The 144,179-nt window shown below is 47.4% G+C and overlaps 2 protein-coding genes across 4 annotated transcripts; one reads left to right on the top strand and one right to left on the bottom strand.

Annotated features, from left to right (window-relative positions):
- Positions 1-38,906: 38,906 nt before the first annotated feature.
- On the top strand, positions 38,907-93,615 carry PSTPIP1 (proline-serine-threonine phosphatase interacting protein 1). Of its 3 annotated transcripts, none has more exons than XM_033108492.1 (15): positions 38,907-39,140; positions 65,563-65,663; positions 66,027-66,101; positions 79,758-79,792; positions 80,018-80,124; positions 82,273-82,335; positions 82,962-83,060; positions 84,004-84,049; positions 85,127-85,206; positions 85,784-85,882; positions 86,964-87,060; positions 87,574-87,664; positions 91,932-91,987; positions 92,167-92,300; positions 93,319-93,615. In XM_033108492.1, exons 2-15 carry the CDS (start codon positions 65,629-65,631, stop codon positions 93,448-93,450), a joined length of 1,149 nt encoding a protein of 382 aa, XP_032964383.1. In that variant the 5' UTR covers positions 38,907-39,140; positions 65,563-65,628; the 3' UTR covers positions 93,451-93,615. The 3 variants fall into 3 exon arrangements, with proteins under 3 accessions (XP_032964383.1, XP_032964382.1, XP_032964384.1); XM_033108491.1 differs by lacking the exon at positions 38,907-39,140 and adding an exon at positions 44,341-44,805; XM_033108493.1 differs by lacking the exons at positions 38,907-39,140; positions 84,004-84,049; positions 85,127-85,206; positions 85,784-85,882 and adding an exon at positions 44,341-44,805.
- An 8,432-nt stretch (positions 93,616-102,047) lies between these two features.
- Positions 102,048-127,082, bottom strand: TSPAN3 (tetraspanin 3). Its single transcript, XM_033108494.1, has 7 exons — positions 126,802-127,082; positions 113,589-113,780; positions 113,260-113,334; positions 111,652-111,753; positions 110,517-110,669; positions 109,432-109,515; positions 102,048-102,140 (listed from the first exon to the last, which is right to left on the bottom strand). Exons 1-7 carry the CDS (start codon positions 126,862-126,864, stop codon positions 102,048-102,050), a joined length of 762 nt encoding a protein of 253 aa, XP_032964385.1. The 5' UTR covers positions 126,865-127,082.
- Between the last annotated feature and the right edge of the window lie 17,097 nt (positions 127,083-144,179).

The raw sequence follows: 144,179 nt of genomic DNA, 5'->3' as shown, positions 1-144,179 counted from the left end.
TACTGAAGGAGGAATATTTCTCTGAGAGTCCCCAAATGATGTAGGGGACTTTTGAGTGAGTGAGTGAGTGCCAGGATCCTGTCTTGTGAGACCGAAGAATGGAAACACGGACCCAGGAGAGGTAAAGAGTTTTAAAAAGAGGATAGTTTATTGAAAGCCGAGTGGGAGGGGGTTCCCGAATGGAGGTTCCCAGTGACTGAGGCAAAAGCTCTTACTTTTATCTTTTTTTTTTAATTTATTGGGGTGACAATTGTTAGTAAAGTTACATAGATTTCAGGTGTACAATTCTGTATTACATCATCTATGAATCCCATTGTGTGTTCACCACCCAGAGTCAGTTCTCCTTCCATCACCATATATTTCATCCCCTTTATCCTTTCTACCACCCTTCTACCCCCTTACTCTCTGGTAACCACTAAACTACTGTCTGTGTCTATGAGTTTTTGTTTCTCATTTGTTTGTCTTGTTCTTTTGTTGTTTTTGGTTTATATACCACATATCAGTGAAATCATATGGTTCTCTGAATTTTCTGTCTGACTTATTTCTCAAGATCCATCCATGTTGTCACAAATGTTCCTATATCATCTTTTCTTAACGCTGAATAGCATTCCATTGTGTATATATACCACAACTTCTTTATCCATTCATCTGTCGAATTACATTTTGGTTGTTTCCATGTCTTGGGCACCGTAAACAAAGCTGCAATGAACATTGGAGCACACGTGCCTTTATGTATAAATGTTTTCAGATTTTTTGGGTAGATACCCCGGAGAGGGATTGCTGGGTCATATGGTAATTCTATTCGTAATTCTTTGAGGAACCTCCACACTGCCTTCCATAGCGGGTGCACCAGTCTGCATTCCCACCAACAGTGTATGAGGGTTCCTTTTTCTCCACAGCCTCTCCAACACTTATTACTATTTGTCTTGTTGATGATAGCCATTCTGACTGGGGTGAGGTGATATCTCATTGTGGTTTTTATTTGCATTTCTCTGATGATTAGGGATATTGAGCATTTTTTCATATGTCTATTTGCCATTTGTATGTCCTCTTTGGAGAAATGTCTCTTCAGGTCCTCTGCCCATTTTTCAATTGGGTTGTTTGTGTTTTTGTTGTTGAGTTGTATGAGTTCCTTGTATATTTTGGATATTAGCCCCTTATCGGAGGCACTGTTTCCAAAAATCTTCTCCCATTCGATTGGTTGCCTCTTTATTTTGTCGATGGTTTCTTTTGCTGTGCAGAAGCTTTTAAGTTTCATATAGTCCCATTCGTTTATTTTAGCTTTTACTTCCATTGCCTTTGGAGTCAAATTCATAAAATGCTCTTTGAAACCAAGGTTCATAAGTTTAGTACTTAAGTTTTCTTCTATGCAGTTTATTGTGTCAAGTCTTCTGCTTAAGTCTTTGATCCATTTTGAATTAATTTGAGTACGTGGTGACAGATAGCAGTCCAGTTTCATTCTTTTGCACGTGGCTTTCCAATTCTCCCAGCACCATTTATTGAAGAGGCTTTCTTTCCTCCACTGTATGGTTTTTGCTTCTTTGTCAAAAATTATCTGTCCATATTTATGTGATTTTATTTCTGGGTTCTCAATTCGATTCCATTGGTCCATGTGTCTGTTTTTCTGCCAATACCATGCTGTTTTCATTATTGTAGCCTTGTAGTAAAAGCTAAAGTCAGGGAGTGTGATACCTCCAGTATTGTTCTTTTTTCTTAAGATTGCTTTGGCTATTCGGGGTCTTTTGTGGTTCCAAACAAATCTGATGATTTTTTGTTCTATTTCTTTAAAAAATGCCATTGGGATTTCGATGGGGATTGCATTAAATCTGTATATTGCTTTGTGTAATATAGCCATTTTAACTATGTTGATTCTTCCAATCCATGAGCACGGAATGTCTTTCCATTTCTTTGTGTCTTCTTCAATTTCTTTTAAAAACATCTTCTAGTTTTCAGCATATAGGTCCTTCACATCCTTGGTTAAGTTTATTCCTAGGTATTTTATTCTTTTTGCTGTAATTGCAAAAGGAATTGTTTTTTGTATTTCTTTTTCTGAGATTCCATTGTTAGTATATAGGAATGCAATGGACTTTTGTACATTGATTTCGTAGCCAGCAACTTTACTGTATTCGTTGATTGTTTCTAATAGCTTTTTGGTGGAGTCTTTAGGGTTTTCTATATATAGCATCATGTCATCTGCAAAGAGTGAATTTAACTTCTTCATTCCCAATTTGGATGCCTTTTATTTTTTTCTCTTGCCTGATTGCTCTGGCAAGGACTTCCAACACTATGTTGAAAAGCAGAGGTGATAGGGGACAGACCTGTCGTGTTCCTGAACATAGAGCAAAAAGGGCTTCAGTTTTTCACCATTAATTAAGGGATTTGCTGAGGGTTTGTCATATATGGCCTTTATTATGTTATGGTATTTTCCTTCTATAACTATTTTATTAAGTGTTTTAATCATAAATGGATGTTGTATCTTGTCAAATCTTTTTCTGCTTCAATTGATATAATCATATGATTTTTGTCCTTTATTTTGTTTATATGATGTATCACATTGATGGATTTGTGTATGTGGAACCATCCTTGCACCCTGGGGATGAACCCCACTTGGTCGTGATGAATAATCTTTTTAATGCATTGTTGTATTCGATTTGCTAGAATTTTGTTTAGGATTTTTGCATCTGTATTCTTCAGAGATATTGGTCTGTACTTTTCTTTTTTTGCGTTGTCCTGACCAGGTTTTGGTATCAGGGTAATGTTGGCCTCATAAAATGAGTTAGGGAGTACTGTCTCTTCTTCAATTTTTTGGAAGAGTTCGAGCAGGATTGGTATTAGATCCTCTTTGAAGATTTGGTAGAATTCACTAGTGAAGCCATCTGGTCCTGGACTTTTGCTTTTGGGAAGGTTTTGGATGACTGATTCAATTTCGTTAATGGTAATCGGCCTGTTTAGATTTTCCAGTTCTTCATGGTTCAGCCTTGGAAGGCTATATGTTTCTAAGAACTAGTCCATTTCTTCTAGGTTATTGAATTTGGTGGCATATAGTCCTTCATAGTGTTCTTGGATGATCCTTTGTATTTCTGTGGTGTCCGTGATAACTTCCCCTTTTTCATTTCTGATTTTGTTTATTAGTGTCTTCCCTCTTTTTTATCTCAGTGAGTCTAGCCAAGGGTTTGTCAATTTTGTTAATCTTTTCAAAGAACCAGCTCTTTGTCCCATTAATTTTTTCTATTGTCTTTTTGTTCTCTATTTCATTTAGTTCTGTTCTGATTTTTGTTATTTCCTTTCTTCTGCTGACCTTGGGTTTCACTTGTTCTTCTTTTTCTAGTTCTTTGAGGTGTAACATGAGGTTATTTATTTGGTATTTTTCTTGTTTCTTGAGATAGGCCTGTAATGACATAAATTTCCCTCTTAAAACTGCTTTCGTTGCATCCCCAATATTTTGGTAGGATATTTTTTCATTGTCATTTGTTTCTAAGTATCTTTTGATCTCTACTCTAATTTCTTCTTTGACCCAGTCGTTCTTTAAAAATATCTTGTTTAATCTCCATGTATTTGTGTTTTTTCCTGCTTTCCTTTTCCAGTTGATATCCAATTTCAAAGCCTTGTAATCAGAGAATATGCTTGGTATGATTTCAATCTTCTTAAATTTACTGAGGCTGATTTTATGTCCCAATATACGGTCTATCCTTGAGAATGTTCCATGTACACTAGAAAAGAATGTATAGTCTGATGTTTTAGGATGAAGTGCTCTATATATGTCAATTATGTCCATTTCATCTAATGTGTCATTTAGGGCTGCTATTTCGTTATTTATTTTCTGTTCGGATGATCTATCCATAGCTGTCAATGATGTATTTAAGTCCCCTAGTATAATTGTTTTGGTCAATTTTTCCCTTTAGTTCTGTTAGTAGTTGCTTGGTATATTTCGGTGCTCCCTGATTGGGGGCATAAATATTGATGACTGTTATGTCTTCTTGTTGTATAGTCCTCTTTACCATTATGAAATGTCCATCTTTGTCTCTTGTTACCTTTTTCACCCTGAAGTCTGTTTCATCTGATACCATTATGGCTACACCTGATTTTCTCTGGGTACCATTTGCTTGGAGTATCAATTTCCACCCTTTCACTTTGAGTCTATGCTTGTCCTTGTAGCTGAGATGTGTCTCTTGGAGACAGTATATGGTTAGGTTAGGTTTTTGATCCAATCTGCTACTCTGTGCCTTTTTATTGGTGAGTTCAGTCCATTTACGTTTAGGGTGATTATTGATATGTGAGGATCTTCTGTCATTCTATCTTTAGTTTTCTGGTAAGGCTGTGTCTCCATTGTTTGTTTGCCTTTTTGTTGTCTATTATTTCTGTGTTGTGGTATTCTATGATGTTTCCCTCTGTTTCTTCTTTTATTACAGTATATATTTCAGTTCTGGATTTTTTTTGAGTGGTTACCCTTAAGTTTATGTAAAAGAAAGTTTGATATTTAGAGTATTCCATTTTCTTCAGCATGCCTATTTTCTCCATTCCCATATTCCGGTTCAGGCCTTACTCTCCCCCTTTTTATGTTTTGGTTGCCACAGATTGTCCCTGTTGATGGTGGTTGAATAGCCTCCTTTAGTATTTCTTGTAGTGCAGGTAGTGTATTAGAAAATTCCCTCAACTTCTGTATGTCTGGAAAGGTCTTTATTCCTCCTTCATATCTAAAGGATATCTTTGCTGGATATATTATTCTTGGCTCATAATTTCTCTCTTTCAATAGTTTGAATATTTGGTTCCACTCCCTTCTGGCTTTTGTAGAGTTTCTGCTGAAAAATCTGATGATAATCTAATGGGCTTTCCTTTGTAGGTTACCGTCTTCTTTCCCTGGCTGCCTTGAGGATTTCTTCTTTGTCATTGATTTTAGACAGCTTCAATACAATGTGCCTTGGAGAAGGCCTGTTGGGATTGAGGTAATTAGGTGTTCTATTTGCTTCTTGGATTCGAGGATCCAGTTCTGTCCACAAGTTTGGGAAGTTCTCATCGAGAATTTGTTTGAATACATTCTCTGTTCCCTTCTCTCTTTCTTCTCCTTCTGGTATGCCCGTTATTCTTTTATTGGTCTTTCTGATGGAGTCAGAAAGTTCTTGTCGAGTTCTTTCATTTCTTTTAAGTCTCAAGTCTCTTTCTTCTTCCCTCCTTGTCATTTCCAGGTTTCTATCTTCGATGTCACTGATTCTTTCCTCCATCTGGTGAACTCTACTACCTAAACTGGTTATTTCATTCTTAATTTCTTCTACTGAATTCTTAATCTCCAGACATTCTATTTGGTTCTTTTTTAAAATTTCAATCTCTTTCGTAAAATGCTCATGTTGTTCTTTGATTGTGTTTCTGAGTTCATTAAACTGCTTTTCTGTGTTTTCTTGCATCTCATTGACTTTTTTCAGAACTGCAATCTTGAATTTTCTGTCATTTAAGTCACATATTTCCATATCTTTAAGTTCCTTTTCTGGAGACTTTTCACCTTCTTTCTGAGCTGTCTTATTGCCTTGGTTATTCATGGCAATTACTGATTTATTATTTCTCTTCCTAGACATCTACAGGGGTGGCTTCTTCAACAGGTTGATAGGAAGAGGTCTTTCTTTTGTTTTCCAGTACTTGTTGGTAGAATGTTTTATTTTCTCTCAGACTGCAGCCTTTTTTTTCTCTCTCTCACATGGTAGTGCTATGTTTCCTCTGCACTATTCCAGCTTCTCACACAATGGGGAGATTCCCTGGAAGATGGGCTTCTCCTCTGTTAATAGTTCACCTGGGTCACAGGGCGCTGTGTCCGTGTGGGTATGTAGAGAGCTTTTGAAGTTCCAAAGCTCTTCCTGCACCAGATTCAGAGCCCATTTGTTTCAGCAGCTCTGTTTACTCCTGCAGGGATCCGCCCAGATAGGTGGGGCCGGGGGCGGGGTGAGTTGTGAGAGGTGGCCCAGAGCAATGGCGGTGACCACCACCACAGCCGGTCCTGCTTCCACAGCTCCCTCCCCTTTCCCAGAACTAGTTCTGCTGCGAATCTGTGTCTGCGGTCCACAGTTTTCAGAATTGCAAATATTCTGTTCTTTTGATCTGACACTGCTACTGTTCTGCTTCTAGCCCCAGGCAGGTGGGGGCGGGGCGAGCTCTGGGAGGGTAGGGAAGGGGCGGCTAGTCTCAGTGCCTAAGGCTTCCGTTCTCTGCTCGGCAGTGAGGGCTTAAACCACCGTTTTCTCTGAGATCTCTGCTGTGAGCATTGGGTTCAGCCATATTATATGCTGCCCCTTCAGCCCTGTGGGCCATAAACGGAGCCCTAGCAGTCCGAGTTCTTCCCTCTCCTGCAGCTGCAGTAGTTCCAGGAAGCACCAAGCTTGGAGCACTGAGCTAGGTCTGAGTCCTGCACCTGAGCGCCTCTGTCTTAGCACTTCTCCCCTCCCTCCTTCCCCGCTCGAGCGATTCACCCACCTTTAGGTTAATTCAGTAGTGTGCCTCTTCGTCTTGCCTGTCTGCTGTGCAGGGAGTCCTTTGTGGAGTTATTGTTGTTTGATTAGTTGTAAATTCCGGGGGAGATTTACAGAGGCTCACCTCATGCCGCCATTTTGATGATGTCCACAAAAGCTCTTACTTTTTTACCTTCCCTTGCCTGTTTGGGGAAGGGGACCTGGCACCTTTTAATGAAATTTGTCTACCAGGTTTGTTCTGCTTGCCCATCCTGAAGGAATTAGCAAAACAATCCACTCTTATCTATCAGATCTGTTCCATTTTCAGGCCAAAGGAATTTTACGATTAACATCAAAGCCCTTGTTACATTTTGTCCTGGAGTGAAGGAGTGATTTCAAAGCCTGGAGTTTAAGATATGACTGTCTTTGTTTCTTCCACCAGGGACCTCCCTGTCTACCTAGGGACATGCTAGCTAACCTAGGATCTAAGTCTCACTAGGCTCTAAGGTCTCTGAAGCAAAGTTCCAGCTAGTCAGTCAACAGGTCCAATACCTAGGACTAATCCTTACCCCGGGAAAACCAAAGTTATCCCCTGACAGGGCCAGGGCAATTACTCAGCTCTCCTACGATGAAAAGGCAGCCCAGAACATTCCTCGCACTCGTAGATTACTGTAGACTCTGGCTAATTGGCTGTGGGCTCGGGGTGCAGCCTCTATATAAAGCCCTCAAAGAGAGTGAGGAGGTACACCTTTTACGTCATAGGAATGGCGGCAGCAGGGCGCACTTTCTGAGTTCTCCTCCGGATCTTGTTGCAAACGGGAACTATAACCCATCGAGGAAATTTTCGCTCACCACACAATATAGTGGAGAGATTCGTGGATTGCTTGAAGCTAAGAAATTCTTGGGGGTAAGCTAACTGGACGGAGCAAGGAGAGGAGGAGGAGAAGCGGCGTGGGAGCGCCCGGCCGGCAGCGGCGGGAGAGCCCAGCCCCCAGCGGAGCCTCAGCTGGCGGGGGCGAAAACCGAAAACCACGGAGCCGGGCAAGCACGGGATCCCAGGCGGAGCGGAGAGCGCAGAGACCGGGGGTAGGCCCTTTCCCTGCTCCCACGGCTGATTTCTCCCGCCGGGAAGGCGGCGCGCCCTGCGGCGGTCGGGGGCGCAGTCTCCATACCTGGGCCCCTCCCCCCCCCCCCCCCCGCCCTGCTCTCCCAATCCTACCCCGCCCTTCCAGAGACCGGGACTGGAAACCGCGGTGCAGCCCTGCTGTGCCGGGCGCGCACAGGAGCCCAGGCGGAGCGGAGAGCACAGAGACCGGGAGGCGGGCTCTTTCCCTGCGTCCCGCGGCTGATTTCTCCAGCCGGGAAGGCGGCGCGCCCTGCGGCGGACGGGGGGCGCAGTCTCCATACCTAGGCCCCTCCCCCCCGCCCTGCTCTCCCAATCCTACCCCGCCCTTCCAGAGACTTAAACCGGCCCCTGAACCGAGAAGTGGTATCTAAGGCTCACGCTTTGGGAAGCCTGACGGGCAGCCCTGACCCAGGCAGACTGGGCAGTGTGCGTGATTTTGGCTGCGCTAGGAGAGAAGAGACGCCTCCACCCCCAGCCACCACCTTTTCTGGCCTGCGGGAAGAGGGCGACGCACGGCTGGGCTGGGAGAGTGAAGACCCCTCCATCTCCAGCCCCCACCCTTCCTGGCTTGCCTAGGGTGGGGTGGGTGCAGCGGCCGAGACACACCCGGAGATCAGCAGTGAGGCAGACGCAGCTCTGGGCTTTCAGCAGATCAGAAATCTCCTGCCCGCACTCACACACACACACTGAAGAGGTGCCTTAAGACTCAAGAGTTTTGGTCACATATCTGGTGGTGCCACTCTCAGTGTGCATTTGTGCAGGCAAGGGCAGAAACTGCACTGATATTGTAAAAACTATCATCCAGACCCCTCAGGCCCACGCTTTTAAGTCTGCAGTCCCAAAGTCTCTCTGGGCACCAGGTGACCGGCTCTGCCTGCGCAATAAGCAGGGAGCTCCTTGGTACAGCAGAGAACAACCTGGACATTGCTTGGTGGGCTTAGGCCGAGACTGTCGCTGCTTTTTGTATTGCTTTGTTTTGTCTTGTTTTGCTTTGTCTTTATATCTTTGATATCTTTGCCTCTGTCGAGTGGGGTTATCAGGTGGTTTTGCATGTGAACGTATTTGATATTTTTCTTTGTTGTTGTTGTTGTTGTTGTGCTTGGTGATTTGCTTTGTTCTGAAACTGCCCTGCCGGGGCCCAGCTTGTGAGGCACGGTCAGCAGATCAGAAATCTCCCGCCCGCACCCATACACACACACTGAAGGAGTGCCCTAGGACTCTGGAGCTCTGGACAAAGGGCTGGTGGTGCTACTCTTGGTGTGCATACATGCGGACAAGGGCAGAAGCTGCACTGACTTTGTGGAGACTATCATCCAGACCCCTCAGGCCCACGCTTTTAAGTCTGCAGTCCCAAAGTCTCTCTGAGCACCAGGTGACCGGCTCTGCCTGCGCAATAAGCAGGGGGCTCTTTGGTACAGCAGAGGACAACCTGGTCATTGCTTGGTGGGCTCAGGCCGAGACGGTCGCTGCTTTTTGTTTTGCTTTGTTTTGCTTTGCTTGGTTTTGTTTTGCTTTGTCTTGTATCTTTGATATCTTTGCCTGTGTCGAGCGGGGGTTATCGGCTGTTTGTTTGTTTTTTTTCTTTGTTTTTTTTTTCCTTTGCTGTTGTCATTGCTGCTGTGCTTGGTGATTTGCCTTGTTCTGGGACTTCCCTGCCAAGGCCCAGCTTGGGTGGCACGGGACTCGGCATATCCGGGGGCCAACTCCAGACCAAATCGGAGTGCAGCCGGGTTTGACCTGCAGGTCACACACCTAGAGGGGGTTCTCGGCAGGCTCTGAAGCCCATAAAGGCCAAATCACATTGGGGTGGTCAACCCTCATGCAGCAGAGTGCCCTGCGGGGGGCAGAGCCAAGTCTCACGGCAGGTCAGCCCAGGAGTTGACCCCACCTGCTCATTAGCGGGAAGCAATTAAAGATCTTCTTGAACAGGACAGTGTACACAACACAAGACTCACCTTTGGAGCACACGCAGAGGAGGACGACGTGGTGCGAGTCAAATATAAAGGACACATACTACACAAGATAACCTAGCAAGAACTAAGAACTCTAGGGGATCTACCTAATATATCAAAATAAACACAGTCAGCCAGAATGGGGAAACAAAGATACACGTCCCAAATAAAAGAACAGAAGAAGCTTCCACAACTGGAACCAAATGAAGCAGACGTAACCAACCTCTCAGAGACAGAGTTCAGAACACTAGTGATAAGAATGTTTAAGGAGCTTAGAGAAGACATAAAGAAGGATGTAGAAATCATAACAAACGAGCTTAGAGAAAACATAAAGAAGGATGTAGAAATCATAACGAAAAACCAGTTGGAACTAAAGAACACAATTACCGAAATTAAGAACTCACTTGAAGGAATTACCAGCAGGCTAGATGAAGCAGAGGATCGAATCAGCGACTTAGAAGACAAGGTAGCAGAGATCACCCAAACGGAACAACAAAAAGAAAAAAGAATAAAAAACAATGAAGATGGCCTAAGAGACCTCTGGGATAACATCAAGCGCAACAACATGCGCATCATAGGAATACCAGAAGGTGAAGAGAGCAAGCAAGGGATTGAGAACATATTTGAAGTAACAATGTCTGAAAACTTCCCCAACCTGATGAAGGAAACCAACATACAAGTCCAGGAAGTGCAGAGAGTTCCAACCAGGATTAACCCAAACAGGTCCACACCAAGACACATTATAGTTAAAATGGCAAAGCTTAAAGACAAAGAGAGAATCCTAAAAGCAGCAAGAGAAAGACGGAGGGTTACATACAAGGGAACTCCCATAAGACTATCAAATGATTTTTCTACAGAAACATTGAAGGCCAGGAGGGAGTGGCAGGAGATACTTAAAGTGATGGAAAACAAAGGCCTACAACCTAGATTGCTTTATCCAGCAAGGCTATCATTTAAAGTTGATGGAGAGATAAAGAGCTTTCCAGAAAAAAATAAGCTAAAGGAATTTATTACCACCAAGCCAGCATTGCAAGAAATACTAAAAGGTCTTCTGTAAATAGAAGAAAGATCAAAACAACCTAACTACAAATTTAAAAATGGCAATATCTATGTACCTATCAATAATCACTTTAAATGTAAATGGATTAAATGCTCCAATCAAAAGACATAGGGTGGCTGACTGGATAAGACAGCAAGACCCTTGTATATGCTGTATACAAGAGACTCACCTCAGAACAAAAGACACACACAGGCTGAAAGTGAAGGGTTGGAGTAAGATATTTCATGCAAATGGAAACGAGAAAAAAGCTGGAGTTGCAATACTTATTTCTGACAAAATAGACTTTAAAATGAAGAACATACTAAAAGATAAAGATGGGCACTATATAATAATAAAGGGATCGATCCGACAAGAGGACATAACCCTAGTAAACATCTATGCACCCAACATAGGAGCACCTAAATATATAAAACAGGTACTGACTGACATAAAGGCAGAGATCAACAGTAACACTATTATAGTCGGGGACTTCAACACACCTCTGACCACAAGGGACAGGTCTTCCAGACAGAAAATCAATATGGAACCAACAGCCTTAAATGATACATTGGACCACTTGGATTTAATCGATATTTTCAGAACATTTCACCCCAATGCTGCAAAATACACCTTCTTCTCAAGCGCACATGGAACATTTTCCAAGATAGATCATATGTTAGGCCACAAAACAAGTCTTGATAAATTTAAGAAAATTGAAATCATACCAATTGTCTTCTCTGATCACAATGCTATGAAATTAGAAATGAACTACAGGAAAAAAACGGGAAGACACACCAATTCATGGAGGCTGAATAACTTATTACTAAATAATGAATGGGTCAAGCAGGAGATCAAGGAAGAAATCAAAAGATATTTCGAGATAAATGAAAATGAAAACACGACGACCCAAAATCTATGGGATGCCGCGAAAGCAGTCCTAAGAGGGAAATTCATAGCTTTGCAGGCCTACCTAAAGAAACAAGAAACATCACTAATCAACAGTTTATCTTCACATTTAAGGGATCTGGAAAAAGAACAGCAAAATAAGCCCAAAGGGAACACAAGGAAGGAGATAATAAAGATCAGAGCAGAAATAAATGAAATAGAAACCAGAAAAACAATACAAAAGATCAATGAATCCAAGAGTTGGTTCTTAGAGAAGATAAACAAAATCGACAAACCATTAGCCAGACTCATTAAAAAAAAGAGAGAGAGGACCCAAATTAATAAAATCAGAAACGAAAGAGGAGAAGTGACAACGGACACTGCAGAAATACAAAGAGTTTTAAGAAGTTACTATGAGCAACTATATGCCAACAAATTTGACAATTTGGAAGAAATGGACAATTTTCTAGAGGCATACAACCTTCCAAGGCTAACTCAAGAAGAAACAGAAAACCTGAATAGACTGATTACCACCACGGAAATTGAATCAGTAATCAACAGTCTCCCAACAAACAAAAGCCCTGGACCAGATGGCTTTACAGGTGAATTTTACAAAGCGTTCAAAAAAGAATTATCACCAATTCTCCTCAAGCTCTTCCAAAAAATCCAGAAGGAGGGAAGACTCCCAAACACTTTTTACGAAGCCACTATCACCCTGATCCCAAAATTAGACAAAGACACCACAAAAAAAGAAAACTACAGGCCGATATCTTTAATGAACATAGATGCAAAAATCCTCAACAAAATATTAGCAAACAGAATTCAGCAATACATTAAAAAGATCATTCACCACGATCAAGTGGGATTCATCCCTGGTATGCAGGGGTGGTTCAACATCCGCAAATCTATTAATGTGATACACCACATTAACAAAATGAAAAATAAAAATCACATGATCATATCAATAGATGCAGAAAAAGCATTTGATAAAATCCAACAGCCATTTATGATAAAAACCCTTAAGAAAGTGGGAATAGAGGGATCTTATCTCAACATAATAAAGGCCATATATGATAAACCCACAGCTAACATCATACTCAATGGGGAAAAGCTAAAACCATTCCCCCTAAGATCAGGAACAAGGCAAGGATGCCCATTATCTCCGCTTCTATTCAACATAGTTCTGGAAGTTCTTGCCACAGCAATCAGACAAGAAAAAGAAATAAAAGGCATCCAGATTGGTAAGGAGGAAGTAAAGTTATCATTGTATGCAGATGATATGATACTATATATAGAGAACCCTAAAGACTCCACCAAGAAGCTATTAGAGCTGATAGATGAATTTAGTAAAGTGGCAGGATACAAAATTAATATTCAGAAATCAGTTGCATTTGTATATACCAATAATAAAACATCAGAAGGAGAAATTAAAAAAACAATCCCATTTACAATCGCTCCAAAGACTATAAAATACCTGGGAATAAATTTAACCAAATAAGTAAAAGATCTATACTCAGAAAATTATAAGACACTGAAGAAAGGAATGAAGGAAGATATAAATAGATGGAAACACATATCATGTTCATGGATAGGAAGAATTAATATAGTTAAAATGTCCATACTGCCTAAGGCAATATACATATTCAATGCAATTCCTATCAAACTGCCAACGTCGTTTTTCACAGAAATAGAACATATAATCCTAAAATTTATATGGGACCATAAAAGACCCCGAATAGCAAAGGCAATCTTGAGAAATAAGAACAAAGTGGGAGGTATAACAATACCTGACTTCAAATTATACTACAAGGCTACAGTAATCAAAACAGCATGGTACTGGCATAAAAACAGACACATAGATCAATGGAACAGAATAGAGAGTCCAGAAATAAATCCACGCCTATATGGCCATTTAATCTACGACAATGGAAGCAAGAATGTACGATGGAGTAATGACAGTCTATTCAATAAATGGTGCTGGGAAACCTGGACAGACACATGCAAAAAAATGAAGTTGGACCACCTCCTTACACCATATACAAAAATAAATTCAAAATGGCTTAAAGACTTAAATGTAAGGTCTGAAACCATAAAATACCTAGAAGAAAATATAGGAAGAAACTTCTCAGACATTACCCGGAGTAAGATTTTTACTGATATACACCCTCGCGCGAGGGAACTAAGAGAAAGAATAAACATGTGGGATTATATCAAACTAAAAAGTTTTTTCACAGCAAAGGAAACCATCAATAAAACAAGAAGGGATCCTACTGAATGGGAAAAGATATTTGCCAGTGATATATCTGATAAGGGATTAATATCACAAATCTATGGAAAACTTACTCAACCCAACTCCAAAAAAACAAACGATCCAATTAAAAAATGGGCAGAGGACTTGAAGAGACATTTTTCTGAAAAGGACATACAGATGGCAAACAGACATATGAAGAAATGCTCAACCTCACTAACCATCAGAGAAATGCAAATAAAAACCACAATGAGATACCACCTCACCCCAGTCAGAATGGCTATCATCAATAAATCAACAAACAACAAGTGCTGGCGCGGATGTGGAGAAAAAGGAATGCTTGTGCACTGTTGGTGGGATTGCAGATTGGTGCAGCCGCTATGGAAAACAGTATGGAGGTATCTCAAAATTCTGAAAATGGAACTACCTTATGATCCAGTAATTCCACTCCTAGGTATCTATCCGGAGAAATCCAGAACTTCAATTCAAAAATCTCTATGCACTCCTATGTTTATTGCAGCACTATACACAATAGCTAAGACATGGAAACAACCAAAATGCCCATCGGTAGATGACTGGATTAAGAAACTGTGGTACATTTATACAATGGAGTATTACGCAGCCATAAGGAAGAAAGAAATCTTACCATTTGCAACAACATGGATGGATCTAGAGAACATTATGTTAAGTGAAATAAGTCAGACAGAGAAAGATAAGTTCCATATGATCTCACTTATTTGCGGATTCTAAAGAAAAGAATAAGTGAATGAACTAATCAGAAACTGTTTGGGAGACAATGAGGAAAAACTGAGGGTTGCTAGATGGGCGGGGGGAGTGGGGGGTGGAGGGGAGGGTGAGGGGATTGGAGGGCAGTCGGTGACCACAGGATGGCCACGGGGTTTGAAAATTAATCTGGGGAACGTAATTTGGTGGTTACCAGAGCGTAAGGGGGTTGGGGGGTGGGGGATGAGGGTAAGGGGGATCAAATGTACGGTGATGGAAGGGGAGCTGACTCTGGGTGGTGAACACACAGTGTGATTTATGGATGATGTGATACAGAATTGCACACCTGAAATCTATGTAATTCTACTAACAATTGTCACCCCAATAAATTAAAAAATAAAAAAATAAAAAAAAAATAAAAAAAAAAAAGAGAGAGTGAGGAACATGCCCCCCACTCACCCACCTTGTTTGGGAGACAGGTTCACTGTTACATCAAGAAAAACAACCTTGGGAACAAAAAGGGAGAATACCACATGTCAGCAGAGAGAAGAGGGGGAGACAGTCCTACCCAGAGTGATAAAATATTCACACGATGTAAGGAGAGCCTGCTTCCCTCTGTTGGGTCAGCCCACTGCATGTCTGGGAGTGTACTCACTTTTACTAATGAACTACTTGCTGTCCTATGCTACACAAATTCTGTCTCTTGGCTGAATTCTTTACTTCAAGAAGACAAGCAACTAGGAAAATATCAGTAATGTACATGATTCTTCATAATGAAATGTGTCAACATTTGGAAGATTGGCATAAGTCAGTGAACCCATAATTTACAAATAAGTAATGCATGATGTTACAAAATTATGCACTATGTATTATGATAAAATGATTGACAGTGCAAAATAGACCAATAGATCTTAATGTAATACAGTAAAAAAGTATGTCTCTGGGGCCGGCCCGGTGGCTCAGGCGGTTAGAGCTCGATTCTCCTAACTCCGAATGCTGCCAGTTCGATTCCCACATGGGCCAGTGGGCTCTCAGCCACAAGGTTGCCGGTTCAACTCCTCAAGTCCCACAAGGGATGGTGGGCAGCGCCCCCTGCAACTAAGATTGAACACCGCACCTTGAGTTGAGCTGCTGCTGAGCTCCCAGATTGCTCAGTTGGTTGGAGTGCATCCTCTCAACCACAAGGTTGCTGGTTCAACTCCCGCAAGGGATGGTGGGCTGTGCCCCCTGCAATTAGAAACGGCAACTGGACCTGGAGCTGAGCTGCGCCCTCCACAATTAAGACTGAAAGGACAACTTGAAGCTGAACGGCACCCTCCACAACTAAGATTGAAAGGACAACAACTTGACTTGGAAAAAAGGCCCGGAAGTACACACTGTTCCCCCAATAAAGTCCTGTTCCCCTTCCCCAGTAAAATCTTTAAAAACAAACAAAAAAAAAGCATGTCTCTGTAAAAATAAGTAAATAAATAAATAAGCCAATAAATAATTAATTAAATAACAACCTCAAGCAAGATTGTAATGGGGAGGGCCTGTAGAGGGAGCTTTCACTGCTACGTTGCTAGTAAAGCACTACAAAAAGAACTCCTTGGTTATCATAGCCCTCCAAATTTATTTTATAAAAGAAGTTCCTCTCTTTTCTGCTGGTGAGACAGGTTAGTTAGCATGGTTGCTGGGGGGAGGGGGGGCGTCCCTGGTGAAATAAACAAAAAAGCAGCCATATCCTGAAACTCCAGGTCCTGGAATGTGTCATTCACTCCAGGACAGAGACATGAGAATCCTCCTTGAGGTTTAATCTCAAATCCCTTCTGGCCGACAGAGGAGCAGATCTGATAGATAGGAGTGGGTTGGTTCATTAATCCCTTCAGGACGGGCAAACAGGACAAAACCTAACAGGTGTATTCTATTAGAAGGCTCCAGCCCCTTCCACCAGGAAGGCAAGGGAAGGTATAAAAATAAGAGCCTTTTGCCTTAACCAGTGGGCACCTCCCATTTGGGATCCCCTCCAACTCGAGAGCTGCAACCTCTTCTCCTGCCTCTAATAACTATCCTCTTTTTAAAATTCTTTGCCTCTCCTGGTATGTGTGTCCATTCTTAGGCTTCACAAGACACGATCCCGGCCCACACCCAGAAACTGCCGGCAGATCCAACATCACCTACATCACAGGGGACTTGTAGCATGGCTCCCCTGTGCATGCATGCAGGTTCTGCATTACAAAATCTCTCTTGTCCCCAAAACCACTATTTGTTGGACGAATATTTAGTGAACGTCTTTTAAGGTCAGTACCAGTAAGATTTTAGATTGCACACTGAAACTCAGTTATCCCTTATTCAGCTTGTTCTCTTTGAGAGGAAAATCCATGATTATCTGATAAGTGTGTTAAAAATACCCTGCCCTGTTCCAACTACCTTTGTGTGGCCTGATTTCTTTTATAAACTTCCACAAAGACTACACCTGCAGATTGAATGCAGAGGCAAATATAAGAATCCAGCTATTTCCTATTAACTCAGACATTATATTTATCCCATTATACACAAAATAGTATGAAAATGTTACTCCTCGCTATTTTTTCTGGGAAAACTAATTTTTATAAAACTGTCATTTATGTTAATATGTTATTATAAATTTTTGAATCATTAAAGTGTGTATTAAGGCTTTAACCATTTCTGAGAAGCAGGGAGCTTAGTACCTCTTTGGACTTTGTGCTATCACTGACAATTATTTTAATTCCCTATATTATTGAAAGCCTACAGTGCTGGTCCAGCAGGACTGGACCAGGAGAGGCTGAGTGTCCTGGTTTCAGCACGTCCCTCGTACTGCCTGCAGCCCTCTGCTCCAAACCCACTTCATGAGGCAGGAATTCCCACAAAGGATTCTGGGAGTTGTGCTTCTTTCTGCTTTCTAGTGGCAATGACAAAAGTCCTGTTTATCCCCATCTGTCACCGTTAGCTCAGCTGAACCCCAGAGTGCCAGCCTGGTTCCACAGTCATCATCCCTTATTAGTCGTGGTGACCTTATTTTGGAGTGGTCTGTCCTCGTCTTACCCAAGGGCTATTGTCCAAGTTCCAGAGATGGGAACCTCCAAATCAAGAACAAGAACAAAGCCAATCTGGCTGCCAAATGAGGAGACGAAATGCAAGCTGCCAATCTCCCCCAACCCCCGCTGCCCATTCAGGGATTGAAGGAGCCGGAGGAGCTGAATCCTTCCATTTTCAAGGTGGCAGGACAGAACAAAATATTCTGGCCTCACTTCCTCCCAGTAAGGCTGTGTGTTGGTGAGGGGTGGATGTTAAAAAAAAAACCACACAAAATAAACCCAGTGGCCTCCTGAGGGAAGAAGTCTCAGAGGGCGGAAAGGAAAATGTCGAGGTTCTCAGCATGACCACTAGTGTTTTGGGGTTTAGACCATTTCAATACTAAGAGAGCTTGATTCTGGCAGCAGCCACTACTACCACACTTGTCTTCTAGGGGCCTGAGGTGGCTTTTCTTCCTACTAATTTGCTTCAAAGAGATGGCGCACTCAGCCACCATGGTGGGGATATGGCTGGAGTCAGGACTATTGCAATTGAACTTGCTCTAAAGCAGCTCAGCGGGATCAGCTACCTCCAGCTGCGGCCAGTTAGGGTAGTGTGGCAGACTCATCTCTGGGCACATACCTGCTTTGCCTCTGGGTCGCGAGCACCACACTGTGGTCCCTTTTGGGCCTGAGTCTGGATCTGTTCTGTGAAAATGGGCTGTATAAATTATCACCACCCTCCGCCACTTTGACCTACAGAAATGTAAGATAAAAACATTTGTGTTATTTAATGTGTGGTAATTTATTGCAGCAGCGTAGTGAATGAATACTGTATGAAAATTTAAAATGTAACAGATTCTTTAACAGATTGGTGGATAAAATATACTAACTACATTTCAGTATGAAGCTTTTAGAGATTTCCTTTACACATTTAACATTTCAACTATCTAGAATTCATTTTATATATTTTGTGAGATAGCAATCTTTTCCTCAAAAATCAACCAAGTGAGACTGTCAATTCCAGAAAAACAAATGACAGTTGTTTTTTGTTTGTTTGTTTGTTTTTGCCATATAAGAGTGAACATTCAAACAAGAAAAATAGAATTTTGGAAAATATGTATCAGTGGCTGTGAACCTCACAGCTTCCCAATACTTAAGAGTAATGGTAATATGAATGAACATTACTCTACATTATGAAATGTATCAATATTCGTAAGGTGTGCATTAAGTCAGTGAACCTGTTACTTTCCAATAACCAATGAATGATGTTACAAAATCACGCATTATAACAGAATTTAACATGGAAGATAGACCAATGTATTTTAATGTAATAGTCTAAAAAAATTTAGCTGTGTAAAAATAAATAAATTAACAAATTAATAAATTAAAGACCTCAACCAAGATTGGAATGGAAAGGGATGATAAGTGGAGCTCTCATTGCTACATAATGACAAAGCCTTACAGGATGAAGTCCTTGGTGATAAAAGCACTTCAAACTCATATCTATTAAAGAACCTCCTCTGCTTTCTGCTAGGGACTTTCAGCATGGCTGTCCCTTTCTGTGACTTGAGGTTCTGCATTGCAAATTAGTTTTTCCAAAATTTTTTTCTTGGAGGAATATCTAGCAAACTTCTTGTTTGAGGTAAACACCTGTATTATTTCAGATTGTACACGGCAACTTGAGACAGGTTAGTTAGCATGTTGTTAGGCAGACAGGAAGGTTCCTGGTAAAAATAACAAAGACAGCCATATCCTAAAACTCCAGGTTCTGAAGTCACTCATTCACTCCAGGACAAAATGTAACAGCGCCTTGAGGTTAATAAATTATCTTGTAAAATTCCTTTTGCCAGACAAATGGAGCAGACTGATAGATAGGAATGGGTTATTTTGCTAATACCTTCAGGATGGGCAAACAAAACAAACCTGATAGACGAATTCCATTAGAAGGCAGCAGCTGCCCTTCCGCAAACAGGCAGGGGAAGGTATAAAAGTAGGAGCTTTTGCCTCAGTCAGGAAGCACCCCCATTCGGGACCCCCTCCGGGAGCTGCATCCCTTTGCTTTTAGAACTCTTTGCCTCTCCTTGGTCCGCGCTTCCATTCTTCGGTGTCACAAGACACGACGATCCCCACACTCACTCACACGGGAGAAAAAAATCTTCTACATCAGTCAGTTGTTTCTTGTTCCGCTTGTACACAATAAGAAAAATACCCACCATTATCTGATCAGTATATAAAAATACCGTCACAAATACATACCTTTGTGTAGCTATTTCTTTTATATACTTCCACAAAAATAACACCTGCAGATTGAATGCAGAGGAAAATAAGAGAATCCACCTATTTTCTAAAGCCATGTATTTAAAAGTTTCCCCTGAAACCAACAAATACTGTAAAATGCTACTCCTCACTAATTTTCTGGGGAAACCAATTTTTATAAAACTATCATTTATGCTTTAAGCTACAAAAATGTAAGGTAAAATATTTGTGTTGCCTTAAGCCATTAAGTGTGTAATTTGTTACAGCAGCATACAAAACAAACACTGCATTGGATATTTAGGATGTAATAGATTCTTTAACAGATGGATGGACAAGGGATATTAACTCTACATGTCAGTCTGAAACTTTTAGAGCTTCTGCCCACCCACATTTAGCATTTCATCTATCTAGGATTCATATTAAATATACTTTCCCCTCTGTAAAAAATAAATAAATTGAGAGAGAGCAATCTTTTCATCAAAAATCAACCAAGTGACACTGTCATTTCTAGAAAAACAAGTGACAGGTTTACTCCCAGGTTGACCGTGAGGATTGGCTATGTCCACAGTGTATGAGCTGCTTTGTGGGGGCTGACCCCTTACAAGGGGTTTCATCCTTGTGGGCTCTTGTGCCTGTTGAGACCACCCTTTGGGTTTGCCTCTTGTGGGGCTAACCAAGTAGTGCTCTGGTGTGGTCTGAAGCCGGCCTCTGGGTGTGTTGTTCCTGGTGTTTCTTGGGAAGGGCTCCTGTGCAGGCCAATTTCAATCTTGCCTGTGACCGGCCCAGGGCTACCTGGAAGGAGCTACAAAGCTATATGTACGTGCTGGACCTGGAGGCATGTGGAAGTGGCCTCACTGTGAATTGAGGCTGTCTGCTACCAGTATTGGGAGAGCTTAGCAATAGGCCTAAGGCCCCTTAGGCCTGTTGCCACCTTCCAGCTGCCCGTAAGGTTCAGCAATTGAAAAGCCTCCTTAGGTGCATGAGCCAGGCTTGTTGACCGTGGCTCCGGCAGTGTAGCACTAGCTGGGAGAGGCAGAGTCCCAGGGAGTCACAAGGCATGGCCAGTGGTTTTTACAAGGTTAATGCAGGTTCAGTTCTAGTGCCAGTGACTGGCCTGTGACAGCTTCACAAAAGGCCCTGAGAACACTGCAGCCAGCCATTTCTCACCTCAGGCTCACAGATGCCTTAGAGCTGCCCAAGAGAGGCTGCAGTGAAAGTTGTGGTTCACTTTCCACCACCAAAATGTCCTTGGGCAGCCATGGGCCATCTGCTGCTGCAAAAGTCTTCCACAGCTTGTGGGCTACTGCTCAGTAGCCGAGAGTGCCCCAGGCGATGCAGCACTAGCTGTGTGGCGCAGGGACCCGGGCCATCACCAAGGTGGTGCTCATGCATGGATTTCACCACACCAATGTGATCTCAGGTTTGGCCTTTTGGGGGAGGGTTCAACATAGAAAAGATGGCACCCTCCTATAGGCCATACGTTAGCCAGGCTCCACACAAAGATAATGGCTGTTGTCCCTCCGGCCCTTGCCTTGAAGCCACACAACTCAGTCTTTCCCATATGTCCCATATGTCTCTGGTGTCTCTTGAGTTGCCACCCCTCTACCAGAGACCGGGTGAGTGTTTACAAGTGAGTCTGTGTGCGGGCCCTTTAAGAGGGTGTCTGGGTTTCCTGCCACCTCTGTGTCACCAGGAGGAGCAGACAGAGACCTTGCTGATTTTCACTGCCAGATGTTGTGGAGACTCCTCTTCCCGGCACAGGACTCAGGGGCTGGGGACTTCGGCACAGGGTTGGGACGTTTCACTCTCCAGGGGGACTGCTGCCACTGAGCTTTCCCTCCTGGTGTTCAACCACTATCTGTGGGTTTGGGATCAGCCCGTTTCGTATCTCCACCCTTCCTATAGTCTCGATGTGGCCTCTTATTTATATTCTTACTTATAAGGGTTCTGTTCAGCTAGTCTTCAGATGATTCTTGAGGTTGATTGTTCTATGACTTATTTGTAATTTTGGTGTGACCCTGGGATGCAGTAGGCATAGCGTTTACCAACGTAATCTGCAATCTTGGACCTCCTCCTAGATTACCAATTCTTAACACTCTGCATAATCTCCATCATAATTGGAGTCCTAACGCTTCTTAAAAATTGTGAGGTGTCAGCTTTAAAGCAGTGTCAGTCAGTTTTCATTTGAACTTGCTGCCCACCCTGTTTCCCCCAAATATAAGATCTAGCCTGACAATCAGCCCTAATGCGTGTTTTGGAGCAAAAATTAATATAAGAGCCAGTATTATATTATATCATTATATCATATCATATCATATCATATCATATCATATCATATCATATCATATCATATCATATTATAGACCTGGTCTTATATCATAGTAAAATAAGACCAGGTCTTATATTAAGTTTTGCCCCAAAAGACACATTAGACCTGATGATCCGGCTGGGTCTTGTTTTCGGGAAAACATGGTATAAAAGCCCTGAGCTTCTTCAGTCATCGAGACTGTCCAGGTGTCTCTCAGTTGGAAACAAAACAAAACAAAACAAAAACGTGGCTTGCCCACCCAATCTAGCCCTGGGAAGAAAATCCAGATTTCCCAAGCTCACCCCTTAATGGGGAAATAAGGATATGTGTAGGTGAGGGATTTTAATTAGGTATATACCTTATACATCCAAGAGCTAGAGCTAGTGCCTGGGGCTGGCCTTTCCATATACCTGTCTTTTTCTCCCTAGTCCTCAGGCGCACGATCTGCTGCTGCCGGCCCCACGGGCTTCCTGCAGGCAGGTCCTGAGCAGCCAGAAGGCTCAGAGAAGCAGTTCCCAACACTCGGCATAAACTCCATCATGCAAGGAGTCCCAGGCCTCCAAAAATCACTGGGAGGCAGCTTCAAAGCAGCAACACAGTCAGTTCCCATTTGGACTTGTGGCCAATTGGAGTCCTGGACTTCTCTAGCCATCAAGACCTTCCAGGTGTCTCTCACTGGAAGAAACCATGACCTACCCACACAACCTAACACTGACAAGAAAGTCCAGACTTTCCCAGCTCAGGCCTCAGCGGGGAAATGAGCATCAATGTGAGTGAGGGCTTTTATGTAGTCACATGCCTTGTACACCCAACAACTATTGCCAGCACCTGGGGCTGACCTTTCCTGATGCTTGCTTTTTTTCCTAGTCCCAGGTTACAGTGACCTGGCCCAATCCAAGCATGCCCAGTAAGTGCGCTGTCATCCAGCCTTTGGCAGTCAGGGCCCTTTATGCATGGGGGGCTCAGAAGGGCAATTCCAAATCTCCTTCCTAGCCCCCAGGACAGGGGGAGCCCCTTCGTCTCTCAAAAATCTTTGTGAGGCAAAAGCTTTAAAGTGGTGACAGTCAGTTTTTATTTTGTCTTCCTGCCTGATTGGGTCCGGAAATCTCCAGCCATCCAGTCTGGAAACCTGCTAGCACAGCAGATGCCAAAACCCCAGGGTCAAGTTGAGAGGCCCAACATCTTCAAACAATTTGCCTGCAAGTGGTTTGTAAATTCTGAACACTGAGCTTGCCACTCCCACACAGCTCAGAGTAGGGGGAAGTGACTCATCCCAAGACGAGGAAATGACGGAGGGCAAGGAGAGGCAGGCAGAGGACTTGCTCAGGGACAGCTGTGTAGCTGCCCCCACATCCCGCCTTGCCTGTGGAGAGCATTTGCACTTACTACTGAACTGAAGCGACAGTCCAAGAACCTCAGGCTTCTTGCACTAAATAAAATTCAGAAATACCCGGGCAGACTCTGGCATGAAGCTCTTTAAACACTGGGACGAGACCTAGGGAGCTCTTGCTGATTTCTGCTGTCCTACCCTGCTGGCCTTCAGGGAACACTGTTCCTCCAACATCTGAGGGCCTGAGCCAGAACCAAGGGCAGCCTCAGATGAGAGTGCAGTGGGGCCTCACAGGGGTGGTAAAGACCACTGAGATAGAGGCTTGGGGGATTGAGCCAGGCAGAATCCAAACCCGACAGCTCCTTGGGGGTATAGCTTGGCTCTCTACTGTCTTGTGCCAATAGCATTTTCTCCCTTTGCTCCAGAAGCTCTTCCTATTGGTCCAGATACTTCACATACAGGCCAAGAGAGGCTGAACCCTCCTGCCCCATCCCTGCCTAGTCCTACAGTTCCATTTCCTGCCTTCCCAGCAGGAGAGCAGGGAACTTCCCTGGTCAGCCCCCAAGATGGCCTTATCTCAGAAACACACAACCAAAACTTCTGTGTGTAACAGATACCACTAAATAGTAAACAGTGGAACGGTGGCACAGGGGAGGACTTTTCTTTGCCCTTTGGCCCCTTGTCCCAAGGTCATGACTTTGTCAGTTAAGGACAGCTTAAGGCAAGGCCAGTGAGATTGAGGGGCTGGGAGAGTGGGAAATAAGCAGGAGACCTGGGATGGGAGTGCTTGTGGGGCAGCCTTGGGCAGTGGCAGGTAGAAGACCCTTAGGAAATAAGCATGGTCCCTGCCTGAAGCAAGCACTCCGCTATGAGGGTGACGTTCACTCACTCATTCCACAGCTACTCTTTAATCATCTCTCATGTGTCAGGCACTCTGCTTAGTTACAGGATACAACTGAACAAGAGATGTGTGGCTCTGGCTGTCATGGAGCTGACATCGGAAAGCAGAAGACACAAACAAACAGTAAGTAAAATGCATGATTATAAATTGCAATAAGGAAATGGAAATTGGGAGGGTGCTGAGACAGTGAATATTGGGGAGGAAGAAGCTAGTTTAGATATGATGGGTCAGGAAAGGAGGCACTGAGAAGGTATTTTTCGTGAGTCTGAAGCAGTGAATTACAAGAGGTTTCCCCTGGCCAGAATCCCTTTCCCTTTTTTTCGTACAGCATTCTCGGTTCCCTTCTCTGCTCTTGATCCACAGGGGCTCCTGGAGTCAACATGTGATCCAGATCTGGCCAATTAGGACACCTTTTCCTACTCTAGTCATGGTTCAGAGATGGGCACAAATCAGGGCAAAGAGGCAGGTTGAAAACGCTGGCTGGGCCATTGGACAAGAAGCATATCCCTTTTTGTCTGAGGGGGGTTAAACGAGGATGTAAACCTTGAACAGCCAGGGGCGGTCACATAGAAAGAGACTGCTGAGAATAGAGCCAACCCCAAGGAAAGCAGAGCTGACAAGTGGAGAAGGAGAGAAAGAAAATGAGAGAGAGAAATCTGTTGATCAAGCCCTAATGCCATTTTTGATTCTCTGACTCTGCACCAGGGGAGAGGAAGAGAAACATCAGCATTCCCCAAAGCTCTCTTCAAAATCATCCTCCTTCATAGTGTCCTTTCTGCTATCCACACTGTATAAAGCTGGAGGTGGGTGTGGGACCAGAGTGCAGGGCCTATTTGAAGCCTCATCTTGGCAGGTCCTGCAAGCACAGGGAGTCTCCTAATGTGTTTTTGCATCTTCACCTTTGGGCGTGAGCCCAAACTCTGAGATAACAGAAAAGTCCCATTTAACATCCTGTTATGTGAATTTTGTACTTTTCTACAAACGAGGAAAATGATGCTTAGAGAGAGGTTAACTTGGCAAGAACACACAGCTGGTCAAGGACAGAGCAGAATTCACAACCAGGTTTATCCGGTTTCAAATCTCTTTTCCCCCCTTTCTGCTATGTCAGCCTGGGGGGGAGGTACTGTGGTCCAAAAGGCAGGGCCAACAAGGGGGGGCCAGACACAGGCCTATAGGGAGCCAGGCAGCTCCTAGCATTGAAGGCACAAGCAGCTTGGAATTCAGGGTCTTAACCAGCTGCAGCAGGCTGGGGACAGGGCAGTCCCATATCCAAAGGAAGTGACATTTATGGGTGCAGGGACCTGGCTCACAGGCAGATGAGCTGGCCAGCCGTCAAGGTTTCCCGCTTCTTGAGACGCTGTGTGCATGAGAACAGGCCTGCAGGACCTGCCAGGTGAGCTCTCCGACAGGATGCTCTTTGCTTTGCTGGACCCATATAACCTTGCTTCTTCTCCGCCTGAGTGTGGAGCACTACCCCACTGGCCGGCCGCCACCAGAGACTCTCCCCAGTCAGTTAGTCTCAGTAAACCCATGTCCTAACTCAGCCACCTAGTGTGTTTCTTGGGCTTGCGGCTTCTCAGGCACAAATCTTAGAACAACTCAGACTGAGCCCAAAAAATGGAGTCTGGAAGGTGTAGCTCAGGGTCTCGGGTTGCCATCACGAAATGTGTGTCCACTGTGTATCAAGCCAGGCACTTCAATATGTCACTTTTTGTCATCCATTTAGGAAAATGACCACCAGCCAGAGCTGATGAGACCCTCTGCTCAATGCCTTCTTATCCTGCTATTTTGGGTCAGGACTGCCAGCCACTGGGGTGTGAGGCTGAGGCTGGCCAGCAGGGAGCCCCAGCTGTTAGGGCAGAGGAAGGCATTGTCAGGAGCCAGGCCCAGGAATGCTCTCCCACATTCACCCCAGCCTGGCCCTGGCCCAGCCGCTCATGCCTCTCCAGAATCCTCACCGGCTTCTCGGCCTCCACCTTACACCTCACCCTTATCCACCACAGCTGCCATTGTTTTCTTGATTATTTACTGTTTTGCTGCCAAATTAATGTTCCGAAAACATGTTTTATAATGGCAGCTTTTATCTACAGAGGATCTTTGAAACTTCTTGACCTGGCATTTATAGTGGTTCAAAAGTCGCCCTAGTAAACATTTTCAGCTTTATTTCTTCTTTCTTTCAGACGTGTATCCCACATGTGTGTCAGATTTCTCCTTCCTGATGCCACACCTTGGCTCAGGCTGTGTCTCTGCCAGACCTGCCCTCCCCTCTCCATCTGGTTAATAAGATAAGTCGCTCACTCAGTCAGTCACCCTTTCACTCGTCAGGTGTCTCAGGCCCTTGGCCTGTGCTGGCCGTTCCTGGGCAGCTTCGACGACCTCACCCCTTACGCTGTGACTGTAACCCTCACTTACTAACCTTCTGCATGAGACCTTATCCTTTTCCCCTGCTCCACTTAACTATAAACCCTTCAAGGGCAGAGGCTGTATCTTGCCCATTGCATAGCTCTATGGTGCCTGCTTGTGGCAGGAGTTAATAGATGTGTGTCAATAAATGGGATAAACACAGACTCTGGTAGGGTAGCACTATACACTGGCTTGAGAGGCTAGAGCTTAGACCCAGCTCTGCCCCTTACCAGCTGTGTGGCCCGTGTAGAGCCACTGCTTGTCTCTGGGCCTCAGGACCCCCGCCTGTATCATGGGACTGCCGTCTTTGTCCTGGCTGCCTTACTGGGCTAAGGTGGGTGGGAGACTCTGTGTAGGTGTGGACTGCTATTAACATAATTTCTTGTTCAGGCAAGATGTGTGCTGGGGGGCAGGGATGTGTGTTGAAGGGCAGGGGGAGATGACTGGGTTTTTTGAAGCCCCTTGGCCACGAGAGCTGAGTTAAGCAAAGGCGGTACGAGCCCCCTCCCCCGACCCTCCCTGCCAGCCCAGGGTGGTAAGGTGGGGGCGGTAACCAGCGATGCGCTGTGCACACGTCTGTCTGGGGTGTGGGTGAGATGCTCATATGTTCCTGGCTTTCTGCCATGTCCAAGGACGAATGGGGGCTCTTTAGCCTGAGGCTGCCTGTAGGGGCTCCGTGGCCATGGGCTCACTGGGCTGATTTGCCGTCCAACAGTGTCCAGGCTGCCTCCAGGGACAGGGAGGGAAAGGCGAGAGAAGGGGTTGCAGTCCGGGCATTTTATCATCAAGGGCTGCCTGTGATGGTGGGAAGGAGCTGAGCCCTCTGAGTCAGCAGCCTCACTGTCCAGACAGGAAGCCAGCGCTCACACAGGAGGAGGGACTTGCCCAAGGTCACTTTTAGTCCTGTGGGTTTGGGAGACAGAGAAGGTGGAATTTCAGCTCTGCCACTTACTAGCTATGAGAACTGGAGCAAATCACAACCCAAGTCTTATTTTCTATAAATGCTAATGAGGGGTTACAATTCTAACACTTTAGAGGTGTAAGGTTAGAGAGGATGGTGTGCGAAAGGTGCCGAATCCTGAGGGGCAGCTCAGGCATCTGGTTCTGTGCCCCGGCCCCGAGTAATGCACATGCCCTCAACTGTTCAGGGGAAATACAGTCCTGTTTCTCAGGTGACAAAGCTGCCAAAGGCTTTGGGAGAGAATCGGGTCAGACTTGGGCCTGGAGCAGGACGTGACAAATCGAAGATCCTGCCGGTCAGGGTACTGATTCCATGCAGGTGAGTGGCTTGGGGCCAGGGCCAACCTTCCCAGCCCTTCCTTTCCTTCATTTGCTCATTCATTCCACAGGTCTGGATAGAGCGTCCACTCAGGAACAGTCAGACAGGACTAAGACCAGCTGCTCCCCCCTGACATGCTCATAGTTTAGTGGAGGGACAGCAAGGAGACACCATCAGAGTGGGACTGCTGTTGGAGTCAAGGTGGGAAGCAGGGGACGCTGGCGGCGTGGAGCTGCTGACGGCTCCAACTTCCTCTCTTTCTTGTTTTAATTGCAAAGTGTGTTTTCATGGCTGCAATCAAGTTGTATGTGTAGTAATTTTATAATCTGCTGTTTTGTTTAGCATAAAGTCATAAACATTTTCCCCATATCATTATTAAACTCATTGTAAATATTTTCTGTGGCTGCAGCCATTTTCAGTAGATCAATGCCATAATTTAATTGTGCTTGGATATTTAAGTTGTTTTGGGGTTTCTTTCTATGATAAATGATACTGTTACAAACATCTTTGTACATAGACTGTTTCTCATGTTTCTTGTTATTTTCTTGGGGTAGATTTCTACTGATGGAATGAATTACTGGACACAGACTATCAACATTTAAAAATTCCTCAATAATCCTTGATACCTACCGCCAAGTGAGTTTCTGAAATGATTTTCTTGGTGTACCCTATATTAGTTGTGGCATTGTCAGTCCCTGAGTCTGTATGGGTATACAGGGTCATGAGAAAGATGGGGTGGGGTGAAGGATTTGAATCACACAGACCTGAGGTTCCAGTCCCAGCTCCTTCACTTACTAATCATGACACTCTGGCCACGTCGGTTCTCCCACCTCGGGGTGGTATGACAGGGGTGGCAGTGCTGTCCTTGAGCAGTTCTGTGAGGACTGGAGACAGTGACTGTAAAGCTCAGCTCAATGCAGGGCGCATAGTAAGAGCACAGTAAGTGGTAACTGCTACCATACGGTCACTTCCCAGTCAGGACTGGTGTGAATTCATATCTTCTGGAAGCTGCAGCTGCACGGTGAGGCCTCAGCTCCAGCCTCCACCAACCCAGGCACATGTGCCCCTACATTGGCCAAGTTGGGAGCCTCAGGAGCCTTACAGAGAGTATAGCAGAAGGCAGAGGCTAAGGCCAGGGGCCAGAGACAGTGAACAAAGGACTCTGGGGGCAGAACAGAGGAAGTGAGCTGTCTGAGAAGGGGAGCAGGGAAGGAGAGGGAAGGGGAGATATAGCCCACCGGAAAAGTCAAGACAAAGGGGATGAGATCCAAAGGGAAGGATGGTTCAATATCAGGATGTATGGTAAATGCAGATACCAGGTTACCAGAGTTTGGCCAAGGGCAGCAGTGGGCAGCAGGGGCTCTGACAGGCTGCCTGGCAGCTGGTTCTACAGGTAATTCACTGTGTGATGCTGGACAAGATCCTCACCCTCGCTGGGCACCATCTCACCCATCTGCAGAAGTCGCTGGGTGTCCTTCCACCTTCGACTCTACTAACACTCTGAAGAGGTAAATTGCTCCCCATCTAGCCCTCTAAGTAATTTTAAACACCTACCAAACAGTTTCTCTGCTGCAGACAGGAGGCAAGAACTGCCATGGGTCTCTTGGAACAGTGGGAAGACCTTTCTGGAGGATTATTAGAAAGGGGAAGGGCAGAAGTCAGAGGGAAGAGGCTGCGAGAAAGAGAGAGAACAGCCAGAGCAGAGTGCACCAGGTAGATCCTAGGCAGATGGGAAGAGGACTGGAAAATGGTGCCTGCTTTGGCTGATCAAATCCCACGTTCGTGCTGCATGTCTGGAGGAACACGGCCTGATTTTCAGCCTTCACCCGTAGCTTTGACTGGGTACCCTTGTGTTTCAGGTTGGGTTTTGCAAGAACAGACAGAATTTGCAGTGCATGATGTTTATTAGTATCAACGAGAAAACATCCCGCCTAACAGAAAGTTTGTAAGAGTTTATTTGAGCCAAACTAACAACAATTGCCTTGAAGCAAAGTCTCAACAGATTGAGAAAATGCTCCGGAAAATGGCCGTTTTGCAACTTATTTTATACATTAGAATCAAAGGAGGAGGGTCATGAAATCCATTGGTTGTAGGTTAAGGGGACAGGAGAAAGCAAAGTGGGGAACTCTCTGGGATTGGATAAAAAGCAAAATGGAGAGACACACACTTCTTTTACATTGGTGGGTACAGGATAGTTAATAGCATTTTACAGCACATAGAGATGGTATTCGGGGAACAAGATAACAATGAGGGATTTTGTAGTTTCCTGTTCTGGTGTGGTGGGTTGTACCCCCAGGGGGGAGAGGGTCCAGAAAAAGGTATTACTCTGACATTCCAAGGGTATGTTACCTTAGGTGCAAAAAGACAACAGACAGGTTCACTTAAGGTAAAGACTGACCTTTGTCAAGGAAGCTACAGGCCAAGGATGTGACTTCGCGCCATGGCCCACCTTAGTTGTGAATTTTTATGTTCACACCATTCTACGTGGTTATTTTTAGTCTCCCAAGCTTGTCACGTTTAACATGTGATCCCACCTGTGAAAGGAAAAGAAAGGAAGCAGCACTGGGCGGGGGATGTCAACCTGTGTTTCAGGCTTGAACAAGTCTCAGCTAACCCAGCACCAGAGCAAGTAGTGCTCATCAGAGTTGTCCAGCCTCAGATCCAAATGAACGGGTCTTTATACTCCTGCTTCATCAGTCACCAGATTTGGGCTGCCCCAGGAAGGGTGTGACCTCAGGTAAAGCCGCCCCCTGCAGCAGAGGCAGGCTCTGGAGGAGCTGACAGCTGGAGACTGACTGCTGACCACTCTCCCTGCAGCTGGACAGCTGGGCCTTCCTTGAAGAGGGATCTGGGCAACACATTTTCACATTTCTCACACCATGTGCAGTGAACCACCTGCTCAACTGTACATGACAGCCCTGTGGGAGAGAAATTTTAAAGGATACAAATCTGTTCCTCATCCAGGTGCTTTGAAAAAATGTGGGTAGGGAAAAGAAAATCAAATAACAGATAGTTGTATTTGTACCAAGGATAGTCAGGAGAGTCAGATTCTGTGAGCATGCTGGTTCCTGACTATCTGATCTGGCAGTTTTGAAAGGTCTGCTCTGTCCTGTCTTACCGCTCGCTTGTCTCCCCACCCCTGTGCTAACTCCTGAGGCTGGTAATGAAGCAGGGCACAGCTGGACCCCCTGTGCTCAGAATGCCTCCGGATGCCCTGCCCCCACCCAGATGGCTCCTCCCGGCCTCACACTGGCCAAATCTGGGACATTTGAGTATCAAATGATATAATAATAGTAACAGATTATAACCCATTGAGTGAAGTAGAAATTCCTGAGTCCTCCTTAATAATATATGGGGAGCAGGGAACATTTTTTTCTTCAGTAGGATAACTACTAATAAATGTAGATGGAATGGTGGAGATAGAAAACCTTCAATGGATGCCAAAAGTAGTGGGTGGAGTTGGGATGAGGAACAGGATACACATATTTACAAAGTCTCAAAGAATTTTCCCATGAGATATTTATCAATAACAAAGGGGAAAACAGTAATTTTATGGTGAAGAAAACTGGTGGACGCTACCTCAACCCAGTGATCAATCTTAGCGTCACCAATAATGGGACGAGTCGACATCACATGCCTCCTGGTGTGACGCACTGGGAAGGACACAAAATTACTTACATGATATTCCTGCCAAAAATGTATGATCTAAATCTAATCACGAGGAAAGGACTAGACAACAAACCCAAAGAGAGAATCATTCTACAAATGATGGGCCTGCAGTTTTCCAATGTGTCAAGGTCATAAAAGTCAAGGAAAGACAGAGGAACTGTCACAGATTAAAGGATACCAGAAGAAAAATAACAGACTTAAAGGACATTACAATTGACGGAGTTTCATTTAAATGTGGAGTGCCAACTAGACAATAGCACTATATCAATTAAATTTCTTAGTTTTGAAGATTCTGCTGTGGTTATGTAAGAGAATGTCCTTGTTGTTAGGAAAATACAATGATGAATTTTGCGGTGAAGAGGTACCATATCTCCAACTTAGTCAAATAATATAAGAAATTAATATGCAAATATAAAAATAGAGAGAAAACAACAGTAAAGCAATTGGGATAAAATTTAAACAATCTAATAATCTGGGTAAAGGGGACAAAAAGGATTTTGTACTCTTTTTAAAAAAATTATTATTTAAAATCATAAAAAAAAAGAACCATGAGAAAATATGCCTCTTACAGATAAGTCCAAGAGGATACAGCTAAGGACTTGGCTTGGGAGGAAACCAAGGAAGTGGGCACCTGTACCCCGAGGATGTGTCCTTTCATGGTCTGAGGAGAGTCTGCTGTCAGGCTCCTGGGTTCTGCCGAGAAGTCCTGAGAGTGAGGCTTTTCCAGCTGATCCTGAGAAAGCACAGGCCAAGTGTGCATCACCACCGTGGGCCGAGAGCCTGCTGTGTTCAGGGTCTGCACTACGTGTCTTTTCCTGTTCTCAAACACTGGGCTAGGCACGTTGCAAAAATCTTCGTTATGCTTTATTTAGAGCAACACTGTTCAATACATAGGCACTTCACCCCCATTTTCTGGGTGAGGAAGCTGAGTCCCACACAGGTAAGGCTGTGGCCAGGATTCTAACCCTGTTCTTCAGGCTCTAAGTCTAGTGCTCGCGGACCCCACCCTCGCCCCTCCTGCTTCCACGCTTTGACAGACGTCACTCCCTTTGCCTCATCCATGGTCCTCTCCTCGTATCTTAACCTAGAGATATTCTGGCCCAGCAAAGACTGAAGTTAAGGCCTCCCGCTGATGGGGAAACTGACCTTAAAATGGTTCCCTGCCACGTGGAACTGAGCTAAAATGGTGGCCCGAGCAAAGAGAGAAGTCTCCAGCATAAGCCCCAGCCCACTTCCACATAACCCCCTCCAAGCCACACCTTGAGCCAATCACCAGATGACACCTACCCCTTCCCCAACTCAAGGAAGTCCCCAACCCATAAAAACCTGCTGAAAACTTTGCTAGGGGCTCAGTCTTTCGGGAAGGATCCTGCTGAACCCGCCGGCATAATAAAGCTGTGTTCTCCCTGATCTCTGCGTGCCGCTTGAGTTTCTCGGTCCTTGCTGTTTTTCTGCAACATTTGGTTCCCTGACCGGGAAACCCAACCGCGCTGGCCCCTTGCGCAACTGGTGTGGGGCGAGAGGCAGGCCGCGGAGCAACAGGGAACCCGAGAAGAGTATAGATGCGCCCTGCCCTGTCGATTTTGGCAGACCCCGAACCAGACCTTCCCCAGGTGACCGCGGCCTGCGCCTCCCCAGCTGGACCCGCTGAGAGGGACCAGGGACAACCAGCTGGAACCTCCCGTCGGACCAGGTAAGCCTGGGGGCCACTGTCCAAGTCAGTCCTGTCCCACATGACAAAAGGGGAGCCTGATCACCTCCTGCTGAGTCCCACTTCGGACTCCAGTTAGGGCCATTCTGGGGGAAGGCGTCTTTCCTCCCTGAATGAGTATGTGTGTGCTTGGTCCCGAACGGGATTCTGTGTGGATCTACAGCCTGTCAGCTACGGAACCTGAGTGAGCCCCAACCTGTGTTTCCGTGGTAACATCGTAAGGCATAATGGTGATTCACACTCTCGGGGTGTGACCTGACCCGGGGTTTATACAGAAACACTTAGCCAACACGCACCCTAAGTTCCCGCGAAGGAAACAGCCAGGCGGGCGCCTGATTGAAACCCTTCCCTTGTCCACGTGACACCGAACATCATGGGAGGGAAACACGGGAAGCCCACGGTTCTAGATTGCATGTTAAAGAATTTCAGGAAAGGTTTCAGAGGTGACTACGGGGTCAAAATGACCCCCGGACGTCTCCACAATTTATGTGAGCTGGAGTGGCCAGGTTTTGATGTGGGATGGCCCCCAGAAGGTACTCTTGACCTCCCCACGATTCGCCAAGTCTACGTAGTTGTCACCGGGACCCCAGGACTTCCAGACAAGTTCCTTAAGTTGACTCATGGTTGGAAATAGCCTGAACCTTTCCTCCTTGGGTACGGTTCTGCTCTAATAGTATGGGACAGTCCAGGATCTACGTTGCACGGAACCCACGCGGCTGTGCCCAGAAAGACATGGCTAAGGCCATTTACCAGGGGGACCCTGATGAAGAGCCGCCACCACCTCCCTACGCACCACGGCTGGCATGGCCCCACCGCTTCCAAACACTCCACTTCCAGCCTCGGCCTCCCCGTGGTCCCAACCCCAACAGCCCAGAGCCCGACTTCATAGGATTAGCGGGAATCGAGTCGGACTAAAGAGGACCGGGCTCGTTCGAACTCAGCCCCCACGAGCCCACGGTTGACTTAGATGTAGGGGGCCAAACAGTGACTTTTATGGTAGATACTGGAGCAGAACAGTCGGTAGTCACCACGCCGGTGGCACCACTCGGGGACCGCAGAGTCACCATAATGGGAGCCAGCAGGGATCAAGCTAAGAGCCGACCATTCTGCCAGGCTTGGACTTGTAAATTAGGAGGACACACAGTGTCACGTGAGTTCCTCTACTTACCAGACTGCCCAATCCCGCTCCTGGGATGCGACCTCCTTACCAAATTAGGGGCCCAAATCTCCTTCAAGCCATCAGGCCAAGCCACCATGTCTCTGCAGCCTCCGGCGGAAGGATTTATTCTGTCTATCATCACCCCGAGGGAAAAAGAATGCAGGCTTTACAGGACCCACAGTGTAGAACAGAACCTGGAAGTATACAGAGCCAATTTCCTGGAGGTTTAGGCTGAAGATAACCCGCCTGGGCTAGCAAAACATAAGGCCCCAGTTTTAGTGGAACTGAGATCCGGAGCTCAACCCCAACGGCTACACCAATACCCCATCTCCAGGGAAGCTCGGGCAGAGATTCAAAAACACCTCGTCCATCTCAGAGCAGCAGGGATACTCATAGAGTGCCAGTCGCCATGGAATATGCCCCTCCTGCCGGTAAGGAAACCTAATGGAGAATACCAGCCAGTACAAGATTTAAGAGCGGTAAACCAAGCCACAGTCTCCCTACACCCCGTAGTCCCAAATCCGTATACTCCTCAGTTAGCTGCCCCCGGAGTCTGGATGGTTCACCTGCCTGGACCTGAAAGATGCATTTTTCTGCATTTGGTTGGCACCCTAGAGCCAACCACTGCTCACCTTTGAATGGACTGAACCTGATACTGGCCAGCAGCTCCAGCTGACATTTATTCAGCTCCCACAGGGCTTCAAAAACTCCCCAACCCTCTTTGGGAAGTGCTAGACTCAGATTTAGCCACCTTCGCTCGAGAAGAATACCGCTGCACTCTATTGCAATATGTGGATGATCTGCGCCTAGCCCGTGCCACTGAAACCGAGTGCCAAACCGCGACACGGGCACTCCTGTCCCACTTAGTCAAGATGGGGTATAGAGTCTCCTGGAAGAAAGCCCAGCTCTGCAGAGACACCTTAGGCCAAAGACTCATAGTTAAAGTACCCCACTCGGTCACCACCTTAATGAACAGTCAAGGACCCCGATGGCTGTCAAATGCACAGCTGACTCAGTATCAGGGGCTACTCCTGGAAAACCCTCGGATCTCATTAGAAACTGCGTGCACCCTGAACCCAGCCACTTTCTTGCCAACCGAGGAAGGGGATCCAGAACATGACTGTATAGAAGTTATCAACGAGGTCTATGCCGCCAGACCTGACCTCTGGGACAGCCCACACCCTAACCCGGACCTTACTCTGTATACTGACGGCAGCAACTTCCTGAGGGACGGAAAACCTAACACGGGGCATGCAATAACCACCACAGATGAGGTACTCGAGGCAGGGGCACTTCCATCGGGATGGTCAGCCCAATGGGTAGAACTATGGGCACTAATAAGAGCCCTTACTCTGTCCGAGGGCCGAAAAGTCAACATCTACACTGAGTCTCGGTATGCCTTTGCTACTGTCCATATCCATGGGGCTATATACAAAGAAAGAGGCCCTCTGAGCGCGGAGGGAGAAACTATTAAAAATAAACAAGAAATCCTTAAGCTCCTACAAGCCATTTGGCTTCCCCAGCAGGTTTTGGTTATCCATTGTCAGGGCCACCAGAGGGGCAATGAGCCCTTAGCAGTCGGGAACAGGCTTGCCAACACCACAGCCAAATCAGTGGCGATGGGAAGCCTTAGTGAGCTACTCTTGGTCACTGACACTACCACCACATCCCTCCCGTGGTACACAAAAGAAAAACTCAGATAGGCAAAGTCAGAAGGGGCCACCAGATTGCCACAAGTGTGGTGGCAACTGCCCGATGGAAGACTCTTCATCCCAGCCCTACTAGGTCCTCAAGTAACCACCTCACTTGTGCAAAGTCCAGCCCTAACCCCATCCCCAGGATTCAGAGAAGCGGTGCTGCACCTTTTAAGGACCTTGAAGTCGACTTCACCGACATGAGAAAATGCCGCGGCATTAAGTATTTACTGGTCTTGGTCTGTATCTATTCCGGGTGGGTCGAAGCTTTCCCCACTCAGACTGAAAAAGCCGCGAAGTAGCTAAGGTCCTCCTCAGGGAAATTATCCCCCGTTACAGGATTCCACTTTCCATACACAGTGACAATGGGCCAGCCTTCACAGCAGAGCTTCTCCAGACGGTAGCCAGAGCTATAGGCATCAACTGGAGGCTCCATACAGCTTACAGACCACAAAGCTCAGGGAAAGCTGAACGCATGAACCATACCCTCAAGGAGACATTGGCTAAACTCCACCAGGAGACCTCCCTAGGGTGGTTGGACCTCCTACCGCTAGCTGTCCTTTGGGCATGCTGCACCCCTGGCAAATCTGTATTCTCTCCTTTCAAAATTATGTTTGGGAGGCCCCCTCCCCTGCTAACCAGTCTCCCTGGCGACATTCGCCAGCTGGGATTTTCCAGCCTCCAAAACCAGATGGCCGCGCTGGACAAGGTTCCCTCAGATGTATGTGCTTACATTCTGGAAAGGGCCCCCATTTCTCTCGGGGTCCCGGTACACCCCTTTACCCCGGGAGACCAAGTCTGGGTCAAAGATTGGAAGCGCGAGCCCCTCCGACCCCGGTGGACAGACCCTTACACTGTCGTACTTGTTACTCCCACTGCTCTTAAGGTTTCAGGCATTGACCCGTGGATCCATCACGCCCAGGTTAAAGGAGCCCAGCCAGAGACCAATGCCTGGGCCGCCCGGCCTGCCCACTCCGTCTGACCCTCAAGAAACAGCCCGGATGAGCCTCGCCGTCGTCTGCCCGGCCTCCGTCTTCGCTGTTATTGGACTCCTATTGTTTCTAGCCTTTGCTGGTCTCATTGCATCCTCCCCTCTGAGCTGGTCACCACTGGAAAAGGGACTGTTAGGTTCTACTTCCTGTTCTGGGCTACTTGCCTCCTCTCCCTAACCTGTCTTAGGCAGCAACCAGGATTTGGCTTTTTCTCATACTATCTCTTCCCCGGGAAGGAGTCACGACCTCCCTTCCTGACCCTCTGGCTGCCGGGAAAAATTCTCTGGCCACCCAACCTTCTCGTACTTATGTTTCATAGAGACCGCCATAACCTGTCGGGCTACAGCCTGGATCCTTGCTCTATAGGGTTATCGTCCTCTTAGCCAATATGATGATCTCTAAGTTGTTACCACTTACGATCATCAACAGGGGGGAGATGATGGAGAAACTGACCTTAAAATGGTTCCCTGCCACGTGGAACTGAGCTAAAATGGTGGCCCCAGCGGAGAGAGAAGTCCCCAGCCTAAGCCCCAGCCCACGTCCGCATAACCCCCTCCAAGCCACACCTTGAGCCAATCACCAGATGACACCTACCCCTTCCCCAACTCAAGGAAGTCCCCAACCCATAAAAACCTGCTCAAAACCTTGCTAGGGGCTCAGTCTTTTGGGCAGGATCCCGCTGAGCCCGCCGGCATAATAAAGCTGTGTTCTCCCTGATCTCTGCGTGCCGCTTGAGTTTCTCGGTCCTTGCCGTTTTCCTGCAACACCGCCTCTGAATCCCAGGTTCGCTGTGATAATTAAACACCAACTGGGCCAAAATCAAGCTTTGCCTAATTCTGAACAAGTCATTTTTTGACTAAATTAAAATCAATTCCACTGGAGATAGTATGCTAAAAAACTGTTTTGAAGCTCTTCTGAGATACAGCTGCCAAAATTGACAACCAAAACAAGCTAGAAAGGATGGGGACAGGGGAGGTCAGCTGTTGTGGAATGCAGGTGGGTACACTTGCCTTCCCTGTTAGTCAGGTCAGTTGCTCTGTCCCCACTTGGCCTCAGTTTCCCCATCTGTAGAATGAAGCAGTAAGGCAACAGCAGGAGTTCTGATCCAAGAGTGTATGTCTGACTCACTTATGAAACCTAAAACTTAGGCAGATTGCCTGGCCCCAAGTCAGGGCCTGGCCTTGTTTTACTACAAAGTCCCACACAGCTCTGATAGGCTCCCTTTCTGCTGTTTGGTATGTGCACGTCCTTCCATCACTACCAGTCTCCTCCCTGTGACCAGTGAACAGTGGTAGGGTGATTCTTGGCCCTCGCAGAAGGAACCCTTTCCCCACACCCACTGGGCCCCTGTGCCGGTTACTCTGCTGGCTGCCCACTGACCACATTGCACCTCCTAGACGTCTTGCAAAGATCCTAACTCGTACCCAAGCTTCCGAAGACTGACAGGGGCTTGGAAACTCAGAGTCACACTCTTGTGGCTGCAGATTAGTAAATCTGAAAGCTCCTTGTCTACTCAGAAGAGCTGTGTGAGTGCGAAAGAGTCTTATTTTTTGCAACTTCTTTTCTGGGGCAAACTGAAAAACAGAATCTATATCATATCCTGAGGGCTGAGAGCCACACCCTAGGCCCCCACTAAGGAACTTGGGCTGGGATGTCTCCGGGTGTCGGACGTACCATATGGCAGCCCCTCCCCCACCCTGCATAGCCCTTGGTCTCCACACTTCCTCTTAGCCGGGGACTTCCCTTCTTTCCCCTCCTTACTCACCATGCTCCTGCCCCAGAGCCTGGCCTGGCCCCTCACCTCCAGCCCCACACTCTAGGAAGGAAAGACCCCACTTAGGATGGGATTCTGACAATTAACTGACCTCTCTGAGCCTCCGTTTCCCTATCTGCTGGATTAGGTGAGACCTAAGACACATGAAGTGTTTAGCACATGGCCTGATGCAGTGAGACCCGACAGGCGACTATTACAGTTATTCTGGAACTCCTTTCCTGCCTGGTCTCACTTTCCTGCCTGGTAAGTTCCTTCTCGTCAGTCAGGCCCCGCTCCCCTTCTGTGGGAGGCCTTCCCGGACCTGGCTCCTCAGCGATGCTCCTCTCTCCTTGCACACACTGCTGTCCTGCCACGCGGCCCATCGCCTCTTCTGGGTGGCCCCCCCCCGCAGATTGGCAGGAGCTGTGCCTTTTTCATTTCCATGTCCCCAGAGAGGAAAGCTCAGGAAATGCTGGTGAATACACGACAGGGGCCTTGTTCCATTCTGGGGCAGGGTCGGTGGGGTTGAGAGTGGGACATGAGCCTCTGGCCACCTGGTGGGACCCCACACGCATTTCCCCCAGGAACAGTGTACCACAGGGGTCGAGTAGAGGAGCTTTCCTGGCAGCCATGGCCAGCGTCACGGCAGTGCACTGAGCTCCTTCAGGAAGGAGGTACATGTGTCCTGTGGCCTGCACAGAGAGGGCAGACATTATTAAGACAGCATGCTAGCAATGAAAGGGACAAAACAAATGCCCCTTGGACCAGTGGAATGCTTTTTCCAAATTGAATTCATGATAAGGGACTCTGGCTTCCCAGTGTCACTAAGGAGCTTTGAGACACTCCTTCTCTGTAGCCTCTTCCCGTATCTAGAACGCCCCAAGCTACTGCTGCAGAGTCTTGCTGTGTGAGATGGGGTTAAGGTGTGCGTAAGGGGGGGAGGGACAGATTGTGTAGGGTCTATATAGGCTATGTAAGGACAAGGATCATTGTCCTGAGAACAGTGGGAACTCATAACAAGGTGACAATGGGAAGGTACATGATCAAATCTGGGTCTGAAGGTGCCACTCCACTGTGTGGAGAACAGACAGTAGTGAGCAGAGTCGATTTCAGGATGTGCAACTACAAGACCTGCTGCTCAGGAGGGCCCTGCATTTGGGGCTTAAGGGTCTGCAGTCGTCATCTTGAAATTCTTCACAATATTAGCTTCAAATTTGTGTTTTGTAAGTGAAGATCAATGGGAGACCAATGCAGCATCAAGGACTTAGAGCCTTGGCTCAGCTGCCTCCTGCCACCTCCCCTGGATGGGTTCTCAGCTTTCCCCTCCCAGCTCCCGTGCAACGACCCTGCCACCCTCTGCCCCCATCAGGGACATGGGTGCATGTGTGGGGAGGCTCAGGGCTGCCTGGTGGCATCTCAGAATGGGGCACAGCAGTGGCTGATGGCACTATACCACATTTGGCAGGTGACTTCCACTCCTGACCAAGTACCTAGTGCACCCTTGCATGAGTTTGCAAATACCCTTGGGGATTGCAGTCCACCTTGGGAAAGGGAGATGACTGGCTTGACTTCCCGGACCCCAGCTGGGGAATGGAGTCCGGTGGCTGATAAGGAAACCCAGCAGCTGGTGGGTTTTGCATAAAAGTGAGTAAACGAGAGGAGGGCCCTTGTCCTACAAGTATGTCCAGGCCCAACGGAGTGTAACATTAAACAGCAAATAAAGTACTAGGCCAGGCTAAGATAACATGGGAAAGGAAAACATTTATGTTTTAGTACATTTAATAGTAATTTCCCCCTGCTTTTTTAGTAAGAGGCCCACATTCTTATTTTGCATTGACCCTGGAAATTACATAGCTGATGGTGGTAGAGAACAATCAGTAAGATGAAGTGTATAAAATCCGTGCAGGTCCCGCAGCTATTAATACTACTTTAATGGTAGCCAGGATTATTTGTGTTGTTTATTTGGCTCAAAAGGATGGATGACGTGGCTTCAGGAGCTGAGCCCTGCTATGTGGCTGGCTATGACAACTGATATTGTGACAACTGATTTGGCATTTTATACTCAGTCCTTCAACCTACTACTTCTTGAATTCTTCAGGCAGATGTGTTCAAATACCGTGCAAAACAGGATGGGGCTCTGCCTGCACAGGGGGACTCCCCTTTAAAAAGGAGCAACAGCCTGGCTTGAGGCACAGCTGCCCAGTCCTCAAGGCAAACTGTTTTGCAGCAGCTAGAACAGTCATTAAAAAGCTGTGATTTTCAGGACTGGAGTCTCCTCCCCAGGGGGCTGGTGACAGAGGGACGCCCAAGAACAGTTCCCTTTTCTGAGGGGCATTTGTATGTCTCTGTTCTGATGTCTCACCTCCCTGATGTCCCATCAGCCCACCCCCTACCCCGGCTGCGCCATCCAGGGTCCATCTGTCTCTCAGGGATATTACAACAACCTCTGCTGGTCTCATCCTCTCTGAGCCATTTCCCATCTGGAGGGATCTTTCTCGAACCTGCCTGTAGGCTCCCCAAGGCAGAGACCAGGTGTGCCTTGTCTCTGGGCCCCTGTTCCGACAGGGTCTGGGAGCAGTCGGTGCCCACAGCGCTTGCGGAGCGGCTGGGGGGGGGGGGGGCGGCGCTGGTTGCGGTGATTGACGCCCAACACGCAGAGCATCTCCGTCAGGGAGTCCTGAGGCCAGTGGTGGTGACCTGTGAGCACGGGACTCATTTCTGGCCAATGAGACACCAGGGGAGTTCTCCTGGGAGGTTGGGAAGGAGGCGGAGGAGAAGAGAGGCTCGGGAAAGAGGGGACACAGAAGCGTCCTTTCTCCTCCTGGAGGTGTGTCGGTGTCAGGAGCATTGGAGGAGAGCTCTGCCGCCCCAGAAGGAGATAGTGAAGTAGGAGAATCACAGAGAAACGGAATTGGGGCCCGAATGGACCCCACGGAGCTTGCCTTCCCTCCAGACCCCTCGTTGGGACATGACACCCTTGCTCTGTGTCAGACCCTCTGGTTTTGTGTTCCTGCAGTCAAGGCACCCTCAGAGGGTGCACGTCACACAACGAGCCAGAAGACCCTGTGCCAGGCTTGGACTCTTGCCAAGTAGCACCGCAGGCCCCACGACGCTCCCTTGGCTTAGTTTTAACAGCTATCGAAAAGGGGAGAGGTTCTGGAGGCGTCACTTGAGGAAGGAAGGAAGACACCTGCTGTGCAGAGTGGAGGTCAGGAGCATGAGCTTTCACGTCACACAGACCTGGCCTAAAGGCCAGCGCTCCACTTACTGGCCACGAGGTGTCGGGTGAGTCACATAAACTCTTTTTTTGTTGTTTTTAGTACTGAATTACACTTTATTTTTTGAACTTTAAACGAAAAACAACCACACTGACGTGTAGTGATGTGAGAGCAACAGTGCTTGGTGTACTTTTTTTTTTTTTAATAATTGTTGTTTTTTTCAGTTACAGTTGACATACAATATTATATTAGTTTCAGATGTACAACACATACATTCCTTAGTCACCTGTTTGCTCATCTGTGAAGCAGGGATGGTGACAGTGTGCACCCCGCAGGGTGGGGGGAGGACTGTGTGAAGGGCCTGTAGAGCCTTCCTGTGCCACTGGCACTCAGCAAGTGCTGCAAAGCCGCATGGGCTGTTCCGGCCCAGCCCTGGAAGGTGCAAACGGTGGGGCGCTGAGGAGAGAAGGAAGAAGCCCTCTCCGTAGCAGAGAACTTTATGGTTTCTTTAGATGCCTGCCATTACTTCCTTCCTCAATTATTTTAGCCCACAACCCGCACGGCCATCCATCCGGGGCTGCCCCAGCTGAAACAGAGCAGTTAGGAAAGGAGGGCCTCCTGTGTGAGAGCCTTGAGATGAGCCTTAAGGGCTGGGAGGGCCTGCCCAGGTCAGGAACAACAAGGAAGGCATGCCAGCAGGGAGGCTGGGGGACAAAAGGGTGAGGTGTGGACAAGGAGTGTGAAGAGTACCTTTGGGGAGAGGGGAAAAGGCCTGTTGGGAGCAGAAATTTGTGGGGGGCTGATGGGAGGAACTTCTGGAGAGGCAGGGGAGAGAGACTGGCTACGAGGTGTTCTGCCGATAAGAAGGTCTGAGCCTTCTATTAACAGAGGATTTCTAGTCTGCCTGTAGAACTAGGGCATTATCCGGTTTGACAGGTGGAAAAACGAAGGCCAGGGAGGCTGAGTCAGAGCTTTCGGAGACGGGACGCCACTGGGATGAGGTGCAGTCTCTCAGCATTTGGCCGTTGGGGTTCAAGGTGATATTCATACCATTAGATGTCTTCCGCGGCAAGCAACAGAAAACCTAACTAGGGTGCCTTCAATACTTATTAGAAGATGTTTATTAGCTCAAACCCAGAGGTCTGGGAGACAGGGGGTTACCGGGGGCAACCACACCCCTCTGCGGTTCTCCCTGACGTGTTCTCTCTTGGGGCTATGTCAGAAGTATGCGTGTGCCCCATCTCCAATCCTGGGCACACATCTCTGGCACTTGGGAGCTTAGCTCTTGTACAGCAGTTTTCACTTGTCTCGTCAGTGGGGGTGCTCGCGGGGGTGCTGATTTGTGGACAAGCTGATTCATCCTTTCTTGTCAACTGGCTTTGGGCTCAGGAGCCCCTGCTGGCATCTTCTGTTGCGTGGGCAGGCCCTGGCCCCTCAGAGCTGTGTCTGGGGCTCCAGCCCAGGGCTCCTCTCGCGGTGGTACCTGACAATGCCCCCAGCACCTGCCCAGCCAAACCAGAAATTCTGGTAACGGTCTCAAGACTTTTTCCTTTCCAAAGACTGAGGGTGGCAGATGGGGAAACTGAGGCTCAAAGAGTTGGAGAGTCAATTAATATCCCTCAGCCAGTGAAGGGTGGGGCCCAAACAAAACAAAAACTGGGCCTCAACCTGGATTTTCAAACTCCTCCATCTGTATCTTTATACTACTCTCTCTCTTGGTCCAACCACATTCTTCCAGTCTGAAGACTCCACCTTCAGAGGGGGCATCCTGCCCCAAAGTGTCTCATCTGGAGACTTGGGGCTGGGGTGGGGAGAGTGCCCGTGAAGCCTCAGACGGTTCTCTCTTGGCCAGTTATCTACTCACCACACCTCGGTGCTCCCACAGTCCCCAGAGCCCAGCTGTGTCTGCCCCTAGATCGTGAGCTCCTTGAGGGCAGATGTGGATTGGGGCACCGAGAAATCAGGGTTTGATGAATGATGAAGTCCTAGGGCTGGGGAAGCCTCTCCCGAACAGTTTGCTGGTGAGGGCTGTAGAGTCTAGCATCTCTGCGCCTGATCGGGAGTGGGGCTCGGGCCCTGTCCTTGCCCACACCTTCAGTGGGCTTCAGGCTCCCTAAATGTACAGCCGTTGAGAATGGCCCAGTAGAGGGCAAGTGGAGGCAAGCAGCAGGGTGACAGTGGCAGGCGGAGCTGCACAGGGGAGCACACTGGCTCTACTTCCTGTGGGCGAGCGCCCTGGTACCCGCCCCCGGGGAGAGGTTGCACAGACCTTCCTGTGCAGCCTTGGGCTGCCTGCCTGCCTTGTCCGTGTACAAAACTATCTCTCCCTCTGGCCACTGCCTCCTACCTGGGGCTGGCATCCCTACTTAGTCCTGCAGCCTGGGAGGCTCTCCGCCACCATCACTGTGCAGCGGGTAAGGGGCCAGGCAGGACACCAGGACCCGCCGTCCCATCACCGGGCTCTGCTCCTTCCTCATTCTGCTGTGCGCTTTTCCTCCTTCTGGCAGCTCAGCTCTGGCTTGTGTGCCTCTTGAGGTGCTGCAAACAGCACCGGCTGAGTTGGGGGAGCCTGGGCCAGCCTACCAGGCAGGTCTGAGACAGTGCTCCTGGCTCCTGGCCTCATTCAGCCCTGTCTGTGGCAGGAAAACAAGTTTTGCCGCAGCATTTTCCTGAAGATGATGCCCCAGCTTCAGTTCAGAGATTCCTTTTGGGTGAGTGAAGACGGTCTGGGAATTTAACAGCCGAGTGCAGCTTGGCTGAAGTTTCCCCAGGGCAGATGATGGGGGTGTGGTTCCCAGAGAAGATGGGGGTGTTCTCATAAAAATACTGGTTGGTTTTTGGCCTTAATTGTGGGAGTGACCTGGGCCACTCTTCCTTCTAAGTTGGAAGATGAAGCGAGTCCTCGGCCTGGGGTATTGATTTCTCTGCAAACTCCAACACAGTGAGCAAAGGGGTATCCCCTATGCCCCCCCGGGGCTCTTTCTCCTCCAGGCGACCCTCTCCCCATGGCAGGATCTTCTTAGGAGAGTCTAATATGTGGGTGGGAGTTTGAGGAGGCCAGGCAAGGCAAAGGAAGGAATGGGGCACAGGTTTGGGGACAAAACAAACTCGAATTTGAATCTTGGCTCTGCTATTTAAAGGCTGGACAAGTCATTTTATTTCTCTGACCTCATTTTCCCCATCTGTATAGTGGAGATTAATATTAATATACATACCAGCTGAATGGGAGGGTTAAACAAGGTGATCAAATGTAATCAGGTCCCCTGCTCCTTGCTGGCACCCAAATGGTAACTCTCTTCCCTCACCCAGCCCCTCTTCGTGCAGCCCTTAGGGGCCCTTTGAGGAGGCAGCAGGGCTGAGCAATTCCTTGCTCGCTTTCTTAAATTCAATGCAGCTGTAAATAAAATCCTTTCCATGAAATAATGGCAGCCACCCGATTCATTGAGGTGAAATGGATTGGCTCAGGCCACACGGCCTGCAAGCCCAGTTTGGACCCCAGATCCCCTCAGCTTTTTTCTAGCTGTCCCTCAACCTTCCCATCTGCTCTTCAAGCTCTGGCTGCCCCCAGTGGCTCATGGAGAAAAGCTCAGACCTCTCTGGTTAGAGTTAATGAATGAGGCTGTTCCGAGGGCCCCCCTTTCCGTCCCAAGGAAGACGCCCTGGCCCTTTGGGTTAGCCAACAGCCTCCCTTCCCTGGACCCTTTTCTGAGTGACCTGCTTCACGCCTACATTGACCACACAGGGGGCAGAGGGCCATCTAGGGAGAGCACCCTGTGCCTCTCTGGATCTTCGTTTCCCCATCTCTACAAAGAACCAGGAATCAGCCCAGAGAAGCCGGGGAAGGCAGAGGTGGCCCAACCCATCCCAAGCACCAGGAGGGCAGCTACAGCTCACTTGGGGTGCGGTGGCTGCAGTGGGGGAGGCAGAGAGTGGTGAGTCACGTCCCCGCTCTGACTCGGAGTACAAGGCTGGGGAAAGGGGCAGGGCCTGGAAGGGCAGGTTGCTGTGTAGCCCGGGGCAGGCCAGGAGACCCTGACTGTTTTACCTCCAGGACATCCCAGGCCTGGGTGCCTGGGTGCACCTTCTCTAGGGCAGAGCTGAGGCAAGGAACAGCCCCATGGCAGAACCTCAGCAGTGGGGGATGGTGTATGAGGGCACAGGTTATGACAGCAGCAAGAAAGCAGCTCACCTGTGTCAGCGTCCTGAGCTGGCCTCCAATCACACTCTGCATGTGCCCCACCTCTGAGCTGCTCAGGGCTCCATGGCCTCCGGGTGCCCCCTCTCCTGCACTGCTGGCTCCCTGGGCCTGGGGCGAGGGTATAGCTTCCCTGGGGAAGGCCAGAGCTGGGAGAGAAAGAAGTGGACAGTGGGAGCCTCTCACACTGATCCTCAGGTGACCCCAAATGTCACTGTCAGCACTGAGGAACCCCTGATCCCCAGCCCAGCACAGCCCATGAAGACAACTAATACTCACGGAGCACTAAAGATGTGCCAGGACCAGGTGTCCACTTACTCATTTAAACCAATGAAGTAGATGCTATTGTTATCCATATTATTCAGAGGAAAAAAATGAAGGCACAGAGAGTTTAAGTTACTTGCCCAAGCTCACACAGCTGGGATTAAACCCTGGCTCCAGTGCCTGGGTTCTCATGTAGGGTGCTTCATTCCCCTCTATCAACATGGCAAGTCACTAAATCTTTGGGCCACGTTGGCAAAACGGATGGAAAAATTCTGTCCGTCCTACATCCCAGAGAAGTAAGAAGATCAAACAAGGTTGATAGAACTACCTTGAAGCTCAATTTACAGACAAATCTGTCAGACACAAAAGACATACTGATCTGTTGCTGAGGGAGTGTTAGGGACAGAGCCCAGCCTGCCCCTTCCCTGACTGTCACCCCCGACCCCAGGCCAAGGCAATGCCATTAAACCCTGCGGCTTGGCAGCACACAATATAAAAATGACTAGTCTTTAATAGTGGAAGGAAACCACTGAACTAGAAGAATCCTGTCTAATTCCACCGCACTTCAGTTATCTCGCAGCCTCAACTATCCAGAACACGAGTTGCCAGCTCTGTTTCCTGCAGTAGCTCACAGTAAGGAGAGAAATAGAAGTGGTTTCTGAGGAGCTAAGAGCTTGTATTAAAGCTCATATAGTTTACCCATAGGACATGGCTCATAGCTTTTAGTTAGGGCCTATGAACTCTGATTATACCCATTATTATTATTATTATTATTATTATTATTATTATTGAGATTCCAAGAGTTTTAGGAGCTGTGCGCCATGAAACAGGAGCAGAGACCAAATACATATTTCTCCACATGTCACAGGCAGATACTATCTGTATTAGTTATCTCTTGTTGTATAACAATATCACCACAAGCCTAGCAGCCTAAAATGACACACATGTATTTTCTCCCAGTTTTGTGAGTCAGGAGCCTGGGTGTGGCTTAGCTAGGTCCTCTGCAGTCAAGGTGTGGACCAGGACTGGGTTCTCATCTGAGGCTAACGGGGAGGGATCAGCTTCTGAGGTCACGTGGTTGCTGGCAACAACAGTCCTTTGCAGGACGCTGGACTGAGGGCCTCAATTTCTTGTTGGCTGCCAGCTACTTTTGAGTTCTTTGCCACAGGGCCCTCTCCATATGGCAACTCACAACATGGCAGATTGTTTCTTCAAAGCCAGCAATGAAGAGAGTTTCCCTGGGCTCCAGCAAAGGGCCAGTGACTCGGAAGGTGTCAGAGACACATGGGGACAGACTGAGTTGTGTGGCTTCAGGGTGAGGGCTGAAGGGATAGTCACCCTTTTCCCTGGGTGGAGCCCTTCTCCTGTGCAGCCAGCAGGCAGGCACTGTCTTTCCTGTGTAGTTAACCACAATCTTAACGAGATTGATCATGTGATCTTTTAACCTGTACATAGAACAATTAGTAGGGGTCTCTATGGAACCTGATATACAGTTGGTGATTGATAAATATTGGTGGACCTGGACTGTTAGAGACAGTTTCAGAGATAGCTCGTGGCCTGATAACAAGGAAGGAAACAGGAAAATTATAAGAAGCAAACATAATGGCTCAGAAATGGTAGAAACATTCTGCATGGGAGCAGACCAGTCCTATCCATCAGTAGGCCTGCATTTGCAATGCTGTCAGTGTGGGCAAACAGTATTTGTTTCTCTGTGGCAGAGCATTCAGAGGCAGACTGCTGTGCGGATGAGTCAGGGGTGGGCTAGCCACAGAGGGAAGGAAAGGAGAATTTGATTTCTGTTTCACACACACAGTGATAAAGAGCACCATGGCTTCTCAGGAAGTTTGTAGTTGAGCCTCAAAGCAGGGCCTGTCAGTGAGACAAGCTTGAGGTTGAGAACACAGATGCCCAAGCTGAGAGGGCCTCAGACCTCCTATTACCTGCCTCAGCACCAAGTCAGGGGGCAAGAAGCCCAAGAAGGCAGGGTCCTGCATCCCACTCCTCGCATACACACTGCTCTCCTCACCAGTGGCTCTGCTCCCAGCAGACAACCAAACTGTATGGCAAGAAACAGCTGTCTGCACACTCAGCACAGGGTGGGCAGGTGGGGTGTGTACTCAGTCAATGCTCGTAACACAAATGAGTGAACAGTGGCTGTCTCCATCATCCCACCTGCCTTTCTAAACCCATTTTCTCCTTCATTTCACTTTAGTGTTAGTCTACCAGTATTTGTTAAGCAGGGTTCTCACCTAGGTGGTTTAAGCTGGGCCCCCGAGCCTCACGCCTACATCCAATCAGATGAATAAGACCATCTTGTCCTCAAGGAAATCACTGTCCAGTGCTGGGAACAGAGGCTCCCTGACAACTGGGCCAGGCAGTGTGTCTCAAGAGGAGCAGGGCTCTGAGATTCACCTTCCCCTCCTACTGTCTCCCTCCCTCCCAGACCTACATACCCAACGGCCTTTGCAAAGAAGTCACTGGATGTTGTTTGAAGAGGGAAAATCTAGCCCTGGACCAGGTTTTATTGAGATCCACATCCTATCCCTTTTGGGGTCATTAAAAGAAAAAGTAAGGGCCTGTGGAGGCTGGACCACATAAACTACAGTGACCTCTCACCCCACTCCCCACCTTAGGGCAGGAACCAAGAGAAACAGACAACCAGCCAGAAGTTTTCCGTCTGACTTATGGTCACATCTCTCTCCTTTGAAGATGGGCTCCAGCTTTATCTGGAAAGCTCTGTGCCAAGCTGGGAGGAGCTGAGGTCTGCAACAGACAGAGGGCAGAGGAAGGTCCTGTTCCCCGGGTTGGGGGATGAATCACAGGGAGGCACAGGGGCTGAGGCTGGGCCTCCCCTCCCCCATGTGTCCACTCAGCTGCTGTCGCCTCTTCCACTTCCCGGTTCTAGATTCTGAGGTCCCCATTGAGGAGGCTGCAAAGAGGGGTTCCACTTTCAGCCTGTGCTAAAGCTTCCTGTCCCCCACCTCAGGACCTGTCGACAGTGGTCCCAGGGCCTCACAGAAAATCAGGAGAGACTGGTGTTCACTGGGCACCTGTTCTCTTCTGGGCACTTACGGCTGTGTATACACCTTGTGAAGAAACAAAAGTAATGCATATTATGTCCTAAGAGGAAAGTGAGAAAATAGAGAAAAGTAAGAATAGAACACTCTCAGTTGACTCGTCACACAGAGACAACTGGTAATATTTTGCTGTGTTTTTCTAAGATTATTTTGCATAGGTACAAGCAGGTTGTTGGCACAATTTTGTATTCTTCCCCACATTTTATTTCTTGCATTTTAAAATTTATTTTCAATCGTGGTAAAATATGCCTAACAAAATTTCCCATCTTAACCATTTTAAGTATACAGTCCAGATGTGTTAAATATATTCACATTGTTGTGTGACACCACCCCCCTTTTCAATGTAATTCCATTATGAACATGTATGGGTGGGGGTGTGATTTCCTCATCTTCAAAATACCACTGTTAATAAGTCCTCCAGCTTGTGGATTTGAGAGACATGCTATCATTTATTTATCCAATCCCCTGTTGTTGCACATTTAGGATATTGCCAATTATTTACTATTCTGAACAGTAATGCAATGGGTAGATCTTTGTGTATCAAGATTTTTCAGTTGAGAGTTATTTCTTTGGGTAGATTTTCAGAAGAGGAGACATTCCTGGGTGAGAAAGTGGGGGATTTAGCACTAGCAGATACTTTGGGACCCCTCATAGTCCCCTGGCTAAATAGGGACCTTTTCATGTAGGGAGGAGGGACAAGAATAGTGGGAGGACGCGTCCAGAGGGGCTTTGCTGGGGACCAGTCTGCTCAGACCCCGTGGGAGGACTTACAGCAGGGCAGGCCTTGTGGCCTTGAAGGCCAGTGAGGAGAGGCAGGTCCCCCTGAGCAGCAGGGACTATGGGAGGAGCAGGTAGCCAGAGAGGAAGGGCCTGGCTGTGTCGCCTTTGCCTCCACCAGCTGCCTTCCCAGTGCCTCCCTGGCCATGGCTGTCAGAGGAATGGGGAAGGCCGCACTCTCCGTACTGGTTGGGAAAGCTCTGCAAGGCATGGCGTTATGTGTAAAAAGCACAGAGCCAAATTGTGTGTGTCTGGTATTCGACCTGTTGTAAAAAGTGGGGGAAATAAGCATTTATATTGGCATAGGCTTCTTTTGGCAACGAGAATCTTTGGAATGACACACTGAGCACTAATTAAAGTGATGACCTTTTGGAGGAGTGAGACTAGAGATTAATGGGTGACAGGGCTGGGTGGGAGTGAGTTCTTTCACTACACACTTTTTATACTGTTTGATTTTTGGATCATGTAAATGTATTACTTACTTTAAAAATTCAATTAAATTAAAAATATAAAAGGGAGCATTTATTTCAAGTTCCATGAAGACTTTTTTTCTCTGAGTCCCAGCTCCTTAAATCCCCCCAAAGGAGTGCGAACGATGCCTGGTTGCTGAATGACTAATATGTGCCAGGCCCTTTGGCAGTCACTCAGCATGATCCCCTAGCCCACCCTGCGTGGAGGGCTGTCAGTGTCCTCCCATCTCTGGCACAGAGGCATGGGCAGGCTTAGTCCATGGTCACACGTGCAGGGCAGAGCAGCGACTGCCCCTCAGGTATGTCATGCTCTGCCCCTGAATTCAAGGCAATTGGCTAATTTGTTCTTAGTTCAATTATAACTCCTGTAGGATAAAAAGATGGCATTGATTTCTATGGTCTTGGAAGTAGGGTGATTTTTCTCTCCATTCCCCTTGTAATTTTCTGCAAGCGATCATAAATTACATACGTCATTAAAAGGAAAATATTTAAAAACAAAACTAAGCAATTCCTGTTTTCCAGGCTGACCGATCATTTTAGGCAAAATCTGTGGTTCAATAGCACTCCTCTTGCACATACTCTGCGCACACTCTGTGCTACGTGGGCCCCCGGGACCCGAAAACCTGGTTCATCTCTGCTCATCCCACAGGACGTGGCCAGCTGTCTGATGGTCACACAGATTGCAGAGGTTTGTCGTCATGCTTGCTCTGCATTTGCAATGCCTGCCGATGGTCACCCAAAGGATTTACTGGCTGCAGTGTCCTGGGTCAAAAATGTAACCCAGACCTTTGATTTTACCCTTGGTGGAAAACAAGATCTACCTCTCAGTGGCCCTCATTGCACTCCAATTCCCAGGGACTCGCAGACTTTTCCTGGCTGCTCCTGACACCTACACACAGCTGGGGTAGCCCCTGAAATGGAGACAGGTTCTAGCTTGGGCTTTGAAAGGGTGGATGAAGATTTGGGAGGTGGCAGGAGGACAAGTGGCATTCCAGGTAGAAGAAAGGTCTGCCATTGGCAAAGGTGTGGAGGAATAGTGGGCTCAGTGGGTTTGGAAGACCATTTTCTGGCCCAGAGGATTGTTCAGGGTGACTGGTAGGAAGGAAAGATGCCAGTTGAGTTGTGAAAGGTCTTGACCAGCCATAGGTAATGGCAGAGATATGTCTCTGCCTCTTCGCTCGTTTCCAGGGTGGGTGTTTCATCTCCTGTAGAGGGGCCGGGAGGCTGCAGGCTGTGGGCGGGAGGCCCTTCCTTCCACCCAGAGCCTGGCTAACACTGCAAATCACATGATGAAAGGAACTTGGTGTGAAAACTGACACTGCCTTGGCTTCCAGCAAGAGAGGTGGTGCCCTATGCCCTGTGGACCACTCTCTGGGTCAGCTCCAGAAGGTCCTTCCCTCACAGGCTCAGTCATTCCCCATCCTCCAGGCTCAGAAGGGACCAGGTGTTTTTGAAGCCTCCCCGGACCCCACCCTCACTTGCTGGAGGGCCTTGGAGAATCAATTCCCTTCTCTGAACCTCAGTGTCCTATCTGTAGGATGTCAGAGTGATGCTCACCTAAGATAAAGGCTTTGAAGATGGGGAGGCTCAGGGCAGAGCTAAAGGGACCACCATCCCCTGCTTACCATAGGATAGGTCCCGAGGGACCCAGGCGTATAATTAAACGTGCACCTACAGGGTGAGCCTCGTATATGGATCCTCCTATCCCCAGAATGCCTCCCAGACTCTATCCACCATTGCATACTAAATTCCACCATTAGAGAGTGTTCCGTGGCTTCAAGGGACAAGATGCATTTAATTGCAACAATAGCCCTGTGAAGCTAACATTCTTAAAACCAAGGCTCATAAAGGCGATGTGTGCCTGGGGATGCCACCCAGATGGACTTTGGGGCCACTGGGGCAGGCCTGGGTCAGAGAACCCTCTGGGATTAGGTGGGAGGGTGTGGTGGTTTGCTAAGACCAGGAACCCTGAGCAATGGATGACTGCACAGGCATCCGGGTGACTGCCCCTTCCGCTGGTGTTGACAGGCCACCCAGTATTGGGTAACAGGAAGTGCTCGCTAGGGCTCCAGGAGCAGTCAGGGTGGGGATGGGATGGCCAGATGGGACTCAGGGCCTCTCAGCTGTGGAAATGGGAAAAGAGAAGCTAAGCCATACTGGGGGGGAGGTGGGGGAGAGAGGAGGTGGTAGGCGGTGCAGAGAACGCTTGACATGTTCAAGAGACGACAGGGAGGCTTGTGTGACTGGGGCAGTGGGACGAGGTGGAAAGCAGTTGGAGATAAAATCAGAAATGTAACAGGGAGCCAGATCTTGTAGGACAGTAGTTCTTTAAAAATCCCAATGCCCAGACCACACCCTGGGCCATTTACTTTTGAATTTGGGGTTAGTGTTTGGGCATCAGTATTTTTCAAAGCCCTCCAGTGTTTCCCAAGTGCAGCCAGAGTTGAGAACCATTGGTTTAGATACCAGAGGTGATTATGGATGCATCGCCATTGCTGGTCGTGAGCATGCACCTGGCTTTCACCAGTCACGTGACCTCATTTGACTCAGTTGTGAGTAAATAGAGGGTAGAGGTTTGTTTTGCTTTTTTTTAACCTTATATGATTCCTTTTTTTATTACAGTTATTTTCATTATTTTTATTTTTATTATAGTTATATGTTATACATAACATAAAGTTTACGATTTTAACCATTTTTAAGTGTGCAATTTAGTGGCATGAAGTACTTCAACGATATTGTGCAAGAATCACCACTGTCTATTTCCAGAACTTTTCATCTTCCCACACGGAAGCTCTGCACCCATTAAATAATAATTCCCCGGATCTCCCGTTCCTCATCTTCTACTTCTACTTTCTGAGTCTATAAATTTGCCTAAGTAGGAACCTCATTTAAATAGAATCATACAATACTTGTTCTTTTGTGTCTGGTTTATTTCACTTAGCATAATGTCTTTAAGGTTCATCCACGTTTTGGCGTGTATCAGAATTTCATTCCTTTTCGTGGCTGAACAATATTCCACTCTACATATATACCTCATTTTGTTTATCCACTCATCTGTTGGTGGGCACTTGGGTTGTTTCCTCCTTTTAAATATTGTGAATAATGCTGCTGTGAACCTGTGTGTACAAATATCTGTTTGAGTCCCTGCTTTCAGTTCTTTTGGGTAAAGACCCAGGAATGGAATTGCTGGATCATATGCAATCCTACGTTCAATGGATGGAGTAACTGCTGGACTGTTCTCCCAGCAGCTGCTCCATTTTATGTTCCCATCAACAGTGCACAAGGGACCCATTTTCTGCACATCTCCACCAACATTTGCTATTTTCTGTGTTGTTGTTGCTTTAATCATAGCTACCCTCGTAGGTGTGAAGTAGTGTTTTACTGTGGTTTTGACTTGCGTTTCCCTAATAACTAATGATGTTGAACCCCTTTTCATGTGCTCTTTGGCTGTTTGATAGCTTCTTTAGAGAAATGTCTGTTCAAGTCCTTGGCCTACTTTTGAATTGGGATGTTTGTCATTTTGTTGTTCAGTTGTAAGTGTTCTTTATATATTCTGGATATTAATCCTCATCATATGTGTGATTTGAAAATATTTTTTCCCAGTCTGTGGATTCTTTTCACTCTCTTAATATTGTCATTTGATGCACAAAAGATTTTCATTTTGTCCAATGTATTTATGTTTTCTCTTGTTGACTGTGCTTTTGGTGTTATATTCAAGAAATCATCACCATACTCAATGTCTTGAAGATTTTCCCCTGTTTTCTTTTCAGAGTTTTGCAGTCTTAGTGCTTACATTTAGGTCATTGATTCATTTTGAGTTAATTTTTGTACATGGCGTCAGATAAGTGTCCAGCTTCATTCTTTGGCATGTGGATACCCCGTTTCCCAGCACCATTTGTTGAAGACTGTCTTTTTCCCATTGAATGGCCATGACAATCCTTGCTGAAAATCATTGATTGTGTATGTGAGTGTTTATTTCTGGGCTCTCTATTTTATTCCAAGGTCTATATGTCTGTCTTTATGACAGTACAACACTATTTTACTGTGGCTTTGTAGTAAGTTTTGAAATCAGAAAGTGTGACTCTTCCAACTTTGTTCTTCCTCTTTAAGATTTGTTGGCTAGTTGGGGTCCTAAGTGGAGGTGTTTTTGTTGTTCCTGTTTCATAGGTGAGGAAATTAAGGTTTGAGCCTTCCTAATTCATCCTGGATGGGCTACCAGTCGATGGCAAATCTCCCATTGCTCTCCCAGTCTGGGCATACTTGGAGAGACACCCTCCTTAGAGAGGTCCCCTTGGGGATGCGAGCCCTTCCCTGTGGTTGCCCTATGTTCTGCCATCTGGGAAGGCCCGTGAATTCTGAACTGCCCTGAGGCCCCACCAGCTCTCATTCTTCAAGGCGGTTTGCCCCACAGGCCGGGGTCACGGACTTCTTCCTCAGTGGATCATGGGAAGGCCATCAATTTCCTAATTGATGTCTGCCCTGGCCTTGGCCTGCCTAAACCTGAGGGGCCTTTGAAAAGTCAGGTCTTCTAGCTCCCAATTTATCACCTGGCGGCCACTGAAGTAGCAGTGCCCTTCTTAGTTGCCTCCTGAATGTTTTCACTTCCTCCTAGACCAGCTCTAAGTCCATTCTCCCAGGCAGAGGGACTCTAGATTGCAAGTGGTAAGGTCTAGGAGGTTAGCTGGGGACAGGCTGTGCAAGCAGGGCTGGGGCAGTGGGGAGGGGGATCAGCACAGATATATGGATCAGAGTCCCTGGAGCTGTCATGAATATTAAACAAAGCAGGGGGCATGGGGGTCTACACAGCAGAGGGCAGCAGAGTAGTAGGTGCCATGTTGGTGGTGTCTGCCGTGAGCCTAATGCCAGGGCCCGGCGAAGACCAGCAGCTGAGACTAGGCTTCAGGTCAGGGCAGGGGCTGCCATGAGACTACTGGCTGTCATCCCAATCCTTGGATCATCCCCAACCTTAGAGGGACTGCAGATTCAATGAGGGAAGGAATTTGTACTTCAGGGTCCAACAGTCTTGGTTTGAGTCCTAGCAATGTGTGGGTGCAAGTGACAGGCTGAGAGGGAAAGTTTAACACTGAATGGTCCCAGAGAGCACAACGTTCCCTCAGGCAGCCCCAGCACCCACGACCCCGGGGGCAGCACCTTGCTCTGGTTAGAGATGCATTTTCCTACTGCATGGCTCTACGACAGATGCTCACTGGCTGTGTTAGGTAAGATGAAATAAGTTCCCGTCTCCAACACATAAGCTTTACCTGGAGGGTGCCATCTTTGTTTCTCACACCACCTTTAGAATCCAGCGCCCCATTTCCATTCCACTGCATTCACCATTTGGCCCTGCTGAGTCCCTCCACTCACTGAGCCTCTGGTCCCCCATCCGTATTAAATCAATTTCTGTGGTCAGAAGATGGTTAAGTGGCAATGTGCATATTAATTACCTAGTAAGAGCAAGGAGCCCCACAGGTATGGGAGCCCAGCTAGCCCCTGGGCTTGGAGGGCATTGCAGCCAGAGCTCAGGGTCAGCTTGAGCTCCCTAATCAGCCAAGACCAGCAGAGGAGGCCAAAGGGCCTTCTCCAGAGGCTACAAGTGTCTGTCCTTGACTTCAGGGAAAGGTGTGGGGAGTGAGGCTCCCCTGCAGCTCCACGGGCCCAGCTCTGTCTGTTGAGCAAGTCTCAAGCCCACAGGAACACCTGAAGCAGTTCACAGCCACAAAGCAAGACATCCCACATTGGCCCCTGTGAGGGCACAGGGTCCAAGTGTTCATGCCACTTTACAGATGAAAAAACTGAGGCTGAGAGATTGGGAACAACAAGGCCCGCTAAGTGTCACAGCTAGGATCCAAACCCAACTTTCCTTTTTTATTTCCTTTCTTGGTTTACTTTTCCCTACTAAGTACTAATCACCGTGGCCACCATTTCCCACTCAGTAAGCGTCAGGATGCCCTTTGTGGACTCCTACGCATATTATTTCATTTAGTCTTCAGAGTCCCTGGCAGGTGGGCACTATGTTCACACTCATTTTCCAGAGAGGAGAGGAAGGAGTCCGTGCTCAGGAAGTTAAGGTCAAATTGTGCATGGACCAGCCGGGACCAGAAACCAGTGCTGAGCTCTTCCCACACCCTGGTGTCTGGACCCTTTCCGTGGGCAGTGTTCCCCCGGGGGAGTCCCCTGGCAGGTGCAGGCAGTGTGGGGGGCTGGGGAGCGAGCTGTGCAGGAACAGCGCCTGCTCCATTGGGGCTGGCCCCCCATCCCTGGCTGGCCCCCCACAAACTGGAGCCTATGCAGCAAGCAGCCCGGCGTGGCCAGCCATGGGCAGGGGATGGACAGGGCCTGGTCTCACTGAAGGGGTCAGAATCTCTTCCAGGCTCAGGGTCTGGGGAAGCTCAGTTCCTTCCTTCCCTCCACCAATGAACCCCTGGGTCCCACTGCCTCCCTTCCCCACCTGCCCTCACTCTTGGCCACTGGCATCTGCCTCCTGCCCTGCCTACTGCTAAATCATAGTCAGCCCCCACTGCTGAATCAGCTTGGCAGCGGCAGCACAGAGGAGCTGTGAGACCTGCGCAAGCCACTCACCTTGCTGAGCCTCAGTTGCTCATCTGTAAAATGGGGCGATGACAGCACAGTACTGACATTACTGGGCTCTCTTAGGCTTAGAGGTGATAAGGCATCAAGAGCACTGGCCTGTATTTGTGCACAGCCCACCCAGTTCCCTTCTTTGGAACCTGGCTCTGGCTCCTGTCAGCTCCTGCTCTGCTGGACCCAGGGCTCTCCTCCAGCTAGCTTCAGGCTGTCTCTGCAGACACCTGCCCCAGCTCCCTCAGATCTCTCACTGCTGCCTTTCAGCTGGGCTTACAGCTCTGCTATCAGACGTCCAGGTTCCTAAACCCGAGGGGCTCATTCCCACCTCCAGGACTCTCCCCGGACTTGTGTTAACGCCCAACATCCACCCGCCTGCCTCTTGTTCTGACTTTTCTACACACTTTGATTTCATAAAGCAGGAGGAGAAGTGGGGGATTGAGCTGGGCCTTTAAGACTTGAGAGAGCAGAGGGGAAGTAGGCGGTACTTCACAGACTCAGGGAGGGGAGTGGTAGTGCAGACCTTTCCTTTCTGATCATGGAAGAGGCCCGTTTACAAGAACAAAGCGTGTATGCCAGACAGACCTGGGTTGAAAGCCAGGCACACCCACACCGTTGCTGTTTGAGCCTGCACAAATTATATAACTTCTCTCATCCTTACTGTCCTCAAACAATAGCCCCCTGCAGAGATAAGAGGCTCCACACACACAGTGGGTCCTCTTTTGGAGCTTGTGTTGCCCACCCACCGAACCTCACCCAGGCATGTGCGATTTCTGGGAGCCCCTGACAGTTCACAGAGGGCTTCCGGAGGACTGCAGGGTGACTGTCAGGTACAGGCCTGCAGGCTCCCCAGTCGTCAGGCTGCTCTGCTGCCCTGGTGAGGAGCCCTGGGAGGCCCTGCGGCCGACTGTCCCTCAGCGGGTCAATGGAAACACATTTCTAATCTCACGCTCCTGTCAGCCCGGCTGAACCGAGAGTAGTTCATCTAACCACATTTTATGTGCTTTTGTTCTTTAAACGTAAACATCTCTCTTTAGCTTCTGGGCTCTCTCCCTGTGACGCCTATCCTGGGCCACCTCAGAAAAGCTGCAAATCACCTCACATTTATCTGCTTATGCATAGAATCCCTCCAATCCTTGGATCAGGGGACACATAGACTCAAAATACCCAGTGCAAGGACACAGCCTCTCTGTGGAACCCCAAACCTGCTTGCAGACCGCTAGTGATGGGGTGCTCTCCACCTATGCAAGCAGCTCCCCTGCCTTCCATATCCGGGGCCACTTGGGCTCCTGGAAAGCCCATCCTTGTATTGACCTGGAGTTGGCCTCCCTGTCTTTACCCCTGTGAGTCCTGACTAGGGTCCTGACCAACCAGAGACATTTTATGTGTTTCTGGTGGCCCCACAAAAGACTGCAGGTGATAGACTTTTCCTCAAGGGCCTGAGCTTGGGACCCTCTCTTTCCCCATCCCTCCTCCTGCGATGCTCTGGGTTAGCAATCGGTGTGCCTACTAAAGTCTCTGGTCATCCCTCCTTCCAAGCCATACCTGGCTGCTTGGTCCTTTGCCTTCCTCAGTCGGCTGAGCAATGATAGTGGAGACAAGCCCCACCTTGGAGTGATAGCTGACGGGCAGCAGAAGGAGACTGGCTGCTGTTCACCGACTTGTCCCCTCTGAGCCTCTGTTTCCATGTCTGTACAACAGGGATAATAATACTATTGTAAGAAGTAGAGGGGATGGGTCTGTCTGGTTGTTTATTTAAAGGGGCTGGGTAACGAGTCATTGAATCTGCAAGCAAGTGGTCTGGTCCCCTGCATGGGCACCTCAGGAGCCAGCAGTCATAAAGCCATGTCCTGTCCAGGGTCTCTCTGAGGCACTTTATTCAGCCCTCTGCCCGGTGTGTTTGCTGTGCAGACGCCAGGCACTGGGACCCAGCAGAGATCCAGATAGGCCCATCTGCCTTCTCGAGAGCTCAGTGCTCACTGCTTCAGGTTTCCTAACGATCCTGATGGTTTGTTCGCTCAGTCCCTAGAAGACAAGCAGCAGTAAGCTAGTTGCTGGCTGCCAAAGTCCCTACTGTTAAAGTGGTGTGAGAGGCGAGAGGGCAGAGACACCCAGCTCCGCGCTGCCCCTCACACTTGTCCAAAATTGTTCTCGTCTTCCGGGGCTTCTGAGATCAGAGGCAGAGAGCGTAGTCTCCCTGTTCTGTCTGCACTCCTACCAAGAAAAGATGATTTAAAAAAGAAAGATTTTAAAAAATGAAGAGTCTATCAAATGAAGAGCACGTCAGACACAAGGAAAGTTTTTGAGAAGAATGGTTAGCATTTTACAAACTGGTTTTTGAACTTGGTAGCATGCAAGTAGGAAACAATTTTCCCTTCTTCTACCTTCCAAAGCTGCTATTGTTGGATCTCTCTTCCCCACCTCCGGGCATATGTCAGAGCTTTTCCAGTCTTGTTCAGGTAAAACTCACTCCAGTTCAACAAACTAAAAGCAAAATTTCACTCTCATTCCGTGTAAGGCTTCTCAGTTCCCTAGCTGTGCGTTGGAATCCTATGATGGGGACAGAGAACAGCATCTGTTTCTTCACTTGCCATGTTCTGTCCACACTCACTGCCAGCTGCGTCCAGCATCTCCATGGACAGGGTGGGCCTGGGTCAGGACTCTAAAGGGGGAAAAGGTCTTATTTCCCTGTAGCTCGTGACAGTGCAGCAGATGGCAGATGCGCCCATGTGTGGACAGAGCCCCAGAGAGCAGTTTCCAGGCTCTCGGACTCATGTGGAAAGGTGCTGACTCGGATAGTAAATGGCCATTAGCTGTGGCTAGTCGGTCATCAGCTGTTACCGGTTAGCCATTGGCCACTGATATAACTGCCGTGGCTAAGCTAGCTGGGGGCGGAGTGTGGATTGCGGATTGCAGAGAGGCGGATTGCAGCTAGCAAGTGAGGTGGGTTGGCAGAGACAAGTGGATGGCGGGTTGCGGATCGTGTGGCTCCTGCCTCCTGTGTCTCCAGCCCAGCCGCCAGTGAGAATATAGTGGTGTGACTCCCCTATCTATGTCTCCGTGGGTGTTCCTTTCTGGCCTCACCATATCCTGTGTTCTTATGCGGGAAGTAGGACTAGACCCCATATGACACCCTGCATGACACCCCAGGTCAGCTTTTCCTCTCCTGGCCACCTCGGCCGGTTCTTAGCTGACCCTCCCCACCCCCACTCCCACCCCCAGAATCCCTCCTTTCCTGCTGCTGTCTGCCTCTGAGCCCTCCCAGTTGCAGCCAGCAGTCCACCCCACACAGCTTCTTCTGGTGCCTCCTCGCTCCCTGTCAGTTCTCTAGGGTGGAGAGTTCCCCTTCTGCAGCTCCCACTTCGTCCCCAGGTAAAATATCAGTGCCAGTTCCTGGACAGGCTGAGCACCCCCGCCCAGCCTCATTCTTCACTCAGCCCCCTCAGCGCTAGCCCATCTCCCAACTTCAGACTTCTCTAGGTAAGACATGCCATTAGTTGCCATGGCTTCCAGAAGCCAGCAGACACATGTCGACTTCCCTGCTGGAAGGCCAACGGAAGGTCACTTCCCCCCCTTACACCTACTGTGCAGCCAGGAAGGCCCAGAGAGGGCAAGGCTTTACCAAGTTTATCCAGCTTATTCCTAGCAGATGGAAACTGGGACCAAGACCCAGGTATCTCTCTGCAAGGTTAAAGATTTAGCTGTCCTGTGATGTACTTTGTATTCTGGAATTCCATGTAATGGAGCATTTGAAAAAGGTTCTACAGCCTTTTAAATGTCCCCTCTGGTGGGGGAGGTTGTGTGAGGGCTGTGGTGGGGAGATAACGCCCTTTTTCCAGCCTGGCCACAGCTGGGGGAAGGTTCTATCTGGTGCGGGTGGTGGCAGCAGGCAGGGCGGGGGCAGGGCATGGGGACCCACCACTTGCTGAACAGCCACTGGCTTGGGGCTTTGCCGAGAGGTGAGAGAATGGGAGGTTAAGAGCCAAAACCTTGGCCTGCGAGAGCTTGGTTCAAATTCCAGTTGTGCTCTGCAGGTCCCTGGGCAAATTAGGTGACTTCTCTGGGTTCCATTACCCTCTGCTGTCGAGTGACGGTAATCATCCGTCACCCAGGATCTGCCTCAGGGCAAGCTCTGGTCACTATTTTTACCTACACACATGATTTCATCGGCTTCTCAGATCACCCCCAGGTGTAAAAAGTATTAGGTCCATTTTTACAGGGAGGGAAGTAGAGGCGGGGACAATCAGGGTCATAGGATTGGGTGTCAACTCCTATCTAGTCCGATAAACTCTGTCCAGGCTTGGGTTCCCTCCCTGACTTGGCAGTCAGCCCAAGAGGGGTGGCCGTCAGGGCCAGGAGAGAAGGAGGTTGGCCGCTGCCCCCACTTCCTCGATGAGGAAACCAGGTTTCAAGAAGGGAAGTGGTTTGCTCAGGGCCCTGGTCCCTGCAGCCACCAAGAGTGACACCGGCAGGAAAAGGAGGAAGTGATGGTGGGTACAGGAGCTGCTTCTGTACCATCCAGTGGGGCATGGCAGGGCCAGCTCACAGGCCTGGACAATGGCTCATATGTACACCCACCCAGAGCGGGAAGCAATCCCTGAGCAGGACAGGGCTCCCAGGCTTTCCCCACACTGTCTCACCACTGAGGCAGGAATGGGCTTCCTCCTGCCCGGAGCTTTCCTGAGCACCTCCTCCTGGAGCCTCAGGAGGTCACCTGCTGCCCCAACCTGGCCCCTCCATGGGAAAGTGGAGCCCAGCATGTTCACACAACATGTGTGTAAGGCTTGCGGTCCCATATCTGGCTTAAGCAAGCCTCCCAAAGGAGGAGACTGGCATCTTCCCCCACGATGGAGTGCCCTTGATGCCACACTGTGGGGCTTCCGGATGCTTGCTGGCTGTCAGTACTTAGTCCGTCAAGCAGCACAGCCCTTCTCCAAGACGGCGTTGCTCTGGCCCAACCTGGACACAGAGCTGGCCTCTGTGACTCCATGGTCACTGAATGATCGTCCAAAATACAGCTGTGATTTGAGGTGGACAGAATTTGAGGAATCATTTTCAAGTTATTTTTTAAATAATTTTTTTGATGTCTGAAAATGAAAAGTTACTAAGATGTCTACTGAATGACCGACGTAGGTACACAGCTTTGGGGACAGGCCAACCTGAGTTCATCTCCCAGCTTCTGACCTGCTCCAGTTGAATGGCCGTAGGTTGTTGGTCCCTCTTGGAGCCCCCTCGTCACTACCCGTACCTCCCTGGGCGCGTGCTCCCAGTGAGATAACTGCTGTGCTGTTCTTGGTGCAGTGTGAGGCAGGTAGACTCCACACATGGCGACTTCACAAAGCCACATGCACGGTTCATGTGACAGAGGCCATGGATAGACAGAAGGAAGTGAAGGCCCTGCCTTCTGGGAGCTTTGGCACTGTGGAAATGTCAGTGTGAGCCCATAAAATGGGGGACCAGCAGGGAGCTGGGTGGGTGCAAGAAAGGAAAGGCATGGTGAGCCCTGGAGGGTGTGAGCTGGTGCAGGGCCTAGGACTGCGGACCTGCAGGACCAACTGACTGATTGAATAATTGGTTAACTCAATTCCTCAACAGCATATTGAGCCTGACCCTACCCGGCTGTGAGCAGTGAGTCACAGCTCATCCCGTTGAGGAGTTGGTTGGAGTGGGGGTGAAGGACGAGGGTGCAGGCCGGGGGCGGTTGCAGCCCCATGGAGGCAGGCACTTCCTCGGAACAGGCTAGTCACTTGTGACGGCAGCTCACTCAGCCATCGGCCTGCCGGCACCACCGTGGCTATGAGCAAGGTCCGGACAAGATTCTCGAGCTGTAGCCCTTTGGGGAGATGAGCTCCTGGGGACCCAGCCTGCAGGGCCCTTCACCACCTTCTGCCTCCTCCAGAATGGCCAGCAAGGTTGGTTTTGCTTCTCTTTATACTCTGAGGGTCTGAATAAGGACAGAGGGGTTCACCTGGAGAGTCGGGCTGGGCATGGGGCTGGCAGGGAAGAGGAGGGTGTCCTGCCCCAGGGCTGGACCCGTCAGTGTCCTCTGCTCACTCCCTGCCATCTCTCCCACAGACATCGTGCAATAAAACAGGTCCCCTTGTCCTGCCTCTGTCTGTGTGACCTCAGCCAGGCCCTTCCCTTCTCTGGGTTTTAGTTTCCCTGAGGATTGAGGGGTGCTGGACAAGATGTGTCCCTTCTAGTGACCTGTGGAATTCAGACTTGAGTGCTTGTGTCCAGCTTAGAGTGACCCCCTCATGGGGAGAGTGCAGGAGGCTGGGGCTCCAGATTCATTTTTCCTTCCTGTCTGTCGCAGGCTTCTGGCCTGTGGGTCCAGAGGGAGGGCAGAGGCTGAGGGCAGGAAGCCAGGGTCTGCTGGCTCGTTAGTGAGCAAGTAGCTGCCCACAAAAGCCAGCCAAACACCGGCCCAGCAACACTGGCCTGGGCCTTGGAGCTGGCCCGGGCTCCAGGGCAGGACTGCAGAGGGTCTGGGGGACAACTTCTCCCTGACGGGGCTTTGGGTGGCCAACCAAGGCCCACACACCATGCTTGTCACCCTGCAGGCAGCTGAGCCTGGGCCTTAGGAATTTCTAGGGATGCTTACGGAGGAAAGAATGCGCTTGGGGTCCTAAGCGTGCTACAGACCTGGAGAACTACTCTGAGTTTGATGAGGATGGGCCAGGCCTGACAGGGGCCGTCTGTCATCAGTGGCATTTCTGTCCTTCCTACCACATCCGACTCTCTGTCGGCCTTGGAGAACACCTTGCCTCCCTAAACCTAGCTCACAGTGCCTCTTCCTGATTCTGACTTCTCCCCTGCCTCTCCCCATAGCAGTATTTGAGGGGAGGCGTGGGGCAGGGACAGGAGCACCCCCAGCTTTTGACTCTGAGACGGTTAGACTTGCCATCCCTGCGTGTGGCCTTGTGAAAGCATCCCTTAGTCTCTGAACTCTGAGAGACAGGGCTGTGGTGTTTGATATCTGGGAATGGGGGCTCATTTCCCCGGTCTCTGAGGATGTGGGGGTTTGTGGGGAAGGAAAAGGAGACACTAGGTGCCAAATCTCAGGGCCTGCCCTGATTTGCAGTTGCCTGGCTGAGTGCCTTCGAGGGTTTGGGGGTCTTTCCTCAAGAATGAATGTGGGAGCCAGTGATGTGAAAGCCCCTTCTCTCAGTATGTGTCACCACCTCCTTGTGGGATGCAACTCCCTCCCCTGGGAGTTAGGTGCCCGGAGAGCTGGAATGGGGCTGCCTGACCCTAGGACCCACTCCCCAGGCCTGGAAATGTCTTAGGAGACCCTGTGTCCCCTCATAATACTTGAATAGGACCTCCCTTCCCACACTAGCATCTCAAAGACCACTCCAAAGGGTGAGAAAGGAAACTCAGATGGGCCAGGAACCCCAGGAGAAGCTGAGTAAGAGCCAGGCAGGTGGCAGAGAGGCATCTCATCCTGGATTCCCCATGAGGCCCCTCCCTAACCACCCTGTTTAAGAAGTGGACCCGGGCTTTGCCAGATGTCCTTGGTGTCTTGGGTGTATGAGGTGTCCTACACGTGCTCTACAGATGTGTGTGGGTGTGCCCCAGTGCCAACCTTACAAGGTGGCTGCAAGAGGATTACCTGAGCCCACAGAGAGACCACATAGTGTGTAGGTGAAGAGCTTGGACTTGAGCCAGACAGCTTTTGAGACATGTCACTCGGGGTACATGTCGCCGGTCTGGGCCTCCGTTTTCTTACAGAGACAGCTGAGATACTAGGGCTACTGAGATGGTGACAGGAGCAAGCCCTGCTGGGCACCCTGCCAGGCTGTCTGTCCTCAAGGGGTCTTGGTGGTGGCCCTCCCCGCAGCCATCTTGTGTTGTAGTTGATATGTCCTGGACTGTGAGCTCTGATTCCAGGTGGGTCTTCACATATGTACCTGGTACCTCCACAGATGTGTTGCGAGGACCTACTGCGTGCCTGTGTGAAGCCAGGTCCTGAATCTTAAGAGCCTGCGCTTGAATGAGGGAGATGGAGGCAGATGGGGAAGGGGTCAGAGGGGTCCCCACCAGGCTGTGATCCCCACTGCCGGGGGTGACCCTCACGCGTCCCTCTGTCCTGTGCTGCAGTGCAGGGACTTCACTGCCCACACAGGCTACGAAGTGCTGCAGCAGCGGCTGCTGGATGGCAGGAAGATGTGCAAGGACGTGGAGGAGCTGCTGAGGCAGAGGTGAGCAGCACACAGTGTGGGCGGGGTCAGGGGAGGCAGGAAGTCCTGGGACACAGCTGGGGCCCCCATCCCAGCCAAGCTGTCATCAGTGCACCCCTATAAGTGCGGCTCTCCTGTGTTTCCCCACACATGGGCTTCCCCCCAGTGGGCAAATAATCTGATGTCCCTTCAAATGTACCTGTATTTGACCAACACTTATTCAGAGGAAGAGCTGGGGGGCTTAACTTTCTCAAGGAGGAGCCTGGACGGACAGCCTGCCACAGAGGCTGAGAGGGTGGCTTCCCCCGGTCCTGCCAGACGTCTGAGGGACCCATGGCCAGCAGAAGTCAAGGTCACAGGCAGTGACCATGCCTGTTCTTGCAGGGCCCAAGCAGAGGAGCGGTACGGGAAGGAGCTGGTGCAGATCGCCCGGAAAGCAGGCGGCCAGACGGAGATCAAGTAAGAGGTCTCAGGTTCCCCGCTCCTTTGCCAGGCACTTTCTGGGCATTTAGACAGGGTTTAGGAGGGACTGGGGAGGGCCACGGAGGGTATGGATGGCTCCCGGAGCTGGGGTGACTGGAGGACAACCCTCCTGGGTACTGGGAGGTGAGGTTCTGTGTGTGGGAGAAAATCCAGTGGTCTGAGTGGTGGTAAGGCCCTGAACAGGGGAGGAGGGGCCATCTGTCCTTGGTGCTTGCAGCACAGCTCATACAACCTGGGCAGCTTCCCCCAAAGTCCATTGGCAGGCCCTCCACTGGCTTCCCGAACTCCCTGTTGCATTTGGCATGGCATGGGCTGCAAGTGGGGACACGCATGGATTCCTGTGCCAGCTCCTTACCACCAGCAGTGTGACCTTTGGCTGGTCGCTGACACTCTGTGTCTCTATTTCCTCATCAGCGAGGCACAATAATAATACAACATTCCTTGAAGGATAAAGAGACTCCCGGGACTCAGTTGAGGGCTGGCTAGTAGGAGAGGTAATAGAGGCAGGTCTGCTGTGAAGCAGCCACGCTTCTCCGGCCCCAAGCCTGGGTCTCTGCATGCAGACTGCCAGGCAGGGAGTGGACAGGGAGATAGTGATGCTTTGAGGATGGCTGAAGGACAGTGAAGTGGAGGGGCTGCCTTGGGAAGGTGTGGACTCTCCCGTGGGTAAGGACCAAGCCAGCCTGAGGGGCTCACAGGGCGTTGGGCTCCAAGAGCTGAAAGGCTCTGCTGAGTCCTCCTCCTGCCTGGGAGCCCCAGGACCTGACCTCCGCCTGTGACTGCCATAACAACCCCTGACTCCTGCCCCTGCTCTGCTCAAGGTCAAACCCGTGAGTGTCTGGCTCTGCCCAAGGAAAGTGGCCCTGAATCCTGTCAGCATCAATGTCTGGAACCAGATCCCCTCATTTAAGTGCCCTGAACACTTTCTAGGTCTTCTAAAGACACAGGGAACCCTGGTTCCGGCTTCCAACCTCGAGCCAGAGGAAACATGGAAGAGTTAGAGGAAAGTTTAATAGTGCTGTGAGCCAAGGGAGATGAATGGCCAGTGCCCAAGAGTCCGTGCATTAGGTCAGAGAGCATGAACGCAGCCCTAAGAGTTAGAAGGCGTGAGCTCTAGTCCTCGCTTGACCTTTGTGTGCTTTGTGACTGTGGTCAAGTCGCTTAACCTCTCTGAGTTTGGTTCTCACCTGCCCACTCCCGTGGGCAGGGGACGTGGTGAGGAATTAATGGAAGTCTGTTGGGGCCCCTCCTTGTCTTCCCCTGGGGGAGGGGGCAGTTGAGGGAGCGTGATCAGGAAGGAGTCCCTGCCTGCCACCTGCATCAACATGGCGCAGTCAAGGGAACAGGGCAGAGAGGGGTGAACTGGGGACGGCATCTCCTGGGAGAGGCAGAGAGGGAAGGGAGGCACCTTCCTGCCAGAGGCCCGGCGTGGACAAACGCTGGAGGTGGGAAAGTGCAGGGCACATTCAGAGAGAGTGAATGACAAGCAGTAGTGGGACCATCTCAGCTCACCTGCTGCCTCCCTTACGGCCATGCCCCATGCAGCTCCCAGCTCCGCTGACTGCTCACAGTAGGTGCTTAACAAGTGCTGGGGTTGACCCAAGTTGCATGTTCTGGGGTTAGTGAAACCATTCGGTCATTCCTTTCTTTAACTATGGGCTAAGCAACCATCATCCATCCATTTATTCAACACAGCATGTGTGGAAACCTATTATGTGCCATGCCCTATGTTGAGTAAGGGGGATTCAAAATTTTAAAAATAAATAAGGCTGATGTCATAAAAATGGCGGCATGAGGTGAGCTTCTTGAAATCTCCCCTGGATTTACAACAATTTGAACAGTTATAATTCCACAAAGGAACAGTAGCAGTGTCAGATCAAAAGAACAGAATATTTGCAGTTCTGAGAACGGTGGCCTGCAGCCACAGACTTGCAACCCAACTAGTTCTGGGGAAGGGCAGGGAGCCCTGGGGGCAGGACAGACTGTGCTGGTGGTCGCAGCCATTGCTCACAGCCACCTCTTACAATCCACCCTGTCCCCGCTCCCACCTATCTTGGCGGATCCCTGCAGGGGTAAACAGAGGTCCTGAAACACACTGGCTCTGAAATGGTGCAGGAAGAGCTTTGGAACTTCAGAAACTCTCCACATCCCTCCACGGAGGTGGTGCCCTGTGACCCAGGTGACCTGCTCACAGAAGAGAAGCCCACCTTACAGGGAATCCCCCCATTGTGTGAGAAGCCAGAACAGTGCAGAGAAAATATAACACTACAGTGTGAAAGAGAATAAAAGGCTGCAGTTGGAGAGAAAATAAAACATTCTACCAACACCTACCGGAAAACAAAAGAAAGACCTCTTTCTATCAACCCGTTGCAAAACCCACTCCTATGCCTGGGAAGAGAAATAATAATTCATTAATTGCCATGATAGCCAAAGTAACAAGGCAGCTCAGAAAGAAAATGAAAAGTCTCCAGAAAAAATGAACTTATAGACATGGAAATATGTGACTGAAATGACAGAAAATTCAAGATTGCAGTCCTTAGAAAGATCAAAGACAGGCAAGAAAACACAGACAGGCAGTTTAATGAACTCAGAAACACATTCAAAGAACAAAATGAACATTTTATCAAAGAGATTGGAATTTTAGAAAAGAATTAAATAGAATTTCTAGAGATTAAGAATTCAATAAAAGAAATGAAGAATGAAATATCCAGCTTAGATAGTAGAGTTGACCAGATGGATGAAAGAATCAGTGACATCGAAGATAGAAACCTGGAAATTACACAGATGGAAGAAGAAAGAGACTTGAGACTTAAAAGAAATGAAAGAACTCTACAAGAACTTTCTGACTCCATCAGAAAGAGCAATATAAGAATAATGGGCATACGTGAAGAAAAAGAAAGGGAGAAGGGAACAGAGAGTGTATTCAAATAAATAGTGGACAAGAACTTCCCAAACTTGTGGACAGAACTGGATCCTCGAATCCAAGAAGCAAATAGAACACCTAATTACCTCAATCCCAACAGGCCTTCTCCAAGGCACATTGTATTGAAGCTGTCTAAAATCAACGACAAAGAAAGAATCCTCAAGGCAGCCAGGGAAAAGAAGATGGTAGCCTACAAAGGAAAGCCCATTAGATTATCATCAGATTTTTCAGCAAAAACTCTATAAGCCAAGAGGGAGTGGAACCAAATATTCAAACTATTGAAAGAGAGAAATTATAAGCCAAGAATAATATGTCCAGCAAAGATATCTTTAAATATGAAGAAGGAATAAAGAACTTTCCAGACATACAGAAGCTGAGGAAATTTTCTAACACATGGCCTGCACTACAAGAAATACAAAAGGAGGCTATTCAACCAGCATAAATGGGGATAATTTGTGACAACAAAAACATAAAAGGAGAGAGAGTAAATGTCTCAACCAGAGTATGGGAATGGAGAAAGTAAGCATGCTGAAGAAAATGGAATACTCTAAATGTAAAACTTTTTTTTACATAAACTTAATGGTAACCACTCAAAAAAAAAAAAAATCCAGAACTGAAATATATAACATAATAAAAGAAGAAACAGAAGGGAAAATCATAGAATACCACCACACTGAAATAATAGACAACAGCAAAAAGGCAAACAAACAATGGAGACACAATCTAACCAGAAAACAAAAGATAGAATGATAGGAAATCCTCATATATCAATAATCACCCTAAATGTAAATGTATTGAACTCACCAATAAAAAGGCACAGAGTAGCAGATTGGATCAAAAAACTAAACCCAACCATATGCTTTCTCCAAGAGACACATCTCAGCTACAAGGACAAATATAGACTCAAAGTGAAAGGGTAGAAATTGACACTCCAAGCAAATGGTATCCAGAGAAAATCAGGTGTAGCCATACCGATATCAGATAAAACAGACTTCAGGATAAAAAAGGTAACCAGAGACAAAGATAACATTTCATAATGATAAAGGGGACTATACAGCAAGAAGACATAACAGTCATCAATATTTATGCCCCCAATCCGGGAGCACCGAAATATACCAAGCAACTACTAACAGAACTAAAGGGAGAAATTGACCAAAACACAATTATACTAGGGGACCTAAATACATCACTGACAGCTATGGATAGATCATCCAATCAGAAAATAAATGAAGAAATATCATCCCTAAATGACACATTAGATGAAATGGACATAATTGACATTTATAGACCACTTCATCCTAAAACAGCAGACTATTTTTTTCTAGTGTACATGGACTATTCTCAAGTGTATGTACACATTTTTTTCTAGTGTACGTGGAACATTCTGAAGGATAGACCATATATTGGGACATAAAACTAGCCTCAGCAAATTTAAGAAAATTGAAATCATACCAAGCATGTTCTCTGGTCACAAGGCTTTGAAATTGGATATCAACTGCAAAAGAAAGCAGGAAAAACCACAAATATATGGAGATTAAACAACATACTTTTTTTTTTTAAACAACATACTTTTAAAGAACAACTGGGTCAAAGAAGAAATAAGAGGAGAGATCAAAAGATACAAGAAATAAATGAGATGAAAATGCATCCAACCAAAATTTTTGGGATGCAGCGAAAGCAGCTTTAAGAGGGAAATTTATATCGTTACAGGCCTATCTCAAGAAACAAGAAAAATCCCAGATAAATAACCTCACATTACACCCTAAAGAACTAGAAAAAGAAGAACAAATGAAATCCAAAGTCAGCACAAGGAAGGAAATAATAAAAATCAGAGCAGAACTAAATGAACTGGAGAACAAAAAGACAATAGAAAAAATTAATGTGAAAAAGAGCTGGTTCTTTGAAAAGATTAATAAAATTGACAAACTCTTGGCTAGATTCATTAAGATAAAAAGAGAAAAGACACACACAAATAAACAAAATCAGAAATGAAAAAGGGGAAGTTATAACAGATGCCACAGAAATACAAAAGATCATCCAAGAATACTATGAAGAACTATATGCCACCAAATTCAATAACCTAGATGAAATGGACAAGTTCTTAGAAACATACAGCCTTCCTAGGTTGAATCACGAAGAATTGGAAAATCTAAACAGACCGATCACCAGTAAGGAAATTGAATCAGTCATCTGAAACCTTCCCAAAAGCAAAAGTCCGGGACCAGATAGCTTCACCAGTGAATTCTACTAAACATTGAAAGAGGATCTAATACCTGTCCTACTTAAACTCTTGCAAAAAATGGAAGAAGAGACATTTTAACTCATTTTATGAGGCCAATATTACCCTGATACAAAAACCTGGTAAGGACAACACAAAAAAAGAAAACTACAGACCAATATCTCTGATGAATATAGATGCAAAAATCCTAAACAAAATTCTAGCATATCGAATGCAACAATGCATTAAAAAGATCATTCATCACAACCAAGTGGGGTTCATCCCCGGGACACAAGAATGGTTCCACATATGCAAACCAATCAAGGTGATACATCACATAAACAAAATAAAGGACAAAAATCATATAATTGTTTCAATAAATGCAGAAAAAGTGTTTGACAAGATACAAAACCCATTTATAATTAAAATACTTAATAAAGTGGTTATAGAAGGAAAATACCTTAACATAATAAAGGCCATATATGACAAACCCTCAGCTAATATAATGAACGAGGGAAAACTGAAGCCCTTTGCTCTACGTTCAGGAACACGACACGGCTGTCTCCTATCACCTCTGCTTTTCAACACAGTATTGGAAGTCCTAGCCAGAGCAATCAGGGAAGAGAAAGAAATAAAAGGCATCCAAATTGGGACTGAAGAAGTTAAATTGTCACTTTTTGCAGGTGACATGGTGCTATGTATAGAAAATCCTAAAGACTTCACCAAAAAGCTATTAGAAACAATCAACGAATACAGTCAAGTTGCTGGCTACAAAATCAATGTACAAAAGTCCATTGAAATACTATATACTAACAATGAAATCTCAGAAAAAAGAAATTAAGAAAACCCCAATTCCTTTTGCTATTGCAACAAAATGAATAAAATACCTACGAATAAACTTAACCAAGGATGTGAAAGATCTATATGCTGAAAACTATAAGACATTTTTAAAAGAAATTGTAGAAGACACAGAGAAATGGAAAGACATTCCGTGCTCATGGATTGGAAGAATCAACATAGTTAAAATGGCCATATTACCCAAAGCAATATACAGATTTAATGCAATCCCCATCAAAATCCCAATGGCATTTTTTAAAGAAATAAAACAAAGAATCATCAGATTTGTATGAAACCACAAAAGACCCTGAATAGCCAAAGCAATCCTCAGATAAAAGAACAATGCTGGAGGTATCACACTCCCTGACTTCAGCTTGTACTACAGGGCAATAATAATCAAAACAGTATGGTATTGGCAGAAAAACAGACACACAAACCAATGAAAGAGAATGGAGAACTCAGAAATAAAACCACGTAAATATGCACAGATAATTCAATAAATGGTGCTGGGAGAATTGGAAAGCCAAGTGCAAAAGAATGAAACTGGACTGCTATCTGTCACCAAGTACCAAAATTAATTCAAAATGGATCAAAGACCTAAACATAAGACCTAACACAATAAACTGCATAGAAGAAAACAGAGGTACTAAATTTATGGACGTTGGTTTGAAAGAGCATTTTATGAATTTGACTCCAAAGGCAATGGAAGTAAAAGCTAAAATAAATGAATGGGACTATATGAAACTTAAAAGCTTCTGCACATCAAAAGAAACCATCGACAAAATAAAGAGGCAACCAACCGAATGGGAGAGGATTTTTGTAAACAATGCCTCCAATAAGGGGCTAATATCCAAAATATATAAGAAACTCATACAACTCAACAACAACAAAACTAACAATCCAATTAAAAAATGCGCAGAGGACCTGAAGAGATATTTCTCCAAAAAGGACATACAAATGGCCAATAGACATATGAAAAAATGCTCAACATCACTAATCATCAGAGAAATGCAAATAAAAACCACAATGAGATATCACCTCACCCCAGTCAGAATGGCTATCATCAACAAGACAAATAGTAACAAGTGTTGGAGAGGCTGTGGAGAAAAAGGAACCCTCATACACTGTTGGTGGGAATGCAGACTGGTGCAGCCGCTATGGAAGGCAGTGTGGAGGTTCCTCAAAAAATTACGAATAGAATTACCATATGACCCAGCAATCCCGCTCCTGAGTATCTACCCAAAATATCTGAAAACATTTATACATAAAGACACGTGTGCTCCAATGTTCATTGCAGCTTTGTTTACAGTGGCCAAGACATGGAAACAACCAAATGTCCTTCGATAGATGAATGGATAAAGAACATGGAAGGATCTTAAGATTATAATGCTAAGTGAAATAAGTCAGAAAGAAAAAGTGGAAAACCATATGATTTCACTGGTAGGTGGTATATAAAACTGAAAACAACAAAAGAACAAGACAAACAAATGAAGGAGGAAAAACTCATAGACACAGACAATAGTTTAGTGGTTACCAGAGGGTAAGGGGGGAGAGAAGGGTAGTAGATGAGGGTAAGGGGATCAAATATATGGTGATGGAAGGAGAACTGACTCTGGGTGGTGAACACACAATGGGATTTATAGATGATGTAATACAGAATTGTACACCTGAAATCTATGTAATTTTACTAACAATTGTCACCCCAATAAATTGTAACTAAAAAAAAAGGAAAAATAAATAAAATACAGAGCCCCACCATCCTGAAGCCAGTGCAGCACACTGAGGGTGACTTCAGTGTCTCTCCCAGGCCTTTGCATCCGACCCTCCCTTCATGCCCACCTCCGGCAGGAAGCTCTCCCAGACGCTCCAGGCTTGCCTGACTGTCAGAGTCTTGGCTTACACCAGGTCGCCCGATTCCCACACCCACCTGGAGGGTTGTTTGTGGGAAGAGTGAATAGTGTCCCGGGTTGCATCCGTGTTGTGGACACTCTTGGGGGTGTTTGGGGTTGGCACCTCTGGGAAAGGCAGCCTGGCTGCTCAGTGTGGGGGCTGGCACTTCTTCCTGCAGGGTGCATCCCCCAGTGGCCGGAGCCCCTGGCCTTCCCATGGTCAAGCCTCCCAGGTCCCACAGGATGCTGCCTCTCAGTCCCTTGGAGGGCAGGCAGAGGACTGGGGTGCATAGGTTGGGGGGTGGTAAACAGGGAATAGATGATCCAGGGGGGTTAATTGACCCCCAAGATAGCCCAGTGAGAGCCAAAAGAGCGCAGCAGCCTGACCTTCCGTGCCTCTGCTGCCTGAGGATATAGCAATTCTGCGTCACACCTGACCTCAGACTGGCCAGAAACCTCGCTCAGACTTGGAGTCTCAGCCAAATACACTCAAAGGAGGTTACCCCATCTTCAAACAATTTTTCTCGTTCAGCTCCTTCACAGATTGACTCAGCGAACATCTGCTGGGGAGTGGCAACGGAAGATGCACAAATAAGCCCCAGTCCCCCACTTGAGAGACCCCCACAAGCCCTTTCAGTGCATTAGGTCGTGCAGTGATGGAGCGATATGCTTACGACACACACCCCGCCCCGCAGAGAGCACACCTTGGCTCTCCCTTCCAGCCCCCGTGCCTTTGCTCTGGCTGCTGCCCCGTTTCGTCCCTGCTCGGTGCTGCCATCCTTTAAGGTCCGGCTGAAGTACCACCTTCCTCAGAATGCTGTCACCTCCTCCCTCTCTTGCTCATCTGCCCCAAGTAGGCTGCTGGGGAGCTACACACCCCAGAAGCTACACAGGGCATAGGTTCAGGAAACGAAGGGAATTGAGGGGGGCGGGGTTGGGGCCAGCTTCCTTCGAGCCCCTCTGTGCTTCCCGCAAGCAAGAACAGCCTCCCCAATGGGCATGGGTTTGAATCCTTACACCCTCATATCCCGCCTCACCCCCACTTTTTACAGCCTAAAATGCTGTGGTTTTTCTATCAGGAGAGTTTTTTTGTTTTGTTTTGTTTTTAAGATTTTATTGGGGAAGGGGAACAGGACTTTATTGGGGAACAGTGTGTACTTCCAGGACTTTTTTCCAAGTCAAGTTGTTGTCCTTTCAGTCTTAGTTGTGGAGGGCGCAGCTCAGCTCCAGGTCCAGTTGCCGTTGCTAGTTGCAGGGGGCACAGCCCACCATCCCTTGTGGGAGTTGAACTGGAAACCTTGTGGTTGAGAGGACGCGCTCCAACCAACTGAGCCATCCGGGAGGCAGCTCAGCTCAAGGTGCCCTGTTCAATCTTAGTTGCATGGGGCGGAGCCCACCATCCCTTGCGGGACTCCAGGAATTGAACTGGCAACCTTGTGGTTGAGTCCACTGGTCCATGTGGGAATCGAACCGGCAGCCCTCGGAGTTAGGAGCATGGAGCTCTAACCGCCTGAGCCACCGGGCCGGCCCAAGAGTGTTTTGTTCTTTATGTTTTCCAATAATTTCCTTTTCTCTGAGCTCAGAGAATGAAGACATCACTGAGGATGTCAGCAGGAGAGGTGGGACCTGTTCCCATCAGGGGTCTTCTGACACCAGCTCACTTCAGGCCCAGCCTCTAGTACAGGAAGGTGAGAGAGCCACTCCTGTCAGCTAGGAGGCAGCACCTCCTGGCCAGCAGGTGGACAGGGGGCAGGAGGCCACAGCAGGGTCCTAAGGTGGTACATGGCACATGGTGAGGACAGTACAGAAGGCAACATTTACACAGGAAATGCATTAAATACACTGTGTTTGAGCACAGAGGTTCAGGCTGAGCGTCCTGAGAGCCAAGTCCTAAAGGGCAACTAGATGAGTGACACATGAAGACACCAGTGACTGATAGCAGAGGGTAGAGCCTGCAGGGGTCCCTGTCCTTGGCAGCCAATGGAGGCACAAGAGGAGAGCTCAGAGAGATCTTGGTGATAGTTTCTCTGAATAGCAAGGGGGAAATACCTGGGAATGGTAGAATAGCTAAGATAAACCATCTTTGCTGGGTCTCATGGAGCAGAGAAAGACTTCAAATGGTCCCCAGATCTTCCACAAGATCAGAGTTTAAAGCCATTGCCCTGAGGAGAGTCTTTGCCAACCCGCAATGGGCTGCCTCACCCACAGAACTGAGGCTACCTCCTTGAAAGTTTAGGGCCAAGAAAAAGAGAGGTGGAATCCTGGGTCTGTTGTGTGAGCGGAATTGTGATGGCCTGAAGGCGCCAGCCCTGGGAACAGGCAGGGCTGGGGCAGGAAGGTGTGCAGCCCAGAGGTGGGCAGGTGGGGGACCTGCAATGTCAGAGCCTGCAATCCTGCCTGGCCGTCCCAGGCAGAGCAAGCACCCTCATCTATGCAGCCCTCATGGCCCAGCAAACTCATGGGGCAAATGGGAGCCTGAGGAGAGCATCATGGACTTTGTCACCATCTGGACTATCCCAGAACGGGTACAGAGACTGAATGTGTACCTGGCAGTTCTGTGAGCGCAGGCAGGGCTCCCAGCATCTAGGGGGTGGAGACAAGGGCCAGCTGCTCCCGGAGGCTGTGATTCCTTCCAGCCACCCAGTCTGGGAGGGAGGGCCTAAGTCCATGGACCAAGGAGAGGGGGCACAGGTGGGTTTGGAGTTAAGAAAAGCCTTGGTGTTCATGTGTTGAGTTTGTTTCTCTGAAGTGTCAGCCTGGGGACAACTGGAGGAGAACCAGGCATCGCCCTGTTCACTGGGCTCACAGTGCAGTGAGGTGACAGACTCAGTGCTCCAGCCCACAGTGACAACAGAGGCAAGTGCTCAGAAGGGGCAGAAGGAGAAGCTAGGCAAAGGTGCTGCACACGGGGAGTTAGCATGTGCAAAGACCCTGAGGCAAAAAGGAACAGGGCCTATAGAAGGAATTGGGGGCGGGGCAGAAAAATGGCTGATGTGCGGGAAGCTGCACAGAGGGAGGTGACAGGCTGGGGTGTGAGAGGCAGGCAGAAAGGGTCTCTGGAAGGTATAAAAGAAGGTAGTGCAGGGTGGGGAGAGCGTGCAGCCAGGTTCAGCTCGCATTCTGGTGTGTATAACCAGGGGCCTTTGGTGGGAGGGGAGCCCTGCAAGAGGGGCAGGTTTGTGGGGTGCTGACTCCAGTTTGTACATTTAATCTGAGGCGTCTGCGAGGTGTTAGATCCAAAAGCAGGTGGGGAGCAGGCCGTCGAAGCGCCAGGCCCTGAGCTCTGGGAAGGGTAGGGCAGTGTGCATGGGGCTGGGCACGGGGAGGAGAGGCCATCCTCTGCCTAGAGAAGCTGTAACGGTGAATGCGGACACTGAGACAGTGTGTGCATGTGGAAGCAGACGAGCTGTTGTCAGAGAAGAGACTGGCACCCCAACCAGGGCAGGTGTGGCCAGCACTGCGGTCACCCGTCTTTCCTCTGGCAAGAAGCAGAGCACAGCACTGACCACTGACGGTTCTAGCCGGGGCCACCTCTCACCTCTCCCAGCGCTGTGGCTGCAGGGGACTTTCCTCGCCTCTCTGACCCTGGTCTTTCTCAGCTGTAAAATGGGGAGAATTATGGTGCCCTCCGTGGCAGAGTTGTGAGGATTGAATAAGTCACACTTGATGGACACCAGCAGCCCCCGAGGCTGGTTAACAGTGTTCTGGGCCCCACCTTGAGTTTCTACTTCAGGACTGGGGTGGAACCTGAGGATCTGCATTTCCTACAAGCTCCCAGGTAATGCTGCAGCTGCTGGTTTGTGGACCACACTTTGAGATTCACTTAGTTTTGGGCAAGGGCGCTGGCATTGACTAGATCCCCGGAGTTCTCCTCTAGGTCTGGGTCCCTGGCACGTTGCCGTTCTCCCTTGGCCTCAGCTTCCCTGACTGTCCAATGGGAGCAGGGAGCCCCTGGGGGCCTGCCTTGCAAAGACTGAGGGCAGGAGCCCAGGGCTGTCCCAGCCAGGCACCAGGCAGCCATGTGGCCACCACGGGGTGGGCATGCCGCTTAGCAGAGAGGCTGCCAGGGGTACAGACAACCAGACAACTACAGAGAGGCAGCTGGGCCAAGGGCAGCAGCAGGGAGCATCCAGAGATGGGTCGTGTTGCTACCGCCTCTGTGTGACCCCAGCAAGCCTCGCCATGCCTTGGCCTCATTTTCCCTATCTGCCTCAATTAGCTGCGGCTCCTCCGGCATCCTGCTGAGGGGGAGCCACGGCGGATTTTGCCTCCTTCGTTAAGGGGCTAAAAACACAGGCATAGAGAATTTTACCCCGAGAGTGGGCAAGCTCTTGGGTGGGACACTTTGGAGGCGTAGCTCAGGTCTGGTTCAGGGGCCTGGGGAGCCCCCAGGACTGGGGAGACGTGCAGATGCGGGTTCAGGGGAGGGTTGCCCAACAACCTGGTCCCGATAGAGGTGATTTATACGTGTACGTTCATTTAATCCTCACAACCTTCCTGTTTGTGCATTATTATCATCCCATTTACAGAAGGGGAAACTGAGACACAGAGAAAGTAAGTAAGTTGCCCAAGGTCACACGGACACTGAGTGTCACTGCCTACGTTGAACCCAGGCCATCTGGCTCCAGGGTCTGCTTCTAAAAGCATGTGGGAGTCCCGAGCAGGAAGCTCCTGCCCAGGTCCAGGTTTCTGAGGCTGGTGCCAAGTCACCTCCCTCCTCTACAGGATAGGGAGCTCACCCCTCTGAGCGGCCCTGTCCCCGAGAGCCGATGGGCCCGGGAGAGGCCCTCGGCCCCGTCGGTCCTGTTTCTGACCCAAGGAGCACCCTGTCTCATGGGCCCCATGACCATTTCAGCAGGACTTGGTCTTGGCTGGGCTCTGACACGTGTGCTCAGGCCACCGGTGTCCATGGCTCTGGGGAAAAGCCCCCTCAGCAGGGCTGCCAGGTAAAATACAGCATGCTCAGTTAAATCTGAATTTCCGATGAATGACAATAGTTTTTGAATGTAAGCCTGTTTCAAATGTTACATGGGGTACCCTTACGTCTAAAATTCCAATCTAACTGTGTGCCCTGTGTTGTTATTTCCTCCAACTGGCACCCCTGCACCCCTACCATGGGGCGTCACCCCCCACCTCCCATGCCACGTGCCAGCCTCTTCCCTCCCTGCTGCCCCCGGTGCCCACCACGGAGTGGCCTCCCGCCTCCTCCGCCGAGCTTTCTCAGCACACCCTAAAGTGGCCTCCTCATCTTCCCTCCTGGGCCCCTCTCAGAGGTGTGTCCACTGTCCACCCAGCCACCCGAGCCAGGGGCCAGGGACAGCCTCTCGCTGTCCTCACCTGCGTATCCTATCCTGTTCTTCCTGTCCTACGCTCCCACATTTCTCCCCTCCTACACCCCGCCCTGCTTGCCCCCTCCCATCCAGCATCCTCCAAAATATCCTCCAGGCCACCGGCGGCCTTATTCCAGGTCTGAGCTCTGCCCTCTCCTGCCTCAGCCAGGGGAGGGGCTCAGAGGATGGAGGGAGGGGACCCTGAAGACATGCTGAAGCCAGGAGCATTCTGCCACCAGAGGAGGTGTGACTGCTTTACAATTTTCAAAGAGAGAGCTTTGCCTTCTAGGGATGCCGCCTCCCTTGGGTCTAGGCCAGTCTATGTGAGGGAGTGACCTAGGGCCCTCCCGCCAAAATAAAAGCCCCATGGGGCCGGCTGGGACTAGAGGACTGCTGTGCCCTCCTTCTGCTGACCCTGGCCTCTCTGTTTTGCAGTTCCCTGAGGGCCTCTTTTGACTCCCTGAAGAAGCGTAAGTCGTGACTGTCCCCCACCCCAGGCTGCAGGGTGATGGGACCTTCTGGGAACATACACAGAGGTGGATGAATTCTCGCCAAGAGGGGAGCTGAAGCTTCACAAAGGCCTGCGAGACTGGCGGCGGGTTGGGGGTGACAGAGGCCAGTCTAGGTGGGGTGAGTGGGTGGCTGAGGCCCATCAGGTCTGATGTGGGGGGCCGATACCCATACTGTGCCCCCAGAAATGGAGGATGTGGGCAGCTCACACATCCAGCTGGCCCTGGCCCTGCGTGACGAGCTGCGCAGCCTGGAGGACTTCCGAGAGAGGCAGAAGGAGCAGAGGAAGAAGGTGAGTCGGTGCCAGGTGCTCCCCCATCACCAGGACCCCAAGTGGGAGGTGGCCATTGATGCTGTGGATGTGGTGGGAGCTGCACCCTGCTGAGGGAGCTGGTGGAGAGTGGGGTCAGCACCCCAGGCTTGGGGGCGAGGCTGATTTGAAGGAGAAGAGGAAGAGCCCAGCTTGCAGGCCTGGCAGCCCCCCAGCGGTCCCTCCCCCAAGCTGTTTCATACCAGGAATAGGCGAAGATATGTGTCTTGCTGACTATCCTGCCACAGCAGACTGTAGAGGATACAGCCTGAGGTATCCAAAGGGAACAGCCTCAGTTGGGGAGTCAGTGGAAGCTGGTCCTGAGCCCATGGATCTGGGCTGTTGGGGAGAAAGGCCGACCTGGAGCCATTCACTGTGGCCATTCTGTAGGGCTGCCCGAGGCTGAGGGGCAGACAGCGCCTGCAGGGAGTGTCTCCCATCCGACGGTACTTCTCACCTGTGTGTAAGGCATGGCTGTCCCTGCATGGAGGGACTCCATGTGGAGGAAGTGAGATTACCAGTATGGGAGGGATGCAAGCAGAGGATGGAGGCTACGTGTCAGGGAAGCTGCAGGGGTGGGGTGGGAGGTGGACTTGGGGACCTCTTTACAGAGGCCCCCTCCCTGGCCTGAGACTCTTAATTGGCTGAGCGTGTGTCCTGCTGGGAGAACAGATGGGTACATGCTCAGGCTCTCAGAGTCTTAGTGATGAGGGGAGTGCCCCAGACAGGGAGGGGGAGGCCAGTACACACAAACAGTTCTTGCTTGGAGAGGAAGGATTATTGTAAACAATACAAAGAATTGAAAATGGAGCTGTGAAGGGGAAGAAGGTGCCAGCTCATGGCTGGGGCCAGGCTGGGCCTGGGTGTTCTGGCCAAGCCGCTTCTCCTCTCTGGGCCTTAGTTTCCCTCTTGCAGGATGGGACACATGTCCACTTCCCAAGCTTTGGGGACCCAGGCCAGAACCAGGCTCCCTCAGTCTTCACAAACAGGGCACTGGCTCCGATCAATGGCTCTGAGCACAGAAATTCAGCAGCGCTGCACTCCCTGTATGCCCATGTGGCCAGCCGGGGTCTCCGGCTTTTGGGACTCTAAATTTAGGTTCTTGAGCAGACAGCTGGTTCCCAAAGCCAGCCCCAGAGGCCTGCCCAAACTGAAGATGCTGGAGCAAGGACCTCTCTGAGCAGGGCCTTGAATGCAGAGCACCTGCTGTGCCAGGGCGGCTCGGGGCTGTGATGTCTGCAAAAGCTGTGTGGGCAGAGCAGCACCAGATTGGCCAGGCCCCCGCAAGCAGAGCTGTGTCGTCATGTGCAGGGAAGCCTGCCTCGGCGTGCGTGTGCGGATGTGCATGTGTGTAGAACATGGGTGCACCTGTGTGCATGCCTGTGAGCATGTGCACGTGTCTCAGGGACCTTGTGTGTGGCCAGGTGGCCTGCCTGAGGCCTCCCCACTGGCAAGCGCCCCACTGTGACCCCAGGCACAAACTGGCTGCAGCCCCAACACGAAGGGCATTTCATTTCCGATTCTTCTCACAGCTTCCACCCACTCCCTGTCCAGGCTGAGTTTCATTCTCTCTGTCTGAACAAGGAGCCTGGGAGGTGAGGTGGGAGTCCAGGGGCGTGTGTGCCTGCATGTGGCCATGACTAAATTTAGTGTATGTGTGTTCACCTGTGTGAATAGGCCCGTGGCTGTGCACAGGGGGCAGGGGAGTGTGTTTGTGCACACTTGTGCTAGTCTGTGGGCATTCTGAAGGCCTGAGTGTGCAAGGGGGAGCAGTGGGAGTATGGGGACTGTCTGTGTGCACTTCTGAGGTGTCATGTGGAACTGTGTGTGCCAGAGTGTGTGCCAGCTATGAGCAGGCACAGCGGCGGTGAGGGAAGGCCTGTGTGCGGCTGGAGGCCGAGTCCTGGCCGGGAGGACCCGATGGGCATACCCGTGCCCTGGGCCCTCCAGCTTTCTGTTCCGAGTGGTAACTGTGAAAGAGCAGGTGTGGGAGAGGGAGGGCATCTTGTCACTGACCCCTTCAGGGCCAGAAGAGGACACTGTGCTCATCCCAGGGAAACCCCATCCTCTTGACCTGGGGGAGCACCCAGAGGCCACAGCCCCCGACTAAGAGCCTCGTGTCCCCTGCAGTATGAAGCTGTCATGGACCGTGTCCAGAAGAGCAAGCTGTCACTCTACAAGAAGGCCATGGAGGTTGGTGCAAGGCTGCTGGACAGTCTGGGGTGGCAGGGCCCAGGGTGTGTCCCCCAGGAGACCTGGGGTGGGCACCGGGCACAGGGCTTGCCTCAGACCCTCACCCAGGAACATGCGCAGTGACCTGCCAGGTGCTCAGGAGTGCAGTAGGTGCCAAGGCCCCACAAGACCAGGCCAGGCCCTGCCTCGGGGGCTCCTGACTGATAGGCAGGTGGTCAGTCCCAGGCAGTGGCCCACAAGGTCATCCATGCCGTCAGCTGGGGACTCCAAGGGTGGAGGAAGAAGGGCTCCCTGAGCTGTGTCCCCTGGGACACTGGGTGAGAAGGAGAAAAGGTCCCACAAGAAGGAACAGCGAGTGCAGGAGCTAGTATCATGACGACACACAGCATATTCAGAGACTTGCTGGTGGTTTGATGTGACCACACCTCTGAAGAGGCTGGGCTACAGTCCCCAGGGGGAAGGGGCCTGGGAACAGGACTGCCTTCCCCCTCTCCATTCCCGACCTCCGGGTCCCTGTCCCTGGTGAGGAGGTGCCCCCTCCCCCCACAGCCCCAACAGGGCGAAGGGAGACTGGGCTCAGGGAGCCTCACTCTGGGCCCCCAAATCACGCCTTTCCACACCCGCAGTCCAAGAAGGCGTATGAGCAGAAGTGTCGGGACGCAGACGACGCTGAGCAGGCCTTCGAGCGCATCAGCGCCAATGGCCAACAGAAGCAGGTGGAGAAGGTACGTGGGGCCGCTGAGGCCACCGGCTGCCATACAGGGCTGGGGCAGGGGGGGCGGGCAGGCAAGGGGTGCTGCAGGCAAAGTCCGCATCTGGGACACGCTAGCTGCTCACCCATCTCTGAACCTCCATCTCCCCATCTGTGGAATGGGTTTCCTAGAACCTCTGGGCCTGGACACACAGGGTCAGCTTCATACCCTTTGCCGTCTAGAGGCTGCACCCAAGGACCCATTCCCCAGAGCAGGGCCACTGCAGCCCAGGCCCAGAGCTTACAGGGCAATGAGAGCAGATACTAACCCTCACACAACCTTTGGAGAGGGGCCCAGTGAGCCCATGTCACAGAGAGGAAACTGAGGCCCAGTGATGGTGAGTGACTTGTCCAAGGTCTCAGAGCCAGGAAGCAACAGAGAAAGGATCCAAACCCAGGTCGTGCAGAGCTCAAACTCTTGACTGCTCTGGACTCTGGGCCACATAGGGGTGTCAGAGCCACAGGCTCCAAGAACATAGTTTGCCCATTGCACACACAGGAAATCTGAGGGCAGTGAGGGCAGATAGAGGGCAGCGGCCTGAGGGTGAATTGGAGACAGCAAGTTGGGGGCCAGAGCCCAAGTCCCAGCCAGTGGGTTCAGCACTGGCCACATGGAGCCTCAGGGCCTGTGGGCTCCATCTTTCCCTCTCGGTCCTGACATCTAGTTTTCATGTGTGTCTGCAGCTTTCTGTTTTTATTCCTTTTTTGTTGGGACCTTTTTCATTGTAGTCCTTTGTGGAGTGAGGCTGCAGTAAATGATGGAACTTGCTCACAGGTGGCTCCAAGCGTCTCCCTGCGTGGTTGGGGAGGGGTGTGACAGAGGCACTTCAGAGTCAGCCCGGGAGGCTGGGAGCCTCACATTGGGCCGGGTGGTCTGTGGGGCAGGGGCTCAGCACTGCTTTCCCCCCACATCTCAGAGCCAGAACAAAGCCAAGCAGTGCAAGGACTCGGCCACGGACGCAGGTACGTGGCCCTCCTGCCTCCTCAGACCTGGGTGGTGGCGGGGCAGGCCTTCCCCCACCACACACTTTCTTATCTGGGGACATACACACTCACACCTAACGGCACAGAATCACAAGCTTATCACTCTCACTTCCATACTCATGTAAGTAAAATAAAAACACTTATGTTCTTTCATTTGCCAAGACCATTCTTGGTGCTTTGCATGTTTTAACTAATCTGCACAAAAATCCTATGAGGTGGCTACGATTATTATCCCCCTTTTTAACAGATGAGGAAACGGAGGCACAGAGAGGTTAAGTAACTTGCCCAAGGTCACACAGCCAGTAAGAGGTAGTGACTGCATTCCAACTTAGGTCATCTGGCTCTACAGCCCAGTACTTTCACAGCCACCATCATGGCACAGAGATCCACTCGTCTCTCTCTCTCTCTCTCTCTTTCTCTCTCTCTCTCTCTCTCTCACACACACACACACACACACACACACACACATACGCGCGCGCGCGCACACACACAGACACAGAGCCTTCTCTGGGTCTGTCTCCTCTGTCCTTCACCTGATGCTGGAACACCCAACACCTCTTGTCTCTGTCAGCATACCTCCTAGGACAGAAAGATCACCCTGCTTCCTTCTCCTGGGAAGGCACTCCCTTCTGCTCTGCCTCTCCCAGGACCCAGCTGCTCCCATGGCTGGAGAACAGGTGAACCCCTAGAGTTCTGGGGACAGAGGTCATGGCCACACATTCTGGATTCCCAGCCCAACAGCTACCATACTCCCCTCCACCTCTCCAAGCCTCAGTTTCCCCTCTGGAAAATGAGAGGGTGGGAACTGGGGATGGCAAGGGGCCTGGACTCTTGGGTTCTGTGGGCTCTGCTCCAGCCTTGGGCAGCTCAGAGCACAGCAGGGAGCTAAGGGTCACCCCAAAATTAGCAGTACCTGAGTGGGTGGTCCTGACAAGTATCCAGAAGCGGTACCAGCAGCCAGGGCAGGGCCCTCTGTGCAGGGGCACTGTAGGAGCGAAGGAGTGGGTGATGGGGGCAGGTGCTGCTGGCCTTCCTGAGGGCCAGCTGTGCTTCCAGAGCGGGTATACAGGCAGCACATCGAGCAGCTGGAGAAGGTGCGGGCTGAGTGGGAGCAGGAGCATCGGACCACCTGTGAGGTGAGTGACCCTGGGCCTCAGTTTCCCCAGCTGCAAAATGTGAAAGATGCCCATCCTAGCTCCTTTTGCTTCATGGGGGAACATGAAACAGTGGGGTGGGGGTAAGACCCCATTCCTTTATTCATTACTCATGCACTCGTCCCCTAGGCCCTGTGCCGGGTCCCTGCCCCCAGGAAGCTCACAGGCGGGCTGTGTGCCCTGGATCCCTTTGTTTCAGGCAGACACCTTCACCCGTTTAAGCTGAAGCCAAAACTGAGGCTCAGACAAGACCCCTGGCTTCCCTGGGCCTTGCTGATGAGCAGGACTCCAGGTCCCACGCTCCTCTCACGACACCCTCCCGGGGCCTTTGCAGCGTGTGGTGGGGCCTGGAGGGAGGGTGGGGGCAGGAACCCTCCCAGAAGCCTCAGGTGTTGGCGCAGAGGTGGGGGTGGGGACCCCCAGGAAGGGTCCTTGTAGACTTGGCTTTCAGCAGAGGGGGTCTGACTCGTCAGCGGCAGTTCAGCTGTGAGTGGAGCCCAGCCTGGCCTGGCCCTGCAGCTGCTTCCTCACTTCTCAACCTCCCCACACACACACCCAGGCCTTCCAGCTGCAAGAATTCGACCGGCTGACCATCCTCCGCAACGCCCTGTGGGTGCACTGCAACCAGCTCTCCATGCAGTGTGTCAAGGATGACGAGGTTGGGACCCAGGGTGGGGGTGGGTAGGGGCTGAGCTGGGGGGTGGGGCCATGAAGCGAGGGCAGCCTCAGGCCAATAGCATGTCCAAGTCCATCTGAGTCTGTCAACACACACGGCAGGCCTCAGCCTCTGCCTCCAGGTTCCCAAGGACATGCAGGCTCAATGCCACGCAGGGCCATGGTCTCTCTGCCTGGAAGCCTGCTTTTGTGGCCACCCTGACATCTGCCTGTTTTGCTCACCCCTATTCCAGGGTCTGGGTTCTGTTCTCAGAGTATGTATGTGTTCCCTCTCCCGGGGTTCGGAAGGTAGAGGACACAGCCCCTCTGAGGTCAGCAGAGGGGCTGGAGGAGCCAGGGCTGCTCTGTTCCAAGCTGGATATTTGCCAAGAGCTGAGGTCCAGTCCCTCCTCTGGCCCCCAGACATCTCTGGGGTATCCTGGTTTCCTCACTGAGCTCTGCGTGCTGGGTGGTCGGGGTGGGTCCAACCCAGCAGAGAGGAGCCACCACCTCCCCGCCAGGTCTCTGACCTCTGTTAACACAATCGCAGAGCCATTAGAGCTCTCTCAGGCAGCCCTTACTCCCTGATGTGTGCTGTGTTTCCTCCCCATCCCCCCGCCAAACAACTTGAGCCCACCTGGTGGCCTCCTTGTGGCAGAAGAAGGAAGGTGGGCTGTGGATCCTTTCATACTGGAACCAGAGCCTGGCTGCACTGAATTCTTGCTCTGTGACATTGGGCAAGTCACTTTCCTTCTCTGAGTTTCCTTGTCTATAAAATGGGGGAAACAGTGTCTACCACAGAGGACAGGAGTAAGTTAAGTCCCTTGCATAGGACCTTGTGCACAGGTGTTTGGAACCAGGAGATACTGTCAGCCAGAGCTCTGATGCCTCAGCTAGGCCTGGGGAAGTCACACCTCAAGATCCCCAAATCCAGGCACCGAGCTGTGCACACAAGGCCTGTGAGGAAGCTAGTGGGGTGTGAAGCCCTGGCCAGAGTGCAGACCCATAGAGGGGCAGGGCTTCGTCAGAAGGTGCGTGTTGAGATGAGGACTGGCTCCTCAGCCTCTGCTCTTTCCTGCCCCCAGTTCTATGAGGAGGTGCGGGTGACACTGGAAGGCTGCAGCATTGAGGCCGACATTGAGAGCTTCATCCAGGCCAAGAGCACAGGCACTGAGCCCCCAGGTGAGGCCTGGCCCACAGGTAGCGTGGCCTCTGGGTCCAGGCCTGTCCGTCCCTAGGAGGCCTGGCCTTGGTTCTCTGGTCCTCAACTGCCAGCACAGGGCTGGGGTGGCTCACAGATCCCTTCTGGGTGGAGATGTGACCAGACCTTAGGAAAGAGTCAAGGACAGTGTGGTCCCGTGGCTGGGTTCCTGGCCTGTTGCCTCCTCTGAGGCAGAAGATCAGCAGAGCTTAACAACACTGTAACACTAAGAAGGGGGAATAAAGGTGGGACCCCCACCCCAGCCTGTTTGGTCCCACTAAATTATGAGTCCAGAATATTCGGTCTCAGTGGTACCCACAGTGGGGTCTCTCATGGGAGTAAGAGAGGCCCCCCCCCAAGCAGCAGGGTGGGCCAGGGCCAGAATGAGAAAGTGGGGCCCCCGTCTGAGTCTCTGGATGGGGACAGGTTGGGGCCGGTCCTGCCTGCCCTGCCCTCCTCCACCGAGGGCCTGCCTCACAGGCTGCTGCCCACAGCTCCGGTGCTCTATCAGAACTACTACGATCGAGAGGTCACCCTATCATCCAGCAGCCCTGGTGTACAACCATCCTGTGGCATGATAAAAAGGTGAGACACCTGCTGGGATGCAGAGGCAGGGTGGGGGGTGGGGCAGCAAGCAGGCCCAGCCTCTCCTGCAACTGGCTGTTCCCCATGTTATTTGTGAAGCACCTATTGTGTGCTTGGTGCTGTGTTCAGGTGCTGAGCACTCTTTGGGAACAAGACAGGCTCAACGTGGTCTCAAGATACCCTCAGCCCAAGGGGACCCCGTCAATAAACAAATAATCATACCCCACTTACTCACTAGTGAATGCTCAGAGTTCCTGGGAGGCCCCAGGCTGGCTTACTTGTCTCATGGGCCCTGTTACTAGCCCAGGTTTGTGCCCTGGACTGTCAGGCAGCAGAGGCAACACTCCCCACTAGAGCAGGATCAGGGTATAGGAGCAGGCCCTACAGCCAATATTCTTGGAGAATTATCCAGGCTTTTTAGGAGCCCTCCCCTGGCCTAGCTGTGCCTAGGTCCTAGTGCCATGCCTCAGTGTGTCACCTGCACAAGTCACCTTCTTTAGGTCCAGGGCACATGAGTGCTGGGGTCAGACTCAGACTCAAAGGACCCTCCTCTTTAGATGCCTCCTCTGCCCTAGCAGCCAGGTTCTAGAAGGGACCATATGCCCTGTCTGTGGGCATCTAGGAACATCTGTAGGCAGCATCTGGTGTCTGTGCCATACCCACACCCTGAGGCCCCCATGACCTCCTCTTGCCATCCAACCTTGTACAGAGAAGGCCCTGCCTTTGGGAGGTGGGCAATGCAGGGCGGGGGTGGGGAGAGCAGTCAATGGCGCCCCCAGCCCTCTGAGGACAGATAATTTCCAAGACCTCAGGAGTTCCTAGAACCTCCCTGCAGGACACCTCCAGGAAGCAGAGGCTTATGAGAACCACAGACACTCAGAACAAGGAGCACAGCACAAGCCTCTGAGAACCTGGAGGAAGTGATGACCCCAGGAGGAGGACCTGCACACTCTCACAGTGCCACCAAAATCTTGGGGACTCAGGCCTCCCTGCTCCTCCAGTGAGGACCTGGATCCCAGCACAGGTGGTCATTTAAACAACTGGATGAAAGAGCTCACCTGGGGCAGTGTCAAGAAAGGACAGACAGGGAACAAGGCAAGGATGCCCACTCTCACAGCTATTACTGAACATAGTACTGGAAGTTCTAGCCACAGCACTCAGACAAGAAAAAGAAATAAAAGCCATCCAAATCGGAAAGGAAGAAGTAAAACTGTCATTATTTGCAGATGACATGATACTATATTAGAGAGAACCCTAAAGGTTCCACACACACACACAAAAACTATTAGAACTAATAAATTCAATAAAGTAGCAGGATACAAAATTAATATTCAGAAATTGGTTGAATTTTTGTACACCAGTAATGAACTATTGAAAGAGAAATTAAGAAAATAATACCATACATAATTGTATGAACGAGGAGGTAAAAGACCTGTATTCAGAAAACAATAAGACAATGAAGAAACAAATTAAAGAAGACACAAATAAGTGAAACAGTATACCATCCTCATGGATAAGAAGAATTACTATTATTAAAATATCCGTACTACCCAAAGCAATCTACAGATTCAGTGCCATCCCTATCAAAATACCAATGGCATTTTTCACAGAACTAGAACAAATAATCTTAAAATTTATATGGAACCACAAAAAGATCCCAAATAGTGAAAGCAATTTTGAGAAAGAAGAACAAAGTTGGAGGTATCATGCTCCTTGATTTCAAACTATATTACAAGGCCATAGTAATCAAAACAGCATGGTACTGGCATAAAAACAGACACATAGATCAATGGAACAGAATAGAGAGCCCAGAAATAAATCCATACCTATATGGTCAATTAACCTATGACAAAGCAGATAAGAATATACAATGAGGTAAAGACAATCTCTTCAATAGATGGTGGTGGGAATAATGGACAGATAAATGCAAAAAAAAAAATAAAAAATAAAGTAGACCACTTTCTTACACCATTTACAAGAATAAACTCAAAATGGATTAAATACTTCAATATTAGACCTGAAACCAGGATTAAGTCATAGAAATGGTGGCGTGAGGTGAGCCTCTTGAAATCTCCCCTGGAATTTACAACAAATTGAACAGCTATAATTCCACAAAGAACTCCCTGCACAGCAGACAGGCAAGACTAAGAGACACGCAACCGAAATCATCGAAAGGTGGGCAAAGTGTGTGAGTGGGGAAGGAGGGAAGTGGAAAGTGAGAAGACGCAGGCTGTGTGGGCAGCAGGATGAGCTCCGAGCTCACTGCATTCCAGAACTACCACAGCTGAGGGAGAGGGAAGAACTTGAATTGCTAGGGCTCCGTTTATGGCCCATAGTCCCGCCTGAGGGGTCAGCATATAATTCAGCTGAACCCAACACTCACGGCAGAGACCTTGGAGCAGAGACTGAGGGAAGAAGGGAGAAAATGCCGATTTCAGCCCTCACTGCTGAGCAGAGAACGGAAGGCTTAGCACGGAGCTTAGCTGCCCCCTCGCACCCTACCAGAGCTCGCCCCACCTCCACCTTCCCAGTCCTACAAGTGGAACGGTAGCAGTGTATATTTGCAGTTCTGAGAACTGCATATTTGCAGTTCTGAGAACTGTGGCCTGCAGCCACGGACTTGCGGCTCAGCTAGTTCCGGTGAAGGGGAGAGAGCCTTGGGTGCAGGACTGGCTGTGGTGGTGGTCACCGCCATTGTTCAGAGCCACCTCTCAGAACCCACCCTGCCCCAACCTATCTGGGTGAATCCCTGCAGGGGTAAACAGAGCCCCTGAAACACAGAGGCCCTGAATCTGCTGCAGGAAGAGCTTCGGAATTTCAGAAGCTCTCCACATCCCCCCACAGAGGTGGTGCCATGAGACCCAGGCGACCCGCTTACAGAAGAGAAGCCCACCTTACAGGGAATCCCCCCATTGTGTGAGAAGCCGGAACAGTGCAGAGAAAATATAACACTACAGTGAGAGAGAGAAATAAAGGCTGCAGTCTGAGAGAAAATAAAGCGTTCTACCAACACCTACTGGGAAACAAAAGAAAGACCTTTTTGTATCAACCTGTTGCAGAACCCACTCCTGTAAAAGTCTAGGAAGAGAAATAATAAATCATTAATTGCCATGAATAACCAAGGTAACAAGGCAGCTCAGACAGAACGAAAAGTTTCCAGAAAATGAACTTAAAGACATTTGTGACTGAAATAACAGAGAATTCAAGATTGCAGTTCTTAAAAAACTCAACGAGATGCAAGAAAACAGACAGGCCATTTAATGAACTCAGAAACATAATCAAAGAACAAAATGGCACACAGGAGGCCTTTTGCTAACACAGGCAGAGCAGGCACACCACCTACACAGCTGCTCCCACACCTTGGGGAGGGGGCCAGGGTTCCAGCCAGCAGGGCAGTGCCTGGGAGGTGTGTGCCCTGCCTCACTACCCTGTTTCCCACAGGCCCTGCCCCTCACGGGGCACTCAGGGCCCTTCGGGGGCTCAGTCCTACTCCACTTCTGTCTCCCAAACACTTCAACCTGGTCCACTCCACTCCCCCAACGGCTCCACCCATCTTGCCCTCCTCTGTACCTTGCTCCCCCTCTCCTGTTCACTGGCAGTGCCTTGCACCCCAGTCTGCCTGTTAAAGCTGTCTTTCAAAGCTTGACCCCCCGGGGCAGCCTTTTTTCAGGCAGGTAAGTAGCATCAGCCCCCACTCATGGAGCCCTTAGCATTGTCGGCTTCACGTGCTGCCCCGTGTCTGCCTCTCATTTGTTCCGTTCTTTTCTTTGATTCAACGAACCTTCAAACCTTCGTGACTCCTGCTCAGTCCAGGCCTGAGCCAGGGAAGGACTGAATTAGGCCATCACTGCCCCCCGCAAGTCACATATACAGTGGGTACTCTGCTTTGCGTAGCCTGGGAGTGGCTGATTGGGGTCACAGGGAGGAAGGCTGGCTGGGCCCATGCAGGTGACCATCCCAGTGGGTATGAGTAGCCGGCCTTTGAGGGGCAGCTTAGTGCCCACCAGGAAAGGTTTTAGGAGCTGGAACAGGGACCTCGGGGGGAGGGGGCAGGGCTCTGGAGGGGGCAGGTGCTGAGAGGAGGGCTACAGTGTGGGGAACTAGGAGGGTGGTGCTGGGACGACCTTTGGGGAGCTCTCTTGCTTGAGGGGCACCCCATGAGTCACATCTATAATTGGAGCATAGGGGCGGCTATAGCCCTGGAGCTCTGAGGGGCCCCTGCCTCATCCCCTTCCTGAAGGACCGACCTGCTTTCCTCCATCCCCAGGTTCTCTGGGCTGCTGCATGGAAGTCCCAAGACTTCACTGCTGGCAGCTTCAGCAGGTAAGTGGGTGTAATGTGGGGGCCTTCCAAACTGTGACCCTGGGATGAAGGAGAGGACTTCTGCACACACAGACGGGCCCTCCCACAGCTGGGAGAGAGGCTAGGCCAAGACTGGGGACACTCCGCAAAGGGGAAGGCCTACAGGGGCCGAAGTCTTATGGGCCTCACTGTGCTCCCAGCCCCCACAGATACCCCGCTGCCCACCCCCAGCCGGAATGAGGGTGTCTATGCCGCAGTTGCAGTGCAGAAGGCGCCAGGATCCCCAACGCTGCCAGCCCAGGGCTACAGGGCACTCTACGACTACAGGGCCCAGGTGAGGCGTCCTCGGACGCACCTCGGACGCATGCAGAGTGCGCTTGGGGCGTGTGCCCTTAGAACAGCGCCCAGCACTCAGGGGGGTCTGTGCGTGTCTGCTGGTGAGGGGGGCCAGGACCTGTGTCTCCCTGAATCTGTTCACACACACGTGTGGTGTCCAGGCAGAGGTAGGCAATGTGTACACCCGTGTGGCGCGTGTGTGTGCGCGCGCGCACATGTGCAGGCAAGCTGACAGAGCTTGCTCCAGGGGTCAGGCTCTGCACCCTCAGGTTAGAGCCCTGTTCTCCACAGCCATGGGTGCCGAGAACAACCTACGGCCAAAATGGGTCCCTCAGCTGTGCTGGGTTTGGTTTTCTGAGGTCCATGGGGAAAGGGTGGGTCAAGGAGCCACAGGGCAGCTGTGCCAAGATCCTTGGGAGTCCAGTCTGCTCCCTGCTTTGAGGTGAGGGGTGCAGAGCAGACCCCATATCCAGCTGACTGAAGCCATGCACCCACTCAGGGCTGGGTGAGGCTGTGGCACTGACCCCCGAGCCCAGTGCCGGCAGGGCAGGCAGGCGAGGGGGAGGATGCTCTCTGTGCCTGTGACAGGGCCTCGCAGGGCTGGCAGAGCGCTGTGTGTGGTGGGCCCGGAGCGAGAACACCCCTTGGCTGGGGCACGGCGAGCACCTGGCCTGACTTGCGAGTTACTGTTGTGTCTGGAGCAGGGACTGGGGGGGGGGGGGGGGGGCAGCAGGGGTGTGGAGCAGAGCAGTCGCCCAGGTTTGTGGGAGGCCTGTGATGACGAATGGTGCAGGGAGAACAGGAGGCTGAGTCCCATGGGGCACCCACACCCTGTGTGTCTCTGCGGGCTGCCCTCTCCCAGAGGCCTGTCCTACAGTGCCAGGAGGCCGGGCATATCTCGGCTGACAGCCCACCTGGGAGAGCAGCTCGAATTTACGGCTTGGGGTGGGGGGATGTCCGGCCAGACCCTCCCAGCTGGCCCCTCCAGCCTGATGAACTTTCATTCTGTTGCCAAGAACTCTGACGAGCTGGACATCTCTGCGGGGGACATCCTGGAGGTCATCCTAGAAGGGGAGGATGGCTGGTGGACAGTGGAACAGAATGGGCAGCGTGGCTTTGTCCCTGGTTCCTACCTGGAGAAGCTCTGAGGAAGGGACAGCGGCCCCGACCTGAACTTGCCCTGCCCGTGGGGCCAGCAGTGCCTCCATCACTGCAGGCTGGGTCCCCAAGGCCACAACAGACCCGACCCCATAGGTGCTCCCTTCTCCCTGAGCAGTCTCTCCTACAGGGAATAAAGGAGTGCATTCTTTCTCCTTCGTCTGTGGGGGTTCCTTTCTCTCCTTCCCCTGCCCCTGTCCAAATGCTCAATTCAGAGGCAAAGGAGTGGGGAAAAGTCCAGCACAGTTGCCCACTCAGTGTGTGTCCCAAGGTTGGCTGGGGATGGAGAGCCTGGCCCCGGTCCCTGGGAACTCCCATTCACATGTGGGCAAATGGGAGAATGACCACAGGGTCAGAGGAGCTGGGGTGGGGACCAGGCTCCCTGGGGGCAGCGGCCCTGGGCGGGGCCTCAGATGGGCAGTAGCAGACAGGACACGAGGAAGAGCAGAGCACCAGGAGCAGGCAGCTGTGTGAGCACGAGGTGGGTCCACCCGGAACATCCTGGGGTCAAGCCAAACTCAGGCTGGGACAGGAAACAGGAGATGGGCCCACTGGAGGTGGGCAGGCTGGGCGTATGGAGGAACTGATTCTGTCTCCCAGACCCACGGGTGCCTGTGCTGCTCCCTCAAACGGGGTGACTCCTGCCCAGGCAGAGCTCAGAGCTTGTACAGGCTGACCCTGGGCACAGCTGGCCAACTCCTCTTCTGTCCTTGATGCTCTCAGGACCCAGGCCCCCAAAACATAACTTCTACTACGGGCCAAAGCCGGCCAAAGCCCTGCTCATCATCGTAGGCTCCACCCACGCCAGCTTTGGGAGTGCGTGTGGGGGCGACAGCGCGTGGGAGCTGTTAGCTCCTCAGCCCAGGCCTCCCCCACGCTCGCCTGTGGGAGCCCCAACACTGCCAGCACAACAGGCCAGCAGCCTGTAGGAGGTGGGGTGGGAGACATGGGTGCAGCTTGAGATATCGTTGAGGGTGTTACTGTGCCCTGTAGACTGTCTTTCTCTGTGACTGTTCCTTTGCTTCCTCATTCCTGAACCTTTGTGGCCCACCCCCTACAACAGCAGATAAGTAAACTCTCCCTCAGTCCCTTGCTTTATTTAAGGAGGTCCTGATGGGGTGGAGGGGACCACACAGCCCAGGAAGTTAATGACGGTGCAGGAATGCCTGGTGTACAGAGCAGTCATGAGGCTTCTGGAACAGATGACCTGAGGTACGACAAGAGACAGGGAAGCTGTTCCAAGAAAGGAAAGGTGCGTTTCTTTCCACTCCTGCCTGCCTCTAGTAGCCCCACATAGGGCAAGGAGAGGGTTCATGTGTGTGACAGAGGGTCACTACTGCAAGTCCCCAGGACTTAGAATTAGAAGAGATGCTAGGAGAACTAATCTGACCTCCTGCTGGATGCCCTCCATCACTCCTGGGGACTGGGCACTGGTCACCCCCTCAGCTTCAACATCTCTGGTGACGGGGGACTCATAACACTGAGGGAAGCCTATAGGGGACGTGGGGCTTCCCGCTGTTCCTGGCTCTGCCTGGCCGGCCATGCACCTGACAGCACATGGAGGACCATCGCACACGCCCAGGCAAATGTCAGATGGCACAGGGGCAGAAATGAAGCCTTGCCCAAGCTCTGCCCTGGGCAGAGGGCCGGAGGGACTGCTGCTGTGTTTCCAGATGTCCATCCTTGTGCCCTCGTCTTCGTCACCCGGGTGATTAAGCAAACATGACACCTGGTGTGAGGGAGGATGGGCTTTCTTCTTTCAGGAGGGAAGGTGCCTTCGAATCGTGGCCTCTCACCTGAGTCTCAGGTGTGTGGGCACTTCCCAAGTCTGCAGAGCATTCAGGGAGGGCTGGCAGAGGTCCGAGGCGACCCCACGGCAGGACCCTGGCAACCAAGCTCGGGAGCTGTGCAGCACCCAGTGGTCTGCTGCAGTCACCCACCACCGCTTCCACCAGAAGGCATGTGGGAGGCGGGCTGGCAAAAGGTTTTGGGCCTCTGGAAAAAACCAGACGGGCTTAAACCTACTGGAAATGTCATTTCCCCTTGTAAAGCACATCCTACAAGAGCACTGAGCAAACTCCCACATCTGTCCCTGACACATCTGAGGGTCATACACAGGGATGTTTGGAGAGAAGAAAAATGGAATGTAATGCCTGGTCTTACACTTTTCTGAAGGAGACGGAAGGCAGTGACTAAAGGCCTGCCATGAAAATGCCTGCCAGGGACAGCTAGGTACAAGGCTCGTCAGGAGGCCCAGAAGTAATTCAATCAAGGTATTTTGACTTCTGTGTGACAGGTACTGCACTGATAATGGAGGGACGCTAAGAAACAGGGGTGGCCTCAAAGAGCTCTGTGACCCCAGGAGGGGTACCAAGACGCTATAACCCCCGACACAAGACAGGCAGTGAACAGGGCAACAGTGGGACAGAAGACCAGGTGCAGGCTGTCCATCACGGGACGATGGTGGCTTGTCAGGGAAGTGGCAACTGGACTGGAGGGCAATTCTGGAAGAACGAGGGAAATGGAGTAATGGGACTTGGTACTTTACGGGATGTGAGACAGAAGGGGGAATAGAAATAGAGGTGAGGAGTGCTTTCTGAGCCAAGTCTTGAGGATTGGCTAGTACCCCCAAGTGGAGTAGGAGGTGGATGTGGGGGACAGCCGACACAAAGCCTGGCCGAGGGCCCAGAAGAGGCTGCGCAGCCGAGACTGACCATGGGGGTTGGCTCACGTATGTGCAGCCAAGAGGAAAAGTTAGGTGTCAGTACTTTATACCTTTCTTTGTCTTAATGTTTTTATTTTAATTTTTTACACATTTTTACTTTTCTTTAAATGTTTTATTTCTCAATAAGATCGTACAAACCTTTCACCTTTACTTCTTGAAAATACATTGTTATCTTGACTGAGCATTCTATTTGACTGCAAAGATATTTTTAGAAACCTTTGGCCCGGATATTTATCATCATCTCTGACAGGGGCTGCAGTGTCGATGGCCCCCGAGTATGATGGGTAATAGTGTTAGATAACACAGCGTACGCTCCCTTCAGGCACCAAAGAACAGAACTGAGAGGGACTCTTGGATAACAATTTACAGCAGGGAGGGGGAAAAAAAAATCAATCAATAAAAACCCACGAATGAACTAAGTCAGAGTGACTGCCTCTGCGGCTTCTCCACTCTCTGTGTACCTCAGCTGCTGGGAACTGGGAACCCTTCACGTGGACAGCCTTCCCCGCAGAGGACAGGGTAGCATATAAAGGGGGAGCTGGCCTGTGTAACTGGGTGTCTATAAATAACTGCAGGCCTCTTCCTGACAGAGATCTGCTCAAAGACAGGGTGGAGCAGAGGGAAAGCACAGCCTCTGAAGCCAGAATGTCAAGGTCTGAATCCACACTCACTGTGTGCTCTTAGTCAAGTCGGTTTCTCTGGACCTCAGTTTCGCCATCAGTAAAATGATGGCCTAAGGCCTTGTGCAAACTGAAACGAGACAGAGGCGGCGGTCGCACCTTGTGAATGTACTAAATGCCACTGAACTATTCACTTTAAACGGTGAGTTTTATGCTATATGAATTTCACTTCAATAAAAATTATTAAAATCAAAAACAATTTTAAATGCCTCATAATAGGGAGCGGGGCTCTAGAAGAGAGTAAACAGGATCTAATATGTGGTGATGGAAAGAGAACTGACTCTGGGTGGTGAACACACAATGGGATTTATGGATGATGTGATACAGGATTGTACACCTGAAACCTATGTAACTTTACTAACAATTATCACCCCAATAAACTTTAATTTTAAAAAAAAATGCCTGATATGTGTATGGAAGTGTTCACTGCAGCGAGGCTGGAATCAACCTGAATGTCCATGCACTGTACATTGGTTAGTCATGGTATTAATATATCATGCAGCTAACAAACAGGAAGCGCAAATCCTACAGCTGCACACAGAGACAGTACCATACTATGCTGTGAAAAGAAAAAATGAACCTTGTAGGACAGAATTCAAATACCAAAAAGCAAAACGACAAACCACCGCAAGTCTGTTTTTATATATGTAGAGAAAACACAGTTGACCCTCGAACAATGCATGTTCCAGGCGTCTTACCCCCACCCACCCACCCACCCACTGGTCAAAAATCCACAAATCACTTCTGACTCCCCCAAAACTTAACTACAGTCCCTCAGCATCTCTGGGGACGGGTTCCAGGACCCCCTCAGATCAATCCGCAGATGCTCACGCCCTTCTGGAAGATGGTGTAGAACAATGCATACAGCTGGCCCCCTACATCCAGACGACAATCGCGGATCAAAAATACTGCCTGCGGTTGGTGGAATCTGTGGATGTAAAACCCACACAGAAGGCCGACTGAAAAAAATCTGCATAGAAGTGGACTCACACAGTTCCAACCAGTGCTGTTCAAGCGTCAACGGCAGTCTGGAGGGATATGTACTACTTTGAAACTTGCTTACCTGTGGGTACTTTTTTTTTTTTTGGAGATAGCTGTAGTTCACATTTTTAAAAGCACTATTAACTTTTGTTTTAAAAACTTAGGAACAATTTTTCAAAGGCAGTAAGACAAGCTCCAATAGGATGAGACGCAAAGCTACCACGGGGGCAATAAGCACAGCTAGTCCCGGGGACTTGACCCAGGGCTGGGGCACGGCAGGAACAGGATGACCCTGGAACATCCTCCGTCAAAAATAACTGAAGTGTTAAACAAAATGGGTGGGTCACGGGAGGCAACGCACAGGGGATCCCACTGACCAAATCTGAAACTATCCGAGAACCAAAACAAAATCAAAACGGCAACAATGAGTTGTAACTACTGAAAACAATAATGAATATGATACATAAACCGCTAGGGGAGGAGGGAGGACACACTGGTACATGAGGAAAACCAGTGTTTTACAATCATCATCACAAAGACTGAGTCAGGCCAGAATGAGCAGTGTTTGCTAACCGTGCAGACAGTTTGGTGAGGAACGGGGTATTTATAGTTCTTACAGTATGTGTGTAGAGATTGCGTATGAGCTAGGGGTGGCGGGGGCCATAGTAACTGCCTCATGGAGGCGGAGGAAGAAACCGTGATCGGCTATGCCAGGTGTTACTGTGGCCTCCTAGCTCCAAACCCACCCTTCCTTGCCACACCAAAGCCGGGACTCTGCAAACTCCACCCCTCCTTTGCCTGCTGGCCAGCAAGGGTCTCTAGAGGGGACCATCTGCCTTCGCCTGGCGTGCGCCCCCGCGGCTTTCCCCACCACGGAGGCTGGCGGGCGGCACCTCTGGCGAGGGTCTGACAAGCTCTACAGCCCTTTTCTGAGTTTCTAGCTCCTTCCCAGCCCTCTCCCCTTGACCCTCCGGGTGGCAGCTGTTTTCTACTAAGCGGCTTTAGAGACTTGTTTGGTTTTTCACCCCCATTTAGTAGTAGCTAACCAATCTTCTACACAATTAACAACTGTTTAAACTTTTCCTCTTTCCACTTTCCCCCTCACCGGGCCCTGAATGATACAGCAGTTGATCCAAATCAACATGAGCATGAGGGCAGGTGACACTGTACCTCCTGATGTGACGCCCCCGAGGACACAAGACACAGGCAGCATCCCAGCCCCTGGAATGCAAATCCTAATCCAATCCACTTAGAGGGACCGCAGATAAACCCCACCTGAGCATCATTGAAAAGGGGACTGTTCTCCCCAAATGTCTATGTCCTAAGTGACAAAACCATGGAAATGCTCCAGCTTGCAGAACAGAGACATGACAACTGTAACACCTGACTAGACCCAGAACCGGAGAAGGAAAAAACTACAGAGGACATTAGGAGACCCACAGGAACACGGATGGCGGGTTAGTCCTAAGTGCACTGAACTTGGTAACTGTGCTGTGGCTGCCAGAGGCTGATTGGAGGAAACATGCAAGAAACATTCAGGACGTGAGGCACGTGCAGAGACAGAGAGCATGTAGGAGATCACACGTGACAGTCAAACGGGGCAACACGTTCTAGGTGAGTCTCAGGAAAAGGTACTTGGGCCTTCTATGTAAAATTCTTATTCTTGCAACTTTTCTGCGAATGAAATTATTTCTAAAGAAAATTAACTTTTTAAAAAGAACAGGAGACAGTGGTGCTGTTCAGCCTTCAGTGTGCTCTGGAGGCTTTGGAACCCACACCTCTGCGGTTCTCAAGAGGTTCGCCAGGTGGCTCTGACGTGCAGACAAGGACAGGAAACCTCAGCACAGCGCTCAGAGCTCCAGCACTAGATTCAGACACAGGCGGCTGTGTGCACCGGGGACAACTAGCCTGTCTGCTTCCAGCTCCAGGGGTATGGCAGAGACTCTGGAGACGTTAAGCAGGTAGAAGTTGGATTTGTATGGCCAACATGGACAGTCGTCCCTTCCAGAAGTTCCCAGGCAAAGGAAAAAGGTATTTCTAGGACCATGCCAGGAATTACACACAATTTAAGCTGGCAGGAACTAGAAGGTTTAACAGGCCCCAGGGGAACCATCCCCCAGCTTTCTGGCTTCACTGCGAACACAGTCAAGTTGGGTCCAGCTTTCAGAGCACAAGGAAGCAAGCTGCCTTTTCGCCAGGCACACAGAGAGCAATGAGTGAAGGAGGGCTGTGTGCAGCTTGTCTCTTGGACAAGTTCAAAGAGTGGGCTAGCAGTTGGCACATTTTCCCAGAACACTTTCGTACTCGAGGCTCGGTTCTGTCATGCAGAACTCACTGAGGGCGACCAGTGTCAGCCAGCTCCAGTCGGTGGCCGGCGGCCACAGAATGGTACATACCAAAACCTGGAGCGGGAGGGGAGACAGGGCTGGGGTGGAAGGTCGTTGTGAAAGGTTGAGGACAAGCAAAACATTCTCACCCACCGTGCAACAAGTAGGACCTAACAAGAGGTGGGATACATCAGTGGAACATATCAAACCTCCTATACTTCTCTGAAATCATGAATGTTTTAATTAACCTCCTCTCTGTGAACAGTTCTTACTGCTCTTTCTCCCATCTTGTCCATCTTCAGGCAGGACAGACTTGCATGACATTCCAGGATTTCAAACCTGACAGGCCCAAAACGGAATGTGAACTCATGACCCTACATGTGGTCCTTACTAGCTTTCCTGTCTTTGTGACTAACTCTGTTTCCTCGGTTGACTGAGCCAGAAACCTGGGACTCACGCAGACTCCTCTGTTCTCCTCTCTCTGTCCTACATCCAATCAATGATAAATCCCCCCACTGTCCTGCCACCTCCAAGAACTGCGTCAGCCTCACTGAATCTGGTCACACGCTACCACAGCCACAGGGACACCTGCGGCAGGTCCACTCACATCACACATGGCTGCCTCCACCTGTCAGCCAAGTCTGACGTCGTGTAGGGCCCTGCTTCTTTCCCAGCCTTGTGTGCTAAGGCCCCGGCACGATGAGCAACTGGTAGCTGCCTGGACACCCCCTACCCCTCCCACTCCCAGTGCCCTCACTCACAAAGCCGACCCAGCGTCGGGCATGGGCTTCTCCTCAGGAAGGCCTCCTGGCCTCTCCATCTGTCACTACAGTGACTGCACTGCATGAAAGTACCTGCTGTTGTGTCTGCCTGCGAATCCAGGGCCCCGCAGGCCTTGAAGGCAGGACAGCAGAGGCCGTGCACAGTAGGGTCTCCATGTGTACAGGACAGGCTGAACTGAAAAGCATCTGCGGTTTCTGCATCCTAAAGCCTCTTTGGATTTGGCAAGAGATAAGTGTGCAAATCACAATGAACTGTGGGTGGCACCAACACTGAAAACACTACACTGCTGCTCTGGGACTGAAAGACCCCAAATAATTACAAACTACATGCTGAGGGGTGATATGGAGTTTATTGAATTAGATTTTCCTATTTACAACTGAGATCACATGTACATACTGTTTTGTGAGTCTACGTACATTATTTCTACGGAGTTCAGACTTACAATGAATGAACTCAATCTCACATACCAGATACACACACACACACACTCACACTCATTGTGTTAAAACAATAGTGCATACATTATACTCCTCCTATAAAGCCAGCTTTGATTAAAAACCGCTAGTTTCAAACATCAGTCTGATTTTGAAGATGAACCCAAATACACACTGTATGATCCTAAAATCTATTTTAGCCGTTTTGACAGTTGCTATCTTATTGGACTACAGTATATAGTTTTTAAAAGGACACTGACGAGGGGCACCCTCTGGTGTTAACTCCCCCTCCCTGCAAAAACCTTTGGCCAAGAGTTGTCCACTGCGAAGCCTGATGGGGCCCAGTGTCCTTGGGCAACAGACCCATCACCGCCCAGAGGTGAGAGAAGCAGGCCACACCCTCTAATTCTACCACACTATGCAACTCGCAAACGGTTCTGAAATTAGAACACTGTACTGAAAAAGGCAGGGACATGGAGGCAGCTGGAAGAGGGAACGAAAGTCATAGGTGGGTAGGGAAGTAGGTGGGCTCGTGGAGAGCCAAACGGCTCTGTCCAACACTTGTGTACCTGTGCTTTCGCTAAAGGAGCTCAGGAGGCCTGCTCAATCCGCCTTGCGCCTCAGAACACGACCACAACGCTGATGCGTGAGCCCCCACTATGCGTACGCTCCGCCACTGATGAGCAGCTCATAAGCAGGGTCTCTGGTCCTCCTGCACAGCACGATGCATGCACACAGCACCCCCAGCAGCTGCGGGAGGAGAACAACAGCAGGAAAGGAAGGCTGAAAACCTGCACAGGGCAAGTGCACATCTCTTTGTTGGCAACAGAGCAATTTCAAAGTTCAGTGACCTTGACCATCAAAAAAGCAACAAATAACAATAGTGAGAGAAGCAACATCTAACGAATACATTACCTTTCTAGGAAGTAAGTAGGTTTAGCTTCCCTCGCTTACACCTAAGAACAATCTGTGAAGCCAGCAAAGACTTAAGGCTCTCTTAATGCATCTGGCGCAGTGCTGCACAAAAGAATGTTTTGCAACGATAGAAACATTTTCTATCTGAGCTGTCAGATATGGAAGCCACAAGCCACTGCAGCTAAGGAGTTGCTGTTTGTTATTTTATTTAAATTAATTTAAACTAGGGTGGCTGGTTAGCTCAGTTGGTTAGAGCGAGGCACTAATAACACCAAGGTTGCCGGTTCGATCCCCGCATGGGCCACTATAAGCGGCACTTTACTTAAAAAAAAACACACACAAAAAAAATATTAAGATGTTACGTGGCTGCTGGTTACCACACTAGACAGCAAAGGTCTAGGAAGTGGAACGATCGAGACTTGAGGAAATTTGAGGGTTGTCTTTCTAGGCATATGGATTTCGGGGAGACAGGCTTCATAACTACCCCCAAAATTCAGTATATGAGTAGCCCAAAAGGCCTATGGTGGAAAATTAATCCTGTGCCAAAAAAATGTAGTTTGAAGGTTTTTGTTTCTTTCACAACTAGGTACTCTTTTTGAAATCCAGGTTTGGCTCCGTGGTATTACATACATGTTATTTAGTAAAGGTCATTCCTCCATCATTTTATTTTAATAAAACCTAATCCTTCTGTGGTAGCAAATTGGAATAAAGTCATGCCACATAATTTTGGATAAGCAAGAGGATTAAGCTGGGTTAAAGGGGAAATGATTCTAGAATTTTTGACCTGGCTCCTTGCAAAATATAAACAGTAACAAAAGAGCTAAATAGGAATGTTAACTTGCTGTTCTGACTTTCTTTGCGAGTGAAAGGTCTCTGTTCTTTGACTTTAAAAGGCAGGGCCCTCTGCGCACACAGGGTCCATCTTATGTCAACACAGTGTACCAACCCCTAACAGACACTCATGAAGCTTGAAGTGGAGACCACTAATGAGACACACACACACACACACACACACACACACACACACACAGAGAACAAGGGTATCCGCAAGCTGGAAGCCACGCCAGCCACCATCGGCCTGTGTTGTGCCCACCCCGGAATCTGCCTACTGCTGGAATCCATCCGTTTCATCACGTCAGTGTTTGCTGAGGGCTCCCTGGTATGAAGCGCCTTGGAGACACTGTAACAGTGGACACTGCTGAAAGTTTACTAAATATCTTAAGCCAATTCTAGACATGTTTAACATCTAATTCCTAAAGTAATATATTTCCCTTCACTGTACATCAAAACATTCTTAGAACTGCTAGAAAATCAAACACATTTATGTTCCCAGGCAATGTTAAATTGAGCAAAAAAACCCACTAAGCTCAGAAATTACTGCATTTCTGGGGAGAAAACCTCTCTTCCCACCTCACTTCCCTCACATTCCTTTCAGTTGTTAATGTCTACTGAAGGAGTCAGCATTCTCAAAATGGCGTCTGAAGTATCATTTCTTTCCTGATTTTTATTTCCATTAAGTCACCTTGTGTTGACTTGAAAACAGCTAAACAAGCTTGATAACCCTATTCATGCTTGGAAATGAATCTGTTTAAGAACACTAAGCCCTCCACAGTAACGTCTTATAGTCCAAACCTCACCACTAAGAATTACAGGCCCATTTCCAAAGTTTTGGCTATACTGAAATTTCACTGATTATAGAAATTTTCCAATAGACTTGGAAATATTATACAAATATTTCAGCCCCAGTGTTATTTCTTGCAATGACATTTCCCCTTGCAATATTCAAGTCACGAGAACTAATCTACACTTAGCCAAAATACAACCACCAGCAACTGCAGCAGACGATTACTAAATACAACTGGTGATTACAAACTGGGAGGATTAAAATGTTCTATGATACACTATGTAGGTGGCATTATGGGGAAATAGGGATTGTTATACAAGGTTATTGGAACTGTACACTGGAAACACTCTTTTCTGAGAGAAATTTGTAAATATCTATCAAAAAGTCACTCACATTCTAGCTTCTTAATTGCATCTGGCTGCAATTTTTGCTCTAGATTTTGCACACACAGAGAGGATATTCACTACTTGCATTTCTGTAATAGCAAGACTTATGTAAGTGCACATTAATGTAGATTAGATAAATTATAAAGTATGCCTCCCAAATGGAATACTATACAGCTGTAACAAGATATTAATTTGTTTTTAAGAGGCAGGTGCAAAAGTTACATATCAGTGGTGCCAGGGTGGAGGGTGGAGGCACAGAAGGGAGGTGGGTGCAGTTACAAGAGGGTCCCAGCGGGGACCTTTGGGGCGTTGGAACGGTTCAGCATTCTGACTGGTGGTGGTGGACAGAGGAGCCTACACAAGTCAGAAAACTGTACAGAACTGAATACACACACATGCACGCAAGGAATCTGAATACAATTAGTGGGTGGCATCAATGCGGATACCCTGGTTGGGATACACTGTAGTCATGCAAAATGCTACCATCAGAGGAAACTGGCCGAAGCTCACACAGGCTCTGTCTGTATTGTTCCTTAAAAGGGCATGTGAATATATAATTGTCTCAGTTTTTTTATAAAGGCAAGGGACAAAATTGCTTCCTGTAAGCTTCCATTTGAATAAAAAATACTCATGCGCTTGTCTGACCACAAAATGCTTCTGGAAGGGAACACAGGAAACTGGTAATAGTGCTTGCCTTCGCAGTGGGACTTGAGAACTGGGGTCAAGACTGACAGGGAAGCTTACCTTTACTAAATTTGTATTATTTGAAAAATACTTTATCAAATGGATATTTTCAATTTAAAAAATTTTCAAAAAGTTAACAATTAAGATTAATTTTCCCTAAAAACAAACGAAGAAACAAAAAATAAAACAAAACTGCAGCCACTCAAAAATTAGCTTCCCAAGCTTTGGGTTAAGTTTTTCAGGAAGAATTACTTAGAATATTTTTTTAAAAGAAGCCACTCAGTTCTAACTATCTGCGGGCCCAACCTGAAGTGTATTTTAACTTATTTTAAGGAATAACCAGCAGTCAAGAAGCAGGAAGAAAATGAAATAGCAGTCTCAACCTCCTTCACACGTGGCATACAGGACAGAAAACAGCCACCTGGCCTTGGAAATAGCTCTCGGAAGCTTTGCTCCTGGCCTCTTCATCCTGAGGACAGGCCAACTTCGTGTGGCTCCAAAAACTAACAGACCCCACCCCCCATGCTGCCTGTGCAGAGCCTCACCCAAGCAGGTACTCAGGAACTTGACAAATCAAAACCCAGATTAGTCTCCCTTATGACCACAGCTTTCAAACATGAAATGAAATTCAGAATTAATCATCTGTTAACTTAAGAGGCTGGCTACTCTCAAAGCAGTGAAATATCTTGCTGATTAATAAGCTAACAAGATTAGAAGGGTAGCAAAAATTTTTAAATCTCCTTCTCTTATATTAAAAAACCCTGTTATAATAATTAACTAGTGTTTTTTCAGGTTTTTCTTTCTTGGTCATGTTTGTCCTGCACAAACCTAGATCATTTAACTAGACTAGAGGAAGGCTCAGCAAATGTTTCTTACAGGACAACATAGTAAATATTTTAGGCTTTGTGAACTAAGAGACAAAATTGGTCTCTTTCACGACTCAACTTTGCCAGTGAACCACAGATGCAGTCAGACAATACGAGGTGTGATCAAATGGTGAATGTTTAAATTTAAAAAATGTATTACAGTAAAAGACACACTGCCATTAATCCCACTCAAAACACTCAAACAATACGGTGAATGTTTAAATAAAAGAAATTTATGACAGTAAAAGACACACTGCCATTAATCCCCCTCAAAATACTCCCCCTCGTTTTGAACACACTCATCCCACCATTCTTGCCACTTTCTGAAGCAGTTCTGAAAGTCCTGTTTCGTGAGTGTCTTTAGTTGTGCTGTCGTGGCTGCCTCCTTGTCCTGAATCATTTTGACTTTGGGGAAGAGCCAGAAGTTGCACAGTCCAGGTCCGGCAAATAAGGTGGATGAGGACATACTGTAATGTTTGTATTTGGCAGAAATTGCCGTATAACAGAAGTGATGTGTGACACGGAACATTGTCATGATGGAGGATGATTTACGGCACACTTTAAAACACACCTTCTCTCAACCGTAGCTCACACCCGACCGACTGCACTGAACAAATTGAAACTTGTCACACACTGTTACTAAGGTTTGACACACCGCTTCCTGTATTGAAGATCCCTGCCTTTCCGTTGGATGGCACTCAGCAGCAGCAGTCACGGAATTTTGTGATCACCACGGAAAGGCTCCGTGTCACACATCACTCCTGGTACAGCAATTTCTGTCAAATAAAAACATTACAGTGTGTCCTCATCAACCATAATCACTGGATCTGGCACTGTGTGACTTCTGGCTCTTCCCCAAAGTCAAAATGATTCAGGACATCGAGGCAGCCACAACAGTGCAGCTAAACACACTCATGAAAGAGGACTTCCAGAACTGCTTCAGAAAGGGGCAAGAATGATGGGATAAGTGTGTTCAAAGCAAGGGGGAGTATTCTGAGGGGGATTAATGGCATGTGTCTTTCACTGTCATACTTTTTTTTAAATTTAAATAGTCACCATATTTTTTGATCATACCTTGTACAGGAACGAGTGCAGCTCACATGATAAGAGGTGGTGAGCTAGATCTGGCCTACAGATGGTCAACACCCGAACTTTTATTGGTAAATTAAGCTAATGAGAAAATTTCTTCTTAAATTCATCTTTATGCCTTAGAACTTCAATGAAATGTAGCTTAACAGTTAACATCACAAATCACACTCAAAATCAAAGGAGACAATGCTTAAAACAGTTTTGATACAACATTACCAAAAATCATTTTTCAATCTTTAACATCATTTAAAACTGTATTTATATGATAACTCTTAGAGCTTCCCCTCTTTACAATCTGAAGGAAAATGTTAATGATATTTCAGTGCTATTACATTGTATATTTTATCCAGCTGAAGTATCAATTAACTGTCATGTCTCATACCAGAATTTAGGAAATTAATCTTTTGAAAATCTTAATTCTTCAATTTGTAATTAGAGGCAGAGTACAGTGGAGCCATGGTTCAAGCTTTACTGGTGGTCCTAAGTCATATTATGCTTGTTCCCCCTCATTTTCACGGGGACAGGAACTGGAGAACCTCCAAGTGTCCTTCTAGCTCTAGCTTTCTCTACCAGGATGGGTGTGCAAGTCTAAGAGCTCACTGGCTTTGAACTGTTTCTGCCTTTGCTCAGGGTTTCCATACCCAGGGAACCCAGGCACATCAGATTTTGAATATCAAAAGTTGAGAACATTTATAGGTATTCTTTAAAAAGGAGGAAACATTAGGGAAGCCTCTTTTATTATTTCAAATGGATGTTTTTTCCTTAAAACCAAAGTACTTTAATTTTCAAAGCCACTAGAGGTTTTGAGTCTATGTAAGTTCTGAATCCCTGACTCAGTCAGGGTGATTTAAGTCTAAAACGCATATGAGAGGGCATGCTTAAGTGACTAGTCAGAATATTTATTAGTTCACACTAAAAAATTAATGAAGAAATATCTGGCTGGTTAAGAAGCTTAACTAAATGAGGAACACAGCTAAAGGGATAGTTTGCATCAGTCTTACATACACATGGTACAGATTCCATGATCGAAACCACCACACAGTTAGTTCCAAGGCTTTCTCTGCTGCGTGCTAACGTGCAGCTTTATTACCACATAAAATCACTAGGAATGTACAGATTGGGATTTCACTTGGAAAATGTGACTCCCTCATTGTTTCATTATTTTCAGCTAAATGAATGTATGTGCACAGACAACCTAAATATGAACTACATCCCTGCTATTCAACAGATTACTGCTATGCTGAGCCACACAATAACTGCTTAGAAGGGCAAAGACCACGGCAAACAGAGCTAGGCTTTTAAAGGAATCATGTCAGGGATGTTTGAATTCCAGCAAAGTAAACAATCACCCTTTTGCCATTTTAAAAGGCACTGCCCACTAAATACACTAGCTTCTGTTCAAACATATGGAGAAGAAATCCAAGCAACTCACATTTAAACCAGCAATTACATTGGTTTTATCTAACAATTAAGATACTTACACTTTCTTAAAATAAATTCTCTAGGCCTGAAGCACATTTCAAGAACTAAAAGAACACTCTGAGAAGCAGATCAAATGCAAAGGGTTTTCAATCATTTTCAAATAGTTGGCAATTCTCAGTTTAAAGACTCTTCTAAAACATTCCTTTAACAGAATCTCTAAGATATACTATAGATATCTGAGAAACTAGGAATGTAAGTAGTTGTACCGGGCAGAAAAACAGCTTTCTTTTTTGTTTTCAGATGGGGGTGAGGGATAAGGGGTGGTTGTGTGTGTGCGTGTGTGTATGTGTGCACACGTGCACGTTGGGGTTTTTGGTGGGAGGGGAGTGCTGGGAGAAGATAAGTTAGTGGAAAATTAAATTTTCACTGGTAGGAGTTTGGAAAACAAGTCCTCTCAGCTACCAACAATGACATGGCACACTTCCAGATGTGCCAACTGATGGCACAGACTCCTTAATGGCTATCAGTCTAAAAAACTAAGTCCTGTAATACAGAAGAGGTTAGAACCTCAGTTTTCACTTGCAGGTCTTCTCTGTAAAGCAGTAAACTCGCTCCTGTCACGTAACAAGCTGGTGTTGTAGTACCACTCCTTGATTTACACATATAAACATATAAAACCCTTGAGGATACAGAAACAAGAACTAAAAGGAGAAACAATACTTTAAAAGACTAAAATAAAGCAATACAATTTTTAAAAATTCTGTCCCATTCTATTCTATCTCCTAAGAATACACTGTTGCACAGGGCACTCACTAATCAAGTTAAGAGAATCAGGCAGAGTCCCCTCATACATGGTTCCCCCATCCAGATCGCTAGATGGTACTCTGAAACCATTCTGGGTCTAGGTCTAGAGACAGGAGGCGGAAGACGATGGAAACCGGTCCCTCAGTCACTTCATGTACACAAAGAGTAACTGCACTTAGTGATGGAAACCATTCCGGGCTGACATCAGAGAATCAGTACACTCTGACTACTGCATGGCTAGCTGTGCTTACCTGAATAGCTGCAAATGCCAACGCCGCCCAGATAACATGCATCATGATTTCTTGTAGCTTCTTCACAACCAGAGCCTCACATCCCTGAAACACACAAAGTCAGCCTCATTAGATATCTTTTGTAAAAGTGAAAGCTGCAGGTCACATATGACTACTCACTGGCAGAAATGGAAATGACAGAAACTAAAAGAGGGAAAAAGATAATTAAAAAATAATTTATAGTAAAATAAAACAGCATTAAAGACAAGCAAAAGACACAAGGATGTAAAGTACAGCACAGGGAATATAGTCAATAATACTGTAATAACTATGTATGGTGTCAGGTGGATAGTAGACTTATCAGGGGGATCACTTCACAAGCTATATAAATGTCTAACCACTACGCTGTACACCTGCAACTAATATAATATTGAATGTCAACTGTAATTAAAAAATAAAAATTTTAAATAAAAAAGGGCATAAAATATATGTAATAAAATTTAAATCCTTAAAAAAAGCATTGAAAGCAGTGACTCCAAAGGATATGTGCACACCCACGTTCACAGCAGCATTACTGACAACAGCCAGGAGGGGGAGCCACCCAGCTGTCCATCCACGGATGAGTGGAGAAGCAAAACCAGTCTAGCCATACAATGACATCTTACTCAGCCTTAAAAAGGAATGAAATTCTGACTCATGCTACAACATAGATGACTCTTGAAGATGTTATGCTGAGTGAAATAAGCCAGACACAAAAAGACAAGTATTGTATACCTAAAATAGTCAAATCCATAGAGACAGAAAGTAGAATGGTGGCGGCCAGGGGTTGGGGGAGGGGAGAATGGAGACGGGTTCTTCAGTGGGCACAGAGTCCCAGTGTACCCATTGGGAAACAGTTCTGGAGATGGACTGTGCTGATGAACGCACAAAACGTGAATATACTCATGACTAGTGAGCTGCACCCTTAAAAATGGTGAAGATGGTTAAAAAAAAAAAAAAAAAGACAAGCAAAAGAGGGTAGAAGAGAAGTTCCAGGTAGAGATGAATCACAGAGAAAAACAGTTTACCAGGACAGATTCAGATTTTGACCAAGGAACTCCACTTACCTCAGCATAGAGGTTGGAGGGGTGGGCCAGGCTGCCGTTACAGCTGCTGGCTGTCTCTCGGCAGCAGCTGAGAGGGACGCTCTGGTTTTTGGTTTCTTTGAACCAGTCTGTATTTTCCCAGTCTGAGTAATTGTGAATTCCACAACAATGCAGCTATGGAGCAGAGAGCAGAGATTACTACTCACCAAATACTTACACCTGTGTTGGACTTCAGAGCTGTGTGCACTGCAGAGCTTTAAGCTACTCTAGAACTTTCTGCAGTAACAGAAACACTCTGTCTGCATGTCCACATAAGGCCGTGGAGCACTTACACCGTGGCTGCCGGTGGGACCACGGGCCAGAATGGTTAGCTTTAATCTGACCGCCACACAGGCACCTGGCCCTAGCCCCTCCATGAGAAAAATCACACTGCCCTCAGGAGGCGGTCTACAGCTAAGAAAGATGGGCTATCTTAAATGTGAAGTATCTGGTTCTTAAATACTGAGGGTGACAAAATATTGTATACACGACTTATATTCATCTTTTGTTATAGGTATCTATTGAGTACTACAATTTTAATACAGTTTTTTTCCTTTCTTAAAATGTGTATACATTTTTTTTTTTGGCACCCTTTGTATTATTTCCAATGACAGAGTATTTAAAATATTTTGTCTAAAACGTCTGGGATTTGCTTCAGAATAATCTAGCAAAAGATATGTGGGGGTCATGGAAAAAACAAGATTGACAAAAAGCTGACAATTTTTGAGGGTGTTTTGTGGGCACAGAGATCTGCTGTCTCCATATCTATTTCAAATTGTCCATGATTTTTTTTTTTTACAGTTTTATTTGTTGCCTTTTCTGATCTTGTTTTCTAAACATATACGCAAAAGACCTCCCACCTACTCTTAAGTCCTTCTGGGCTCCTACCTTCCCTGTGACACATACCTCTCTTTATCACCTCTCTGGCTAATTAATTTTGGGGGGAAAACTTGGATGCTTCTCATCTGACTTTGACTAGGTGATGAAAAGCTTTCCAAGGGTGAAGATAAAAACACTGGCCACATCATGGAGCTGAAGGCACAGGCTAACTTCCATAATAACAGCACAGTAAGTTTCACTTTGACCCTCAAGCCCTAACTCGCCGCAGAGAGCTCACCTGTCTCTGTACAGAATCAATAGCCCGGCTCGCAGCGTCAGGGTTGGTTCCGTTGTAGGTCTTATATACTTTCTGAATGCTGCGGTCCACCTCATCCTCCACCTGAATCAAAAGAAAACATTCAGTCCCTCTACCAGACTGGTGGGGTAGTAGTAGGCACGGCTCTCGCTAAAATACCTAATGGTGTGCTTGCCAAGTTGCCAGCTATGTCTGTAAATTTCCTATACGGAAACAGGTCTTCTCCCTTCCTGCCTCTATACAGGTTCAGGTAAATATTCAGACATGTTATATCACACAGGGCAAAAGCTTTCAACGGAGCCTGTGTGCAGAAGACAGGCTAACACTCCACTCCGGAGTTTGGAGAAAGCAGCTGAGCCTTGAGACAGATGTCCTAAATTATAAATGGATTGTCTTGTTTTTAAAATAAGTTTTCAGTGTATTCTCAGAAGACCTACTCATATTCCTTTCCTAAAGGAGATAAAAATAAATGACTTTAAGAACCCCCACAAGATACTTTTGGGACAAGTTATTAGATTTGCCTAAATATGCAAAAGGATTCAGTAGGTAAACAAAAAATATCAGTCCTTAGAACTGACACTTTACAAAAAGCTGCAGTCAATGTGAATGAGGAGACAGGAAATAAAACTCTTCATAACTTATTACTGCCAACTACTAAAGTGGCAAGAAAGTTTCATTTAATCAAGTGTGCTTGCACCCGATTTACCTTATCCTTCCAGGAAGATTAGACTGACCTGGTAATTATATCAGTGATGTGAGGAGACTATAACATTGATAACTAGATCAGACATATGGGCATAATCCATTGCCTTCTTTTTTTGGCACAGTTGCCTGGTACCTTATGTATGAATGATTTGAATATTAAATTGGCATATCATGCCTTGATCTAAAACCGTAACTTACCACGAGAATGACTCTATATGCTTTTACCATGGCTCTAAAGTTATGCCCAAATTAATTAATGTAAAGCAGTCTAGTTAGCCTAAAATGGTACCGTAGGCGGAAAGCAAAAGCTGGCAAAATAGAAAGGAAAGGGGAAAACAAAAGACGAGGAAATGAGCAGGAAAGAGGAAAGGGGAAGGAAGGGAGAGGCTGGCAAGAGCTGCCTGGGTGCTGGAATTGGCAGGACACCCAGGATGGGCGAGGTGGGGTCACAACTCACAGTTGTCTTGTCCTATGTCCAGGACAAGGCATTTTTTAAAGATGCAATGGAAAATAAAATCCTCAATTTAGTTCTTCTGAAACAGAAATAAGAAAACTTCTATTTCACCTCTCACATAGGGAATCTACAGGCTGAGGAAGTTTGAAGAAACTTCTCAGCTGACCAATGATTCATCTGTAGCTCATTCTGAGGTTATTTAAAGAAAACTAAATACCTACAAACTAGAACAGTAGAATTAACACTTTGCTATGTAAAATGAGGCTGGAAGTCTTGATCTGTAATTTGATTAACTTTAGATTTTTAAAGCAGTGGCAAAATTGAAGTAAGCCAAAAGAAAACGTTTCCTTTGATAAAATGAATTTGTTCTGTTTCACTTGAAACACTTAAAAACACCTTTTAAAACAATTAAATCACAATAGATAACATACCTTTGCTCTGTAAACGTATCCCAAAACCACTACAATAACTTCTGTGACAAAAACCAGGAGTAGGATGATGACAAACTGTAAGGAAACATTGTCAAAAATTAAATACAAATGAAAAATTAAGTACAAATGAAAAAGCAGCACTAAATACTCTCTTGATTAAAAACAATTAATGAGATAACTGCTACAAGTTTAAGACATGTGTTAATTCTGCTCCAATTATAAAAGCCAAAGAGTCTATGGAGTTTCAGGCTCCATTCAAAGCAGGTAACACAAATGAACTATTCCCACGTAGTACGATGACACATGTGCTCTGTGGAGCGCGAACTTACCGTGGCCAGTCCACACCGGCTTTCCCGGATTGTGGCACAGCAGCCGATTAGCCCAATAATGAAAAGCAGCGCTCCAACCGCTATGATCACTACAGCTGGGATGAGAGTGTACACGTCTTCAAAGAAGTGGTCATAGTCGTCATAGATGATGAAGACGTAGGCACCCACGTAGCACAAAATGCCAGCCGCCCCCTGTAGGAGACAAGATGAGAGGTACTAAGTCTGCGGGGAAAATGCTCCTACTAGGGTTATAATTCAGTGAGATTTCCCATCACTTTTACATCTATTTGTACACTTTTTTCAGTGACACTGGAAAGTCTCCTAATTTTTCATTAGTAAGAACATCTCTTTACTAAAATTGAAAAGTTTTCCAAATTCCATCTCCTTTTCAATTGCTGGTTCAGCTAGGACCAAGAAACCATGAATGTAGCAAGCAATACTGATGACAAAAATGAGCCCCCAACACACACTCCAGAAGGCTTCTCTGTCGCTCAGTTTCAGTCCAGTACAGAGCAGCGAGTGGTGGGGGCACACCTCTGCCCATCATAGCTGCCCTCAAAAAACTGGGAAATGAGGTACAACTGGCAGAGCCAGGATATGAACCCAGGCAACAGACTCCGGAATCTGCATTTATAACCTCTATGCACCCCTTGGGGAAAGAAACACGGTAACTAGCAACCACGATACCCATTTGCAAACAACTAACCCTCTGCCTGAGACCGTGAAGTGGTGAAGCCAGAGGGCTCAGTTATAGAGAACCCTGCAAACCCTTAAGTCCACTTAGTGCTGAGCCGTATTTATTAGGCCAGGAGCAGAGACCTTATCTTAAAAGCCATCTCGTCTTGATCCCCTCTTGCTTTATCTCCTGGGGCCTGGCTGCATCTGAGCTGCGACCAGGGGCCGGGCTGTGGAGCTGGAGGGCGGGGTCAACTGCGACCAGGGGCCGGGCTGTGGAGCTGGAGGGCGGGGTCAACTGCGACCAGGGGCCGGGCTGTGGAGCTGGAGGGCGGGGTCAACTGCGACCAGGGGCCGGGCTGTGGAGCTGGAGGGCGGGGTCAACTGCGACCAGGGGCCGGGGCGTGGAGCTGGAGGGCGGGGTCGTGCCCTGAAACCCTCTGCCATTGAAGGGGGAACAGCCTCGTTTACCCCTCCTGTAAAACTCCATACCCACCTTTGTTCCGGGGAGGTTACGGTCTTTTCTAGCCTGACCTCCCACAGCTCAAACACAACAAATAAATTCTAATAGAGTCTCACAACTCACGACTTGTTCCTAACAATTAGTCTTTAGAATGGTGCCTCTCAAACTAATATGAACAGGAATCGCCTGAGGATCTTACTATGATTTCATAGGTCGAGGGCTGGGGCTGAGACTTTGTATTTCCAACGAGTTCTCAGGTAAAAGTTCCCAGGTGATGCTGATGCTACCGATTCTTAGGCTACACACTGAGGACAAGGTCCCAGAGCGATCCAGGGAAAACGAATGCAGAAAGCTATGCCTTATTTCAGCGGTGGCCCCAGACCCCAGTCTCCACTGCCGTTGTACATAGACCGTGTTTCCCGGAAAAAAAGACCGGGTCTTATATTAAGTTTTGCTCCAAAAGACGCATTAGGGCTTATGTTCAGGGGATGGATATCATCCTGAAAAATCATGCTAGGGCTTATTTTCCAGTTGTCTTATTTTCGGGGAAACATGGTAATCTCCTCCGGCACTGTCACTGTGTACCAGCTCAATGCTGACAGCCCAGGCCACTCGCTTGTATGTGAGCGAGCAAAGACATTGTGAGAGCAAGTGCTAAAGATTTGGTTTAATGAGTTATCATTTGTAGAGCACCTTGAGACTTTCACAGGAAAAGTCTCTCACCATCCTTTAAAACTTAACACATAAATAATTAATCTTCAAACTAGAAAACAGCCTCCACGATGACATTGGAAATACTATTAACTCCTTTCAACCTGAAAATTCCGTTTATCTCTTAAGTCTATGTGCCCCAGTAAGCTTGGACGTCATCAGTAAATTTTCTTACAGCACGCGATTAGAATCATCAGATCTGGAAGAAAAAGACTACATTTATGTCAAGTTGAGAGAGTAACTTTTTTTTTTTTAAAACAACATGGACTTTTAAAAAAGAGAAGAATAATGCAGGCAATTTTTAAAAGTACATTATGTTTAAGCCTCCTCCTCTGGCCTCCACAGAGCCCGCCCCACCACTGGTTTTCTTCTACTTCTCTCACTGCTCACTCTCCTTCTCTCCCAGGCTTCGATCAGTCGGCCCTGTTCGTTTTCCATTTGTAGGCTAACCTCAGGCTCCCCTACCCCTGGCTTCCCCAGTCACAGCCGCTCACTACCAAGGCCCAGTGTGATTTCAGCTGCAAGTCCCACAAGACCCCTTACCCTCAACCTGCCCCAAACCGTGTCTGCCTCCTGCCCACCCCATCTAATCTTTCCTTATATTCCTATCACAGCAAAGGCTCCAGGCGTGGAAGTTTTCTAGTCAAATGTCTGAGTTACTCCGCAATCTTTCCTTGCCCTACCTCTATATCCCATCAAACGCCAACCGCATCACGTTTAGGACTGCCAAAAGATTGCTCGACTACCTGAACTTCTCTTCACTCCCACTGCAGCGCTCGTCTTAATTTGGGCCTCACCCTAACCCTCACTTGCTGACCCTCCCGTCCCTTGGTAGGTTCTTTACATAATCAGTTCTTTTTGTTAAAAATACAAACCAGATCGAGCCATTAGCTTGTTTAAGATCAGGATGAACTAGGGAGCATTTGAGATCTTGCTCCGCAGTGCATGTCTTCAGTTCAGCTCAAATGAGTTCTTATAAAAATTCTCAAATGAATAAATAAATCAAACCAGGATAAACTAAGCTGTTGCTTCTGGCTTTTCAGCCTCGGACTCCATTACCCCTCATACACCCTGAACAACAGAAAACTGTGACTTCCACATGCCCCACATCCTGTCACTTCTTTACCTATGCTACTCCTTGGAATGTCCTCTCTTCCTCTGCCTGGAAACTCCCTGTCATCCATTAAGATGCAGGTTAAATATCACCTCTTCCTTTTGGAAAACACTCATTTCGGGACAAATTAGGTGCCCGTGTGCACTCAGCTATAACCCCCTCTAAAGCTCCAAAAGAGCACTTATTAATTGCTGCAATCATAACTATACCTGTATCAGCACATCTACAGGGCACACACGTTCCCCACCTGTCAGAGCCGTATCACCTAGAACTGCTCAGCACACAGCGGGGACCCCCGTACTGAGTACACTCCATCACATCCCTTCCACTGAAACCACCCTCCCAGCTCCACCATAAGCTTTGATTCGTATTTGCTTTGTTTCAGTCCACGGTTTATACTTTTGGTTCACTATTCAAACTTGATTTGGCAACTGAACCCAGCTTACTGAGTTCCCGATGGGCAACATGTCTGGAAGACATTAGTTTACAATGCTGCACTCACAGCAGCCACACGCTGCAAGGGTCTCCGAGGTCACTGAACTTTGGGGCATGTCATCATGGATGAAGGCAGTCATAGGAGAGGGCAGAGGAAAAAATTAACGTTTGAGGACATTAATTACAGAAGAGTGTGGACTACTTAACACTGTTACCAAATACTACTTTTTATTGACTATGTGCCAGTGATATATAAACACACACATACAGACACACACATTTTGTTAAAAACTTTCAGTCCTCAAACTGAAATAGAAGAAATCCTAAATAGGAATCAATCATATTTGTCCAGTTTGTCTTCACTAGTCATCTTTCTATCCTTTGGAATCTTGGCTTTTCTTATTCTAAAACATAATATTTCTTAAAAGGCTTGAATTAAAATGAATTCCATTTTTGAGCTTCTAGTAAATGAAATTTTAGCATACACAAATCTGAATGAAAACAAGATAAAACTGGAAGGTATATGCACTCAACAATTAATCTGAAACATAGGACACTGAAGAACTACTTGTGTTTTAAACATAAAACAATGAATTTTCAACCTACAGAGCCCGCTGAGATTGGGAATGGGTCGAGTGACGTGTTCCCAGGGCTGCCCCCCGCCAGCCAGACTGAATCCCTCAGGTGAAGCTGAGAGTGTGAGAAGGCAGAAACACACACCAGCAGGTCACCAGGCAATGGGAGGCTAGTAGGAGACGCCATTTGTAAAGCTGCTGATTTTTTCTAATAGATTCCAGAGCAGTTTCTCTTCCCAGGCTGCAAACCAGTCAAAATCCACTTCACACAGCAGAGCTGAGAACAAAACAGAGCTCTCGTCTGACAACAGACAGTGGGAAGCAACTTATTAGGTGCACACAGCAAAGCATAAACTGCAGTGACTGTTGATATGAGACTATATAAACCAAATTACTAGTAAATAGAGGCTCTATTTTCTAAATTGAAGACAACTTCAAAATTTTCTTCTTTTAATGACATCTATATATAGTGCTTATATCTTCAGTTATAAACTTATGCAAATGACATCAGTTTCTTTGAAAAATACAGAGTAGGTGTGCCAATAACAGAAGACCTAAAAGCAGCCGCACACAACTGCTTTACCGACATCCAACCATCAGTCTGAGAACAGGGCTCCGCGGCCCACGGAGGGGAGGTTCTAAGTGATTCCGGACTGGAAGGCATGCGGACTCCGCTTTCGCAGGTCCTAGCACAAGAGTTGTGGCTATTAGAAAGGCTACACGGTGTGCCGGGTTCCATCCTTCTTTGGAAGGGTCACGATGGGACTGGGATCTATCAAAGCATCTGGGCTTTGCCAACAGAGCAGCTGCAGAGTGGGGAAAGGTGCAACAGGAGAGCACAGGAGATGCAGAAGTCAGGAGCAGCTGGACTGCTTTCGTCACCGCTGAAAAAAACGTGAGCCTGTGAGGAGAATGTATGCCAGGACAGTATGCTAAAAATAGCCTTTTTACAAAGTGAAGGGAAACTTAGGGGAAAGGCTGAGAGCTGAAACTAGAGAAAGAATTGTTTCTTAAAAAGCATTCTTATCTTTTAATACACTCATGCTCTAAATTAAGTCACAAAATTTGAAAACAGGAGGGACAGTTCTTTTCCACACCACACCACTCCAGAAGGCTGTTCCTCTGAAAAATAAAGCTATCCTGTTATAAAATTTCACAAGTATGATACTTCGTCTTATCCTTTACCCTACTACTACATACAGAGAAAGGTGAAGTCACTTTTAAAATAACAAATTGCATTGTTACATAAGATTGCTTTTTCTATAGTATAGAAACTAGTGTTTTGGTGCTTTTTTTTTGTACTTTTCAAATCCTCTGTGAAAGAAACAGATGATGAAATGCTAAAATTCACAAAACTACTAAATTATTTAATTTTCTAAGGACGAAGGAATATGACGTGAAAGGGGGCACATCAATCACAGTGAAACTTGCCACTAGGGTGTGGCATTAAAACCGAAACAGATTTGGTATGAGCTAGGAAATAAAACAGCTGTTGTGACAGTGTATCTATATGGAATTTTAGAAATGTGAAGGTAGAAGCATCCCACAGAATGTTTGGGTGAAGATAAAGTATTTCCCACTTTTTCTTGGTATATAGTAGTATATAGCAGTCATGGATTCATGTCCATAACTGGCAAGAATCAGGACAGCACGAAGACGAGACCAAAAGCAGTGTCTGCCAAGTTCTTTGTAGACTGCCCTTTGGCGTAATTTTTACCTCAAAGAAGAACTGGAGAAGTAGAAGTGACTGGAATGCGGAACAAAAAAGAGTCAAGTAAACCCTGGGTAAAAACCACTATACTCTAGACTTTGTAAGAAAGCAGATTTCAAAAAGGAAGCAGAAAGAGGAAAATGCCAATGGAAATCCATCTTATGTGCTATCTTTTAACATTTAAAGCAGAGTTTCCTGTACAGCTACATTAGTTTTTTTAAGTACCTCACTTCTCTCCTGCAAGGAATCCATTGGTAATTCTATAGAGTGCATTTCTGAAAGCTCCCCTAAAGTCCACTCTCGTGCCATTACAAGCGTCTTAAAATCACCTTACATCTTTTAGCATTCTTCTTTTAGCATTCTTCTTACCCTAATATTCTCCAGTCCAAACATGCTCTGTTTCAACTCTTACTCTGATATAATACGTCACATCATTAAACACAATTACTCCTTTACCAAGTCCAATGCCAATGCCTGAGTATTTCATTTACTTTCTTATCAACTTGCAAGGGAAAAAAAAGACTACAATCCAAAGATTTCATATTCTCTTTCAGAAATTAAAGCTACTCTTACCAAGAATTTCTGAAGCTATTAAAATCATTACATCATTTTCTACTTAACTACCAAACTGGTCAGTGATAAAGCCAAGCAGCATTCACAGAGGTGTGAGTGTACAGAAGGAAGGGCCCTCAGGACAGAATACAGATGAATACGACATAATCTTTGGAAGGCAATCTGTAACACAGACCAGCCTTTTGTATCTCCTAATTGCACTTCTGGAAGTCTATCCTTAAGAAAATAAGTCAGATGCAAACAAAGATTTGTATAGAAGGTATATTCATCAAAATGCTATAACAAAATTATAATAAAAACAAAAGAAAAAACCCTGGCATCCAAGGTATGTTACATTATAGCTCTTAAATATTTTGTTAAAGAAAAATTTGATAATGTTTGTGGTGTGTTAGAAGAAAAACACACACATATCACATACATTTTAAAAACACACCACGTCAACACTGTTTATCTCTGGATAGTGGAATTATAGTGATGTTAAGCTCTTGGTTAACTTTTTAGTGTCTTCTTTGAAAAGCAAATATTACCTGCATAATCAGCAAAGCAAATATTTAAAATTATATCTGAAATTGAGATTTTGTTGTTTTCTCATAAATGAATTCCCAGGTCTATCTTTAAACACCAACATAAAATGGGCATCTCAATCCCAAATATTTTAGGTACCTCTGCCAACCTCATCACTTTTCTTGAGTCTATCTGGCTTTGACACACTTTAGATGTTTTCTTATTATCTAACACAATTCTGATTCTTTCAGGATACATTATTCCATTTTTCCCCCCAGAAATATCACCTTTCACAGAGACAAATTAAGAAAAAAAATCTACTTGGGGTATAAAGTTTTGACAACAGCCACTTCTGCCATCATTATCAATGTCACTGTCATTATTGCCATTATTCTTAAAGAAATATATTAATCCTTTTACACCACTGTTATTCAGATGATACCCTATAGGTCATGTTCTTTAATTCTGCCCTATTTTCACTTTTTCTGTATTTGGTTTTTTATAGTCATTGTTTATCCAGCTTAACAAAGTTGTTCTATTTAGTCCAGTTTATACCTACCAAGTGAAAGACCCAAAAGTTCAGGTGCCAATGAAGTTGGGGATCAACCAACTGCCACAGACAAATGATGGTAGCAGCATGGGAATTGTCTATTTTCAGATTGCAGGACTCCAGGGGTCATCTGAGAAGGATGGAATTCATACATCCAGTTTTGGGGGTTTTTTGTTTATTTTTTTAAGACCCTCTGTCCCTATACCCTACTCTAATTGTAAAAACAGTCAGTTATTACTACAAGAACCTGGGGTTCTTAAGCTTCATAATATTGGAGTGTGTCCATGCATGGGTTTAGTGTTCAATCAGTAAAAGCAACAAAAATACAATATGTCATCATTTATTATAGACCCCATGTAGTAAATCAAAAACAAATATATAAACGCAAAAATCATTTTTCTGATCTACTGACTCTACCCAACTATTAAGGGTAGGTGGGGTGGGGAAGAGGAGGGGATATTTTTAAAGGAAACTTTGAGACTGTCCATGAGTATGATCTGGGGGGTGGGGGGTGGAAGGTGCACCTAGAGATCAAATTTGATGAAGTAGGAAATGATTTTGCCTGTCCACCCCTCCCCATGAGCTGTTAGACAGCAGGACTGCCTTTTTTGCTCTTTGTATCTCTCAGAAAGAGGTAAAGCATACTCAACAAGCAGTAATTGATTGAATGATTCTTAGGGTGTACTTGTTTGGTGAAAACGTAAATTTTTTTTTAAAGTTTATTGGGGTGACAATGGTTAGTGAAGTTACATAGGTTTCAAGCAAGTATAAATTTTATGAAATAAATTTTCTGCAAAAATCCTAACCTGAATTGGATCTTATGGAATAAAAGTCACTGAAATATTGCAAAGCATGATAAATATCCTAAAGCTAATAAACAACGTATTCCTTAAATTGCAACTAAAGAGAGCTTTTCTCCATATGGGCAGCTGGCTGATTCCGTGTTCCCAATGCTATGAGTTCTTCCACTTAACAATTATCTGGAGCCACAGGCGCCTGGTCAGCGGACAAGTAACTGAGAATGTAGTAAGACTGGAAACATTCATTTTCTTAACTGTCAACGACAAGTTGAGAAACAGGTGTTCTACTGTGTATCATGACTTGCTTAGTGACAAAGTTAGCTTTTCTTCTAGTGAACTGAAATACAACTATGAAAAGAAATCTGTTAGCTGAAGATGTGTTCCAATAACTTGGTCTTTTTCAGCAGTTATTCATGATGACAGAAATACAGGAGGCAGAAAAACAAATCCCAGGATGTCAGATGAAGGTTCTGGTTTAAAGTATCATATTTCCAATTCAAATGTGTCAGACGTGCTGGAAACATAAAATATATCTAAGGAGATTTGTGAAACATTTAATTATAAATTCTTTTTTTTAAAAAAAAGCATGAAGGTACACTTAAACCTTCTTTTGGTAATGTGAACATACCAAGTATATTCTTGCCGTAGGAACGGTAGGTCGTTCCCTGTGTTGAATGCCCACCCCACCCTCCAATCACCCCGAAACCAGCCCCTTCTCATAGTCCAGATTAAATTTCATCTCTTTGGCAGCCACCCAATCACTCCATCACAGCATCCTGTTTTAACCCTCTGCACAACACGTCACTATGTGGTATTTTTCTGGCTTATTTTTGATTGTCTGTCTTGCTCCACCAGAAAGTTCCATAAATCCAAGATCTTCAATGTCTGTTTCACCATTTTATCAATAATACAAGCACAAACTAGGAGCTCAAATATTTGTATCATATTTAACAAAGCAATTTTCCTTTATTATATGTATTCAGAGGGGAGTGTGATGTGAAAAGCTTTTTTAAAATGAGATAAATCTTAAAGGTACATGACTTCCAAATACTATTTGTACATATAGGGTATTTCACATGAGAGAATGATGACTAGTGAGGTGTCACATTGTGCCGTTGTTTCTACAGGCATTTAAAGGTGTCTGACCTGCTTGTGACAGTTCCTACTTTAGTGTTACTATCACCTCTCATACAGATGAAAAACAACAGCCTTACATAGATGTGCCAGAGTATAAACTCTACAAACATGGACAAAGCTTTCTCTTACAGTCCCTATAATGCCTAAGACACTTACGAGTAGAATAAATACCAGCCAATTGGTTTTTCTCATAGGGAAAAACAGGTAATTTATGTAACATGGAACTTGATTAAGTACTCAAATAACTTACCAGAATAAAAACCTGAAAATTTAAAAGTACTGATTTAACCTTGTTTTAGATGGGGCTTCCTGGGTCATATTAAATGGACCACCCAAATAAGAGTCCTGTGTAACCTTGGTACAAAGGTGCAGTTTATAGAAGAGGCTAGTGACTGTCACAACAGCCTTCAAATTTAGTCATGTACCTCAAACACTCCTAGCCATCTTCCATAAAGTATGACGGGTCTAGCAGTGATACACTTATGTTTAAAGCTATGCCACTCCATAAAAACAAAGAGATATGGGCCGGCCGGGTGGCTCAAGCGGTTGGAGCTCCATTCTCCTAACTCCGAAGTCTGCCGGTTCGATTCCCACATGGGCCAGTGGGCTCTCAACCACAAGGTTGCCAGTTGGACTCCCACAAGGGATGGTGGGCTGCACCCCCTGCAACTAGAAAGGGCAACCGGACCTGGAGCTGAGCTGCGCCCTCCACAACTAAGACTGAAAGGACAACAACTTGAAGCTGAACGGCACCCTCCACAACTAAGATTGAAAGGACAACAACTTGACTTGGAAAAAAGGCCTGGAAGTACACACTGTTCCCCAATAAAGTCCTGTTCCCCTTCCCCAATAAAAAAAAAATTTAAAAAACCCAAAGAGATCCAAGTTTATCTTTCATGCATTTATCTTTCAAGCCATGAGCCTTAATATTCTGGAATATGGGGAGAAACTCCATTTTCATTAAAACAACCTTCAGGTTCTAGAAACAACTGTCCCCCTTTCAGTGTGTCTTTCCAGTTACTTTCTTACTGCACTGTCCACAATGATCCAGCCCAAGTCAACGGTAACAATTTTGGCTGACAGATCATTTAGTGCCCAACTTAAGTATGTCATATACATGTCTATTTCCTATCACAGCTCACTGAACAAACTGCCAACTGAACCAGGATCTCATGATATTCAAAGATGTAGTTTCAAGTTTCCTTGAAATTCTGTAAGTGTTATAACTAACAGTTATCCACGAGCAGCCATTACCATGTGATAGTGAAGAGCTAGTGCACTGCCAAAGACTTAACAAGTTGCCCAAGGGAACTTAAACTTTTACTAGGCTCGATGCAAGGAACGCGGCGTACACTGTGGCATTAAAAGGAGGGAGGGGCCCCCATGTAAGAATACACAGAACTGCAGAACGTATTACAAATTCCCAGGGAGAACCAGTTAACATCTGATTTATGTACTTCCTCATAAAGCCTTATGTTTTAAACTGACAAGTTAAATAGTGCAGTTTAAATGCTGGTACAGGTTCTAAACAAGGCTAATATCATGTTTTACAGGATGTGACTCCAACATAGCCTAATGAGCTCCTTTCCCTTTCCAAATCTTTTGATATCACACTTTGCTCTAACACCACAGGCTCTAAAGTAGAGGACAACTTGAGTTTGCACACAGGGTCTGCCACACCTTGGGTGTTCTACTTTTAACTCAGTAAACTTCAATGTCCTCATCTGTAAAATAAGCATAACATTCCCTGCCAGATGGACTTGATGTGAGGACATTCCATATCAAGTGTTCAGCACAGTGCCTAGGTGTGCTAAGGACTCAAATGTTAGTTAACCATCCTCATCAGATTCCAGTACTTTGTCCCTAAACTAATCGTTTGGTGGGAGACACATCTAACAATACTGTTTCCTCATTAGTTATATTGCACTGATCTGCTCTATATCACAATATTTTTTCCCTGCATATTTGCTTAACTTCCATATCACAGCTCATAAAAGCTTTACCATCCTACTAACCCAGATAAAAGATGTTTTTACTACAGTTTGACTCTAGGTCTGGCAATAACCCACTATGAAAAGCACATGTGTTCAACATAACCTTTTCATGAAGAAAGTACCAATATACTTACACAATTTCTAAAGATTCACAATCACTTAACATTAATGGATATTTTAAAGTAAATGAAAATTTACTTATTTTTAAAATTTAAAGAAAATGGTTCCTGTATTTCCAATATTTTATTACATTAATACGAGCCCCTGAGCTTGAATAGCCTAGAATTCATCTGACAGATTATTCTTCAAAATCAAATAGTTACGCCCATAAAAATCACTATAAAGGGTACAAAACCAAGTCTCTGTGTTTCTTATTTGGGGATCCATGGAAAATCTTTTACCTTTTAAAAAGGCTTTTAACTCAAACTAAAGTATGAGAAGTGCTACTCTAATTGGAAAAGAAAAAATCATGGAAACCCCAGTGTCCCGTGGGAGATTCTGAATAGGTATTATACCAGTCAGGACTCTTTCCATAAATACCCTAAAAGACTCTACGCATGTGTGTACAGGTGCCTTATTATATGTAATTATCCTTTTATGCCACAGCAGCGGAGATACAAAAAGTGTCATCCTGTTTTTGAGGGGGAGAAGAGGAGATGCGAGTTGTAAGAAGAAAAGGACTCTTTCCAAATTAGATATGTGTGGGGGAAGAAGCTGAATGGCGACATACAAAAGTATGGGAAACGGGAATGTTCAAAGAGTGTACTGACTGTGAAAAGAGAAGTCTATCCGGGGCAGCCAGTGTTTAAGAACATAGCCAGTCATGAGGAAGGAAAGGTGACTGAGGACTTCAGTTGCAATATCAGGAGAAGGAAGGTGAACTGCTGAAAGTAAAGTCAGTCAAGTAAGTTTTGTTTTTCTTTTTTTGGGTGTTTTTTTTTTTAATAAAACAAAGCTTAATAAGGATTTATCTGGGTGCAAAGTCCAGCTGGACTAGAGGATAGACTCTTAGCGTGCTTCCCCGAAAATAAGACCTAACCGGAAAATAAGCCCTAGCATGATTTTTAAGGATGACATCCCCTCAACATTAGCCCTCATGCGTCTTTTGGAGCAAAAGTTAATATAAGACCCGGTCTTATTTTCGGAGAAACACGGTAGGAGCAACACAGTTTACTACAAAAGTCCCTAGTGAGAACGTGGACTAAGATGAAGTGGTTATAAACACCCCTTTCTTTGGGGGCGTGTCCAAAAAATTCATGAGCCATCTTTTACTGAAAGTGAACTCATCGGTTTTAAAATCTTGTGACATCCGAATCATATTTAACCAAAGTTTATAAATGCAGGCTCCCTACCCTCGTGACCAAACAGTCTGATTTTCTTGGTCGAAGGATTATTTGGCTTATCAAGCCGAAACCTTCGGCTTCCTGGGCTGGTAACCAGCCGACCAGCCCTCCACACACAAAGAGCTGTAAGTCGCAGTCCTCGCCAGAGTCGGCGGCGTCCCCGAACAGCTCACAAGCCTCAGGGCAGGCCTGGGGCTGCGGGGGCTCCGGGCCCCGACAAAGAAAGCGGAGCCTGACCCTTTGGGGAATGTCCTGTTTCGAGTCTGATGTCCCGAGCAAATGTGCAGGGAGCGCTCCCAGTCTAGGAGGCTGCTCCTGGGGGAGGAAGACAGGGGGGCTCGGCGCAGCCTCCCGCGCGGAGCCCCCGGCCCGGAACGAGCCGGCCGGGGCGGCAGCCGGAGCGCCGAGGCCGCCTGAAACCCCCGAGGACTTCCCCTCACCACCCTCCACGCCCCAGCCCTCGTCCCGGCCTGGGAGGGACCTCCCTCCCCTCCTTCCGCAGGACTCCGGCGCCCCGACACCGGCTGGCCGCCGCGGCCCCCGCCAGGCCCCGCGGGCACGTCCGGCGAGGCCTCCCCGGCTGCGCCGCCCGCCCCCTCGCCCTTCCCCGCCGCCGACCCCCGCTCACCCAGAAGATGAGGTTAAGAAACACCAGCACGGTCTTGGAGGAGGTGATGCCGCACTGGCCCATGGTGCCGGCGGTCGCTGGGGCCCTGCTCGGAGAGCAGACGAGGCCACCCCGCGAGGCCGCAATGGCGACGACGCCTCCCGGCTGGGAACTGCAGGCGCTGCGTGCCGCTCCCCCAGCCCCCGGCGTCGCTGCGCAGCCCCGGCCCCTGCAGGCACCTCGCTCCTCTGCGCAGCCGCTGCAGTCCCCCGACGACCTCCACGCCGCTCCCTAGCAACCGAGTCCCGCCCCTGGACCGGCAGCTTCAGCCAATCAGCCCCTCAGCGGCTACATCGAGGCCACGCCTCGTAAAGAAACGAAAGGTTCAAACTTTTCTTGGCCTCTGTTCACCCTTGGATGGAGATATAGCACATTCAGGAAATTCCAGAGGAGGAAACCCATTCCCCTCCCATTAAACCATGATTACTATGCCAGCCTTATCCATGATTCAGAGCCCCAAGAATGTCTACCTAACCCATTCCCCCGTCAACTGATGGTCACTGGTGCCAATTCAAGGGCAATAGAAAGCCCCACTATGGAGGATGGTGAAGAAAGAAACTTTATTCAGAGCAAAGAGCTCAATCTTGATACAGCACAGCGGCGGAACAGCACAGCTGTGAGGTGGTCCTGGTGGACCATTAGGTCGTGGGGCAAGGCTGCTCTCTGACTAGACAGGTCTGCTCTGCTCCAGGGTGCTTCAATCCACTCAGCTCTCCCCTGCTCTGGCGAGAGGTCTTTGGTGGTTTAGTCTCAATCTTTGATCTTCAGTGGAAAGGGAAAGTACACTCTCCTAACCAGTGGGACCTTATATAGAGAGAAGTCCGGTTCCTGATCCCTGATTGGTCTATTCTCATGCAAATGAGGACTCCAAATCCACGAAGCTTGATTGGTCCAAAAAGCACTGTCATTTGGTCAGAATGGAACTGCTCTGATGGGTAAGTGAAGATGCTAATAAGGAAACAGCTACACTGCTCCAATTGAATGGGGAAAGTCTCAGTCCTATTGGTTGAAATACAATTCAAGGAACTCCTTTATAAGGGCTGGCTCAGATGACAGAAACAGTGCAGGCAGGCAGGTCAGTGTCATGCAAGGTGTCATGCGGGTCTCAGCTCCCGCTCCCCACATAAGAACACAGGATATGGTGAGGCCAAAAAGGAACACCAATGGAGCCATAGATGGGGGAGTCACACCACTATATTCTCCCTGGCGGCTGGGTTGGAGACACAGGAAGCAGCAGCCACACTGTCCGCAACCCGCCGTCCTAACTACAATCCGCACTTGCCAGCCACCATCTTCTTGCTAGCCCCAATTTGCTGCTGGCGTAGCCACGGCAGTTATATTAGTGGCGAATGGCTCACTGGTTACAGCTGACGGCCAACTATCCACAGCTGATGGCCATCCAATCACAGCTGACAGCCATTTACTACCCGAGTGAGCACCTTTCCATGTGAGGGCGAGAGCCGGGGAACTGCACTCCTGGCTCTGTCCCCACACTACACCCCTACAGGGTTTCGCCTCACAATCTACGCGACAAGCATCTTCCGCGAGGGGCCCTGTGCGAGGAACCTGGAGGTGAATACAATATCCTGGACACAGCCAGGCTCTCTGGACACAGCCAGGGTTTCTCAGGGCACCACCAGTCCTTCTGGACAGAGCCAGACTTCCTGGGCTTCTTAGGGTACACCAGTCTTTCTCTCATAGCCATCAATGTAGATCGCTGGTCCCGGGAACAGTTCTGGGTTCCCATAAGCAAGACTGCAGTCTGCACCAGTGTCAACTAGGGCCAAAACCCTCTGCACATTAGAAGGGGACCAATGTATGGACAGTTCCACATGGGGCCTCTGATCCCCCATTGTCCCCTCTGACCGGGTACCTTGGCCCCACCCCTAATTGCGCTGAAAGGAGTCAGCCTCAAGCGTCCACATGAAGTCCTGGAGAGACACAGGTTGCGCTTTCCCAGACTTCTCCTTTAGGCTTCTCCGGAATTGCTGTTCCGAACACAACTGTTTCCAAAGTTCCAACAAGAGTGCATTGGGTTGTCGGTCTTTTTTTTCCGATCGACCCCTGCTGCCACGAGATCATGCCACATCTGTGCGCGTGTTACTCTCTGAGGCCCGCGACCTCGCCCCTTTACTTTTGGCTTGGGCTTCCAGGTCTCAACTGCTCGGACCTCCTGTCTTAACTTCCTTCGCCTCCGGCTTTCAACATCTCCTAGGGTGGCCATGGCAATTGTAACTTCATGGATCCGCCGCCCCACATAGGGCGTAAGAATGGCAACCAAGGATCCCAAAGCACTCGCAGGTGCAGTATCCAAAACCAGATCTCTCATGCTGGCTGTAGAAAACTCGTCATCTGGCCCCCGCATATTACGGTTGAAAACAGCATGTTTCATACCCATTTCACGGAAGATTTGAGTAAGTTCAGTATATGACTGCCATTGACTCACAGTGTCTGGCAGCTCGCCAGCCTGTCCCCATACTGTGCGAACCGCAGCAGTGAGCCACTCCATTAGAGAATGGTTGCCCTGGTCTTGGGCCAACCTATGGCAGTTCTATATCCTTTGTCCCAGGGAGGGATGCCCTGTCATGAAGGCTAGCTTTTCCATCTCGCCTGGGGAGCAGAGAATGTTGTCTGCCCCTCATCCCATAAACGTAATAGCCAAGCCGAGACTGGCTCTCCAGGGCGCTGTCTGTACCGCCTCCCCAGCTCCTGCAACTCAGTGGAAGTGTTAGGGGTATACGCTGTGAACTCAGTCACAGCTGGGTTGCCAGCAGCAACGCCCCAGGGGCCCAAAGATTGCTAATGTTTTACCCTTTGCACCAAGATTGGCCGGGCTTGGGGGTTGGGAACTACATTGTCTCCACTCGCTTCCTCCACCTCTGCCTCGGAGTCTCCACTGTGGGTCCCCGAGCTTCCAGCGCCTACAACTGGGACACCTGGTCCAAACTTGAGCTATTTCATTAAGCGCATCTTCCGTGTTACGATGCAAGGCGGTGAGGAACATCCAGCCCACATGGCCGGCTATACCGTTCACCTCCTCCGGCAACCGCTCAGCTAGAACCTGCAGGGCCCTCTCCACGCTGGCCGGAGAGCCATCCATGTTCTTCCACCCCTCCTTGGGGGTCCAACTCCTGAGGACAGTGGCCACGGGCACCACACACTGTGTGGGGGCCACACGTCCTCCTGCCCAGAGTCAGACTCCATTCCTACCTGGCCGGAATCTTGCTCACCATGCCAGGTGTCTGAGTGGGTGGTGGCCTTGGTGCAAGATGTCCACAACCCTCGGAGCCTACAGCAGCAGCAGATCACCAAAAGGAAGGTGATGCCTGCTATGGCCAAGAGGGTGGTGTGCCATCTGGAGGCTCGAGTCTCCCAGGCAGACCGCGCCTCCCGTTCCCAGCGCCACTGCTCATGGGCCTCTCGCAGCTGAGCTTTCACATGTATAAACTGCTCCATTACCCCTCTGGGCATTCTGGCTGGTGCCATACCCTGCTCGCTGAGACATGTGTCATGCAGGGTGGCATACGGGGTCTCAGCTCCCACTCCCCACATAAGAACACAGGATATGATAAGGCCAAAAAGGAACACCCATGGAGCCATAGATAGGGGAGTCACACCACTATATTCTCGCTGGCGGCTGGGTTGGAGACACAGGAAGCAGGAGCCACACGATCCGCAACCTGCCATCTGCTTTTCTGCCTGCCAACCAACCAACCAACCAACGTAGCCACAGCAATTATATTAATGGCTAATTGGCTCACTGGTTACAGCTGATGGCCAACCAGTCACAGCTGATGACCATCCACTACCCGAGCCAGCACCTTTCCACGTGAGGCTGAGAGCCTGGAAACTGCTCTCTGGGGCTCTGTCCCCACAAACACCATCTGACTTAAGTTTTTAAAGTACCATGCTTGCCACACTGTGCACGTCCAAGTTAAAATTTAAGAAATCGATCAATCATGGCTCTCAGGTGTGATTCCCTTCGAGTGTCTCTCTCCTTGCTGGTCCCCACCCTCCACAAATGTATCTCTCTGCTTCAGTGTTACCGATTTTCCTCCTTCCCCAAACATCTTCACATTTCTCACCCTCATCCCATCCCACCATTTCCCCCAGGAGGTCGTCATTCATCGGTCATTCCCTGCACCACCCTCCTGTCTTCCCTCACTTGTGCCTTTCCCTTGGATGGGTCTTCACCCCACCCCCAACCCCACATTAGAATCACTTGGGTCACACAGACAGATTTTCTGGGGATAGGCCTCAGGGATTCAGTCATTTTTAAAGCACCCCAGGTGCTTCTAGTGTGCTGTGGGGTTGAAAATCACTGTTCTAAGTTTATAAATATGCTTAAGTCTCTCCATCCTAAAAAGAAACCTCTTGACACTATCTCTCTCTCTCCCTCGCCCTCTCTCTCTCCCTTTTTTTTCCCCTCTCAGCCAAAGTTCCTGAAAGATCATCTAGTCTCACACTTCTCAGATATCACTGGGCAAACAACCCACCTTGTGAAAATGTAGAGTTTGCTTGAGAAGATTGGGCTGGGCCTGAGCGAAGTGGACAAGTCTTTGCAGTGAAGGGCTGGACTTCTGGTCTTGACCCTCTTCCTTCCAAGTCACTTTTTTACTCACTGCCATGTGGTTTCTTCCGCACACTCTAACTGCTCCTGCCAATGGCTCATCTGTTACCTTCTCCGAGGCAGCACACGGGGTCAATCAAGTAAGATCACGTACTCATCCTAGAGAAGGTGCTACACACCTCATTGCTGAATATCCCTACGGTCACCTTCGAAGGACTCCCCTTGGGAAGCTATGCACCGACACCAGCGCCTAGTCCACCCTTCAAAGCCATTTTGGAACTCTTTTTCTGGAATGGCCATCAGAGCTGTCATCGTATTATCCTTGATGTCCTGAATGTCATCAAAATGTCTTCCTTTCAATATTTCCTTTATCTTTGGGTAAAGAAAAGAGTCTTTGGGTCCAGATCAGGTGAGTAGGGAAGATGTTCCAATACAGTTATTTGTTTACTGGCTAAAAACTCCCTCACAGACAGTGCCCTGTGAGCTGGTGCATTGTCGTGATGCAGGAGCCATGAATTGTTGGCGAAAAGTTCATGTCATCTAACTTTTTCACGCAGCCTTTTCAGCACTTCCAAATAGTAAACTTGGTTAACTTTTTGTCCAGTTGGTACAAATTCATAATGAACAATCCCTCTGATATCAAAAAAGGTTAGTAACGACTCTCAATTTGGACTGACAGAACTTTTTTGATCGTGGAGAATTGGCTGACTACCATTGTGCAATTTGATGCTTTGTTTCAGGGTCGTCTTGGTACACCCAGGTTTCATCACCACTGATAACATGGCCCAAAACATTGTCTTGCCTCTCCAAAAGGTCGTGGCAAACTTTGACTCTCCTGTGCTTTTGTTCACCCGTGAGCTCCTTGGGGACCATTTTTGCACACACCTTTCTCATGCCTAGATTTTCAGTTAAGATTTTCCTAACCGTTTCTCTATCGATGTTTACTTGGTCTGTTATGCTTCTCACAGTCAGCCGACGATTTTGACGCACAATTTGACAAATTTTTGCAATGTTTTCATCAGTTCTGCTCATTACTGGCAGCCCTGACCTCTCTTCATCAGTGACGCATTCTCTCCCCTCAGAAAAACATTTAATCCATTTGTACACTGCCGTTTTCTTCATGGCATTATCCCCATAAACTTGGACTAACATGTCCCTGATTTCACTTCCACTCTTGCCAAGTGTCATGTGGAGTAGTCTGCGGGGTCTCAGCTCCCGCTCCCCACACAAGAACACAGGATACGGTGAGGCCAAAAAGGAACACCCCTGGAGCCATAGGTAGGGCAGTCATACCACTGTAGTCTCACTGGAGGCTGGATTCACACGACGTATGACCTGCTGTCTGCTTTTCTGCCAACCAACTCTCCTCGACTCCCTCCACCACAGCCGCGGCAGTTATATCAGTGGCCAATGGCTCACTGGTTACAGCTGACGGCCAACTAGCCACAGCTGATGGCCATCTACTACCCGAGCCAGCACCTTTCCACGTGAGGCCGAGAGCCTGGAAACTGCTTTCTGGGGCTCTGTCCCCACACCAAGTTTAACAAGAAATTTAATGTTTGTTTGTTGCTCTAATACAAACTCATACATTCTTGCGACGGCACACAAAAACACGCAACAACAATAATGAACGCTGCTCAGCAAGACACTGCTATACATCAACATGAACACAGCTGTGAGACACTGATATACCAAGGTTATGAAACCTTACCGAGCTGTCTGTACAGTGCTGCCAGTGTAAGCACACGGTGGCAAGTCTGCGAATGTAATTGTCAGACCTCGTGTACGATGAGGCAGAGCACACTTGGGCACCAGAGACCCTCGGTTAATACACAGCCTCCTCCCCATTTACTAGCTGGGTGACTTCTCTGTGCCTCAGTATCTTCATACTGAGGGGACAATGATGATAACACCTGCCTGACATGGTTGTCATGAGAATTGAGTTAATACACAAGCTGTCAGAACAGTGCCTGGCACACTAGTGCTTTGTAAGTGTTGGTGCTTTTCATCTTACAAAACTCTCAGGAGCACTTGACTTCACTGACTTCTGAGGCTTAAAATTCTCTCCTCCTTACCTTACCAGGACACGACCCTCTCTTAGTTCTCTGCTGACCTCTCTGGCTGCTCCTCTTTCTAGCCCCCCTTGGGTGATGGTGTTTCCTAGGGTTTTGGCTTGGACTTTGATTTTCCTTAACCCACCTGGGTCCAGCAGGTAACCCCTCTAACCCAGTGACTGGGATTCAGTTACTATGTAAGTGCAGAATTCCCCTAAGTCTAGAGCTTTGTTCCAGGTCTTTCGCTCAGTTTTCTATCCATGTATCCAAATACATGTGGTACAGCTACACATTCATTAATTCATTCCAAACACATTTTCTGTTACCTGCGCCATGCCTGACTCTGTGCCAGGTGCTGGGCATATAGTAGTGAAGTGGATAGCCCTGGATCATAGCCGCAGGGAGCATGCGATCCAGAGCAGAGATTCAACACTAATTATGTGATTGTTGATTACATTGCAATCGGGGTAAGCAATACAAATGAAAGGTACAGGCTGCTGTGAGAGTGTGCAGCTGGGATCCTGACCTCGATTGGGGTGACTCATATGTGCTCAGGACTCAGCCTGTCCCGAACTGAGCTCATCAATTCCCCCAAACCTGCCACTACTCTGCTCCGGGAGCAGCACACCTGCCGATTTCCCTGGGTTTCATGAGCGTCACTCTCCCTCATCAACCCCTTCCATCCACTGGAAAACTAGCTTCCCTGGGTTAATTGCTGGCACTCTCAATTCTTACTGCTCAGTCTCAAGGAGTCTCACTTTACTCTGACTGGAAAAGTTGGACCTGTAAGAAAAAGAGCAAATGAGGGGGCGAGGTCCCTGACACTGTGTGTCCTGCTGCACACCTGTCTGGGAGATGATGGTAGGTGGGGCACACCTGCCTTCTGTTACTGACCCGAGGATCATAACTTTCTCCAATAAACCCTGTTTCTAATCTGTACTGTGTGAAGTAAAATGTACTCCGGTCCACATTGTATGACACAAAATGTCTGTATTTTGCCCCCCAAAAAAGTTTATTTTTCTTTCCATTGTAAAATCAATGCCTAATTGTGGTGATTAGTGTCTTTCTAGACCAACTCTGCAGCCTAGTTTGGGAAATTGTAGTAGTAATAATCATTATGATAAAATCTGCTTGAAGTGGACATTTGTCTTTTTTTTAGCTATCCCACATTTGAGCATCCTACCTATTTGGAAGGATCTCCATTACATGAATCTTGGAGGGATCCCAGCCAAGAGGCAGGCAGTCCTTCTCCCTGCTTTCCAGAAAGCTAAAACGTGATTGATGTTGGCAAATCAGGTGATCCTGCCCAGAAATCTGAACCTTCAGACAATGACACAAAGACACAGAGATGGTTAGAGAGAGTGTTTGTGGTGGCAGTGCAGGCATCAGGAATACAGCAGCAGCAATGGCTGTGAGTACCCAGGTGGCAGTGCCAGCAGCAGCCTCCTAACCAAACCACTGACCTTGGCTTGACCTTGGCTAGGTTTTCTCTCTCTCTCTCCCACTAAGCTTTCTTTAGCTTCCAGGATTCCTAAAGATGCTGGGAACTACCTAATATTCTTACAATAAATCCTTTTCTGCCCAAGGTAGCTGAAGTCAACTTCCATTATTTATAATCGAGAATCTTCACTGATAACAATTATCATCACAAAAAAAATTGGAAAATTTCAAAAAATAAAAAGGGGAAAAACTTCATTTCTCTACATCCACAGGGGATAAAACTATTAACAATTTCTTCTACTCTTTTACTATATGCATATTTTGACATAATTGCAATTATATGATTATATAAAAATTATATGCTCTAAGCTGATTTTTAAATTATGTAATTTAAAAGGTGACAGATATTCATTATAGAAAATTTGAGAATACAAAAAACATTAAAAAACAAAACAAAAACTACAGCCCAGAAAAAAACTACTGTTAATAATTTGGTCTATTTCCTAAAAAATTTTCTCTACATTTTTACAAAGCTGAGAATATACTGATTATTCCAAATGCTTATGCAAACTGAGAAACTTTTAAAGTTCCTAGATAAAAGACGATATGAAGAGGTGCTAAGGGATGGATATGGATGATACTGTCATTCACATGGTGTATCACTCAATACCAATTAAAAAACCTTAATGGAGGCAAGTCCAAGATGGTGGCATAGGTAGACACTGAGTTTGCCCCCTCCCAAGAATATATTGAATGTATACCTATATTTTGAGCAATTCCTCCTGAGAGACAACTGAGAACCAATTGAACAGCTTCTGCATAACAAGCAAGACATAGAGAAGGTTGGGGAAACACAAGAGCTCTCTGGGAGCTGAGGGGTGCAATCTAGGACCAGAGGAATTGGTAAGCAGCATTGTTTATGTTTTCCTTGCACTTGGATAATGGGTGGGAACTCCATCCAGGTTCTCTAGCCAACCTGTAGGGCCACTGTAGCATGTCCCCAGCCACTCCTCCTGGAGCTAGAGCCAGCAGGAACAGGAAGGATCCATAGTGTGCATAGAAGGGGCACCTCCACCAGGAGATAGACCCAGCAGGTACAGCAGAGTGCTGTTTCACACACCCACTGGGCTGAGCATGTACATGGGGCTCCCTGGCCTGGGGAGAGTGCAGAGCTAGCAAAATGCTGAGAGACATAAACATAGGATTATCCTGTCCAGAGAAAGTGTGGATGTAATGGGCCTGTGCTGTCCAAAAAAAGTGTGGAGCTAGCAAAACATTGCAGTACCCACACACAAGGCTTCTCTCCCCAGAGAAAGAGCAGAGCTAGTAGGGAATTGAAGAGCAAGCACACAGAACATCCCTGCCCATACTTTGCTGTGGCAACAAGCAATTAAAGCAACAGGGCATGCCAAGCACACACTCATGCAGCCTTGTCCACACCAGGCAGTCTCATCCACATCCGAAGGGCAAAAAACCAGTGTGCACACAAGGCTGTCGCACCTAGAGCCCATTCTTTCAGGTGAGGCAACACACCAGACACTGCATGTGCCTGCCCTGACTATAATGTGCCTGATAACACTGTCCAACACACAGTCAACATAGGCCACTTTTTCAAGACTGGGAGAGATAGCTATTCCATCTAACTCATAGGAACAGACACAGAACGTCAAACAGAAGAATGTTACCCAAATGAAGGAACAAGAAAAAACAACAACAACAACAACCACAGAGAAAAACCCTAATGAAATGGGGATAAGTAATCCATCTGACAAAGAAACGATCATAAGGAAGCTCGACACACGGCAGAGCAGAGGAGAGGCGCTCAGGGGGAGCTTCAACAAGAGACAGAGAATGTAGTACAGAACCAAGCAGAGATGAAAAACTCGGTAACTGAATTGAAGAATACATTAGAAAGAATCAACAGCAGATTAGTTAATACAGAAGAACAGATGAACAAACTGGAAGACAGAATAGTGGAAATCATCCAAGCAAAACAGCAAAATGAAAAAAGAATTTTAAAAAATGAGGATAGTATAAGAGATTGCTGGGCTAATATCATGCTCCATAACATTTACATTATAGGAATTCCAGAAGGAGAAGAGAGGGAGAAAAGGCAGAAAGAATATTTGGAAGAATAATGACTGAAAACTATCCTAAGATGTGAAGGACCTATATGCTGAAAACTAGAAGACATTTTTTAAAGAAATTGAAGACACAAAGAAATGGAAAGACATTCCGTGCTCATGGATTGGAAGAATCAACATAGTTAAAATGCTATATTACCCAAAGCAATATAGAGATTTAATGCAATCCCCATCAAAATCCCAATGGCATTTTTTAAAGAAATAGAACAAAAAATCATCAGATTTGTTTGGAACCACAAAAGACCTCAAATAGCCAAAGCAATTTTAAGAAAAAGAACAATACTGGAGGTATCACACTCCCTGACTTTAGCTTGTACTACAGGGCTACAATAATCAAAACAGCATGGTATTGGCAGAAAAACAGACACATCGACCAATGGAATAGAATTGAGAACCCAGAAATAAAACCACATAAATATGGACAGATAATTTTTGACAAGGAAGCTAAAAACATACAATGGAAGAAAGACAATCTCTTCAATAAATGGTGCTGGCAGAATTGGAAAACCGCGTGCAAAGGAATGAAACTGGACTGCTATCTGTCACCATGTACCAAAATTAATTCAAAATGGATCAAAGACTTAAGCATAAGACCTGACACAATAAACTGCATAGAAGAAAACATAGGTACTTATGGACCTTGGTTTCAAAGAGCATTTTATGAATTTGACTCCAAAGGCACTGGAAGTAAAAGCTAAAATAAACGAATGGGACTATATGAAACTTAAAAGCTTCTACACAGCAAACGAAACCATCGACAAAATAAAGAGGCATCCAACTGAATGGGAGAAGAGTTTTGCAGACAGTGCCTCCAATAAGGGGCTAATATCCAAAATATACAAGGAACTCATGAAACTCAACAACAACAACAAAAAAAACCCAATTGAAAAATGGGCAGAGGACCTGAAGAGACATTTCTCCAAAGAGGACATCCAAATGGCAAACAGACATACGAAAAAATGCTCAACATCATTAATCATCAGAGAAATGCAAATAAAAACCACAATGAGATATCACCTCACCCCAGTCAGAATGGCTATCATCAACAAGACAAATAGTAACAAGTGTTGGAGAGGCTATGGAGAAAAAGGAACCCTCATACACTGTTGGTGGGAATGCAGACTGGTGCAGCCGCTGTGGAAGGCAGGGTGGAGGTTCCTCAAAAAATTACGAATAGAATTACCATATGACCCAGCAATCCCTCTCCTGGGTATCTACCCCAAAAATCTGTAAACATCTACACATAAAGACATGTGTGCTCCAATGTTCATTGCAGTTTTGTTTACGGTGGCCAAGACGTGGAAACAACCAAAATGTCCTTTGATAGATGAATGGATAAAGAAGTTGTGGTATATATACACAATGGAATATTATTCGGCGGTAAGAAAAGATGATATAGGAACATTTGTGACAACATGGATGGATCTTGAGAATATAATGCTAAGCGAAACAAGTCAGACAGAAAAAGCAGAGAACCATATGATTTCACTGATATGTGGTATGTAAACCAAAAACAACAAAAGAACAAGACAAACAAATGAGAAACAAGAACTCATAGACACAGACAATAGTTTAGTGGTTACCAGAGGGTAAGGGGGGTGGGGGGTGGGAGATGAGGATAAGGGGGATTAAATATATGGTGATGGAAGGAGAACTGACTCCGGGTGGTGAACACACAATGGGATTTATAGATGATGTAATACAGAATTGTACACCTGAAATCTATGTAATTTTACTAACAATTGTCACCCCAATAAATTTAAAAATAAAATAAAAATATATAGTGATGGAAGAAGAACTGACTCTGAGTGGTGAACACAGAACGTGATATATAGATGATGTATTACAGAATTGTACACTTGAAACCTGTGTAACTTTACTAACAATTGTCACCCCAATAAACTTTAATTAACAAAGAAACAAAAGAAAAAAGAAAAAGAAAAGAAAGCTATCCTAATTTGGGGAAGGAAACAGACATCCAGGTCCAGGAAGCACAGAGAATTCAAATAAGATGAACCCAAAGAGACCCACACCAAAACAATTGTAATGAAAATGGCAAAAGTTAAATATGAAGAGACAATCTTGAAGGCAGCAAGACTGAGACAGCAAGTCACATACAAGGCAAACCCCATAAGGCTATCAGCTGATTTCTCAGAAGCAACTTTACAGGCCAGAATGGAGTGGCAGGAGATAGGTAAAGTGTTGAAAGAAGGGAATCTACAACCTATAGAACTTATATCCAGCAAAGTTATCATTCAAAATTAAAGGAGAGATAAAGTTTTTCCAAGACAAGCAAAAACTAAAGGAGTTCACAACCACTAAACCAGACTTACAACAATGTTAAAGGGTCTTCTTTACACAGAAAAGAAACGGCCATAGCCAGAAACAAGAAAATATAGGAAAGGAAAAAAAAAAATCATTGGTTAAGGCAAATATACAATAAACACAGTGAATCAACCGCTTAAAAAGCTAGTATGAAAGTTAAAAGACGAAAGCAGCAAAATTAACTATAACTGAAATAATCAGGGGATACACAAAACAAAAAAGTATAAAACATGATGTCAAAAACATAAAGAGTGGAGGGGGGAGTAAAAATAATTATTTTAGAATGCCATTGAACTTCAATGTCTATCAGCTTAAAACAGACTGCTATAGATAACGACGGATATACAGAGGGTGCCAAAAAAATGTATAGACATTTTTTCTTTTATTCTTTTTTTAATTAAAGTTTATTGGGGTGACAATTGTTAGTAAAGTTACATAGATTTCAGGTGTACAATTCTGTAATACAGCATCTATATCACACATTATGTTTTTACCACTCAGAGTCAGTTCTCCTTCCATCACCATATATTTGACCCCGTTTACCCTCTTCTGAAGAGGGGTTCCTCAACATTATAAAGAGAGGTTGAATAGTGCCCTACCACCCCCAAATCATACACAACACACCACCTCCACGGAGACAATTCCTGAGGCAGAGGCCATCAACACCACATGGACCCAGCCAGGCCCCAAAGTCTCCTGTATGAGGCCCTCCTCCTCCCCAGCCAAGATTCTGTCAGCACTGCTACAGGCTGAGCTTGCGTAGGCTCTAAACTTCTAAGCTGATTATTGCACAGGAGGGGTTTTTTCGTTTTTTGTTATTTTTTTTACTGTACAATTTTTTAAATGTTCTTTTTAATTTAAAAATTTTAAACGAGTATTTTAAATATTTATAAAATAGAAAAAGCAATATCGATGGATTTATTATTACCAACTACTCAAATCATCTTTGTTTTGCCATAATTGTTTGTTATTATAGTCAAGTCCCTTTATTTTGCTTTAGTATTTAAAACAATCCCAGACATCATGTTGATTCACCCCTAAATAATTCATAATCCATGTAAAAAGAAAGATATTTTCTTACATTACCATGATTATTGTGATCAAACCTAATAATAATAGTTCTATAATGTCATCTAATACTTGATTCATATTCATCTTTATTTAAAAGATGTCATTTTATAATTTATTTTATTTTTTATTAAATTTATTGGGGTGACATTGGTTAGTAAAACTATATAGATTTCAGGTGTACAATTCTGTATTACATCATCTATAAATCCCATTGTGTGTTCACCACCCAGAGTCAGTTCTCCTTTCATCACCATATATTTGACCCCCTTTACCCTCTTCTACTTTCCCCTATCCCCTTACCCTCTGGTAACCACTAAACTATTGTCTGTGTCTGTGAGTTTTTGTTTCTTCATTTGTCTTGTTCTTTTGTTGTTTTTGGTTTATATACCACATATCAGTGAAATCATATGATTCTCTACTTTTTCTGTCTGACTTATTTCTCTTAGCATTATATTCCCGAGATCCATCCATGTTGTCACAAATGGTCCTATTTCATCTTTTCTTATGCCCGAATAGTATTCCATTGTATATATATCACATTTCTTTATCCATTCATCTATGGAAGGACACTTTGGTTGTTTCCATGTCCTGACCACCATAAATAAAATTGCAATGAACATTGGAGCACATGTGTCTTCAGGGATAAATGTTTTCAGATTTTTTGGGTAGATACCCAGGAGAGGGATTGCTGGGTCATATGGTAAATCTATTCGTAATTTTTTGAGGAACCTCCACACTGCCTTCCATAGCGGCTGCACCAATCTGCATTCCCACCAACAGTGTATGAGGGTTCCTTTTTCTCCACAGCCTCTCCAACACTTGTTACTATTTGTCTTGTTGATGATAGCCATTCTGACTGGGGTGAGGTGATATCTCATTGTGGTTTTCAATTCCATTTCTATGATGACTGGTGATGTTGAACATTTTCTCATATGTCTATTCGACATTTGTACGTCCTCTTTGGAAAAATATCTCTTCTGGTCCTCTGCCCATTTTTTAACTGGATTGATTGTTTTGTTGTTGTTAAGTTGTGTGAGTTCCTTATATATTTTGGATATTAGCCACTTATTGGAGGCATTGTTTGCAAAAATCTTCTCCCATTCGGTTTGTTGCCTCTTTATTTTTTATTATTTATTTATTTATTTATTTTTATTGGGGAAGGGGAACAGGACTTTATTGGGGAACAGTGTGTACTTCCAGGATTTTTTTCCAAATCAAGTTGTTGTGCTTTCAATCTTAGTTGTGGAGGGTGCCGTTCAGCTTCAAGTTGTTGTCATTTCAGTCTTAGTTGTGGAGGGTGAAACTCAGCTCCTGGTCCAGTTGCCGTTGCTAATTGCAGGGGGCGCAGCCCACCATCCCTTGTGGGAGTCCAACCGGCAACATTGTGGTTGAGAGGACGCGCTCCAACCAACTGAGTCAGCTCCAACCAACTGAGCCATCTGGGAGGCAGCTCAGCTCAAGGTGCCGTGTTCAATCTTAATTGCAGGGGGCGGAGCCTACCATCCCTTGCGGGACTCGAAGAATTGAACTGGCAACCTTGTGGTTGAGAGCCCACTGGCCCATGTGGTAATCGAACCGGCAGCCTTTGGAGTTAGGAGCATGGAACTCCAACTGCCTGAGCCCCTGGGCCGGCCCTGTTGCCTCTTTATTTTGTTGATGGTTTCTTTTGCAGTGCAGAAGTTTTAATAGTTTGCTAGAATGCCGTTCATTTATTTTAGCTTTTACTTCCCTTGCCTTTGGAGTCAAATTCATAAATCCTCTTTCAAGCCAAGGTCCATAATTTTAGTACCTATATTTTCTTCTATGCAGTTTATTCTTTCAGGTATTATGTTTAGGTCTTTGATCCATTTCGAGTTAATTTTGGTACATGGTGACAGATACCAGTCTAGTTTCATTCTTTTGCATGTGGCTATCCATTTCTGCCAGCACCATGTATTGAAGAGGCTGTCTTTTCCCCATTGTATGTTTTTAGCTTATTTGTCAATAATTATCTGTCCATGTTTATGTGGGTCTATTTCTGGGTTCTCAATTCTATTCCATTGGCCTGTGTGTCTGTTTTTCTGCCAATACCATACTGTTTGTATTATTGTATTATTGTTTTGATTATTTTGGTGCTGGAGTACAAGCTGAAGTCAGGGAGTGCAATGCTCCAGTATTATTCTTTTTTCTTCGGATTGCTTTGTCTATTCGGGGTCTTTTGTGGTTCCATACAAAAATGATGATTTTTTTGTTCCATGACAAAAAAATGCCATTGGGATTTTGAAAGGGATTGCATTAAATCTGTATGTTGCTTTTGGTAATATGGCCATTTTAACTATGTTGATTCTTCCAATCCATGAACATGGAATGTCTTTCCATTTCTTAGTGTCTTCTTCAATTTCTTTAAACAATGTCTTATAGTTTTCAGTATATAGGTCTTTCACATCCTTGGTTAAGTTTATTTCTAGGTATTATATTCTTTTTGTTGCAATTGCAAAATGAATTGCTTTTTTAAAAATTCCTTTTTCTGAGATTTCATTGTTAGTATATAGGAATGCAATGGACTTTTGTAAGTTAATTTTGTAGCCAGCAGCTCGACTCTTTTCGTTTATCATTTCTAAGAGTTTTTTGGTGGATTCTTTAGGATTTTCTATATATATAGCATCATGTCATCTGCAAAGAGTGACAATTTAACTTCTTCATTCCCAATTTGGGTGGCTTTTGTTTCTTTCTCTTGCCTCATTGCTCTGGCTAGGACTTCTAATGTTATGTTGAAAACCAGAGGTGATAGGGTACAGCCCTGTTGTGTTCCTGAACGTAGAGCAAAGGGTTTCAGTTTTTCCCCATTAATTATAATATTACTGAGGGTTTCTCATATATGACCTTTATTATGTTAAGATATTTTCCTTCTATACCTATTTTATTAAGTGTTTTAATCACAAATTGGTGTTGTATCTTGTCAAAAGCTTTTTCTGCATTTATTGACATAATCATATGATTTTAGTCCTTTATTTTATTTATGTGAGGTATCATGTTGATGAGTTTGCATATGTGGAACCCTCCTTCTGTCCCAGGATGAACCCCACTTGGTCGTGATGAATAATCTTTTTAATGCATTGTTGCATTCGATTTGCTAGAATTTTGTTTAGGAGTTTTGCATCTGTATTCATCAGAGATATTGGTCTGTAATTTTCTTTTTTTGTGTTATCCCTACTAGGTTTTGGTATCAGGGTAGTGTTGGCCTCATACAATGAGTTAGGGAGTATTATGTCTTCTTCAATTTTTTGCAAGAGATTGAGTAGGACAGGTATTAGATCCTCTTTCAATGTTTAGTAGAATTCACTAGTGAAACCATCTGGTCCCAGACTTGCTCTTCGGAAAGTTTTGGGTGACTGATTCAATTTCCTTACTGGTGATCAGTATATTTAGTTTTTCCAATTCTTTGTGATTCAACCTAGGAAGGCTATACGTTTTTAAGAACTTGTCCATTTCTTTGAAGTTATTAAATTTAGTCACATATATTCCTTCACAGTATCCTTAGATGTTTTTGGATTTCTATCACATCCATGATAATGTTTCCTCTTTCATTTCTGATTTTGTTTATTTGTGTCTTTTCTTTTTTTTATCTTAGTGAGTCTAGCCAAGGGTTTGTCAATTTTATTAATCTTTTCAAAGAACCAGCTCTTTGTCGCATTAATTTTTTCTATTGTCTTTTTGTTCTCCATTTCATTTAGTTCTGCTCTGATTTTTATTATT

This window comes from Rhinolophus ferrumequinum, chromosome 6 (genome assembly GCF_004115265.2).
Source record: "Rhinolophus ferrumequinum isolate MPI-CBG mRhiFer1 chromosome 6, mRhiFer1_v1.p, whole genome shotgun sequence".
Taxonomy (NCBI): Eukaryota; Metazoa; Chordata; class Mammalia; order Chiroptera; family Rhinolophidae; genus Rhinolophus; species Rhinolophus ferrumequinum.
Note: the sequence above shows the minus strand (reverse complement) of the source record. Positions and strands in the feature narration are given on the sequence as shown.

Bases quoted from the DNA above. Each gene is read 5' to 3' on its own strand.
- PSTPIP1 (XM_033108491.1), top strand. From the start codon at position 44,770: ATGATGCCCCAGCTTCAGTTCAGAGATTCCTTTTGG. The intron at 91,988-92,166 runs GTAAGTGGGTGT...CTGTGCTCCCAG, and splicing joins ACTGCTGGCAGCTTCAGCAG to CCCCCACAGATACCCCGCTG. The intron at 92,301-93,318 runs GTGAGGCGTCCT...TCTGTTGCCAAG, and splicing joins TCTACGACTACAGGGCCCAG to AACTCTGACGAGCTGGACAT.
- TSPAN3 (XM_033108494.1), bottom strand. From the start codon at position 126,864: ATGGGCCAGTGCGGCATCACCTCCTCCAAGACCGTGCTGGTGTTTCTT. The intron at 113,781-126,801 runs GTGAGCGGGGGT...TGTCTCCTACAG, and splicing joins TTCTTAACCTCATCTTCTGG to GGGGCGGCTGGCATTTTGTG. The intron at 109,516-110,516 runs GTAAGTGGAGTT...TGTGTGTTTCAG, and splicing joins CCTCCAACCTCTATGCTGAG to GGATGTGAGGCTCTGGTTGT.